The sequence below is a fragment of the Spermophilus citellus genome (genome assembly GCF_964194105.1).
Source record: "Spermophilus citellus genome assembly, chromosome: 2".
Lineage (NCBI taxonomy): Eukaryota > Metazoa > Chordata > Mammalia > Rodentia > Sciuridae > Spermophilus > Spermophilus citellus.
The window spans coordinates 212,205,242-212,349,420 of NC_138183.1; the positions used below are offsets into that span (position 1 = coordinate 212,205,242).

The 144,179-nt window shown below is 37.1% G+C and overlaps 2 protein-coding genes and 1 pseudogene across 3 annotated transcripts; all 3 read right to left on the reverse strand.

Annotated features, from left to right (window-relative positions):
- Positions 1–5,973: 5,973 nt before the first annotated feature.
- On the reverse strand, positions 5,974–25,188 carry LOC308641780 (mas-related G-protein coupled receptor member X1-like; annotated as a pseudogene). The gene is made up of 2 exons: positions 25,184–25,188; positions 5,974–6,983 (listed from the first exon to the last, which is right to left on the reverse strand). The product of its transcript is annotated as a mas-related G-protein coupled receptor member X1-like (transcript).
- Positions 25,189–49,346: 24,158 nt separating this feature from the next.
- On the reverse strand, positions 49,347–104,509 carry LOC308641781 (mas-related G-protein coupled receptor member X3-like; the record flags this gene model as incomplete). Its single annotated transcript, XM_081280381.1, has 2 exons — positions 49,347–49,694; positions 104,189–104,509. 2 exons carry the CDS (start codon positions 104,507–104,509, stop codon positions 49,347–49,349), a joined length of 669 nt encoding a protein of 222 aa, XP_081136507.1.
- Positions 104,510–137,279: 32,770 nt separating this feature from the next.
- On the reverse strand, positions 137,280–138,314 carry LOC308641782 (mas-related G-protein coupled receptor member X2-like; the record flags this gene model as incomplete). The annotated part of the gene is made up of 1 exon (XM_081280382.1): positions 137,280–138,314. The coding sequence occupies one exon, from the start codon at positions 138,312–138,314 to the stop codon at positions 137,280–137,282; it is 1,035 nt and encodes a 344-aa protein (XP_081136508.1).
- Positions 138,315–144,179: the final 5,865 nt, after the last annotated feature.

The following is a 144,179-nucleotide window of genomic DNA, read 5'->3' on the forward strand; positions in this document are numbered from 1 at the left end:
ATTAAAACTAAAAAGTTTCTTCTCAGTGGAAGAAACAATCAATTAGATGAAGAGAGAGCCTATATTTTGGGAGCAAATTTTTGCCACACCATGTCAGATAGAGCACTGGTCTCCAGGATATATAAAGAACTAGAAAAACCTGAACACTAAAAAATAAAAAAAACCCCCAAAAACCAAAAACCCAATCAATAAATGGGCTAAGTAGCTGAACAGGCACTTCTCAGAAGATATACAATCAATCAACAAGTATATGAAAAAATGTTCAACATCTCTAGCAATTAGAGAAATGCAAATCAAAACTACTCAAAGATTTCATCTCACTCCAGTCAGAATGGCAGCTATCAAGAATACAAACAACAATTAGTGTTGGCGAGGATGTGGAGGAAAAGGCACACACATACATTTCTGGTGGGACTGCAAATTGGTGCAACTATCTGGAGATTCCTTAGAAAACTTGGAAGCCATTTGACCCAGCTATCCCACTCTTCCAATCTATACCCAAAGGGCTTGCAATCAGCATACTACAGTGACATAGCCACATCAAGGTTCATAGCAGCTCCGTTTACAATAGCTAAACTATGGAAGCAACCTAGATGCCCTTCAATAGATGAATGGATAAAGAATCTCTGGTAGATATACACAATCGAATATTACTCAGCATTAAAAGAGAATACAATTATAGCATTTGCAGGTAAATAGATAGAGTTGGTTAATATCACGCTAAGCAAAGTAAATCAATCCTAATAAACCAAAACCCGATTGATTTCTCTGATTAATGGATGCTGATCCATAATGGGGTGGGACATGGGAAAAATGGGGGAACTTTGGGCAAATGGAGGAGGAATGGGGGCAGGAAAAATGTGGAATGCGAAGGATGACTGCACATACGATGTTACGTTACATCATGCACAACAGAAATGAAAAGTTGCCATGAATTTGAGTACAATGAATCAAAATGCATTCTGATGTCATATATACCTAGTTAGAATAAAGAAATAAAGAAAAAAGGAAAGAAAACAGTGACGCTGCTCTCTTTCATTTTTATAACCCTTTTTCTCAGCTTGCCTTACTCCTCTTACAAGACTTCTATTATTATGTTGAATAGAAGTGGCAGGAGTGGGTGTTCTTGTCTTGCCCCATATCATAGAGAAAGGGTTTCAAGTTTTAACTATTGAATATATTGTTAGTTGTAAGCCATTTGACCCAGCGATCACACTCTGCAATCTATACCCAAAGGTATCTGAAAGATGGTCTGTATGTACCTATTGTGTTGAAGTACATTCCTTCTATACCTAATTTGTTAGTTTTTATTATGAAATGGTGTTGAATTTGTCAAATGATTTCCATGTATCTAATAAGATGACTAAGTTTTGTCCCTCATTTTTGTTAATATGTAGATTTACATTTATTGAATGGTGAATGTTTAAGCATAATTGTATCTCTTGGATAAATTATGATGCATAATATTTTAATGTACAGAATTGGGTTTGCTTGTAGATTGTTGAGGAATTCAACAATGTCTATGTTCTATATTCATCATGATTATTATATGATGGTTTTCTTGTTTGGGCTGTCTGTGTATGGCTTTAGTGTTAAGGTAATGCTGGTCTTCTACATAGAATTTACTGTAATCTTTTCTGTTCTACATTTTGGAAAAGTTTGTGAGTAATTGGTGAGTTCTTTAAATATTTGATCCAATTGAGTAGTGAAAATATCAAGTACTGGATTTTCTTAGATCAGTTTTTCTTTTCTGTTTTTTAATCACTGCTTCAATCTCTTTGTATATTATGTATATGTTCATATTTTATACTTGTTCATGATTAAGTATTAACATATATGTCTAGGATTTTATTCATTTTATTACTGTACCAATTTTTTGGTAGGTATTTCCTCATAATTGCCTATTAGAATCCTTTTTATTTTTGTCACATTGGTTATAGTTTCTTAATTTTGTTTTCTGATTTTAATTATTCAAGACTCTTTTCTTTTCCTCTTTTTAGCATGTTTAACTTTTGTTAATACAACTTTTTTGTATTTAATTTTTGTGTATTTAACTTTTTTGAGAGAGACAGAGAGAGAGAGAGAGAGAGAGAGAGAGAGAGAGAGAGAGAGAAAGAGAGAGAGAATTTTTTAAATATTTATTTTTTAGTTCTCGGTGGACACAACATCTTTGTTGGTATGTGGTGCTGAGGATCCAATCAGGGCCGCACGCATGCCAGGCGCTACTGCTTGAGCCATATCCCCAGCCTGTATTTAAATTTTATTAATACAATTTCTTTGATTTTGTGTATCTCTAAAAGTCAATCATTGTTTTCATTCATATTTTATATTGGTTTACTCAACTATATTTCGTTTATTTATTCTCTGATATTTACATTTTTTCTCTTGGGTTCATATTTGGCTTAGTTTGTTCCTCTTCTATTTTCTTGAGCCATTGCTATAAGTTGTTTATGTGAAATCTTTATTTGCTTTTAATGCATGAGTTTGGTGCTATGATTTTTCCTCTTAGTAATTCCTTTGCTGCAATCCACATGTTTTGGTATGTTGTGCTAATTTTTGTCTTAATATTTGCAACAATTTTTTTTTAAAAAAACCCTTTCATTGGTACATCTGTGGTTCAAAAGTATGTTTACTTTTCATGCATTTGTGAATTTTACAAAATTTCACTAGTTGATTATTTAAAATCCTATAGGTCACACTGTGTCTTTGAACTTTATAATTTTATTCATTTACATTAAAGGTTATTATTGATATTTAAGTATATTTAAGGTATATCTCATTTTATTTCATTTTATGGCAATCCATATATATATGTATATATCTTTTTCTTTTTAGTTACTTCTTCCCTTTCTTTCATTTCTTCTTTCTCTTCCTTTTCCTCTCTGCCTCCTTCTTCTTTTCTTTGTCTTCATCTTCTTTTTTCTATTATTATTTTATACAATTGTTGTCAGAAAAATTATATGATATCAATATGCATAGATTTTCCAATATTTGTTTTGTGTACTACTTATGATGCATTCTGGAAGATGTTCTGTTTGTACCTAGAGGAATGTGTATTCTCTTCAGTTGGATAAAATGTTCTCCCTATGTCTGTTAGGTTCTTTTGGTCTAAAATGTTTTTCAAGCTCAATTTCTATACCAATTTTCTTCCTGAATTAGGTGTCCATCATTGAAAGAGGCATATTGAAATATCCTTCTATTATTATATTGCAATCTAACTTATCCTTTATATCCTTTAATATTTTCTTTGAATATTTATGGGCTTCACTATTGGGTTCATATATACTTACAATCATTATATTCTCTTGAATTATTGATCATTTTTTATTACATGACATGTTCTTTATCTCTTTTAATATGTTTGACCTAAAGCCTATTTCATCTGGTATATATGTGTATATATGTACATATATATGTACACACACACACACACACACACACACACACACACATAATCCCTGATTTAATTTGGTTTGCTGTTGTACAGAATACAGTTTTTCTTCTTTCCCACATTTTTGGAGTCCTGGGGATTGATATGCATGCTGAACCAGTGGTCTAAAACAGCTATATCATCAGATTTCATGTTTTTATGTTAAATTTTGTGTGCAATTTGGAGTGAAGAAAATCTCTTATAGGAAGTATATAGAAGGGTCTTGTTTCATTTTAAAATCTGATAAGCCACTCTTTCTTGGTACAGGGAAAATAATTCATTTACATTCAAGGTAATTATTGATAGATAAGTTCAAGTTACCTTCATTTTATTCCACTTCTCTTTATGGTGATCTCCATATGTTTATTTCCTTTGTTGTCACTATGAATTGCCCCCTTTCCCATTTCTGTCCATTCAAGTCCTATTTATCTGTCATTGCAAAACTCAAGTATTGATGTGAGTGAAAAGTTTTCCGAGGCACACAATAGGAAATGGTAGAATTATCAGTTCAAATTCCAAGTATTTCAAGAAAACTTTTCTATATACTGGGTACCACACACATGCTAGTGATATCATCTTGCACACATATCCCTGAGTATGTTGGCATGCAGAAGAATTAACCAGTTACATCAGATCTCTCTGCTTTTAAATTCTATGCTAATCTCCAAAAGAAGAGTAAAAAAATTACTCTAAAGTGAACTCTGGTGTATGAATGATATTGATTTCTAATATATACCACACCATCTCCTGAGTCCAGACACGCTTAGGTTAAAGAATATATGCTCATTGTGATTATAGCCATGGAGTAGAGATATGACTATTTTTATTGTTTATTTTTAATTATAAAGGTCAATAGAACTTACGTTGACATAATTATATAAGCATGGATTATAATTTGTTCTAATTTCTAATTAAGTCCACAGTACTTTCCCTTCCCCTCCCTTCTTCTCACCTTTTCTTCTTTTCCCTCTACTCTTCTGATATTTCTTCTATTTTGTTATAGTTTTTTTAAATTAGTGTCTTGTAGATGTATGCAATGGTGAGATTCATTGTGGTGTATTCACATATGTACATAGGAATGTAGGTCAGATTCATTTCACAGTCTTCTCCTATCCCATTCTTCCACTTTCCTTTAATTCCCCTTTGTTTACTCCACTGATCTTTCTTTTATCCTCCCCATAGACCTGTTATTTAGATTAGAATTGGTATATCAGCATGGAGATTCCTCAAAAAAATAGTAATGGAACCACCATATAACCCAGCTATTCCACTTCTCAATATATATGGAAAGCATTTAAAATCAGAATACTACAGTGATACAGCAACATCACTGTTTATAGCAGCACAATTCACAATAGCCAAGTTTTGGAGCCAACCCAAGTGCTTCTCAACAGATGAATGGATAAAGAAAATATGGTACATATACACAATGGAATACTACTTAGCCATAAAGAAGAATGACTTTATGCCATTTACCAGTATGTGGATGGATCTGGACACTATCATGCTAAGTGAAACAAGCCAGTCCCAAAAGTCAAAGGTCACATGTTCACAACTTCTGAGGCTGACTGTCTTGCAATGCTGTTTATTTTAGTCCATATCCATAGTGAGTCAAATGCCCCTGTCTTATTCTTAAAACTGATTTCAGTCCACAAATGGCATAAAGGTCAGATTTGGAAATTTAATAACCTTAGTGCTTGTTTGGATTGCTTGGGGTGTGCATGTCACCAAATTTAATCATGGGATCATCTTGAAAATCCAAGTGTTCTGACCTCATGTCTTGTGCAATCTATAATCTAGTACTCTCAGGACCTCTATCCTTACACATGCCATGATTTCAGGCATGTGTAAGAATAGATGAATATAGAACATATTTCTAGGTTCAGTACTGGTACAGAAAATAGCTAAATAAACACACACACCAGTTTTCAGGGGCAAAGGTCAGGATTTAACTGCTAAAACTCAACATCAACTTTTCACCATGCCATGTACAAATGTTACCAGAAGACTTTTTATAAATTAATTTCTTGGGTTCTTCTTATGCAGGTAGGGACTCAGCCTTCAAACCCCAGGGAATTCAACAAGTTTTATTGTACCAAAACTCACTCATTAAGAATCAAGATTTCTATCTGCTTCAGTGTCCCAACAAATAGCACAGGGCTAATTGTTCACAGCATAGACAGAGAGAGATAAAAGATCATTATTTTCTATAACTTCAGGTAGAAAACAGTCAAAAATAAGAAGTTTATAATTTAGTACAAGGATCATTTTTCTATCGGAATGAATAGGTAAAAGATTAATGAAAATGTTTAGGTGAAGGTATGATGAGACATTTATTAAAAATATCAAAAATTAATTGAGACATTTTTACTTCATATTGGTTTCAATAACAGAAAGTTGAAAATCCAGGTTAACATAAAGCCATGGAAAGACATGCAAGAATATCTTGGGCACAAGCCTGAGAGAAGAGTGGGCAACAGTCAAGTGTGGTTGGGCATTGTTGACCGTTGAAGACACATCTGATGGACCAGAGCAGAGGGTCTTCATCCCTGCTCCACTCTGCTGCCTGACATCTCCAGGGTTCCCCGAGGAAGGCTGCCTCCACATTCACCCTCCTCAGGAGTGTCCTGCAGAGCCCGCTCAAGCACCAGCTCGAGGTTCCGCCCCTGTACCTGCTGCCTATAGGAGCCAACAAAGAAGTAAATGATGGGATTGGCAGAGCTGTTAACACAGGACAAAACACTGGAAACCAGATGAAGGCAAGTAAGCATGTTGGAGTCATTCTGAATCCAGACTAACAGGAACAAACGGACACCGAATGGCAGACCACAGAAGAGGAAGACCAGCACCGTGAGCAGAATGGTAACATAGAGCCTAGTGAGAGGCTTCCTCTGCGATCTACATAGCATCCTACCCAGCAAGGCCAGGCTGGACCCTGAGAGAATAACAAATAAAATTACCAGCCATGCAGTTATAGTAAATTCAACTTTTTTTACAAGGAGCTTCAGTTGTATTGAAATAAGAAAAACACACTCTCTCCAGGGTACTAAGAAATATGGACAGGCCCCAGAGCAGGGCACACATGACAGTGGATGTGTGTCTTGGGCAATGGCAGCGGTACCAAATGGGCCACAGGACTGACAGGCAGCGCTCAGTGCTAATAGCACCCAGCATGCTCAGGCCTGCAATGTAGAAAATGATTGCCCCGGTTCGTATGATGCCATATGTAGGGATGTGGATGGGAAGGATGATTTCAATGACTTCCATCAGGACCTCAGTGATATGGAAGCATAGATAGAGGAAGTCAGCCGCAGCCAGGTTTAGGATGTAGGTATAATATGCATTTCTGTGCATGCGGAAACCCAAAAACCAGATGACAGATGCATTTCCAGTCAGCCCAACTAAGGAAATGATGATGGTCAACACTTTTTCAATCAGATTATTATTGTCACAAATTGAAGGAAGGTCCTTATAACTTCCACTGACTGATGTGGATTCTGTTTTCATTTCTTTGATGATGGAATCCTCTTCCAAAAACGCTATGGCGGAGCCCCTAAAAACACAAAGGAGACTTGAGCATTTGCATCAATAGCTCAGATATCAGGATCACCCTGCTCTGTGGAGAAGGAGAACAGAGGATTGCATAGGTGAAATCACCAATCCACAGCAGAGGATTTATGAAATATGAAATTAAATCCAGTAGTTATTGTCTGAACAGCTGGAGTTCTCTGGCCTGAACCTAAATGACAAGGAAATATGCTGTAATCTGGACACTTCCACTCAGAGTGGGACTAGTACTATAATGACCTGGGATAGTTTTCTCTCATGTGCTGGAATTGATACAGAAACAGAGGTGATTATAACATCTCCATCGCAAAGAGGTTTTTATTCAAGGAGGCAAAAGAAGACCTGGCTTTATGGCTACTAAGATAATGTGAGCTTTCGGTAAAACAGGGCTGAGAATGACTGGTAATAAACAGCTCGGTGTTCAGGCATTGAAGACAGGTTCACTTTTTAATCCCCAGAACTGAGCTCTATGGGTGGCCCACAGGCCCTCAATATCTATTTAATGACTGAATACATGACAGCGTAGGATGATTGGGTTAAATGGAAAATAAAAATAAAAATACAATAAAAAGCCTTAACACACGCACATAAATGGGATGAAGAAGATGCCTTCATCATAATCTTTATTGTGAGCAGTATTGGGTGTAGTTAGAATTACTTCTATGTGACCAAATGACTGATGTTGACTATTGATGTGCCTTTGGAATGTGGATTAAAGGTGGCTTTGTTTAGCACCTAGAGGCCTTTGGTGCACAGTGTGGGGATCAGATTTTTATCTCAGCTGAATTGCTTGACAGTATAGAAGAGGGCAGTGTGAATATGGGTGAGGTTTGAGTGCTACACAAATGAGGTATTTGAAATGGGAGAATGTCTGTGGAGGAATAATAAGGGGTATATATAATATAAACTTACTCCACCCCCTCCTAGGAAATCCTAAGTAGTATTTTTCTTCTTGATGAAAGCTTTTGTGTGAAATGAGTATACAAAGTGAAATTGAAAGAAGGCATGGCTTGAAGCATAAAGAGAATTGTTGAAGCAGATTCCAAACAGATAAAGGGACCCGCTCATATCTTAATTATTAACCGGAGTTAAATGAGAGTTTACCACATAATTTCTCTTTGAATTCTCCCAAGAATCTCTGAAATAAGAATTTTTATTTATCCCCTTTTATAGAGGATGGAATTGGGCACAAGCAAGATGAGTGATTACCCCTGGTATCACACGGGGTGGTTTTCAATCCCCCAGGTTTTACAGCTCTTAGGACCTACCACTCATCTGTGTTGATTATATGTAAATGACAGAAGAGTAGAACAGTAAATCCAAAGTCATATCTCAGGTGGCAAATTGCAAATAAAATAAAATCTACGTTAGCAAAGATCAGAAACAGAGAGGAAGAGAAGCCAATCAAATAGGGTACAAAAGGGAAATGTGTAGAAATCAGGAGCAGATATGAGAATCCTCAAGCCCTTTGCTGTCTCACAAGGGCAGCTATGACTTCAGAATCCAGAGGACACCCAGATGGCAAGAGGCCTCCAAGGGGCTAGAGGGCACATTCTCCTCAGGGCCTGCAGAGAGGCATCCTGATGTAACATCCATAATGAGTTTTCTTAACTAGACAAGTTCCCTCAGCATTGGTTGATTTATACAGGGAACAGGAGGAAAAATGGAATTACTGGTGTCCTGAATTAATGCAGTTTCTACATTTGTTTTAGGGCATGGTGTATTTTTCTTTGTCATCAATCATGAAGCTCTATAATGAACTTCTACTTTCAAGGTATGTCTTGTTTGCATTATTTACTGCTCTACCTCACTATTTAGCATATGTTATTTATAGATTATCTATTGTAATATCCTTTCGTTTTTTGTGAAAAGAAACCGAGGCTCAAAAAGGATTTTATCCAAAGCATATCTTGAGGAAGAAGTCCAATTCCATTTCCTGGTTGCCTAGAGCCCTATCTGATGCTTTGCCACTGTTTTCTGCCCCATCTTGCCTTATTTTAGTCTCAGAGCTTCCAAAGAATCTTCATATGACCACAGAATCTGAGACACCATCAGCACCTGTCACAACTTCTAAAGTCCCCACATACCATTTTTTTGTCTTCTGTAACAGCGATCATCTGGGTTTTAGGTCTCAAGGATCCTATTTCCTTTTCTATCTTAATGCTGATATCATCATGTGACTAGGCCCTGACCAAAGGCAGTGAGGAGAGTGATGTAACCAACTTCTGGGTTATAGGATTAATGGACAGAGCATAATCAGCATTTCCTTCTTTATCTTTTCCCTGGCATCCATTCTGATACCGGTGGGAGTCATTTAGGACCACAAGACGTTGGGCCCTCCCAGGGTTGGAGACCAGAACTATCAATAATTCCTTGAGTCTGGTGCTCTGGAGCTTACAGCACAGGTCTAACACATATCCAGTTAAGGTAATTAGTGGTTCTTTTATAGCCACATTTTCACTCTAAAGAAGAAGGAAGTTTTTGCCTTTTGAAATGAGATTCCACTTTCAAGTTTTGTTTGATAAATATAGGTGATTATTTCATAAAATTGATGCAAGAGAAACAATATGTAAATAGGAATAATTATTTCATTGCAGAAAAGATGGAAAGGATTCAATAATGATAGACTGAGAAAACCCAAGAGAGTACGAAGGTCCAAGTAGTAGTGAGGGATGGTTTTGTGTGTTGGGCTAGTTTTTATTCCATCCTCCATCTCTGCCTTTGTAGACTTCCCAAACTGGTGGCTTCTTCAAACCCCATCAAAAGCATCATTTTCCTTCTTGTTTCTGGGTGAACTGAGCTATCTGGTGATACAACCAGGACAGTAGAGGTTGTGTGGAGAGGGATTTCAGTTTTTGATCTCCTTATTCTCTCCTGCTAGCAAGGTGTTGGCAGTGGCACAGGGTGTTGGCAGTGGCACTTGTCCACCTGCTTGGTCATCTTCTAGTAATACAACTACAACTAAGGCTATGTCTATTCCTAGTAGGTGCTCTTCCTTCGTCCTTATAGTCTAGTATGGAAACAGTGCTCCACTCTTGCTTTGTTTAGGGCAGTTCACCATGCATTGCTATTGTTCCCTTAATCCTGAACATCTTTGTAAATAGTCCCTTCTGGTGTATTTCTCAATTATTCAAATTTGAATCATCTTGTTTGAACCTTGAGAAATACAAAAGGAAATTATTTCTGAAAAGCAAGTGAAAGCAATGAAACCCATTGCATAGCCTCTTAGTTCTAGGAAGCAATTCCTCCATGTGGCTTTACTTTTTAAGTGAATTTCTAATAAAGGCAGCAATCTATTCATGACAACATATTTAAATGGTTGGAATGGGGGAGAATGAGAGCTCAATCAGAAGGAAAAAGGTTCTCACTAAGCCTATATTAAATTCTCAAAGTAGGATCTTCAAGCACCCAGTCTTCAGAAGTATAAAACCGTCTCCTGCCTTTCCCGGCAGGAAGTACCATGTCCCTCTCCATGTAGCATCTTATGGTAGAAACACAGTGATGTGAACTCAGAGAAAAGTCCATACATAGCAGGAATTCTGAAAATTCTTACCATTTGTCCATTCTCCTGTCCAGAGGTGGAAGAGCTGAGCTGTGCTGACAGGAGAGAATCTTTCTCAGATGGACTGACCCCACGGTATAATTCTTTGTTCTCCAAGTGGAGAGATGCCCATGGAAGCTGTATATAAAGCTGGTGACCAATTGAGGCTTTTAAGAGTCTGAATGCCCCTGTGATTTCCTGTCTTGGGACTGGGAGCAAATTAGAGAATATAGTCATTTGAGGCTTCATTTTAATGAAGATGTTTCTCGGCATCTGCGCTGTTTCCAATCACATATTGGCCTCTCCCTTCCATCCCTTTCAATCTACCTACTTGTAAGTAGTTGCTTTTTTATGTGCTTTGCCAACTATATTCCCAGGTAACAATGTAGGTAATGTATGCTTTCATACTGAGTTTTATTACTAAATAACAAAATATATCATTGGGTCATTAAAGGTTCATCATGCCACAGTCCCATGTTTTTTATTTCTTTATGTCATCAGTAATGCATTCATTTTTATATATTTGTTCCAAACAACCAAGCAAAAAGATGAGAATCCCATTCTCACTGAATGCTATTCTCTACTTATTACTTCTACCCATTCTTATTTTTCTCATTATTATCTCTGATTAGCAAACATATTAGTATTTTAAGATTTGTCAGTGAAAAGAAGTAAATCAACTGATATTTCATACAAAATGTGAAGTGTTCTGTACATAAAATATTCTTTTTTCCTCCCTGCACTTCATGAGTTTTATTTTAAAATTTTCATGCAGTGTAGATTTCCAAATTTTATGTCTTAGCTCATATGATTTCCCATCTGGTTCTTCATGTTACACTCATAATAAATTACATATCATTTGTTAAAACTGTAATTTGAATAGGAAACTAAGATGGATGTAAATGTTGGGACCCATTGGTAGAATGCTATGGTTTGGATATGGTTTAATTTTGTTTCCTCAGGAATTACGTGATCAGTGCTTGGTCTCAAAAATGGCAGTCAGGGTAGGTTTTGTGAGATATTTGAGAGGTAAGACCTAGCAATAGTCCTTGGGTCATAGAAAGCTTTTTATTAAATTTATCATCATGCAACCCCTAGACTTGTTGTGAGTCTTTATATAGGAGCAAGCCTGGTCCCACCCAACTCTCTGCTTTCTGCCCAGAGGTATAGCCCTTAATCTACCTGCACCTCCACCACCCACCATGGGGCTTGACCCAGATCCTGGGCTATAAAGTTTTGACTTTCAGTCAAATCTATAAGCTAATTTAACTTCTTTATTTCATGAGTAGTGTGTGCCATAAGTTTTGACATAGTAAATAAATCTACATAATAAGGAAATTAATTTAAAATTCAGAAATGTTTTTCTGTGGGTTGAATCAACAAATATTTCATAAGAACCTTAATTATCAGTTGAATTGTCTTAGAAAAATTATTTTGGGACTCCTAATCTCTAATTTCAGATATAACTATTTGGAGATGGCATCATTCAAGAGAATTAAGAGGATTCCACTAAGGTGAGTATTATCCAAAGTAAATGGTGTACTTATAAGAAGAGGATATTAAGAAACAGATATATAGAAGGAAGACCAAGAAGGAGACACCAGAAGAAAAGAATCTCATTTACAGGCATGGAAATGTCTCATAACACATCCATATGAAACCACTATATTTCCCTTATAATATATATACTATTTTTAAAAATTTAAATGTAGGAAGAATTTGGATAAACTGCATTTTTATATATTGCTAGTGGGAAAATAATTCTGCTACTCAGGTAAAATTTTTAGCATTTTTTGAAAAAATTAAATGTCAAAGATTTTCACACATAAATAGTGCATGCATAAAACAATGAAACCCAAATTAGATTTATAGTGTAGGTGATTTGGTTGTACTACCATCAACTGCCTGATTTTGGTAATATACTACATTAATGTAAAATATCACCAATAATGTAGACCAGGTATTAGGGGTACAGAAACTATACTGTTTTGCAATTTTTCTTGCCTTTAATTAATTTGGAAGGAATGGCTTTAAAATAATTGAAAGTGTTCATTTGTTGGATGAGAAAACTACGCAAATATTGAAATCACCATCAGTGAGGCCATAGGGGATGTTAGAATTTTATAAACCAGTTACCAAGGTGAGTAGAAAATATCATAAGAATCCATCCACTAAAATATCATAAGAATTCTCCACTATAATTAATCAAATGTTAAAATTTCATAATTTTTCTGTCAATAGCAATTTGAAAAGAAATAAATAAAAATTTAAAGGCAGAATTTCAGACTCAAGGATGCTCTTTCCCACTGTGCTCTCTTCAGAACTTGTCCAGTAGATAGGCATTATTCTGCCACATGGGCCACAGGACATTAAAACAAATATTTAATCTGAACATCAAGGATAGTATTGGTTGGGGTCAAGTTCAGTGGTACAAAACTAGCTATGCATGTGAGAGGACTTGCACTGAAACAAAGAAACGAACCAAAGAGATAGTATTGGTACTATATGCCCAAAAAGGTGTTGATGACATGAAAAATTTAAACACATTTCTGAAAATTCTTTATCAACTCTTAAGCCAGCAATCATATCAAGGCTAAAAAATAGTTTAGTGTTTAATTCTTATGTGAGGAATAATATTTTTAATTTATTTTGAAGATGAGTTACTTTTCCTGCTCTGAACAAGGGCTTTTTGTAGGTTAAAAAGCATCAGAAATGTGGATTTATTCCATTGCTTCTTTCTTTACCCTGTAATTCCCAAGCTTTTCCTTGTTATATTTCTCTTTGGTTTTCATTTGTGACATCTGACCCAATGGGTTGGACATATTCCTGGAAACAGGGTAGAAAACACAGGTTTTGGCCTTATCCTGGGCTCACCTCGCTGATTGTTTTGGAACAGATACTATTTTGGAGTTGACTCCAATGAAGTTTTTAACATTATGCCAATTTGAGTCACTTCAAGCCCATCAGAGACATTTGCTTGAGATCTCTAGCTTCTGAAGAGGAATCTTTCAACCATGACCAAATATATGGAGAGGCACAGGGAATTAAACATGCATCCTGATCATCAGTCGCTAAAGAAACATAAACATTTATTTAAAATGCCCTATGTTTTACCTCTGTCTCATTTTGTTTTGTGTAGATTCTATTTGTCCTTGCATGCCTACCACCAAAAGTTGGTGTGGTTGGCAAAACGTAGAGTCATCAGTTTCAATTTTAAGAATCTCAAGAAGACTTCCCAGATTTACTCATTTCTGCACACACCCTTGCTAATGAGATCTTCTCCTTCTCTCTTCCCCATCTCATTTTGAATCCTGGAAGTATGCAGAGATAGTTGTGCCAATATCTTAGATGTATGTAAGGAATTGTATTTGTGGCTACCTGTAATCTGCTTAGCTACTGCCTGAGTATATATACATGGTAACTACACAATAAAATCAGACCTGCTTCCTGCTTGGTCTCCAGAGGTCTTGAGTAGTGACTCCACAGCCACACTCTCCTCTACCCCTGGACATCCTTACCGGATGAGAGAGAACCCACACAGCAGGGGACTTAGCATTCACATTTTTCTTTAGTGTGTGATATTCAGCTCCATAAGGAACTGGTTTGTTCACATTTGGACCCTATGTTCCTCCATGGCCTTGTCTTATAATATCTTCACTTAATACAGGAAGAAACTGAGGCTTACAGACAAAGGATTTCCAACACCACTCCCTGGTCCCTTCATGTTTTTTCCAGGGCTCTCACTATTCTCTCTTACACCATGCATGACTTGTAGAATGTTTTGAAATTATTTTTATATCTTCACAGAATCTGAGAGACATAATGGGGCTGCAGAATCTACCAATTTTCTTTCTTTTCAAAATATCTATTTTTTTAGTTGTACATGGACACAATACCTTTATTTTACTTATTTATTTTTATGTGGTGCTGAGGATTGAACCCAGGATCTCACACATGATAGGCTCCCAATTTTCTTTAATATCCATTATTCCCTTTATGATATAACATTTCTAAGAGGATTATATCAGAAAAAAAACCCCATATTTCTGTTTTCCTTGATGTTTGAGAAAACTATGTGGCTCTGTACTGACACAGAGGAGGTGAGAAGAGTTGATGTAACCAAATCTTGGCTCATGGAATTAATAGAAGAGGGTAGTCTCTCTTGCTGTTCCCAGACTTCTTGGTAGACACATCTTGGAACCTTGTAGGAAAACCAGCATGAAGGTAATTTGCTGGATTGAAGAGTAGCAATTTGGAAGGAGTTCTGATGTCTGAGTCCTTGGAGCTTACAGCTCAGGTAGAAAACACCTTTGTATTTTGTCGAAGACTCATGACAATTGGTGTCTGTGACAGCAGTCTGACTGTAATGAATAAAGAGTGCATGTTCCCACAGGCCCAGTGTTGCAATGGCAGGGCCTCTTCTGTCTGATCATCATCTCCTACTGCTGCAGCTACAGTTATGGCTGCTGGCACTGGCACCTGCTCTTTGCCTTGTCATTTTAAATCTAAAAGGATGAAAATGACATTTCACCATTGCTTAAGGTACTTATGCATCATTCTGCCCAAATTTGTACATAGTCCTTTCATAGAATCTTCCTTAAGTATTCAGATTGATTCATCTGTTTCCTCCTTTGGAATTTTCATATCCACAATGTTGAATAATATTGAAATCAGGTTCACAGCACCTCACGAATGGAAGGCAATGGCTTTTTGTCATTTTTTAAATGCATGTAAGAACTGGCATTCTTTCCATTAAATCATATTTATTTCTAAAATAGAAATTTTAGAAATTTTTAGCCGGGGAAAAAGATAAGTTTGTACCTGAGCAAATGAGAAATGGTATGTGCTTGAGAGTTGACCTTCTATTGTCTTTAAATCCTGTGAAAAGCCTATCCTTCCACCCCAATCCTTCTTTTCCTTCCTTTGTCTTCATTTTTTCCCTATTCTTCTTACTTTATACATTTTATGATATCAATATTCTTATATTTTCCAATATTTGTTTTGTATCCTACTTATGATCAATCTTTGGCAGATGTTCCATGTACACCTGAGGGGAAGAGGTATTGTCTTTCAGTTGGATAAAGTGTTCTCTATATGTCTGTGAGGTTCATTTGGCTTAAAGTGATTTTCAAATTCAATGTTTCTTTATCAGTTTTCTGTCTGGATTAGGTGTCCATTATTGAAAGCGGCATATTGAAATCTCCCACTATTATTATATTGCAATCTATCAGATCCTTTAGATCCTTGAATATATATATATTCCAATGCCGGGTAACATATATATTTACAATCATTATATCCTCTTGATTAATTGACCTCCTTTTTATAACACAATGTGTTCTTTGTCTCTTTTTATATGCTTGACCTAAAGACTAGCTCATGTGCTCTATCGTCTGTCTATCTATCTATGTACCTACCTACCTACCTACCTAACTTCATTTGGTTTACAGTGGTATAGAATATAATTTTTTTCTTTCCCACATTTTTGGGGTTCTGGATATTGAGTCTAGGGCCTTATGCATGCTGATCAAATGCCCTAAAAAGCTAGTATACCCTATGTATAAGTAGTAAAAATTAGCTGATTAAAAGTGGGATAGAGGGAGTAAGAAGGAAAAAAATAACAAGGAAAGAAAGAGAAAAAGAGAAAAGAAAAAAGAAAATAAGAAAAAAAGGGGGGGAGGTGGGGCATATGCAATTCCTCAATATTATATTATTCTGGTGATTCAGTTGTTAAAGTCCTATTTCATGCACAGTTCTTGGTTTCACATATGTTGAGGTTGTGAGGACCAGAGGGGGAAGGGTAGAAGAGACTGGATGAATGGATGAAAAGAGAGAGAAAAGAAAAGAAAGCAAAAAAAAAAAAAAAAAGTCTCTCAGAACTCTATTTTCTTTTCTTCCAGTAGGTGGCGTTGTCTATTCCTAGCTTGAGTCTCTGTGTTCAGGGTGGTGGAGGTAGCCAGTGTGAGAGGACTTGAGCTTCCACCTGTAGCCTCCCTACTCTTAGTCTCTGAGATGGAAACCAGGTGCCTGTACAGTTGTTTTGTGTTGATAGCTACACCCCCCAAAAGTTTGTGGGAAAAATTTTGAGTTATCGCAGCTAAGGGTGGGGGAGTTGGAAACCGGGTACCTGATCAGCTGCAGAACCCTGCTGGTAGCCACGCCCTGGTTGATGGGATTTAAGGGTTGATGGAATTTTTCCAATATGGGTTCTGTCTGTTTCCTTCGTAAGGTGTTTGGTGAGGTGGGGGGTGCTGGGGAGACCTTATGGTTGTCCAGAGCTCCGTCTGGTGACCTGCAAGCAAAGCCTCTGCGTTCTGGGCCTCCTCAGGTCTGCACCCCCAGCGGCCCACGCCGGCTCCTCCTCCAGTCTGTCCCAAGGCCAACGCTGGCTGGCTGGGCTCATACTCTGGGTCTATGGTATTCTTTTCTTAATTGTGCTGCTGTAATTATTGATGTGCATATGTCACTATGGTATGCTGACTTGAGTACTTTTGGATAAATACCAATGAGTGAAAGAACTGTGATTGTATGATGGTTTAATCCTAGTCTTTGAAAAATCTGTACTGTTTTCCTAAGCGGTTGTATTGATGTCCAGTCCCTTGCAATGTGTGAGTATACCTTTACCCCCACATTCTCCCAAGCAGTTTTTATTATTTGTTTTCTTAATGATTGCCATTCTAATTGGAATGTGATGAAACCCCAATGTAGTTTTGGTTTGCATTTCTCTGATTGCTAGGGTATTGAACATTTTTCATATATTTGTAGGTCATGTGTTCTTCTTTTGAGAAATTTGTGTTTAGTACTTTAGCCAATTTTTTATTGGGTAATTTGATGTTTTGGTGTGTTTTGAGTTCTTGGCATATTCTGTGATACTGGATCTATCAGAGGAGTAAGTGTCAATGATTCCTCCCATTCTGTAGGCACTCTCTTCATACTCTTGGTTGTTCTGTGCAGAAAATTTTGTTTTAATGTCACCTCATCTACTGATTTTTGGCTTTATTTGTTGAGCTTCCTCAAAGGAAGGTGGTGCTTGCACGAATATGTTGGAGTGTTAATCCTAAATTTTCTTCTAGTGTTTGTAGTTTTTTTGGGGGGGTCTAAGTTCTAAGTTTTTGATCCACTTTTTGTTGTCTTTTGTGCAGGGTAAAAGAAAGGAATCTAGTTTCATTCTTCTAGATAATGGATATCTAGTGTCTCATCACCATTTGTTAAAAAGGTTATTTTTTCTCCAATATGTTTCCAGCAATTTTGTGGAGTAACAGGTTGTTAAGGTATGTAAACAAGTCTGGATGGCGCCTGGCATTTTGCCAGGGAGAGTGGTTTCTGAGGTGGCGCCAGCGAGCCATTAAGTGTGGAGATTTCTTATTGGTTGACTGCTGTATCTAGTTTATGTTAATTAAGATAAGCTGTGTGGAATGTATAAATACCTCTCCTGTCCTACAATAAACGGCTCCCTCTCCTGCTGTATCAACGTACACAAGTTGCTCATCACTCCCCCCCCCCCCCCACCCGCTATTTTGCCGCAGCCGGACTGCGGCAACAGGTGACTGTGTGTGCTGTATCTATGTGCAACTATCCTTTTTCTTATCTATTTAGTGGCATCCTTTTCTTGTCTGTATCTGATTGAAGATACTGGGTGACACCAGCAGCACAATGGAGTGCAGAGGGAGAGGGATTTGAGTTTGTGATCTCCTAGATCTCTCCATTGAGGCCCTATGTTGGCAGTGGCACTACTTCACCTTCCTGGCCATTTCCTAGTAACACAGCTACAGATATGGCTGTGCTCTCTCCCTGGGAGCTGCTCCTTCCCTTCCTCATACACTAGGGGTGGAAATATTCTTGCTTTCCTCAGAGCACTTCACCATGCATTGCCATTTCCTCCTTAATCTTGCACATTTCTGGAAATGGATCCTCCTGGAGGACAGTTTAATTATTCCAATGGAACCATGTGTTTCTTATAGAAACCTCCAGAAACACATGAGAAGAATATTTTGAAAATCGTATAAAAGAAAATATAACTATTTTACACCATGTTAGCTCTACTATCCAACATCTCCAAGTGGCTTTGATTTTTAAATGAATTAAATAGTCAGCAATTTATTCAAGATAGAAGATGTGAATGGTTGGAAGAAAGAGGAGAAGATGTAGAATTTGATTAAAGTGAAGGAATTTCCCATTAATTCCTTTTTAAACTCCCATGCAAGAGCTGCTGGTACCCAGTTTTCACAAGGTTGATTCTGTCTCCTGCATTTCCTTTAAAGAAGCACCATGAACTCCTCCACGTAGCATCCTATGGTAGAAACATATGATGTGACTCAGAGCAAACACCATCACAGGAAATCTGAGAGTTCTTCAAATATACCCTTACCTCTGTTCCATTCTCCTGTCCAGAGCTGGAAAACTGACAATGATAAGTCTTTCTCAGACTAAGCAGAACCACAGTACATTCCTTGGATCTTTATGTGTGGAGATGCCTACAGAAGCTGAAGTAAAATCTGCTGACCAATTAAGTGTATAGTAAAGAATAATAATAATAAGGAGGAAGAGAGACAAGGTGAAGAGGCAGGGAAGGTGGCAGAGTGGCTCTTTATTCAAGTGGCCATGTTTATTTATACCAATTGCTTACATTAGGTCACTAATACCATAACCACTTCATTATTTAGAGTATCAGTAAGGTTGCTTATTCTATAGTTCCATTTCACAGTTACAATATGCAATGTTAGGAGCCTTGTGCAGTTCTCAAGAAAGCTCATTGTCTGAAGTTACTGTTAAGCAGGCAGATCCAGGAGCACCTGAGCATATTGAAACCTTGTAGTTATCACGCAAGCAATTTCCTTTATTCCCAGGAGATATGTGCCTAAGATTAAGGTCAAGGCTTGGCGAGGCTCTAACACAGAGGCTTCTCAGGGCATTGCCATACCAGCTAGATATTGCACACTTATTAGCTATATTATTAGATCCTAAGAGAGATTACAGGGCATTCTAAGAGTGGGAAATAAGGAAATGCTTCCTTGTACATTTCCATGGTCAGAATTCCTACAGTATAACAAGATTGTGAATGGCTCCTCTGATTTCCTGAGCAAATTGGAGACCAGATCCATTTGAGACTTTATCCTTCATGGAGATCTTTCTGTAAATCTTCCCTATGTCCACTCACGTATCAGTGTTTTCCATCTTATTACTTTTGGTGTGTCTTCCTAGAGTTATTGCTCCTCTTTCTTTTAGTTGTCACCTATAATTGTAAGTAGTATCATAATGAATGTGAGCTGTTATAATGGAGCTTTATTACTAAATAAGAAAGTATATCATTGGGTCATTCAAGGTTTATCACACCCTGACCATGTGTTTTTAGTAGTTTACTTCTGAAGTAATGTATTTACTTGTATGCTTTTGTTACAAATTACAGAGAATTGTGAATAAAATCAAAATTTTATTGAATTCTACTCTCCTGATCTCACTACTTCCTCATCCTACCAATTTTTATTTCCTCATTAAAAATAGAACAAAACTTATATTTCTGTTTTTAAATTGTCAGTAAGAAGAAGTTAATTAACTAACTTCCATATGAAATATGAAATGTTGAGCACATTTATTTTTTCTCATCTCTGCACTTCATGAAATTTTTATAGATTTTAACGCAGTGTAGGCACTTAACATTTGAAGTCTTATCACACATGGCTTCACTTTGGCTCTTCATACTCTCATCATGTTAGACTTGTCATTTTTCAAATAATGTAACTTGAATTAGGAGCTAAGATGGACATAAACCTTGGGGGTCATTGGTGGAACTCTATGGTTTGGATATTGCTTAATTTTTCCCCCCACCCCAAGCATTCATGTGATTGGTCCCCTGGTTGACAGTGTTGAGACTTCTGTGGAGCCTTTAAGGAATGGGGCCTTGTGGGAGCTCCTTAGGTCATTGGCATTTGCTCTCATATTTGGTTTTCTTGCTACCCATAGAGTTCTTGTGAGAGAGTTGAAAGAGCAAGGATGGCCTCAAACAACCCTCTTCTTCCTGGCTGGATATGATTCTACTTCCAAATGTACTCCTACCATTAACCATAGATCTTGGTCCAGTGCTCACTTAATTTAACCTTTTGATTTCATGAGTAGTCTGTGTCAGGAATTCTGTTGTAGCAAAAAATGCTGACTCATAAATAAGCTAATTAAAACATTTAGAAAATTTCTTCAGTGGGTTAATTCAGAAAATATTTAAGTAAGGATAATGTTATGGGTTGAATTATGTCCTTTCAATATTTACTTCTGGAAGATCTACAGTATTTATATCTGGAAGCTCTCATTCCTCATTATCTCAGAATGACTATATTTGGAGATGGTGTCCTTCTGGAGCTAATTGTTAAGAAGAATCAATTAGGATGGAGCTTCTATAAGATGACAGGTGTTCTTAAAGGAAGATAGGATTAGAATGCATACCCATAAAGGAAGGATGTAGATGGAGTAATGTTCCTGCATATGCAGAAGCTCAGGAGTTGACACAGAACATCTGTGTTTCCTGCCAGATCAAGAAGAACATAGATGAGGATCACCATTTCTGAGTTCAGAATCTTCTTGTAGAAAGTTCCACTTGTTGGTGTGTTTTTTTTGGTTCATGCTCAGAATACTTCACTGGTACTCCTGGGAATACAAACCAGGCATGAGCACCTTCTGTATGATTACTATTCTCAGGGTCACAATTCTATGTGGGATTTACTATAAGGCCTTTAACAGGGAGGAAACAGAAACTTAGTATTTTCCCATTTTACAGAGGATGGATTTGCAGCTCAAAAGGATGAGCTATTAGCCCCTGGCATCATTCACTGAGAATTTGAATGATTAATTCCTGGTTTGTTCACATTTGGACCTTAAGTTCTTCCATGGCCTTCTCTTATAAGATCCTCACTTAATACAGGAAGAAACTGAAGCTCACAGACCAAGGTATTTTCCTGAAATCATACCATGAAGAGTCATTCCAACACCACTCCCTAGTCCCTTCATGTTTTTTTCCAGGGCTTTCTCACTAGTCTCTCTTACACCATTCATTACTTAGGAAGCTTTGAAATTATTTTTATATCCTCACAGAATCTGAGAGCAGAATCTCCCAATTTTCTTCAATTCCGTTCTTTCCTTCATCACGCAATATTTCTAAGAGGATTATATCAGGAAAAAACCCATATGTCTGTTTTCCTTGATGTTGAGAAAACCATGTGGCTCTGTACTGACCCAGAGGAGGTGAGAAGAGTTGATGAAAACAAATCCTGGGCTTATGGGATTAATAGAAGAGGGTAGTCTCTCCCTCTCTTCCCAGACTTCCTGGAAGACACATCCTGGAACCTTGCAGGAAAACCAGGATGAAGGTACCTTTGCTGGATTGAAGAGTAGCAATTTGGAAGGAGTTCTGATGTCTGAGGCCTTGGAGCTTACAGCTCAGGTAGAAAACACCTTTGTATTTTGTCGAAGACTCATGACAATTGGTGTCTGTGACAGCAGTCTGACTGTAATGAATAAAGAGTGCATGTTCCCACAGGCCCAGTGTTGCAATGGCAGAGCCTCTTCTGTCTGATCATCATCTCCTACTGCTGCAGCTACAGTTATGGCCACTGGCTTTGGTACATGCTCTTTGCCTTGTCATTTTAAATCTAAAAGGATGAAAATGATGTTTCACTATTGCTTAGGGTACTTATGCATCATTCTGCCCAATTTTGTACATAGTCCTTTCATAGAATCTTCCTTAAGTATTCAGATTGATTTATCTGTTTCCTCCTTTGGAATTTTCATATCCACAATTTTGAATAATTTTGAAAACCAAGTAAATCAGTGAAATCAGGTTCACAGCACCTCACGACTGGAAGGCAATGCCTATTTGTCACCTTGTTTTTTCAATGCATGTAAGCATTGGGCTTAGTTCCATTAAAGCAGATTTATTTCTAAAATGGGGATTTTAGAAATTTTTATCTGGGGAAAAAAGACAAGTTTGTACCTGAGTGAATGAGAAATGGCATGTGCTTGAGAGTTGACTTTGTATTGTCTTTAAATCCTGTGAACAACCTATCCTCCCACCCCAATTCTCCTCCTCCTTCTTTTCTTCATCTTCATCTTCTTTTTTCTATTCTTCTTACTTTATACCTTAGTTGTCAACATTTTATGATATCGATATTCTTAGATTTTCCAATATTTGTTTTGTATCCTACTTATGATCAATCTTGGCAGATGTTCCATGTGCACCTGAGGGGAAGAGGTATTGTCTTTCAGTTGGAAAATTGTTCTCTATATGTCTGTGAGGTTTGAATTTAGCCTAAATTGTTTTTCAAGTTCAATGTTTCTTTATCAGTTTTCTTTATGAATTAAGTGTCCATTATTGAACGTGGCATATTTGAAATCTCCCACTATTATTATACTGCAATCTATCTGATCCTTTAGGTCCTTGAATATTTGCTTTGTATATATGTATATGGGCTCCCATGTTGGGTGCATATATATTTACAATCATTATATCCTCCTGATTAATTGACCTCCTTTTTATAAGACAATGTGTTCTTTGTCTCTTCTTATATGCTTGACCTAAAGCCGAGTTCATTTGATCTATCATCTATCTATCTATCTATCTATCAATCCATCTATCTATCTATCTATCTATCTATCTATCTATCTATATATCTATCTATCTATCTTCATTTGGTTTACAGTGGTATAAAATATCTTTTTTTTCTTTCCCACAATTTTGGAATTCTGGGTATTGAGCCTAGGGACTTATGCATGCTGATCAAATGTCTAAAACAGCTACATCTCCAGACTTCATGTTTTCACTTTAAATTTTTGTGTGCCATTTGGAATGAAGTGAATCTCTTATAGGCAGCATATAGTAGGGTCTTGTTTCATTTTGAAATCCTATAAATCACTCTCCATGTTCATATTTGAGAATTCATTTACATTCAAGTTATTATTGACAGATAAGTCCAGGAAGACCTCATTTTATTCCACTTTCTTTATGGTGGCCTACTTAAGTGTCCTTCCTTTATTGTCACTATGAATCACCTCTTTTCCCATTTTCATCCATCCAAGACCTATTCATTTTTCATTGCCAAACTCAAGTAGTGATGTGACTGAAAAATTGGCAAAGGCACATGCTAGGTAACGGTTGAATTATCAGTTCAAATTCCGAGTATTTCAAGAATACTTCCCTCTCTACTGGCCAACCACACACACACTTTATTGTGAAATCTTCTTGCACACTTATCCCTAAGTCTGTGTTTGTATGCTGGGATGATTAGGCCAAGTACATTTTTGTATCGCCAAGTTTACTGAATTATTTATCTGTTCTATTATACTTATAATGTAATCATTAGAGTTTTCTCTGTATATGATCATGTCATCAGAAAACAGTGACACTGTTTTCCTTCATTTTTATATTCCATATTTCTGGCTGCCTTACTGTCCTGATAAGACTTCTATTTTTATGTTGAATACAATTGTCATAAGTGGGCATTCTTGTCTTGCTCCATATTTTAGAGAAGGGGTTTCAACTTTTAACTATGGAATATAGTGTTAGTTGTAATCTTATTATATAGATGTAGATTCACATTTATTGAATTGTTAATGTTTAAATCTACTTGCATCCTTGGGAAAATTTCCACTTGATATTGTGCATGATATTTGAATGTATGAAATTGGGTTTGCTAGTAGATTGTTGGCAAATTCTGTATCTAAGTTCATTAAGAATATTATCCTAGTTTTCTTGTCATTTGATGTCTTTGTCTGGCCTGAGTATTAAGGTAATCCTGGCATTGTAAATAGACATAGAATATATTTTCTCCCCTTCTATGTTTTGGGAAAGTTTGTGGAAAATTGCTGAATTCTTTAAATATTCAATCCAATTGAGCCCCAAAACCATCAAGTCCTTGATTTTCTTCAACCACAGATTTTTACATATGCTTCATTCTCCTCACTGATTATTGATTTGGTCAGATACCGTACTTATTCATGACTAGGCATTAGAAAGCTGTATAAGTCTAGGAATTCATTCATTTTTTAGGTTACCTTCTTTGTGGTGTGTACTGGTTCATAATCACCTCTTCTTATCCTTCACATTTATGTGGTACCTGAGACAGTGTCTTTCACTTCTGATTAAATTTATTTGGGACTTTCTTTTCTCTTGCTAGTATACTTAAATTTTTGTTGCTTTTGCTCATTTTTAAAAGTCAAATCTTTGTCCTTTTTCATCTCTTGTATTGTTTTTCTCAACTCCATTTTATTTATACTCTAACATTTATTATTTCTTTCATTCATCTAACATTGGGCTCATTTTGTTCCTTTTCTATTCCCTTGAAGCATTACATTGGGTTGTCTGTTGGAATATTTCTTTATTTTGGATGCATGCATGTTTTTGTATGTTTTCTTCTTAGATATACCTTTGCTACACTCCGCATGTTATGGTAAGTTTTGGTCACAATTTTTACTTTCTCAATATATTAGTAAATTTCTCATAGCACATTTATGGTTTAGGAACAGGTTTAGTTTCTATGAATTTGGGAATTCTCCAAAGTCTACTTTGTAGTTATTTAAAATCCTACAAGTCATAATGTGCCTTTGTATTTGTATGTTATTCATTCACATTCAAGGTCATTATTAATAGATAAGTTCAGACTCACCTCATGTTGTTGCATCTTTCTTTATGGTGATCCATATTTGTTTCCACCTTTCTTCTTTCTTTCTTCCATCCTGTTCTCTTCCTCATTCTTTCTTTACTTTTTTCTTTTTTTTTCAAATTGAATGTTTGAGGCAAACCTATTTTGAGGAAGTCTTTTAACATCACTTTTCCAATAGCCCATGTTGACTTCATGTCTCTGTGTCACATTTTGGAAATTTTCACTATATTTCAAGCTTTCACATTCTCATTATATCTGTTATGGTGAATTGTGAGCTGTGTTCTTAGATGTTGCTATTGGTATTTTTGGGTGTTGATGAATTATGCTTTGTTAGACAGTGAACATAGTGATAAAAGCTGTGTATTCTGACTGCTGCATGGAATGTCTACTCTACATTCCTCCCCTCTCCTGAGGCCTGATTCTTTTCTGAAACATCACAATATTTAAATCAGTTCAACTAATAACCCTAAAAGCATTCTAAATGTTCAAGTGAAAGGATGAATTTTACATCTCTCCTTCTAAATGGAATATGAGAAATGACGAAGCTTAGTGAGAAAGATGTTGAAAGCCACCCTGGGCTGAAAGCTGAGCCTCTTGTTCCATGTATTCATGTGGTAGCTCCAAAGAAAAAGTTCTTGAGGAAAATAAAAAATGCTGCTCCAGGGAACACTGGGATGTAAAACAGCCTGATCGCTGATATGGTGGAAGCTTTTGTCATCTAGATGGAAAATCACACCTTCCACAACATTCTCTTAAGCCAAAGCATAATCCTGGTCAAGACTCTAACTCTCTTCAATTATCTGAGGGTTAAGAAAAGTAAGAAGGAAGCTGTGGAAGGAGAGTCTGATGCCAGCTATGTTTTCTTCCATGATGTTTAAGAAATCATCTCCACAACACGTAAGTGCTAAAGGAGGCACCAGGTGTTGACAACAGGCTGCAACAAGTTATCCAGAAGATCCATTCAAGATAATTGATGAAGGAGGCTCTGCTAAACATCAGATTTTCAATGTAGAGAAAATAGCTTCCAATCTGTAGGCTCTATTCTCATATTATTATTTCCTTTACTGAGAAAAAGCTTTTTAATTTGAATCCATCCCATTTCTTAATTCTTGATATTACTTCTTGTGCTTTAGGAGTCTTGTTAAGGAAGTCAGATTCTAAGCTGACGTGGTGAAGATTTGGGCCTATTTTTTCTTCTGTTAGGTGCAGGGTCTCTGTTCTAGTGTCAAAGTCTTTGATCCACTTTGAGTTGATTTCTGTGCAGGGTGAGACATAGAGGCTTAATTTCATTTTGCTATATATGGATTTCCAATTTTGCCAGTTCCATTTGTTGAATAGGCTATCTTTTCTACAGTGGATGTTTTTGGCACATTTGTCTAATATGACATAACCATATTTATGTGGGTTTGTCTCTATGTCCTCTATTCTGTACCATTGATCTACAAGTCTATTTTGGTGTCAACACTATGCCCTTTTTATTACTAAAGCACTGTAGTGTAGTTCAAAGTCTGGTATTGTGGTGACACCTGCTTCACTTTTCTTGCTAAGGATTGCTTTTGGTATTGTGAATCTCTTATTTTTCCAAATAAATTTCATGATTGTTTTTTTCTAATTCTATGAAGAATGTCATTGGGATTTAATAAGAATTGCATTAAATCTGTATAAAACTTTTGGTAGTATGGCCATTTTGACAATATTAATTCTGCCTATGCACGATCATGGGAGATCTTTCCATCTTCGGTGGTTTTCTTCAATTTCATTATTAAGTGTTCTGTTCTTTTCATTGTAGAGGCCTTTCACCTCCTTTGTTAGCTCAGATACAGCATTAATCTCTAGGGCATATAAAGAATCAGAAAACTTAACCAAAAACCAAATAACCCAATCAATAAATGGGCTAAGGAACTGAACAGACATTTCTCAGAAGAAGAAATACAATTGATCAACAAATAAATGAACAAGTGTTCAACATCTGTAGCAATTAAGGAAATGCAAATCAAAATTTCTCTAAGATTTCATCTCACTCCTGTCAGAATGGCAATCATCAAGAATAAAGGCAACAATAAATATTAGTGAGGATGTGGTGAAAAAGGTACATTCATACATTGCTGGTGGAACTGCACATTGGTGCAACCACTATATAAAGCAGTATGGAAATTCCTGAGAAAATGGGGAATGGAAACACTATTTGACCCAATTATTATACTACTTGGTTTACACCCAAAGGACCTAAATCAACATACTATAGTGATGCAGCCACATCAATGTTTATAGCAGCTCAATTCACGATAGCTAGACTATGGAACCAAGCTAGGTGTCCTTCCATAGATGAATGGATAAAGAAAATATGGTATATATACTTGATGGAATATTACTCAGCCTTAAAGAAGAGTAAAATTATTGCATTTTTCAGTAAATGGTTGGAGTTGGAGAATATCATGTTAAGCAAATTAAGCCAATCCCACAAAACCAAAGGCTAAATGATTTCTCTAATATGTGGATGCTAATTAACAATAAGGTGGGGGAACTTGGGAAGAATAGTGTTACCTTAGATTAGGTAGAGGGAAGTGATGGGAGAAAAGGGAAGGGGATGAGGGGATAGGAACCATATTAGAATGAAGCAGACATTATTACTATATATATGCGACTATATGACCAATATGATTTGGCAACATGTACATTCAGAAAAATGAGAAATCATATCCCACCTATGTAAGATACATTAAAGTACATAAATGCATTCTACTGTCATGTGCAACTAATTAACACAAATTAAAAATTGAAAAAAAAACAAAGGAAATAGCCTTGTATTGGAATAATATGGCATCTAGGACTTTGATAGCTACAGAGGAAATGTCAATGTGTGACTTAAATCTTCCAAGGACATACCGTCTCTCTCATTAGGTGCTAATGCAGCTGGTGGTTCTAAGCTGAAGCCAATGCCATAGAGTTCAGCATTCTGAAAGTATGAGATCCTTTTTTTGATATTTATTTTTTAGTTTTCGACAGACACAACATCTTTGTGTTTTGAATGTGGTGCTGAGGATCGAAACCGGGCCGCATGCATGCCAGGCGAGTGCGCTACTGCTTGAACCAAATCCCCAGCCCTGAGAGCCCTTTTTAATGTCACTAAATCTACTCTTCCTGTGCTCTAGGACTGGAACAACAAAGCCTGGATTGTAGCATGTCTCTTTGCAACATGATTTTATGAATAAGTTAAGCTCACTCTTGAAACTTACTGCTAAGTAAATGATTCTTTTCAGAATATTAGTCTTTACTGACAATGTATCTGGTCACCAAGAGCTCTGATGGAGATGCCCAAGGAGATAATGTTGTTTTCATAACCCCTAACACAATATCAATTCTTCAGTGCATGTACAACAGAATAATGATTGTTTTCAAGTCTTCTTATTAAAGAAAAATGTGTGTAAAGCTATAACAAACATGCATAGTAATTTTTCTAATGGATATGAGCATGTTAAATGGAAACTTTCCAGAAAGGACTCACTGTTCTAGATCCATTAAGAATAAATATGATTCATGGGAATAGGTCAAAACATGAATAGTAACAAGACTTTGGGAGAAGTTAATTCCAACACTCATGAATGAGGTTATACTCCTAATTTGAGACTTTAGTAAAGTAATTAACTGCAGAAATGGAATAAATAGTCATTATATATATATATATATATATATATATATATATATATATATATATATAGAGAGAGAGAGAGAGAGAGAGAGAGAGAGAGAGAGAGAGAGAATGAACATGTGGGTGAATCATTGCAATTTTGGTTTGGATCTGGAGCATCTCACAAAGACCCAAGTGTTGAAGACTTGGTTACAGGTTGGAGGTGCTATTGGAAGATGGTGGAATCTTGAAGATTTGGGAGCTAGCTGGAAGAGATGGGTGACTAAGAGAGTGCCTTTGCAGGATCTGTTTTACCTTTCCTCTGATTCTTTCCCTTTCCTCTGACCTTGCTTCCTTGCTATTATGAGGTGAACTGTTGTGATTCCCCACACTCTTTGAGCCTTGATGTTTTCCAAAGAAGTTGTATCATCAATGCCTTGAAGGAAATATATAATAACCTTTAGTAGTGGTGCCATGTATAGTTTTTCTTTTTTTCTAGCTTCTTATATCTTCCCCATTGTATTTAACAACTGTGTTGACATGGATGGTCACCCAGTATAGAGTTAGCATCTCATTGTGAACATACAGCAGGGTTAGACTGCCTTGGCTCTTCCTGTTATGATCAGATTATAGGACTAATTCTGGCCCAGGTGTTGTGTGACCTATGTGATCCATGGCAATGGTCAGTGATGCCTCAGGACCTGAGCACTTAATTTCCAGTGGGAGTCTCCTAGCAATGATATTGAGATGTGAGGACCTCAGGATGGAAGCTGAGACACTGCTACATGGAAGACTTGGGGGGAGTCCTGGAGAATTATCTAGACATGCTGTTATCTTTTTTATGAACAGGAAATAAACTTTCACTCCCTTAAGTCACTGATATTTTGGTGTTATTGATTTCTTCAGCCTAATCCAGTCTGTATCATCTGCTACAGTAGCATGCACAAACTAGGTACTATTAATAATACACTTATTATTTCTAAAATGTAATCAACTAACATACCTAGAATTTTTTGCCAAAATTCAGAAGTCACCCTACTAATACCACATTTTATTTATACCAATCCTACAATTGGTTTGAAGTCAAGATCATTTTTGAAGTTAAGTGTTGTTCATTTGTATTATTTACCTGCATCACAGCTTGTAAAATAGGGTGTGAACTCAAAATTTCATTTTATCCATCCCAGTTTATACAGAGGCTTGTCTATTTCATTTAGTATGAGTGAGTTCTCTAATCCAGTGGTTTCCAAACCCTTGATAAGCAGAGAGAAAGAAAACTTTAGAAAATGAGAATTCTAAATCACAATCCTGGAGTTTTGGTAAGAATGTCAAGGATAGGACCTAGGAAATGGCATTTTAAGAACTCTATCATTAGATTTCAGGCACAGTGAGGTCTGAGCATCACTGGTCTAGAGTTTTTAGTTTCAAATTGCTTTTCTTCAACTTAAGCTTCACTAAAACTTTGTGTGTATTTTAAAATTGAGATCATTTCTATAATATTAAGGCAGTTCTCCAAAAGGGGAATATGGCATGGGGGTTGGTGTGCATGTGATTTATTAATTAATGCTCTCAGCAGAAGTGTGTAAGTAACTGAGGAAAAGATTACAGGGAAAGAGAAGAATATGAACAAGAATAAGCTTTCATTGAAGATTAGCCTCAGCATAGTCTTGCAGAGGTCTCTGGAGTGTAGATCACCTGAGAGTTTGTCTCTTCTTGACTCTAGGGAGATGGGCTCCTGAGCACCACACACATTGGTCAGTCATTGGCTCCAGGCAGCCTGAACTGAGGTATGCGCACTGTGAAACAGGTCCAAGATCCCAAGGACAGTTCATTGTCAGGGTTTCCCTTGTGAGCTATGAAGAGTACTTCAATTTTCACTTGATGATAAATGTACCTAACTGGCACCAAGAGTGCCTGCTATTGTCCACAGTTGAACCAAAGAGCCCCACTTACTTATCCTATTTAATTCACCCCATCTTGTCACAGCTTCTCTGGGATTCATCCTGTTCACAGTTTGCTAGAGAGGACTAGGGGAAAAGTCAGTGCCCCTCATTCTGTAACTTGTCCCAATGCCACATTTTACTGATTTTCTCCATCCTTGCTAGTGTTTCTGCTGGTCTAGGTGGCTTATCTAGTTAGTGATTAGATCCTGAAAGTCTAAACTTCTTTTGTTCCGGTCCTTATTGTTAATGCATGCTAATTTTTGCACACTGAGGTTTAAAGTTGGTATGTAAATAAGAAAAGACACTTGTGTCCAGCACATTCCCCTTGCCCCCCTCTATGTGGCAACAGCTCCTCCTCATGGTGTTAAGGCTCAGTTGCTCCTGGAAGGATGCTGATGCCTTTCTTTTGTGGCTTGTTGGCATGGAGAGCACAATGAGAGCAGGGGCAGTGATTCTGTCAAGATCAGGGAGATCCTTCTTTTGGACACTGGTATGAGTATGTTCTTTTGGGACACAGAACCTCTAGATATCCATAGACTATAGTTGTTGGCAGGGAGGCCCAAATTCCCCCAGCTATTTCTGAGAGTGATGTTTAGTGGGACCACTCTTTCCTTACATGGGATCAAATGTTCTTCTCATGATCATTCCTCACCTAGAGTGATATTTGTTTTAAGGATCCCTAACACCTCTATTGTATCTATAGGAGGGCTCTTCATCACTATCGTCTCAGATGATGGGTTACAAGGTATGATTGGTGGATGCCATGCATCCATTTCTTGCATGCTTTCCTCTTTTGGCATTGATTGTATTGATTGTGAAGCTGCATGTGGTTTCATGTTTGTGAAGCAGATTCTCTGTGTAGGGTGGAGTTAGGATGAGGAGAGTAAGCTGCCTTGGAATTCAACTTTAAGATGACCTTTCCTATTTTCTACTAGGTATCTCACTTGTCTCACCTTGGTCCTGTCCCTGATTCTGTGAGTCCTTGGATAATGGTACTGGTGGAGGCATTGTGGGAAGGAAGGGCAAATAGTAACACCTAGAGTATATGTCAACCCTGGTCAGGATGAATTGCTGTCATTTTCTGAATGTAAGGTTCCAACTACTACCAGATGTCAGTCTGTGTCTGTTTGGTCTCCTTAGATGATGGTCCCATGCTGACAGGTTACATATTCAGCTGCAGTACATGAGCCAGACAAACTGTGGTGAGTGTGTTAGTCAGCTTTTCATCAAAAGCAACCAAATAAGTGACACTAACAACTGAGAGGAGCCAACTTTTATTTGGGTCATCATTTCATGTGTTCAGACCATCCTTGACTCATTTCATTGCTCTTGCCTAAGATAAGGCAGAGCACATAGTGGAAGGGCATGTCAGAGGACAGTTCCTCAGCTCATGAGAGCCAGGAAGATGATGTAAGGGAAGAAGTATGGAGAAGAAAAAGGAGAGAGAGGTAGACAGGGGGGTGGCAGGGGATAGATAGAAAGATCAGGAACAAGATAAAACAAAACAAAACAAAACAAAGACACACAACCAGTAAAGACCAATTTCCTCTAGCCATGCCTCAAGTGATTATTTCAGATGAGGCCCTTTAAGCTGGTTTCTGTGTTTTTGTTTGTTTTTTTTTAAATGGCCCTGAATTACGAATACTTTTTAAGGGTCACATGGTTCTTGTAATATTTTTGTCTTCAAACTATCCATTGTTTTCAAGAAGCTTTAGGAATGATATCTAGAGACTCAAATCTATTGAAGTATTTTTGCTTGTAGGTCTCCTCAGTTTTTAGAGCTATTTTACACACACAGAGACACATACACAGACACACACACATACATAATTTGCTTTGTAAATATCTTTAACGTTATTACTTTATTATTATGCATAATATTGGGTTTCATTTTGACATAATCAACCAAATGTGGAATATGATTTGCTTTACTTCTGATCCTGGTACTTTTCCTTTCCCGCCTCCTCTGTTCTCCTGTTCCCCTTCTTCTAGTCTACTGGTCTTCCTTCTATTTACTTAGAGTTCTTTTTTTATGAAGTAGTGACGTAATACACACACACACACACACATACACACACAGATATTAAGGTGAAGGTCACTGTAGTATATTACTATATCTATGTATGTACATAGCATAGTTTTGTCAGTATCATTCCCTATACCCCTTCTCTGTTTTTTTTTTTGTTGTTGTTCTAGAGATTTAACCCAGAGTGCTTAATTATGGGCCACATTCCATCCCTTTTATTATTTATTTTGAGATAGGATCTCACAAAGTTGCTTGAGGCCTTACTAAATTGCTGAGGCTGGCTTTGAACTTAAGGTCCTCCTGCCTCCTGAACCACTAGGTTTACAGGTGTGCACCACAGTGCTCATCTCAATCCTGTCTTTTCTGGTCCATTCTTCCTCTCCCTTAAACCTTTCTGTTGTTCCATTGATCTCTTTTCTATTTTCATGATATTTACCCACAAATTTCCCCTTATTTTTCTCTGGTTTCTGCACATGAGAAAAGCCTTTATCCCTTGACTTTCTGAGTTGAATTATTTCATTTAACCTTTTCTCCACTTCCATCCATTTAACAGAAAATGCAATTATTTCAGTCTTCTCTGTGGCTGAGCAAAAATGTCTTGCATTTTTATCACATTCTTTTTACACATTCATATCTGGAGATGCTCCATACCTTGGCTTCTATGAATTGTAGCTCTATAATCATTGATGTGCCTATGTCACTATGGTATACTTTTATGGAATTGTGCTGCTATAACTATTGTTGTACTTATGTCCCTATGGTATGCTGATTTGAGTACTTTGGGATAAATAACAATGTATGAGGTAGGTGTGATCATATAATGGTATAATCCTTGTCTTTTGAAGACTCTATACTGTTTTACAAAGTGGTTGTACTGATGTCTAGTCTCCAGTAATGTATGAGTATACCTTTATCCCCCACATTTTCACCAGCAGTTATTATTATTGCTTTCTTAATGATTTCAATTCATTTTTTAATTTTTTTAGTTGTTGATGGACGTTATTTTATTTATTTTCATGTGGTGCTGAGAATAGAACTCATGGCTTCATACATGCTAGGCAAATGCTTTACCACTGCCATTCTAACTGGAGTGAAATCACACTCCACTGTAGTTTTGATTTGCAATCTAAGCAATCTCTCCATTTCTTTCCAGAGTGGTTGCACAAATTTGCATTCCCACTTGTAATATAAGAGTGAATCTTTCCCCCTAGTTCCAAACCAACATTTACTATTTACCTGTATTCTTCATAATTGCCATTCTGTCAGGAGTGAGATAAAATCTTAGAATAGTTTTGATGTGCATTTCTCTAACTGACCTGTTGAACATTATTTTGTTGACCATTCATATTTCTTCTTCTGTGAAATGCCTGTTCAGTATCTTTGCCCACTTATTAATTGTGTTATTTGGAGTTTTTGCTGTTAAGTTTTTTAAAAAAAATATTTATAGTATAGTTTTAATATTTCAGCCATATCATTGAGAAGGTCTCATGGAAAACAAATATAATCCACTGTTGGCAGCAAAATCGACACATTTTGCAGGTAATCTTTCATATATTTTTGGAACAATAAAATATAAAATAAGAGAATCTTTGTATGATACAATGAATTATTGAATTAATTTGAATACAGTACAGGATACCTCATATTTCTAAAAAATCTTTTTATTATAATTTTGAATCAAAATAATTTATCTGGGAGGTGGCTATTTCTCTCTCTCCCATCAGTGGTTTGGTAAAAATCTCCAACTGAACCAGAACTGACTAGAACAGAAGTTGAGTGTTGCTTGTCCATGAAATTTGTCCTAATAATTTTTTTGAAGTCCTACCTTTTCTGGTCACCTTTCTACCATACTACCAGACCCTGGAATCTCACCATTTGAATACCTTGTTTGCATTAAGCCATTATCTCCAGACTTATAAAAATCACAGAATTGTTGTCTCAAAAATACTGTCAAGAATTGGGAAGAGTCTCAGATTTTTTCTCATGCCAACAGGTTAGCCTGTCCCCATTTCTTGGATGCTGACAGGAGGCATAGATAAAGGAAAGTTGATAATTCACAGAAATAACAATATAAAAAAATCTCTGGATTCCCTCTGGTTCCCTGAACCTCAATACCAGTAAGGCAAAACAGAGGAACCAAGGAGAACATATATATTTGAAAGCAACTGTGATAGGCAAACTTATACTTTCCTTTTCTCACCCTTGAAATGTTTTTAAATTTTATTATCTGTAGTCTCTTCAGCCACTCAGGTACAATCTACCAAATGCATTCTGATTTCTCTTGTTTTTTAAAAACTTTTTGATTTGTTATATAGGACAATGCAATGCATTATAATTCATATTACACATAAAGAACACAAATTTTCATATCGATGGTTGTACACAAAGTAGAGTCACATCCCTTCATGTCTTCATACATGTGTTTAGGGTAATGATGACCATCACATTCCACTGTCTTTCTTACCCCTATGCTTTCTTCTTTCCCCTCCCTCCCCTTTTCCCTTTTACTCTATCTAGAGTTCAGTTAATTCTCCCACCAGTGTATTATGGATCAGCATCCTTAAATCAGAGATATCATTTGGCATTTGGTATTTTGTTGATTGGCTAATTTCACTTAGCATTATATTCTCCACTTCATCCATTTACCTGCAAATGCCATGATTCTATTCTCTTTTAATGCTGAATAATATTCCATTGTGTATGTATACCACATTTTCTTTATCCATTTGTCTATTGAAGGGCATCTAGGTTGGCTCACAGTTTAGCTATTGTGAAATGTGCTGCTATAAACATTGATGTGGCTATGTCCCTGTAGTATGGTGTTTTTAAGTCCGTTGGGTATAGACTGGGGAGAGGGGTAGCTGGGTCAAATGGTGGTTCCATTTCCAGTTTTCCAATGATTCTCCATATGCTTTCCATATTGGCTGCATCAATTTGCATTCCCACCAGCAATGTATGAGTATGCCTTTTCCCCCACATCCTCGCCGACAGTTACTGATATATATTAATAACTGCCATTCTGATTGGAGTGAGATGAAATCTTAGAGTAGTTTTGATTTAGATTTCTCTAATTGCTAGAAATATTGAGCATTTTTTCATATATTTGTTGATTGTATATCATCTTTTGAGAAATGTCTGTTCAGTTCCTTGGCCCATTTATAGATTGGGTTAATTTGTTTTTTGAGTGCTTTGTATATCCCAGAGATGAGTGCTTATCTGACGTGCTTGTGGTAAAGATTTGCTCCCATTCTGTAGGCTGTCTCATCACCTCACTGTTTCTTTTTCTGAGAGGAAGCTTTTCAGTTTGAATCCATCCCATTTATCGTTTCCTGATTTTATTTCTTGTATTATAGGAATCTTGTTAAGGAAGTTGGGGCCTAATCTGACATGATGAAGATATGAGCCTGCTTTTTCTTCTATTAGACACATGATCTCTGTTCTAATTCCTAAGTCCCTGATCCACTTTGAGTTGAGTTTTGTTAATGGTGAGAGATAAGGGCTTAATTTCATTTTGCTGCATATGCATTTCCCGTTTTCCCAGAACTGTTTATTGAAGAGGCTATCTTTTCTCCAATATATGTTTGGCACCTTTGTCTAGTATGAAATAACTGTATTTATGTGGGTTTGTCTCTGTGTCCTCTATTGTGTGACATTGGTTTACAAGTCTATTTTGGTGACAATACCATGCCATTTTTATTACTATAGCTCTGTAGTATAGTTTACGGTCTGGTATAGTGATGCCATGCCACCTGCTTCACTCTTGCTAAGGATTGCTTTGGCTATTCTGGGTCTCCTATTTTCCAGATGAATTTCATAATTGCTTTTTCTATTTCCATGAGGAATGTCATTGGAATTTTGATTGGAATTGCATTAAAACTGTATAGTGTTTTTGGTAGTATGGTCATTTTGACAATATTAATTCTGCCTGTCCATGAAAAAGGTAGATCTTTCCATTATCTAAGTTCTTCTTTAATTTCTTTCTTTAGTTTTCTGTAGTTTTCATCATAGAGGTTTTTCACCTCTTTCATTGATTCTCCAGTATTTTAGCTCATCTGATAGAGTGCTTGCTTCTCATGCACAAGGCCCTGAGTTCAATCCCCAGCACCACAATAATGGAAAAAAGTTACATTCAAATTATTAATACAACAAATAGATTAATCCAGTGATTTGATTACAGCTGTAGAATCTAATTGTTTCACTTGAATATTTCTACACAAAGGGAAGCTTTTAGAGGATGTCTCATATCCAAATTTGCCAGAGGAAGTGAGATTTTGCTTCAGGATCAATACCTAACTTTCATCTCTGGTACCATGGCTGTTCCATTGATGATCTAAGTATACCAGCATTAGGGTGATCAAATACAGAGCTGGCTGATATCAACTTGATCCTGTTCATTTGATTGTTTCATGATTCTTTTGCAGTATATGCCTTCTAGTCAGCATTAAAGTTTGACCCAAATGCAGAGTACACTGCTTTTTAGTATACAACACAAATTTGTGTTAACAGCATCTCAATATAATTTTAGAACATTTTCATCACCTCCAGAAACCCTATATCTTTTAGTTCTTTTCCAGTATTCTTCTTTTTCTTCCTTCCAAATCCCATTCTCCCTTAGCCCCAGAGACTTTTTGCCTCTACTGGATTGTGTTGTGCATTTTACAGAAATGGCATTATACAATGTGGTTTGTCTGGCTTCTTTCACAGAGCAAGATTATTTTTACATAACATTTGAATGTAGTTTTTATTTGTCTTTATATAAAATAAACCTTCCCTCAAAGATTTGGGTCATTTCCTACTATTCTATTATTTTGACACCACTCTTTCTGAATTATGCACTTTTTGTTCCTTTGGGTCTTCCAAGAAAGGTCTGGGGATATGTATCTTGGGTGTTCTACATTTCCTTTGCACAAATCCACACAGCCCATAGCAGTTTGCCAGCTTTCCTCAACCCTTGATAAGAGTCTAGAGTCAACTTCTGAGACATTCTGGCCCTGAGTGATCAAAGAAAATGGTAGTAAATTTAGATCTGTTCAGTATCTTCCTGTTTACAGTATTCTACTACTCAAACCTAAGAGGCTTACTAATTTTATCCCCCTGGACCAAATTATGTTATGTTCATGTACAAATATGTAGCAATGAATCCCACTGTTGTGTATAATTATAATGCACCAATTATAAAAGCCTGATAGTATCAAATGTTGGGTTTTCTCCAACTTATTTCTTGATAGATGGATGTAGAAGTGAAATATCTTATCTTTTGCTTTGAAGGGGATGTTTCAGCATGCCTAAACTGACCAAACTTTTTAAAAACTTCACAGGTGGCCAGGACATTGAATGTTTGTGATTTTCATTTCCTTGATATCCAGAGCACTTGCCAATTATTCAGCATCAGTTCAAATTACTATGATGTCATCAATATAGTGGAGCAATACAATATTTCTAACTGCAGGACTTGTTCTGAAAAAGGGTGTGTAAGTGTTGTATACTATCCCATCCTACCTAAAGCACAGTACTTTTGTTTTTTCTTCCTAATGGTTACTTAGAATGCATTTGTTGGGTCAAAAGCAATGCTATATGCCAAGTCCAAGTTTCTGTGTTCTAGATATGATGCCAAATCTGGCTCAGCAGCTGCAATTAGTGCTACTATTTGATAGATGTCTTAACTACCACCTGAATGTCTCATTAGTTTTTTACTGGGGTCAGATCTGATTAAAAAATGGTCTGGTCATCAGAAAATCCACCCATACATCTGTTAAATGTTTGAGGTGACCATTCCCTGGAATACCCTGTTATTTATATCTACTATTTTTGAATAGAAAAGAATAGAATTTCGGGGGCATCCACCAGATCTTTCATATTAGTGTGGTTTACCCCAATAGCAATAAGAGGTTTTGGTAAACTGCAAAGTCAGCCCGCCATTCCAATGATATATATTAGAACCGGAGAGATGACCAGGGCTGGTTTATAGTGCCCCTGTGTTCAGATATAGATGGCCCAGAAGTTCCCATTAACCATACTAGGCTATGATGGAGATTTGGGTCCCTGGGCTTCTGTGTCATCTGTAACTATAATTTATAGCCCTCAGAAAAATTTCTGTGGTATTTGGGAGGCTCCTTTTCAAGAACATTTGGTGTTTGTTCTTCAAAAATGAAAATGTAGGCTTTTGGTTTCCTTTTAATGTTGATGTTTTTCAAATTTACACGAAATTTTAAACAGTACAAGAAATCTTATATACCTTCTTTCAGACTTCCCATTCAAGTTTTATCAAGAATGCTCTTTACAACAAAAGGATCTGGGTGGAGATTCACATATCGCATTCCCCTGTTCAATCTGCATGGTGTTCTTCAGTTTTCTCAGCATCTCAAAATTTTCTTTTATGACTTCAGCCTATTTTCAGAAGCTACAGGCTAGTAGTTTGTAGAATGCCCTCAACTTGCTTTTGCCCAATATTTCTTTACAATTAGACCTATATTACACATTTTGACTGGAATGCTCTGATGTGATACTCTGTTCTTATTGCATTCTACTTGATGTGGATTTGTCCCAGGTTGGTAGTATTGGTTTAATCACCAGATCAAGATGGTGCATGCCATGTTTATCCTGTATCATTACTTCCCCTGCTTTGAAACTAGTAAGAGTTTTGTAGGGAAATATTTTATATTAAGATCCATTCCCGAGCCCACTTTAAATTTTTAGCCTATGTTATTTTTTCTTGTGTGAATTATTACTCCTGGGTTTGCCAAGAATTGTTTTCCTGGTTGTGCCAATTTTCACTTGGAATTCTGTTGGAAGGAAACACTTTATCTTCTCCCCATTTATTGTATTCATTTATATAGGCATATCATTTTTGATTCATTGATTTTCGTAAGCATATAATCTAGTGTTTGGCAGTATTGAAGTTTTGTTACTCAAATATTCCATGATTCCTAGCTGAGGCTCTTTAAGCTGGTTTCTGTATTTGTTTTAAATGACCCCACAGTTCTCTGTGTCTTTTCTGGTTTAGGAATATTTTCAGGGTCACATGGTTCTTGTTCTGTTTTTGTTTTAGTACCAGCCATTGTTTTTCCAAGTACCCTTAGTTTCTTTAAACAGAGAATGGTTTTTAGAAAATAACATCTACTGAAGTATTGCTGCAACTAGGTCCCATTAGTTTTTTGTATATATATATACACAAATATATTTGTCTATATATATATATATTTGTACATATATATATATATATATTTGTAAATATCTTCATTCTTATTACATTATTATTTTGCATAATATTGGATTCATTTAAATATAAACATTCAATAGTGGAATATAATTTGCTTTACTTCTGACCCTGGTACTTCTCCTCTGTTCCCCTGTTTCCTTTCTTCTATTCTGCTGGTCTTCCTTCTATTTACTTACATTTTTTTTTTAAAAAAAGTAGTGGCATTTATTTTGGTGAAATTCAGATTAGTATATTCATATATGTACATAGCATAGTTTTATCAGGATCTTTTCACATTCCCCCCTTCCTTTTTAGGGTTCTGTGGTTTGAACCCAGATGCTTACAATAGAGCCACATCCTAGCCTTTTCTAATTTTTTGACAGGGGCTCACTAAGTTACTTGGGGCTTCACTAAGTTACTGAGGCTGGCTTTGAACTTGAGATCTTCCTGTTTCCTGAATCATCAGGATTACAGGTGTGCACCACCATGCCAGCTCATTCCTCTCTTTTCTTGTCCCTTCTACCCCTCCCTTAATCCCTTCTGCTGTTCCAGTGATCTCTTTACTATTTTCATGATATTTCCCCACCCATTTACCCCTACTTTGCTCTGCTTCTGCACATGAGAGAAAGCATTCTGTCCTTGACTTTCTGAGTTGACTTATTGCACATAGCATGATGTTCTCCTTTTCCATCAATTTACCAGAAAATGCCATCATTTCATTCTTGTCTATGAGTGAGTAAAATCCACTGCATTTATATTACATTTTTTTTACACATTCATCTGTGGACAGCTCCATATCATTCATAGCTTGGCTTTTTTGAATTGTGTTGCTATAATCATTGATGTGCCTATATCACTATGGTATCCTTTTCTTAATTGTGATGCTGTAATTATTGATGTGCATATGCCACTATGGTATGCTGATTTGAGTACTTTTGGATAAATACCAATGAGTGGGAGACCTGTGACCATATGATGGTATAATCCTAGTCTTTGAAGAATCTGTACTGTTTTCCAAAGTGGTTGTATTGATGTCCAGTCCCCTGCAATGTGTGAGTATACGTTTATCCCCACATTCCCACCAGCAGTTTATATTATTTGTTTTCTTAATGTTTGCCATTCTAACTGGAGTGTGATGAAACCCAATGTAGTTTTGATTTGCATTTCTCTGATTGCTAGGGATATTGAATGTTTTTCATATATTTGTAGGTCTTGTGTTCTTCTTTTGATAAATTTGTGTTTAGTCCTTTAGCCCATTTTTTATTGGGTAATTTAATTTTTTGGTGTTTTTTGAGTTCTTGGCATATTCTGGATACTGATCTATCAGAGCAGTAAGTGTCAAAGATTTCTGCCATTCTGTAGGCACTCTCTTCATACTGATGATGGTTGTTCTGTGCTGAAGATTTTATTCTAATGTCACCTCATTTATTGATTTTTGACTTTATTTGTTGAGCTTCGTGGGAACTATTAAAGGCAGTTGGTGCTTGCACCAATATGTTGGAGTGTTAATCCTGTGTTTTCTTCTAGTATTGGTAGTTTTTCTTGTCTAAATCCTAAGTTTCTGATCCACTTTTTGTTGACTTTTGTGCAGTGTAAAAGAAAGGAATCTAGTTTCCTTCTCTAGATTACGGATATCCAGTTTCTCATAAACATTTTTTAAAAAGGTTATTTTTCTCCAACATGTTTTGAGCAACTTTGTGGAGTATCAGGTAACTGTGTGTGCTGTATCTATGTGCAACTATCTTTTTTTCTTATCTATTTAGTGGCATCCTTTTCTTGTCTGTATCTGATTGAAGATACTGGGTGACACCAGCAGGACAGTGGAGTGCAGAGGGAGAGGGATTTGAGTTTGTGATCTCCTAGATCTCTCCAGTGAGGCCCTGTGTTGGCAGTGGCACTTCCTCACCTTCCTGGCCATTTCCTAGTAACACAGCTACAGATATGGCTGTGCTCTCTCCCTGGGAGCTGCTCCTTCCCTTCCTCATACACTAGGGGTGGAAATATTCTTGCTTTCCTCAGAGCACTTTGCCATGCATTGCCATTTTCCCCTTAATCTTGCACATCTCTGGAAATGGTTCCCCATGGAAGACAGTTTAATTATTCCAATGGAACCATGTGTTTCTTATAGAAACCTTCAGAGACACATGAGAAGAATATTTTGAAAATCCTATAAAAGAAAAAATACCTATTATACAGCATCTTAGTTCTACTATCCAATACCTCCAAGTGGCTTTGCTTTTTAAATGAATAAGAGGCAGCAATTTATTCAAGATGGCAGGTGTGAATGCTTGGAATATAGAGGAGAAGACACAGAATTTTATTACAGTGAAGGATTTTCCCATTTATTCCTTTTAAACTCCCATGCTATTGGTACCCAGTCTTCACAAGGTTAATCCTGTCTCCTACATTTCCTTGATAGAAGCACCATGACATCCTGCACATAGCATCCTATGGTAGAAAGACAGGGATGTGACTCAGAGAAAACACCATCACAGGAGATCTGACAGTTCTTCAAATATACCCTTACCTCTCTTCCATTCTCCTGTCCAGAGTTGGAAAACTGACAATGATAAGTCTTTCTCAGACTGAGCAAAACCAGAGTACATTCCTTGGATCTTTAAGTGTGGAGATGCCTACAGAACTGGAGTAAAATCTGCTGTATTGTAAAGAATAATAAAAGTAAGGAGAAGAGAGACAAGGTGCAGGGACAGGGAAGGTGGCAGAGTGGCTCTTTGTCCTCGTGGCTGTGTTTATTTATACAAATAGGTTACATTTGGTCACTGGTACCATAACCACCTCATTATTTAGAGTATCAGTAAGGTTGCTTATTCTGTAGTTACATTTCACAGTTACAATATGCAATGTTACGACCTTGTGCAGTTCTCAAGAAGGTTTATTGTCTGAAGTTACTGTTAGGCAGGCAGATCCAGGAGTGCCTGAGCATATTGAAACCTTGTAGTTATCACGCAAGCAATTTCCTTTATTCCCAGGAGATATGTACCTAAGATTAAGATCGAGGCTTCGTGAAGGTCTAACATAGAGGCTTCTCAGGGCATTGCCATACCAGCTAGACATTGCACACATATTATCTATATTATTAGATCCTAAGAGAGAATACAGGGCATTCGAGGGTGGGAAACAGCATACTTATTATCCCTGGGAGTTTGCTCACCAAAGGAATACTTCTCTGTACATTTCCATGGTCAGAATTTCTACAGTCTGTCAAGATTTTGGATGGCTCCTCTGATTTCCTGTGCTGGGACTGGGAGAAAATTGGAGACCACATCCATTTGAGACTTCATCCTTCATGGAGATCTTTGTGGGAATCTTCCCTCTTTCCAGTCACATATTAGTCTCTTCCATCTCATTCCTTTTGGTCTGTCTTCCTAGAATTATTGCACTTCTTTATTTTAATTGTCACCTATGATTGTTGGTAGTAACATAATCAATGTGAGCTGTCATAGTGGAGTTTTATTACTAAGTAATATAGTATATCATTGGGTCATTCAAGGTTTATTCACACTCTGACCATATATGGTTTTTAGTAGTTTACTTCTGAAGTAATGTATTTACCTGTATACCTTTGTTCCAATTTACAGAGAAATGTAAACAAAATCAAAATCTCATTGAATTCTACCCTCCTGATCTCACCACTTCTTCATCTGACCAACTTTTATTTCCTCATTATTACCTCTGAAAGAAAACTTATATTTCTGTTTTTAAATTGTCAGTATGAAGAAGTTAACTAACTGACTTTCTTTATGAAACATGAAATGTTGATTACATATATTTTTTTATCTTCTCTGCACTTCATGAAAATTTTATAGATTTTTAATGCAGTGTAGGCACTTAACATTTGAAGTCTTATTACACATGGCTTCACTTTTTGCTCTTCATGCTATAATCATGTTAGACTTGTCATTTTTCAAATAATGTAACTTGAATTAAGCGCTAAGATGGACATAAACCTTGCAGGTCATTGGTGGAAATCTATGGTTTGGATATTGTTTAATTTTGTCCCCCCACCCCAAGCATTCATGTGATAGGTCCCTGGTTGGCAGTATTGGGACATTCTTTGAAGTCTTTGAGGGATGTGACCTTGTGGGAGGCTTTTAGGTCATCGGCATTTGCTCTCATATTTGTTTCTCATGCTACCTATACAGTTCTTGTGAGAGAGTTCCTATAAAAGAGCAAGGCTGTCCTCAAGCATCCCTCTTCTTCCTGGCTGGAAATATGATTCTACTTGCATATATAATCCTACCATTAACCATGGATCTTTGTCCAGTGCTCACTTAATTTAACCTTTTGATTTCATGAGTAGCCTGTGTCAGGAATTCTGTTGTAGCAAAAAATGTTGACTCATTAATAAGCTAATTAAAATATTCAGAAAATTTCTTCAGTGGCTTAATTCAGAAAATATTTAAGGAAGGATAATTCTTTGGGTTGAATAATGTCCTTTCAATATAAACTTCTGGAAGATCTACAGTGTTTATATTTGGAAGCTCTAATTCCTCATTATCTCAGAATGACTATTTGGAGATGGTGTCCTTCTGGAGGTAATTGTTAAGAAAAATCAATTAGGATGGCGCTTCCATAAGATGACAGGTGCTCTTATAAGAAGGGATTAGGATGCATATCTATAAAGTAAGGATGTAGATGGAGTTGTGTTCCTGCATACGCAAAAGCTCAGGATTTGTCACAGCACAACTGTCCTACTTGCTGGACCAAGAAGTATACAGATCAGGATCACCATGTGTGAGATCAGAATCTTCTTGTGGCAAGTTCCAGAAAGGTCCTTATTCTTTCCATTTGTTGGTGTGAGTTTCGTCTACCAGAATGAGATGTTTGGGTTCATGCTCATAATACTCTGGGAATACAAACCAGGTACTCTGGTACTGGTACTCTGGTAATACAAAGCAGACATGAGTGCCTGCTGCATGATTACTATTCTCAGGGTGACAATTCTATGTGGGATTTACTATAAGGCCTTTACAAGGGAGGAAACAGAAACTTAGTGTTTTCCCATTTTACAGAGGATGGATTTGCAGCTCAAAAGGATGAGCTATTAGCCCCTGGCATCATTCACTGAGAATTTGAATGATTAATTCCTGGTTGTTCACATTTGGACCTTATGTTCCTCCATGGCCTTCTCTTATAAGATCCTCACTTAATACAGGAAGAGCTGAGGCTTACAGACCAAGGTATTTTCCTGAAATCCCACCATGAAGGGCCATTTTAACATAATTGCCTTGTCCCTTCATGTTTTTTCCAGGTATTTCTCACTATTCCCTCTTAAACCATTCATTACTTGTAGGATACTTGAAATTATTTTTGTATCCTCACAGAATCTGAGAGACCTAATAGGGCTGCAGAATCTCCCAATGTTCTTCAATTCCATTCTTTCCTTCATCACATAATATTTCTAAAAGGATTATATCAGAAAAAATCAACCCATATTTCTGTTTTCCTTGATGTTGACAAAAACCATGTGGCTCTGTACTGACCCAGAGGAGATGAGAAGAGTTGATGAAAACAAATCCTGGGCTTATGGGATTAATAGAAGAGGGTAGTCTCTCCCTCTCTTCCCAGACTTCCTGGTAGACACATCCTGGAACCTTGCAGGAAAACCAGGATGAAGGTACCTTTGCTGGATTGAAGAGTAGCAATTTGGAAGGAGTTCTGATGTCTGAGGCCTTGGAGCTTACAGCTCAGGTAGAAAACACCTTTGTATTTTGTCGAAGACTCATGACAATTGGTGTCTGTGACAGCAGTCTGACTGTAATGAATAAAGAGTGCATGTTCCCACAGGCCCAGTGTTGCAATGGCAGAGCCTCTTCTGTCTGATCATCATCTCCTACTTCTGCAGCTATAGTTATGGCTGCTGGCTTTGGCACCTGCTCTTTGCCTTGTCATTTTAAATCTAAAAGGATGAAAATGATGTTTCACTATTGCTTAGGGTATTTGTGCATCATTCTGCCCAATTTTGTACATAGTCCTTTCTTAGAATCTTCCTTAAATATTCAGATTCCTTCAACTATTTCCTCCTTTGGAATTTTCATATCCACAATGTTGAATAATTTTGAAATCAGGTTTACAGAACCTCATGACTGGAAGGCAATGCCTATTTGACTTGTTTTTTCAATTCATGTAAGCGCTGGCATTCCTTCCATTAAAGCAGATTTATTTCTAAAATGGGAATTTTCAAAATTATTAGCTGGGGAAAGAAGACAAGTTTGTATCCGAGTGAATGAGAAATGGCATGTGCTTGAGACTTTACTTTCTATTGTCTTTAAATCCTATGAAAAGCCTATCCTCCCACCCTAATCCTGCTCCTCCTTCTTTTCTTTGTCTTGATCTTCTGTTTTCTATTCTTCTTACTTTATACCTTTGTTGTGAAAATTTTATGATATCGATATTCTTAGATTTTCCAATATTTGCTTTGTATCCTACTTATAATCAATCTCGGCAGATTGTCTTTCAGTTGGATAAAGTGTTCTCTAGATGTCTGTGAGTTTCATTTGGCCTAAATCATTTTTCAAGTGGAATGTTTCTTTTTCAGTTTTCTTTCTGGATTAGGTGTCCATTATTGAAAGTGGCATATTGAAGTCTCCCACTATTATTATATTGCAATCTATCTGATCATTTAGATCCTTGAATATTTGCTTTGTGTGTGTGTGTGTGTGTGTGTGTGTGTGTGTATATATATATATATGCTCCAATGTTGTGTGCATATATACTTACAATCATTATATCCTCTTGATTAATTGACCTCCTTTTTATAACACAATGTGTTCTTTGTCTCTTTTTATAAGTTTGACCTAAAGCCTAGTTCATCTTCTCTACCGTCTGTCTAAATTCATTTGGTTTAGAATATCATTTTTTTGCCATATTTTTGGATTTCTGTTTATTGAGCCTAGGGCCTTATGCATGCTGTTCAAATGCTCTAAAATAGTTACATCTCCAGACTTCATGTTTTCATTTTAAATTTTTGTGTGCCATTTGGAATGAAGTAAACCTCTTATAGGCAGTATATAATAGAGTCTTGTTTCATTTAAAAATCCTATAAGTCACTTTCCATGTTTGTATTTGGGATTGTAATTCATTTACATTCAATGTTATTATTGACAGATAAGTTCAGGAAGACATAATTTTATTCCACTTTCTTTATGGTGACCTACTTATGTGTCCTTCCTTCATTGTCACTATGAATCACTTCTTCTCCCATTTCCATTCATCCAAGACCTATTCACCTTTCATTGCCAAACTCAAGTACTGATGTGACTGAAAAATTGGCAAAGGCACATGCTAGGTAATGGTTGAATTATCAGTTCAAATTCCAAGTATTTAAAAAAGACTTCCCTCGCTACTGGCCACCACACACACACTTACTTATGAAACCTTCTTTCACGCTTATCCCTAAGTCTGTGTTTGCATGCTGTGATGATTAGGCCAAGTACATCATATCTCTAAGGAGATAATTTCTTTTAAACTGTACACTGGTTTTCTAAAGAAAAAAATTACACTATTTTTAAAGTAAGCTTTGGTGTATGAATAATATTGATTCCCAAAATATACCACACGATCTACTGAGTGCAAGTACCTGCCACATAGGTTGAAGAATGCATGCTCACTGTGATTATAGCCAGAAGTAGACACATGGACTGTTTTTTTATTGGTTCTTTTTAGTTATGCATGACAACAGGATTCATTTTGACACAATTGTGAATGCATGGAATGTGATTTGTTCTAATCAAGTCCCACTCTTCCCTTTCCCATCCCTTCTTCCCATCTCCTGTTCCTTTTCCTCTACTCTTCTGATCTTTCTACTACTTGGTTATATTATTTTTTAAAAAATAGTGTGTTGTGGATGTATGCAATGGTGAGATTCATTGTGGTATATTCATATATGTTCATAGGACTGTTAGGTCAGATTCATTTCACTGTGTTTTCCTATCCCATTATTCATTCTTTCCCTTAATTCCCCTTTGTCTACTCCATTGAGCTTTATTTTATTTCCCCCACCCCCATTACTTGGAATAGCTTTCTCATATCACTATGCAGATTCCTCACAAAAATGGTAATAGAACCACCAGATGACCAGATTTTCCAATTCTCAGTATATATCCAATGGACTTAAAATCAGAATACTACAGAGATGCAGCAACATCAATGTTTATAGCAGCACAATTCACAATAGTAAAGTTTTGGAGGTAACACAGGTTCTCTCAACCAATGAATGGATAAAGAAAATATGATACATATACACAATGGAATAATACTCAGCCATAAATAAAAATGACTTTATGACATTTGCCCATAAGTGGATGTTCTGGACTATCATGGAAGTTCATTTACTATCATGCTAAGTAAAACAAGCTGGTGCCCCAAAGTCAAAGGTCAAATATTTAAACTTCTCAGGCTGACTGTCTCACTATGCTGTTTCCTTTAATCCATGTTCATAGTGAGTCATATTCACCTATATTATTCTGAAACACAAATGGCATAAGATTTAGAGTTGGTTATTCAATAAACTTAGTACCTCTTTAGGATATCTGGGGTGAGTATGTCTCCCAATTTAATCATGGGATCATCTTGAGAATCCAGGTGTCTTGACTCCAAATATTGTGCAATCTATAATCTAGCAATTTCAGGATCTCTGTCCCTACACATGCCATGATTTCAGGTGATGAAACATGTTTCTAGGTTGAGTACTTGAACAGTAAACAGCTAAATAATGACTTACCAGTACTTAAGAGCAAAGGTCATGATTTTATCTGCTAAAACCCAAGGCCAAGTTATCACCATGCCATGGACAAATGTTACCAGAAGACTTTTCATGAACTAATGTCCTGAGTTGTTGTTATGCAGGTAGGAACTCTGCCTTCAAAATTAACAGAATTCAGCAAGCTATACTGTACCAGAACTCACTCATTCATAACCAAGCTTTCTATCTGCATCAATGTCCCAACACATAACACAAGACTAATTGCTAACAGCATAGGTAGAGAGAGATAGGAGATCATTGTTTTCTATAAGTTCATGTAGAAAATGGTCAAAAATAATAGGTTTGTAATTTTGTACAAGTATCCTTTTTCAATTGAAATGAATATGTCAGAGAAAAGTAGTAAGGAAAAAGACTTAGATGAAGATATGATGAGACATTTATTGAAAATATAAAAAATGGATTGTGACATTCTTACATAAGATTGGTTTCCATAAGACAAAGAAGAAAATAGAGGTTAACATAAATCCATTGGATGACATCAAGAAGTTCAGGGGCAAAAGGCTGAGAGGAGGGCAGATATCTGCTGAGTCTGGCTGGGCATTGTTGGCTCTTGAAGGCACATCTGATGGACCAGAGCTGAGGGTCTTCATCCCTGCTCCACTCTGCTGCCTGACATCTCCAGGGTTCCCTGGGAAAGGCTGCCTCCACTTTCATCCTTCCCAGGAGTGTCCTGCAGAGCCCGCTCAAGCACTACTTTCAGGTTCCACCCCTGCAACCCCAGCCTAAAGGAGCCAATGAAGAAGTAAATGATGGGGTTGGTAGAACTGTTAACACAGGACAAAACAATTGGAATCATATGAAGGCAAATAAATGCATTGTAGTGAATCTTCATCCACCAATACAGGCATACAGAGAAACCAAAGGGCAGACCACAGAAAAAGAAAACCAACACAGTGAGCATGATGGTAACATACAGTCTGGTCAGAGGCTTTTTCTGGGATCCACAAAGCATCCTACCCAGCAGGGCCAGGCTAGACACTAAGAGAACCACAAATAAAAGAACCAGCCATGCAGCTATAGTTAATTCAACTTTTTCACAAATATCGTCATGTGTACTGAAAATTGCTTTTAGGATGCTCAGAAACATGGACAGGGCCCAGAGCAGGGCACATATGACAGCTGATGTTCATCTTGGGCGATGACAGTGGTACCAAATGGGACACAGTACTGACAGGCAATGCTCAGTGCTAATAGCACTGATCATGTTCATGTCTACAAGGTAGGAAAATATTGCCACAGTTCCTAGGATGCCATATGTAGGGATGTAGTTTGGAAGGAAGATTTCAATGAAATTCAAGAGTGTAGCAGTGGTATTCAAGCAGAGAAAGAGAAAGTCAGCAACAGCCAGATTTAGGAGGTAGGTATAAAAGGGATTTCTGCGCAATTGAAAACCCAAGAACCAGATCACTGATGCATTTCCTACCAGCCCAAACAGGCAAACAATGAAGATCTACACTGTTTGAATCAGAATTTTCCCATCACAAATTGGAAGAAAATACACATAACTTCTATTGGTTGGTGGGTCTTCTGTGCTCCAGGCTGTGATGGTTGGATCCAGGCTCCTAATCACTTCAATGGTGCCCCTAGGAACACAAAGAAGACTTGAGCACTTGCAGCAACAGCTCAGATTATCAGGACCACCTTGCAATGAGGAGATTACTGTATCCATTTTAAAGAACAGGAAAACATAGGATTGCATAGGTGAAATAACCTATCAACAGCTGGGGATGCCTGAAATATGGATTAAAATTCTGTAGTCATTGTCTAACAGCCAGAACTCTCTGACCTGAACCCAAATGACAAGGAAATGTACTATAATATGAACACTTCCTCAGAGTGGGACTAGAACTATTGTGTCCTGGGACAGATTTCTCTCAGGTGCAGGAATTGAGGCAAACACAGAGGTGAGTATAATGTCCTCATCACAGAGATGGTTTCATACAAGGAGGAGAAAGAAGACCTGGCTTTATGGCCATGTGGGAAATGTGACCTTCTGCTAAAGCAGGACTGAGAATGGCTGGTCATAGAAAGAGCTCAGTGTGTCAGGCATTGAAGACAGGTTCACTTTTTAACCCTCAGTGCTAAACCCTATGTGTGGCCCACATGTCCTCAATATATATTTAAGGAAAGAATAGATGAACTAGAATCCTGACAGTGCAGGATGATGTGGGTTAAATGGAAAATAAAAGTGAAAATCCAGGGAAAGACCTTAACACCCACACATAATGAGATGAAGAAAACATCATTCATCATAATCCTCAATGTGAGCAGTACTGGGTGTAGTTAGGATTACTTCTGTGTGACCAAATAACTGATGTTGACTACTAATATGCCTTTGGAATGTGAATTCTTGGTGGCTTTGTTTAGCACATAGTGGCCTTTGTTGCAAGGGGTGGGGGGTGTCAGATTGGTACCTCAGCTGAATTTCTCAACAGTATAGAATTGAAAGATGTAAATTTGGGTTAGGTGTGAGTGCCAATGAAAAGAGGTATTTGAAATAGGAGGATAACTCCTATTCCCTCTCAGGAAATCCTCAGTAAGATTTTATTCTTGATGAGATTTTGTGTGAGAAGAGTATATGAAGTGAAATTGAAAGAGGGCATGGCTTGAGGTGTAAAGAGAGATTTTAACCTGAGGTGTTAAAAAAATATGTTTTTCAAGCACATTTCAAACAGGTAAAGGGATCCACTCATATCTTAATGATTAACAGGAGTTAATTTAGAGTGCACCACATAATTTCTCTTTGAATCCTCTCAAAATCCAATAATGTAAGAATTTCTATCTGTCCCAGTTTTATAGAGGATGGAATTGCAGCACAAGCAGGATGAATAATTAAACCTGGTATCACAGTGTGGACTACAGCACCTCAGGTTCTACAGCTTTGGAACTGACCACCACACTGTGTTGATTATATGTGGACGAGAGAATACCAGAAGAGTAAATCCCAAGTTAATCTCAGATGGCATTCAAATTGCGAATAAAATGAAATCTAGCCTAAGCACAGTTCAGAAGCAGAGAGGAAGAGAAGCTCATCACATAAAGCACAAAAGGGAAGTGCGTAGAAATCAGGGACAGATATGAGAATTCCCAAGTCCTTTGCTGTCTCACAAGGTCAGCTATGACTTCAGAATCTAGAGGACACCCAGGGGCAGGAGGCCACCAAGGAGATAGAGGGCACATTCTCCTCTGGGCCTGCAAAGAGTCATCCTCAAGTAAATGCATCCATCATGAGTTTTCTTGGATAGATAAGTTTCCTCAGCATTGGTTGATTTTTACAGGAAGCAGGAGAAAAAATGGAAGTGCTGGTGTCCTGACTGAATGCAGTTTCCACATTTCTCTTTAGGGAATGGTGTTTTTGTCTTTGTCATCAATCATGGAGCTCAATAATAACCTTCCACTCAAGGCATGTCTTATTTGCTTTATGTACTACTCTACCCCAATATTTAGCATGTGTTCTTTATAGATCATCTGTTATAATACCCTCACCTAACACAAAAAGAAAACAAGGCTCAAACAAAGCAATGATCCAGAATCACATCTTTAAGAAGAGGTCCAATTCCAGCCCCTGGTCTGCTGGAGCCCTATCTGGTGATTTGCCACTCTTCTTTGCCACATGTTGCCTTAATCTTCATATGACCACAGAATCTGAGACACCATCAGCACCTGTCACAAATTCTAAAGTCCTAAAATTCAATTTTACTCTTCTGTAGCAGTGATTCGTTGGGTTGTAGGTTTCAATATTTCATTTACCTTCCTGTCTTAATGCTGATATCACCACATGATTAGGCACTGACCAAAGGCAGTGAGGAGAGTGATGTAAAAACTCCTGATTTATAGGATTAACAAAAGGAGCACAGCCTGCATTTCCTTCTTTATTTTCTCATAGGCATCCATTCTGATATGGGTGTAAGTCCTTTAGGAACACAGGATGATGTCCCAGCGTTGCACAGCAGCACTATGAAAGAATTTCTTGAGTCTGATGCTCTGGAGCTTAAGCACAGGTCTAGCACAATCCTGTTAAGGTGAGTAGTGGTTCATTTTGAGCCACACTTTCACTCCAAACAAGAAAGAAGCTTTTCCCTTTTAAAATGGCATTCAAATTTCAAGGCATTTTTTTATTAATATCAGTGATTGTTCCAAAATTGATTCAAGAGAAATAACATGTAAATAGTACAAATTATAATAATGTATAAAATGGGAATGGATTCAATGAGACTATATTGAGTCTTCTTTAGATTGTAGGAAGATACGAGGAGTGGTGAGAGATAGTTTTATGTGTCCTGACAGTTTTTATTTCATCCTTCATCTCTGTCTGGATAGAGTTCCAAGCTAGTGGCTTCTTCAAACACCATTAATAGCATCCTTTTCCTTATTGTTTCTGGTTGAACTGACCTACCTGGTGATACAATCAAGACAATAGAGAATGGGAGGAGAGGGATTTGAGTTTGAGATCTTCTCTCTCCTGCTAGGCAGTGTGCTGGTAGTGGCACTGCTTCTCCACCTGCCTGGTCATCCTTTAGTAGTACAGCTACAGCTATGGCTATGCTCCATCCCCGGTAGCTGCTCCTTCCTTTGTCCCTTTTACTCTAGGTGTGGAAACAGTGCTTCATTTCTGCTTTCCTTAGGGCACATCCCCATGCATTGCTATTGTTCCCCTAATCCTGCACATCTTTGTAACTAGTTCTTCCTGGATATCCCTGAATTATTACAATTTGAACCACTTATTTCTTGTTAGAATATTAGAAGTATAAGGGAAAAGTATTTTTGAAAAATAAGTGAAAGCAACAAACCCATTATGTAGCATCTTCTCTCAAGTAAGCAATATCTCCCTGTGCTTAAATTTTTCAATAAGTTTTAGAAAAAGGCAGAAATCTATCCATGAGATCAGGTTTAAATGGTGGGAAAGGGGGATAATGGGAGATAAATAAGAATGGGAAAAGATCTCATTAACCGCATTTTAAACTCAAAGTAGGAGCTGGAGCACCCAGTCTTCAGAAGGATGATTGTGTCTCCTGTCTTTCCCTGAAAGAAGCACCCTGACCCTCTCCAGGTAGAACCCTACAGTAAAAAAACAGGGATGTTAACCCAGAGCAAACCCCATACATAACAGGAATTCTGACTCTTCTTACCTTTCTGCCATTCTCCTGTCCAGAGGTGGAGAGCTGAGCTGTGTTGATAGGAGAGAGTCTTTATTAGATGAAGTGACAACAAGGTATAATTCTTTGTTCTCCAAGTGGAGAGATGCTTATGGAAGCAGTATGTAAAGCTAGGAACCAATTGCAGCTGTTAAGATTCAGAATGACCCCAGGGATTTCCTGTTCTGGGATTGTGAGCAAATTAGAGAACATAGTCACCTGAGGCTTCATTTTAATGTGGATATATATGAGCATCTGACCATTTCCACTCACATATTGGCCTCTCCATTACATGCCTTTCACTCCACCTATTGTAAGTAGTTGCTCTTCTGGGTGCCTTGCCAACTAGGATCTTTGGTAAGAATATAAGCAATGTGAGCTTTCATACTGAGTTTTATTACTAAATAACAAAGTATATCATTGGGTCATTAAATACTCATCATACCTTGGTGCCTTATTTTTATTTCTTTATATCATCAGAATTGCATTTATTTCAAATGTTTGTTCCAAACATCAGAGCAAAAGGATGGGCATCCTATTCATACTTAATAACTCTACCCTTTCTTATTTTTCTCATTATTAGCTCTGATTAGGAAGCATATTTCTAGTTTTATTTTGTCATTATAAAGTAGTTAACTTACATCTCTTACAAAATGTTAGTGTTCAGTAGATAAAATATTCTCTCACCCCCTTCAATTCATGAAATTTGTTATTTTAAAATTTTCATGTAGTGTAGACATTCAAAATTTGATGTATGATATCACATGGCTTCCCTTCTTTTTTTCATGTAATTTATAATAGGTTACATATCATTTGTCAAAACTGTAATTTGAATTGGAAGCTGAGATGGACATAAATCTTGGGTCCCATTGGATATGTGTTTTAGATATGGTTTAATTTTGTTTCCTCAGGCATTCATTTGCTTGGTGCTTGGTCTCAAGAGTGGCATTATGGGGAGGTTTTGTGGAATATTTGAGAGGTTGTTCCTAGTAATAGTCCTTAGATCATGTAGTTCTCCTACAACCCCTAGATGCCATGTGATGGAGTTCTTATAAGGAGCAATCCTGGCCCCATCTAACTCTCTGCTTCCTGACTGGAGATATGACCCTTTTTCCATGTGTACTCCCATCACCCACCATGGGGCCTGACCCAAAGCCTTCACTATGACATTTTGACTTCCATGAAAACTGTAAGGTAATTTAATCTCTATTTTATGAGTAGCTTTTGTCAGAAATTTTGATATAGTAAGTAAAACTACATAATAAAGAAGTCTATTTAAAAATTCAGAAATTTTCTTCTGTGGGTTTTTAAAACAAATACTTCATAAGAAACTTATTTATTTGTTGATATGTCTTTGAAAAATTTATTTGGAAGTTCTAATATCCATTATCTCAGAATATAACTATTTGGAGATGGCATCCTTCAAGACAATTAAGAGGAATCTATTAAGGTGGGTATTATCAAAAGTGAATGGTGTACTTATAAGAATAAGAGATAAGAAACAAACATGTAGAAGGAGGACCAAGTAGGAGACCCAAGAAGAAAAGGATCTCAATTAAAGGCATGGAAAATGTCTCAAAACACAAGAGACTGCTATATTCTGGTTATATTATATATATAATATTTCTTAATTTAAATATGGGAAGCATTTGGATAGTGGAATTTTTAAAATTGCTAGTGGGGGAGTAATTCAGCTACTTCGATGAATGTTTTTGCATTTTTTAAAATTAAATATCATGGATTTTTACATGTAAGTGAAACATGAATAAAATGATGAAATCCAAGTGAGTTCTCTGGTGTAGGTGATTTGTTGATACTACCAAAACCTCCTGATTTGAGTAATATACTACATTAGTGTAAATATCACCAAAGTGTAGTGTGAGTAGTGTGTATACAGAAACTCTACTATGTTTTGAAATTTTTACAGTCTTTAATTAATTTGGAAGGATTTCTTTAAAAGAATTGAAAAGTTTATTTTTTGGATGGACAACCTATGCAAATATCGGAGTCACCATAAATGAGGAAATAGGGGATGCTAGAGATAGTTTTATAAACCAGGTACCAAGGCCAGTAGAAAATATCATGAGAATTCATATACTCGATTACATTGGAAACTCTATCCCTCCTCAATATGCCCCAAGCATCACTCAGTGTGAACAGAATTCAGAGATTTTGTCTCAAGTGCAGGAATTCAGAAATATGTAGAGGTGGTCATGACATCACCATGAAAAGAAGATATTCCATCCTAGGAAGAAAGAAAACCTTGATTTAAGGCTCATAAGGGAACATGGATTCCTCCTAGAACAGGTGTGAGAATGGTTTGGCCTGGTGAACTAGAAATGACTCAATCCATCAGTCTCAGTGAAGACAGAAGCAGTGTTTGTATTTCCAGCATCGAGTTCTATGTGCAGTATTTTGTATTCATTTTAATTCAATGAATACATGAATGAATGAGGATCCTAAGCATAGTGAAGATTTTGATTTAATGAAAATACAATTAAAATATCACAAAATACATAAAAATTAGATGAACAAACTTCATATTATCAGTCTTTCTGTGGAAAGATCTGGGTGGGTTTAGCATTTCTTGTGTGGGCTCATAGAAATTAAATTGACCACTGAATGCATTTCAAGTGAGGCTTCAAAATGGTTTTATTAAGCACTTAAAAGCATTTTCATCCACTATGGGAGTAGGATTTGTACTTGAACTGAACTGTGTAGCAGCCCCAAGGAGAAACGAATAAGCAATGGTGAGGTCTGAGTGTTACTGAAGAGAGACTTAGGTGTTGGAATATCTGTGGAGGATTTTTTTTATTTATTTTTATTGGTTGTTCACAACATTACAAAGCTCTTGACATATCATATTTCATACATTAGATTGAAGTGGGTTATGAACCCCCAATTTTACCCCAAATGCAGATTGCAGAATCACGTCGGTTACACATCCACAATCTTACATAATGCCCTATTAGTAATTGTTGTATTCTGCTACCTTTCCTATCCCCTACTATCCCCCCTCCCCTCCCCTCCCATCTTCTCTCTCTACCCCATCTACTGTAATTCATTTCTCTCCTTGTTTATTTTCGGGATACTGCCACATCAATGATTATAGCGGCACAATTCACAATAGCTAGACTGTGGAACCAACCCAGATGCCCTTCAATAGAAGAATGGATAAAAAAATGTGGAGGATTATTAAGTGGTGCTCTGGGCTGTGTCCAATAGAATCATACTTCATTTTTTTCTCCCAGATGATTCTTAGCATAGTCGCTTTAGAGATCAAAGGTTTTTGTGAGGCATCTATGAGGAGTTGTAGAAGAAGTTCAGGACTTGAATGGAAGGAGAGTTGCTCATGCAAATTTCAACTGGAACATATGACATGCTCCTACCTGAGAAAGACAAACAGCGTGGGCTTGAGAATTTACCTGGCATTTCATCCTTGAATCCTCTGAAAAACCTGTCATGCAAGAATTAGTATTTTCCCATTTTATAGAGAATGGATTTTTATTAGTAACAGGATAAGTTATTAGCCTTTGACGTCATATGCTGTGAATTTGAACCCAGCAGTGCTGTCTTCTGGTCTGCCCTCAGTCCAGCCCTTGTGACTCACACTCTGTGTGCTGTCCCACAAGGATGCAAGAAAAGCAGAGGAGTCATTCCCATGTTACATACAATATCACAGTCAAATTGTGGATGAAAATGTAATCTAGTCTAAGCCATTCCACAGAGAGAGGAAGAGAATCCACTCAAGAAAACAACAAAAGAAAAGTGGATGGAAGTCAGTTAGCAATAGATATTCCAGGTGCCCTTTGTTGTCTCACAAAGGGAGCTAGGACTTCAGAATTAAGAGCATCACAGGGGAAATGAGGCCTCTGAGTGGACAGAGAATGCATATCTTCTGAAGATGTAGATGCATCCAGGACTGAGTGGATGGCCTCCACCATGTGCTCTTTAAGAGAAAGGAGCTTCACACCCCTGAGTGGCCAGAAAAAGTTGTGGGGGAAAAACCAGAAACTTTGTTATTTGCTCTCAAGGGACTTACAGTTCACCCAGCTGTCTGTCATTAATGTATGATATGTTTGATTCCTTAAAATTAGAAGCCCAATAAGGCATAGGTCATGCGTGTTTTTTTTCACTAATGAAGCCAGTGTTATTTAATGCCCATCTATTGAAATATCCTTACTTATTCCTTGAAGAAACTGAGGCTTTAACAGACAAAAGAATTTTCTGAAATGACACCAATTGTAGTCATTCCAATGCCAGCCTCAGGTCTCTTCAGCCACCCACCACCTAATCCTAGCCTTTTGATACCATGGATTGAACTCAGGGACACTTAACAATTGAGATACATTTCTGGTCCTTTTTTGTGTTTTATGTAGATACAGGGACTCACAGAGTTGCTTAGAGCCTCACTCAATTGCTTAGGCTGGCATTCAACTCCTGATCCTCCTGTCTCAGCCTCTGGAGCATCTGGGATTACATGTGTGAGCCACAGCATCCAGCTCTTGAAGCACTATCTATGACTTTCTCACTGTTCTCTCTTATGTTTCTCACTATTTTTGAGAAATAATGAAAGTATTTTCATGTGAGTGCTGAATGTGAGGGACATAGGGGTGTAGAAATAGCTAATTTTCTTTAATACTGATTCTCACCTCTGTCATACAATATTTTAAGAGGATGAAATCAGAAAAAGACCATCCATATTTTTCACTTTTTTTTAAAGAGAGAGTGAGAGAGGAGAGAGAGAGAGAGAGAGAATTTTTAATATTTATTTTTTAGTTCTTGGCGGACACAACATCTTTGTTGGTATGTGGTGCTGAGGATCGAACCCGGGCTGCACGCATGCCGGGCGAGCGCGCTACCGCTTGAGCCACATCCCCAGCCCATATTTTTCACTTTTTCATGGTGTTTATAACCCCATGTTACTAGGTACTGAAGAAGAGGATGTGAGCAGAAGCAATGTAACCAAATCTTGGGTCATGGGATTAATAGGAGAGAATCTCTACCCTTTTTCCATTCTTCCAGGAGGCAGCATGATATGTCCAGAAACCTTACAGGAAAAGTCGGGTAAGGGTAACATTTCGGTGATTGTAGAAGAGCAATTTGGAAAGAATTCTTATGTCTGATTGTTGGAGCCTCTATCTCAGGTCATAGACTTTATGAAAATTGGTGTCTGTTAGAGCAGCCAACATATTGTCTAATGAATAAGGAGTGCATGTTACCACAGATCCTGGGTTGACCATGGCAGGGGTTCTTCTCCTGTCTGGTCATCATCTCCTGCTTCTGAAGCTGTAGTGATAGCTGCTTTCATTGGCACATGCTTCTTCCTTTGTCACTTTAAACCCAGTATAGAAAGGATGAGGAATTTTTGCTTAGTATGCTTTACTATGCATTGTAAATTTTTCTTAGTCTTTCCCAATTTTATGCATGATCTGTTCATGGAATTGTCCTCCATGAATTCAGATTGACTTTATTGTTTCCTCTTTTAGATCTTTAATACACTTAATGTAGAATTATTTTGAAAAGCAAGTAAATCAGTGAAATCAAGTCATAACAACACATGTCTGGATGAAATGCCTACCCGTCACTTTGTTCCTTAAATTCATGTAGAAATTGCCATTCTTTCTTGGAAAGCAGGTTTCAAAAGGTGAATACAGGAGAGCTTATTGGGAGATGGCTCAGAAGGGAGAAAGTTCTGGTAATTCCCATTCTGTAACCCAATAGTCAGCAATGCCAGCACCTTGTTTCACGCAAAAGATTTCTGTATCTTGCCTTTTCATAAAGGAGACTACATATAACCCACAAGGTAGAAAAAAGGGGTTTTTACTTTGAAAAAAATTATAATTCAAAAACGAATTCAAAAGAATTAAAATGCCTTTCATTTTGTGCATTTTTCTACCTAGAGTGGAGTACTCACCCAGGATGAAGGGGGATAGCCTTTATAGGACTGAGTGAGGCCAGAGGACTTTATTTCATCCTGTACTTGGGAAATGCCCAGAAGAATTGGCAAGAAAGATGGTGACCAAAAAGCAATGAATTTTTTGAACAGCCCTGCTATTTTCTTTACAGTACCGAGGGCAAGTCAGAATCTAGAGCCATTCCAGATGTGGGACATTACCAAGACAGTCTTGATTGCTCTTCCATTTCTACTCACTCTGGCTCTCCCATCCCAACCAGCTCGATTTCCTGCAAGTCATTGTTGCTATGGATCCTTAGATAGCCACTGTAATCCTAGGTAGCCATGTTAGCAATGTAATCTTGCAATGTGGGGCTATGTACCTAAGCTCTGAATGATAAAAATGAACATCTATTTTTAATTTATCAGTATGATCAATTGAATCAATTGACTTCCCAAAATAAAGAGTTTTGTGTACATCCAACATCATTCCTCTTGCCTCCACTTAATGACATTGTGGTTTACCTCATTTGGCATAGATATTAAAAATTTAAATCCTCTCCTACAACTTCCCTTCTTCTTCTCATGTACCAGTCAAAGCAAGCTAAACCTCACTTTATAGATGACATTTCAACTAAACCTGTTTGCAATATTCAGAAGAAATGTTCAGAGGATCTAGTTAGCAAATATTTAACAGGTATCTCATTATGGGCTCAATTATTTTCCTCCACCAATCACTGTTCTGAAGACCTTATTTTCATTACTGCAGAATAGGATGTTTTTTGAAGATGGGGATCTTTATAGAGAAGATGAAGTTAAAATGAGATAATTAGTGTGTTTCCTAATTCAACATGACTGGTGTTCTTAAAGGAAATGGAGATTAGGGCAGATACACACAGAAGGAAGAAAATATGAATGTATACATAGGAGAAGATGATGTCTACAAGGACAGGGGGAAATTATCAGAAAAAATCTGGACCATTCAGCACCAAAATCTTAGTATTCTAACTTCCAAAATTATGAGTAAAGAAATTTCTGCTTAATCTACCCAGTCTTCAGTTCTTTGTTATTACAACTGTAACAAACTAATACACACTCTCTGAGTCCTAGGTCTTATTTGAGGAATCAGTCTCAATGTTACCTTAAATTAGGCTGTAGACACTTTGGTGATTCCCCTCAAAGGGCTGAAGCATTCCTTGAGAAAGCACATAGTGATTGGAAATGGAAGAGTTCTGAAGGGGTTTTTATTAGAAAAATGGAGGAAGCATTGTATCCAGCAGTCAAGGCATAGAAGAACTAGTGAATTCACCAAAGTCTCTGAATTAAGCAGAAATGCATATGGGAATCTAGTAGAAATTTAATGTCAGATTAGTGGATAAAACATGAAGAAGAGCAGCTGTTTTAGAAATGGGAAAACCATTTTGTATATATACCAAAGTTTCCCTATGCATTCAGCTACTGAAGGGAATCTGGGTTGGTTCTACAATTTAGCTATTGTGAATTGTGCTGCTGTAAACATTGATGTGGCTGTTTCCCTGTAGTATACTGTTTTTCAAGTCCTTTGCGTATAGACCAAGGAGAGGGATAGCTGGATCAAATGGTGGTTCCTTTCCAATTTTTCCAAGGAATCCCCATACTGCTTTCCAGATTAGCTGCACCAAATTTCAGTCCCACCAGAAATGTATAAGTGTGCCTTTCCCCCCACATCCTTGCCAACACTTATTGTTGTTTGTATTCTTGGTAGCTGCCACACTGACTGGAGTAAGATGAAATCTTAGAGAGGTTTTAATTTGCATTTCTTCTATTGCTAGAGATGTTGACCATTTTTTCATAAGTTTGTTGATTGAGTGTATATCTTCTTCTGAGAAGTGTCTGTTCAATTCTTTGGCCCATTTATAGATTGGGTTTTTTTTTTTGGTGTTAAAGTTTTTGAATTCTGCATATATTCTAGAGATTAGTGCTCTATCTGATATGTTTTTGGTAAAGATTTGTTCTCATTCTGTAGGCTCTGTTCACCTCACTGACTCTTTCTTTTTCTGAGAAGAAGCTTTTTAGTCTGAATCCATCTCATTATTAATTCTTGGTTTTAGTTCTTGTGCTACAGGACTCTTAGTAAGGAATTGGGGGCCTAATCAGACATGCTGGAGATTGGGGCCTACTTTTTCTTCCATTAGCCGGAAGGTGTCTATTTTAATTCCTAGGTCCTTGATCCACTTTGAGTTGAGTTTTGTGCATGGTGAGAGATAGAAGTTTAATTTTACTTTGTAACATATGGATTCCCAGTTTTTCAAGCAACATTTGTTGAAGAGGATATGTTTTCTCCAAGATAAGTTTTTGACACCTTTGTCTTACATGAGACAGTTGTATTTATGTGGGCTTGTTTCTGTGTCCTCTATTCTCTACCATTGTTACACAATGGAATATTACTCAGCATTAAAAGAGACTAAAATTATGACATTTTCAGGTAAATGGATGGAGTTGGAGAATATAGTGCTAAGTGAAGTAAGCCAATCCCAAAGAATTGCATTAAATCTGTATAACACTTTTGGTAGTATGGCCATTTTGTCAATATTAATTCTGCCTATCCAGGATCATGGGAGATATTTCCATCTTCTGAGGTTTTCTTCAGTTAATTCTTAAGTGTTCTGTACTTTTATTGTAGAGTCTTTCACCTCCTTTTTTTTTTTTTAGCTCAGATACAGCATGAATCTCTATGGTATATAAATAACTTAATACTTAAAACCAAAAAACCAAATAACCCAATCAATAAATGGGCTAAGGAACAGAAGAGACACTTCTCAGAAAAAGAAATACAATTGATCAACAAATATATGAAAAGTATTCAACATCTGTAGCAATTAGAGCAATGCAAATCAAAACTACTCTAAGATTTCATCTCACTCCTGTCAGAATGGCAGTCATCAAGAATACAGGCAATAATAAATGTTGGCAAAGATGGGATAAAAAAAGTTACACTCATACATTGCTGGTAGGACTGCAAATTGGTGCAATCACTAAGGAAAGCAGTATTCCTCAGAAAATTGGGAATGGAACTGCCATTTGATCCGGCTGTCATACTCCTTGGTTTACAGCCATAGGACCTAAAATCAGTATGCTATAGTGATGCAGCCACATTAATGTTTATAACAGCTCAATTCACAATAGCTAGGCTATGGACCAACCTAGGTGTCCCTCAATAGATGAATAGATAAAGAAAACATAGTACATATACTCGATGGAATATTACTCAGCTTTAAAGAATAGTAAAGTTATTGCATTTGCCAGTAAATGGTTGGAGTTGGAGAATATCATGCTAACCAAAGTAAGCCAATTCCACAAAACCAAAGGCAGAATGTTTTCTCTAACATGCAGATGCTAATTAATAATAATTTGGGGGCACTAGGGAAGAAGAGTGTTACCTTAGATTAGGTAGAGGAAAGTGATGGGAGGGAAGGAGAGGGGATTCAGGAATAGGTAAGATATTAGAATGAAACAGACATTATTACTGTATGTATATATACAACTACATGATCAATATGATTCTGCAACATGTACACTCATAAAAATGGGAAATCATATTCCACCTATGAATGATATATTAAAGTACATAAATGTATTCTACTGTCATGTACAACTAATTAAAACAAATTCAAAATTTGAAAATAAAAAATAAAATAGCCTTGTATTGAGAGAATATAGTACCAAGGACTTTTATGTGTGCTTAAAGCTTACAAGGAGAGACTTTCTCTGTCATTAGGTGCTAATGCAGCTGGTGGTTCTAAATTGAAGCCAATGCTATAGTGTTCAGCATTCTGAAAGTATGAGAGCCCTTTTTAATGTCACTAAATCTACTCTGCCTGTTCCTGGATGACAGCATTTCCCTTTTCAATATGATTTTCTGAATACTTTAAGCTCACTCTTGAGACCTCCTGCCAAAAAAAGATTCTTTTCACAATATTAGTCTTCACTGATAATGTATCTGGTCACCAAGAGCTCTGATGGAGATGTCTAAGGAGATAATGTTGTTTTCATAACCCCTAACACAATATCAAATCTTCAGTGCAAGTACAACAGAGTAATGATTGCTTTCAAGTCTTCTTATTAAAGAGAAATATGTGTTAAAGATATAATCACCATGCACAGTGATTTGTCTAATGGATATGAGCATGTTAAATGGAAGACTTTCCAGAAATGACTCACTGTTATAGATGATTAAGAAGAAATATGATTCATGGGAGTAGGTCAAAATATGAACAGTAACAAGACTTTGGAAGAAGTTAATTCCAACCCTCATGAATGAGATTGTACTCCTAATTTGAAACTTTAGTAAAGGAATTAACTGCAGAAATGGCATAAATAGTCATATATATATGGAGAGAGAGAGAGAGAGAGAGAGAGAGAGAGAGAGAGAGAGAGAGAGAGAGAGAGAGAGAGAGAGAATGAACATATGACTGAATCACTGCAATTTTGGTTTGGATATGGAGCATCTCACAAAGACCCAAGTGTTGACAGCTTGGTTCCAGGCTGGAGGTGCTATTGGAAGACGATGGAATCTTGAAGATTTGGGAGCTAACTGTAAGTGTGGCTGAGGGAAGCAGCTCACATCATGGTGATCAAGAATCAGAGGGAGAGAGAGAGACCCCACTCTCCAGATACCGGATATATACCCAATAGCCAGCCCCCAATTCCCACCTCCTCCAAGTGACATTCTACCACTTTAATTAATCCCACCAGGGATTAACTCAGTGATTTTGTTAGGACTCTCTTTTTTTAAATATTTTTTAGTTGTAGTTGGACACAAATACCTTTATTTCACTTATTCATTTTTATGTGGTACTGAGGATTGGACTCAGGGTCTCACATGTGTGAGGGGAGTACTCTACCACTGAGCCACAACCCAAGCCCAGGGTTAAGACTCTTACAATCCAATCTTTTCTCCTCTGAAACTTTTTGTGCTGGGGACATTTCCTATCCAAACCAAGACACAATGAATCCAACTATTCTAAGCACCATTAAAAAAATCCTGATAGTATAAAATGTGTGGTTTCTCCAACTCCTTTCCTCATAGCTGAATGTGGAAGTACAATATCTTATTTTTTGCTTTTAGGAGGATGTTTAAGCATGCCTAAAACCATCAAACTCCTAAAAATTTTGCAGGTGGTCAGGACCTTGAAACTTTTCATTTCCTTGATATTCAGAGCACTTTCCAGTTGTTCATTATCAGTTCAAATTGCTATGATGTCACCAATATAGTGGAGCAATATGATGTTTCTACCTTCAATATGTGTTCTGACAGAGTGCATAAGTGTTATATACTCTTGCCCATCCTACCTGAAGCATAGTGCTTCTAATCCTCCTTCCTGATATGTTTTTTATTGGTTGTTCAAAACATTACAAAGCTCTTGACATATCATATTTCATACTTTAGATTCAAGTGGGTTATGAACTCCCATTTTTACCCCGTATACAGATTGCAGAATCACATTGGTTACACATCCACATTTTTACATAATGCCATATTAGTAACTGTTGTATTCTGCTACCTTCCCTATCCTCTACTATCCCCCCTCCCCTCCCCTCCCATCTTCTCTCTCTATCCCATCTGCTGTAATTTAATTCTCTCCCTTGTTTTTTCCCCTTTCCCCTCACAACCTCTTATATGTAATTTTGTATAACAATGAGGGTCTTCTTCCATTTCCATGCAATTTCCCTTTTCTCTCCCTTTCCCTCCCACCTCATGTCTCTGTTTAATGTTAATCTTTTCCTCTTGCTCTTCCTCCCTGCTCTGTTCATAGTTGCTCTCCTTATATCAAAGAAGACATTTGGCATTTGTTTTTTAGGGATTGGCTAGCTTCACTTAGCATAATCTGCTCTAGTGCCATCCATTTCCCTGCAAATTCCATGATTTTGTCATTTTTAGTGCTGCATAATACTCCATGGTATATAAATGCCACATTTTTTATCCATTCATCTATTGAAGGGCATCTGGGTTGGTTTCACAGTCTAGCTATTGTGAATTGTGCTGCTATGAACATTGATGTGGCAGTATCCCTGTAGTATGCTCTTTTAAGGTCTTCAGGGAATAGTCCGAGAAGGGCAATAGCTGGATCAAATGGTGGTTCCATTCCCAGCTTTCCCATGAATCTCCATTCTACTTTCCAAATTGGCCGCACCAATTGGCAGTCCCACCAGCAATGTACAAGAGTACCCCTTTCCCCACATCCTTGCCAGCACTTGTTGTTGTTTGACTTCATAATGGTTGCCAATCTTACTGGAGTGAGATGGTATCTTAGGGTGGTTTTGATTTGCATTTCTCTGACTGCTAGAGATGGTGAGCATTTTTTCATGTACTTGTTGATTGATTGTATGTCCTCCTCTGACAAGTGGTATCACACAGTGTGGATTCCAGCACCTCAGGTTCTACAGCTTTTGAACCCACTGCCACACTGTGCTAATTATATGTGGATGAAAGAAAACCAGAGGAGTAAATCCCAAGTTAATCTCAAATGGCAGTCAAATTGCGAATAAAATAAAATCTAGCCTAAGCACAATTCAGAAACAGAAAGGAAAGTGAAGCCCATCAAATAGGGCACAAAAGGGAAATGGGTAGAAATCAGGAGCAGACATGAGAATTCCCAACCCCTTTGCTGTCTCACAAGGGCAACAATGACTTCAGAATCTAGAAGACACCCAGGTTCAGGAGGCCTCCAAGGGGATAGAGGACACATACTACTCTGGGCCTGCAGAGAGTCATCGTGATGTGAATGCATCCATAATGAATTTTCTTGGATAGACAATTTTTTTCTGTATTAGTTGACTTTCACAAGAAACAGGAGGAAAAATGGAATTACTGGTGTCCTGACTGAATGCAGTTTCCACATTTCTCTTTAGGGTACAGTGTTTTGTCTTTGTCATCACCCCACTCAAGGCATGTCTTATTTGCTTTTTGTACTACTCTACCCCAATATTTAGCGTGTGTTCTTTGTAGATCATCTGTTATAATACCCTCACCTAACACAAAAAGAAAATGAGGCTCAAACAAAGCAACAATGCAGAATCACATCTTTAACAGGAGGTCCAATTTCAGCCCCTGGTCTCCTGGAACCCTACCTGATGATTTGTCACTCTTCCCTGCCTCATGAGAGATAAATCAGAATGGGAAAAGATTTCATTAACCCCATTTCAAACTCAAAGTAGGAGCTCGAGCACCCAGTCTTCAGCTCCTGCCTTTCCCTGAAGGAAGCACCCTGACCCTCTCCAGGTAGCACCCTACAGTAGAAACACAGAGATGTTAACTCAGAGCAAACCCCATACATAACAGGAATTCTGACTCTTCTTACCTTTCTGCCATTCTCCTGTGCAGAGGTGGAGAGCTGAGCTGTGTTGACAGGAGAGAGTCTTTCTCAGATGGAGTGACACCAAGGTATAATTCTTTGTTCTCCAAGTGGAGAGATGCTTATGGAAGCTGTATATAAAGCTAAGGACCAATTGTAGCTGTTAAGATTCGGAATGACCCCTGGGATTTCCTGTTCCGGGATTGCGAGCAAATTGGAGAACATAGTCATCTGGGGCAACATTTTAATGTGGATGTATCTGAGCCTCTGCACCATTTCCACTCACATATTGGCCTCCCCCTTCCATCCCTTTCACTCCAACTACCTTTAAGTAGTTGTTCCTCTGTGTTTTACAAGCAAATTTCAAACAAGTAAAGGGATCCAAGTAGGATCCTAGGTAAGAATGTAAGCAATGTGAGCTTTCATACTGAGTTTTATTACTAAATAACAAAGTATATCTTTGGGTCATTGAAGACTCATTATGTCTTGGTCCCATATTTTTATTTCTTTATATCATCAGCAATGCATTCATTTCTATTTGTTTGTTCCAGACAACAGAGCAAAGGGATGTGCATTCTATTCTCACCGCATCCTATTCGCTACTTACTACCTTTTCCCTTTCTTATTTTTCTCATTATTAGCTCTGATTAGGAAACATATTTCTATTTGTCAGTATAAAGAAGTTTACTAACATCTATTACAAAATGTGAGTGTTCAGTAGATAAAATATTCTTCCCTCCCTTAATTCATGAAATTAGTTATTTTAAAATTTTCATGTAGTGTAGACATTCAAAATTTGATGTATGATCTCACATGACTTCCCTTCTTTTTCTTCATGTAACTCATAACATTTAAATATCATTTGTTAAACCTGTAAGTTGAATTGGAAGTTGAGATGGACATAAATATTGGGTCCCACTGGATAGTGCTGTGGTTTAGATATGGTTTATTTTTTTTCCCTCAGGCATTTATTTGATTGGTGCTTGGTCTCAAGAGTGGCAGTATAAGGAGGTTTTATGGAATATTTGAGAGGTGAGACCTAGTAATAGTAATAACTGATGTTGACCACTGATGTGCCTAGATTTCATGTGATGGAGTTCTGATAAAGGAGCAAGCCTGGCCCCATCCAACTCTTGCTTCCTGGCTAGAGATATGGCCCTTATTCCATGTGCATTCCCATCACCCACCATGGGGCCTGACCCAGAGCCTGGACTATGACATTTTGACTTCCATGAAAACTTTAAGGTAATTTAATCTCTATTTTATGAGTGGCTTGTGTCAGAAATTTGGATATAGTAAGTAAAGCAACATAACAAAGAAGTCAATTTAAAAATTCTGAAATTTTCTTCTGTGGGTTTATTCAACAAATATTTCATAAGAACCTTATTTATTTGTTGAACTGTTTTTTAAAATTTATTTGGAAGTCCTAATCTCCATTATTTCAGAATATAACTATTTGGAGATGGCTTCCTTCAAGACAATGAAGAGGAATCTATTAAGGTGGGTATTATCCAAAGTAAATGGTGTACTTATATGAATAAGAGAAAAAAAATACATGAAGAAGGAGGACCAAGGAGGAGACACAAGAAGAAAAGTATCCCAATTAAAGGCATGGAAAATGTCTCAAAACACAACAGAACTCTATATTCTGGTTATACTGTATATAATATTTCTTAACATAAACATAGGAAGCATTTGGATAGTGAAATTTTTTAATATATTGCTAGTTGGAGAGCAATTCAGCTACTCAGGTAAATGTTTTTGCCTTTTTTTAAAAACAGTTAAATGTTATGGATTTTTACATATAAGTGATTCAGGCATAAAATGGTGAAATCCAAAAGAGATCTGCAGTGTAGGTGATTTGGTTACACAACCATAAATCCCTGATTTTGGTAATATACTAAATTAGTATCAATATTACCAAAGTGTAGTCTTAGTAGTAAGCATACAGAAACTCTACTATGTTTTGCAATTTAATTTGGCAGGGATTGGTTAAAAAGAATTAAAAGATCATTTTTTGGATGGACAACCTATGCAAATATTAGAGTCACCATAAATGAGTAAATTGGTGATGCTAGAGATAGTTCCATAAACCAGGTACCAAGGCCAGTCAACAATATCATGAGAACTCACACATTCTCCACTCTAATTAAGCAAATGTTAAAATTCATGATATTTTCTTTTAATAACAATTTTTAAAAAACCAACAAAAATTACAGGTAGAACTGCAGGCTCAAGTTTGCATCTGCTCTCCCACTGCAGTCTTCACAACTTGTCCAGTAGATAAGCATTTATCTGTCACATATATCACAAGTAGTTAGAACAAGGATTTAATCTGAAAGTCAAGGAGTATTTACTGAGGTGGAACTCAAGGTAGAGCACTAGCTATGCAGGTGAGAGGACCAGCATTGCCAAATCAAACAGATAGTGTTCATACTATATCCCCAAAGATATTCTGATGACACTTAAGACATTTTTGAAAATTCTTTATCAACTCTTAAGCCATCAGTCACATCAAGTCTATAAAAAGATTAGTGTTCATTATGTGAAGAATAACATTTTTAATTCATTTTGAAATGAATTTCCTGTCCTCTTCTCAATGAGGGCTTTTTTCAGGTCAAAGAGCATGAGAAAAAAAATATATATTTCACTGCATCTTTCTTTTCCCGTTATCTCCCAAGTTTTTCCTTGTTCTATTTGTGTTTGGTTTACATTTGTGGCTCCTGACCCAGTATGTTAGACATATTCCTTGGAAGAGGTAGGAAACACAGGGTTTGGCCTTGTCCTGGGCTCACCTGGTTGGATATTTTGGATTTGACAATATTTTGGAGTTAACTTCAATGAATTTTTAAACACTATGCTAATTCAGTCACTTGAAGCCCATAAGAGACATGGTTGTTTGCTTGAGCACTCTCCCTTCAAACAAGGAATCTTTCCACTATGACCAAATACAAGGATAGGCACAGAGAATTAAACAAATGCATCATGAAAGTCATTCACTAAAGTATCATAAACACTTACTAAAAACAAACCTTCAAATTAACTTTCTCCCATTTTATTTTAACAGATGCTATTCATCCTTACATGCATACCACCAAAAGTTGTGGTTGGTAAAACTGTAGAGTCATTAGTTTCAATTTTAAGCATCCCAAGAAGACTTCCCAAATCATCTCTGTATACACACTTGCTAATAGGATCTTCTCCCTCTTTCTACCCTATGTCATCTTGTATCTGGGAATGATTCAGAGTCAGTGTGCCTAAATTTTATGTGTATGTAAGGATACCTCTTCTTCCATACTTTTTAGTAAGTTTCCAGGCAATGGAACCAATTCTTTCCTATTTTTAAGGCAAGCGTTGTGTTCAGTATGTATTATAGTAACATACAGAAAGAGCATCACAATAGCTTCTGCAATTTCCAGGTATCTGACATACAGGAACAGAGACCCTATGTGCATTATGATTATAATTATGGTATAGAGATATGAACTTGTCTTTCCTCATCAGTATGGTAGTTACATGCAGTCCCTACCAAACACCGCACATTTTGAACACAGATTCCATACTTCATGTGGCATTAAGGTCGGAGCATTGCAATTCTATAACTGCATTACCTGCTTGAGTTGCCCTGAATGAGCATGTGACCCTGGTGGTCACTGATCAACTTGAGAATACCTGACTCTGAATGAAGGGCTCTTTCCCATCCAGCACTGAGGTTCTGCATCCCTATGTATTTGGATTTCTGGTTGCTGAGGTGAGCTGGCAGGAGGGAAGTGAGTCCTTTGCTGGATCCCAGGGTAGTGGGAGTAGGGAGGGCTACAATTCCTGTGGCCTAAGTACCTGGAGGTTCTCCTGAAAATATATATTTTAGGAGTTTCATTTTGCTTTGATGTCAGAGTGTAGCAGGAAGGATATTCTAAGATTGGACATAATGAGGCTTGAGACTAAATGAATGTAGAGAATTACTGAGAATTACATGCCCTATTACATTGGAAAGTCTATTCCCAACATCCCCACTTAATATACTTGAGTGAAGGCCCCAAGCACCATTCAGTGTGAGCAGCATTCAGCATTTTGTCTCAGGTGCAGGAATTCAGAAAGATGGAGAGGTGGTCATGACATTACCATGAAAAGAAGATATTCCCTCATAGGAAGAGAAGACTTTGATTTAGGGCCCATAAGGGAACGTGGGTTCTTCCTAGAACAGGTGTGAGGATGGCTTGGCCTGGTGAACTAGAAATGGCTCAATCCATCAATCTCAGTGAAGACAGAAGCAGTGTTTGTGTTTCCAGCATGGAGTTCTATGTGCAGTACTTTTTGTATTCACTTTAATTCAATGAATGCATGAATAAATGAGGATTCTAAGCATAGTGCAGATTTGGATTTAATGAAAATACAATAAAAGATATCAGAAAATACATAAAAATTAGATGAACAAACTTCATATTATCAGTTTTTCTATGGAAAGATCTAGGTGTGTTTAGCATTTCTTGTGTGGGCTCATAAAAATTAAATTGACCACTGAATGCACTTCAAGTGAGGCTTCAGAATGGTTTTATTAAGCACTTAAAAGCATTTTCATGCACTATGGGAGTAGGATTTGTACTTGAAATGAACTGTGTAGCAGCCCCAAGGAGAAACAAATAAGCAATGGTGGGGTCTGAGTGTCACTGAAGAGAGACTTAAGTGTTGGAATATCTGTGGAGGACTATTAAGTGGTGCTCTGGGGTGTGTCCAATAGAAACATACTTCATTTTTTTCTCCCAGATGATTCTTAGCATAGTCGCTATAGAGATCAAAGTTTTTTGTGAGGCGTCTTTGAGGAGTTGTAGATGCAAGTCAGGACTTGAATGGAAGGAGAGTTGCTCATGCAAATTTCAACTGGAGCATATGACATGCTGCTACCTGAGAAAGACAAACAGCATGGGCTTGATAATTTACCTGGCATTTCATCCTTGAATCCTCTGAAAAACCTGTCATGCAAGAATTAGTATTTTCCCATTTTATAGAGAATGGAATTTTAGTACAACCAGTATAAGTGATTAGCCCTAGTCCTCATACCTTGTGAATTTGAACCCACAAGTGCTGTCTCATGGTCCACCCTTAGTCCAGTCCTTGTGACTCACACTCTGTGTGCTGTCCCACAAGGATGCAGGAAAAGCAGAGGGGTCATTCCCACGTTACATACAACTTCGCAGTCAAATTGTGGATGAAAATGAAATCTAGCCTAAGCCATTCCACAGAGAGAGAGGAAGAGAATCCACTCAAGTAAACAACAAGAGAAAGGTGGATGGAAGTCAGTTAGGAATAGATACTCCAGGTGCCCTTTGTTTTCTCATAAAGGGAGCTAGGACTTCAGAATTAAGAGCATCACAGGGGAAATGAGGCCTTTGAGTGGACAGAGAATGCATATCTACTGAAGATGTAGCTGCATCCAGGACTGAATGGATGCCCTCCACCATGTGCTCTTTAAGAGAAAGGATCTTCACACCCCTGAGTGGCCAGAAAGGGTTGAGGGAGGAAAACCACACCTTTGTTATTTCCAATCAGGGGACTTACAGTTCACCCAGCTGTCATTAGTATGTGATATGTTTGATTCCTTAAAATTAGAAGCTCAATAAGGCATAGGTCATGCATGTTTTTTTCACTAATGAATCCAGTGTTCCTTAATGGCCATCTATTGTAATATCCTCACTTATTCCTTGAAGAAATTGAGGCTTTAACAGACAACAGAATTTTCTGAAAAGATACCAAGAGTAGTCACTCCAATGCCAGCCCCAGATCTCTTCAGCCCTTGCCTCTCCCTACCTCTACCTCTTAGTACAGTGGATTGAACTCAGGGACACTTAACAACTGAGACATATCTCTGATCCTTTTTCCTTTGTTGTGTTTTATTCAGAGACAGGGACTCACTGAGTTGCTTAGAGCCTCACTCAATTGTTCAGGCTGGCCTTGAACTCCTGATCCTCTTGTCTCAGCCTCTGGGATTACATGTGTGCGCCACAGCACCCAGCTCTTGAAGCACTTTCTATGACTTTCTCACTGTTCTCACTTACAGTACTCATTACTTTAGAGAAATAATGAAAATATTTTCATGTGAGTGCTGAATGTGACAGATATGGGGGTGTAGAAATGGCTAATTTTCTCCAATACTGATTCTCACCTCTGTCATATAAAATTTTAAGAGGATTTCAGTTTTTCACGGTGTTTATTACACTACCCCTATTACTAGGTATTGATGAAGAGGATGTGAGCAGAAGCAATGTAACCAAATTCTGAGTCATGGGATTAGTAGGAGATAATTTGTCCTCTATTCTCTTCTGCTGTGCCCCTCCCCTGACTCAGGCAATGGCAAGGCACTACTGAGGTGGATGGCGCAAGGCGTCCATCCTCTGGAGGAGCACAGTATGTTTCTGGGAATGGGCTGGTTTGTTTTTGTATTCCTTCAATAAGTATAGTTGTGACTTCTCATATGACCATTAAGTATGAAGGAAAAAAACATGACTTTCCCAATTAATGCAACTACTTCTAAAGAATAAATCTGTTTGCTCTAAATGCAATGATTCAGCTGGGGAATGTAAATTGTTAATGTCTAATGAAAAACTCCCTGAATTCCTGTCAAGGAAGTTTTTGAGAAATTAAATTAAAATCTAGAGAAGAAGAATTAATGTTAAGAAGACAGATTAGTGCTTAGTACTGGGCAACTTGTACTTGTTCCTGTGCTCTTACTCTTGTTTGATTAAAATTAATAACAAGTTAACCACTTGCTGTAACCATGGCACCAGTTCCAGTCAGTAAGTCAAGAAAGAATAGTCAAGGTATAGGCCAATATTTTGGGACATATCTAACTATTATTAAAAGTTAACTAAGCAGAAACAGTTCAAAGCAAAACGTGAACTGAAAGCAAAAATGCTTGCTTATGCATAAGCCAAGATACATTCTTCTATTCTAATTGTAGCTACGTAATACTTTGTTTCTTTGAATAATGATTCCTATTTTGTAACCACAAAATACTGTGAGCCTGCCAAAATGAAAAGTATATATGATGAACTTCACAAGTAAAGATTGGGATTCAGCACCTTCACTTTGGTGTCTGTGTTGTTTCTCCACCCCCCTTTTGCCGACTCCTCACCATCCATTCCTCTCCTGAGACCCCCTGTTGGAGCTGGTCTCCAACACCCTTCCTCTAAGAGGCACTGTGATATGTCCAGAAATCTTGCAGGACAAGCAGGATTTTCTGTGATTGTAGAGTAGCAATTTGGAAGAAATTCTTATGTCTGATTGTGTTGGCACCTCTATCTCAAGTTGTAGATTTTATGAAAATTGGTGTCTGTTAGAGCAGCCAAAATATTGTCTAATGAATAAGGAGTGCATGTTCCACAGGCCCTAGGTTGACAATGACAGGGCTTCTTCTCCTGTCTGGTCATCATCTCCTGCTTCTGAAGCTGTAGTTATAGCTGTTTTCATTGGCACATGCTTCTTCCCTTGTCACTTTAAACCCAGAATAGAAATGATGTGGCACTATTTTTTAGGATGCTTTACTGTGAATTGTGAAATTCTCTTTGTCCTTCCAAATTTTATGCATGTTTTTTTTTTATGGAATTGAGCTCAATGAGTTCAGATTAATTAATCTGTTTCCTCTTTTACATCTTTCAGATACTTAATGTGAATCATTTGGAAAAGCAAGTAAATCAGTGAAATCAAGTTCATAACAACACATGTCTAGATGAAATGCCTACCTGTCACCTTGTTCCTTAAATTCATGTAGAAATTGCCATTCTTTCTAGGAAAGCAGGTTTCAGAAGGTGAATACAGGATAGCTTATAGGGAGATGGATCAGAAGGGAGAAAGTTCTGGTAATTCCCATTCTGAAACCCAGTAGTCAGCAATGCCAATGCCTTGTTTCACGAAAAAGATTCCTGTATCTTGCCTTTTCATGATGGAGACTACATATAACACCACAAAGTAGAAAAAAAGTGGTTTGTACTGTGAAAAAAATTATAATTAAAAAGGGAATGAAAAAGTCTAGGGATATTGCCTTTCATTTTGTGCATTTTTCTACCCAGAGTGGAGTATTTACCCAGGATGAAGGGGGATAGACTTTATAGGACTGAGTGAGGCCAGTGGACCCTATTTCATTCTCTATCTGGAAAATGCCTAGAAAAAATATAATGAAAGATGGTGACCAAAAAGCAATGAACTTATTGAACAGCCTTCTATTTCCTTTATGGTACTTTGGGCAAGTCAGAATCCAGAGCCATTCCAGGTGTGGGCCATTACCAAGAGAGTCTTGATTGCTCTTCCATTTCCACTCACTCAGGATCTCCCATCCCAAACAGCTCAATTTCCTGCAAGTCATTATGGATCTTTACATAGCCACTGTAATCCTAGGTACCCATGTTAGCAATGTAATCTTGCAATGTGGGTCTTTGTACCTAAGGAATAAAATATATATGAATGGGTCTTCAAGTATCACCATGGCTCATCCCCACTTTTTAGTGTTTTTTTTTCATTACAGAAATAATGCATTCCTGTGTTTGATTTCTTTCCCAAACACAAAGTATCATTTAAGTGAGTATACCTGAATCCTATTCTCCATTGGTCTTCATATACTAAACTTTCCATGCTTCTTTCTATTATCTTGATCAGCTCTGAATAATAAAAATAAACATCTATTTTTAATTTCCATATGATCAATTGAATCAATTGACTTCCCAAAATGAAGAGTTTGCATACATCCAACATCATTCTTCTTGCCTCCACTTAATGAAATTGTGGTTTACCTCATTTGGCATAGATATTAAAATTTCATTCATCTCCTACAACTTCCCTTCTTCTTCTCATGTACCAGTCAGAGCAAGCTATTAGTCACTTTGTACATGATATGTTAGCTAGAACCTGTTCCCAAGATTCAGAAGAAATGTTCAGAGGGTTTAGTTAGCAAATATTTGACAGGCATCTCTTTATGGGTTCAATTATTTTCATCCCCCAATCACTGTTCTGAAGACCTTATTTTCACTACTGCAGAATACGACGCTTTTATGAACATGGGGATCTTTATAGGGAAGATGAAGTTAAAATGAGATAATTAGGGTGTTTCCTAATTCAACATGACTGGTATTCTTAAAGTAAATGGAGATTAGGGCAGATACACATGGAGGGAAGGCAATATGAAAGTACTCAATGGAGAAGATGATGGCTACAAGGACTTGAGAAAATTCTCAGAAAAATCTGGACCATTCTGCATCAAAATCTTAGGATTCTAACTTCCAAAATTGTGAGAAAAGAAGTTTCTGCTGAATCTATCCAGTCTACAGTACTTTGTTATTACAGCCCTAGAAAACTAATACACACTCACTGAGTCCTAAACATTATTTGAGGAATCAGTCTCAATGTGACCTAAATTAGGCTGTAGACACTTTGGAGATCCCTCTCAAAGGGCTTAAGCATTCCTTGAGAAAGCAAATAGTGATTGAAAAGAGAAAAGTTCTGAAGGGGTCATTATTTTAAAAAATGGAGGAAGCATTGTATCCAGCAGTCAATGGTTAGAAGAACTAGTGAGTTCAACAAAGTCTCAGAATTAAGCAGAAATGCATATGGGAAACTAGTAGAAATTTAATGTCAGATTAGTGGATAAAATATGAAAAGAAGCAGCTTCTTTAGAAATGGGAAAACCATTGTGTATATATACCAAAGTTTCCCTATCCATTCATCTACTGAAGGGCATCTGGGTTGGTTCCACAATTTAGCTATTGTGAATGGTGCTACTATAAACATTGATGTGATTGTGTCCCTGTAGTATGATGCTTTTAAGTCCTTTGGGTATAAACCAAGGACTGGGGTAGCTGGGTAAAATGGTGATTACATTCCAATTTTTCCAAGGAATCTCCATACTGCTTTCCAGATTGGCTGTACCAATTTTCATTGCCACCAGAAATGTATGAGTGTGCATCTTCCCCCACATCCTCGCCAACACTTATTGTTGTTTGTATTCTTGATAGCTGACATTCTGACTGGAGTGAGGTGAAATCTTAGAGTAGTTTTGATTTGCATTTCTCTAACTGCTAGAGATGTTGAACGTTTTTTCATATGATTTCAAACTGTACTACAGAGCAATAGTAACAAAAACAGCATGGTACTGGTACCAAAACAGGCAGGTAGACCAATGGTACAGAATAGAGGACACAAAGACCAATCCACAAAATTACAACTTTCTTATATTTGATAAAGGGGCTAAAAGCACGCAATGGAGGAAGGATAGGATCTTCAACAAATGGTGCTGGGAAAACTGGAAATCCATATGCAACAAAATGAAGCTGAACCCCTTTCTCTTGCCATGCACAAAAGTTAACTCAAAATGGATCAAAGAGCTTGATATCAAATCAGAGACTCTGCGCCCGATAGAAGAAAAAGTTGGCTCTAATCTACATATTGTGGGGTCAGGCTCCAAATTCCTTAATAGGACGCCCATAGCCCAAGAGTTAATAACAAGAATCAACAAATGGGACTTACTTAAACTAAAAAGTTTTTTCTCAGCAAGAGAAACAATAAGAGAGGTAAATAGAGAGCCTACATCCTGGGAACAAATTTTTACCCCTCACACTTCAGATAGAGCCCTAATATCCAGAGTATACAAAGAACTCAAAAAATTAGACAATAAGATAACAAATAACCCAATCAACAAATGGGCCAAGGACCTGAACAGACACTTCTCAGAGGAGGACATACAATCAATCAACAAGTAGATGAAAAAAATGCTCACCATCTCTAGCAGTCAGAGAAATGCAAATCAAAACCACCCTAATATACCATTTTACTCCAGTAAGATTGGCAACCATTGTGAAGTCAAACAACAATAAGTGCTGGCGAGGATGTGGGGAAAAGGGTACACTTGTACATTGCTGGTGGGACTGCAAATTGGTGAGGCCAATTTGGAAAGCAGTATGGAGATTCCTGGGAAAGCTGGGAATGGATCCACCATTTGACCCAGCTATCGCCCTTCTCAGAGTATTCCCTGAGGATCTTAAAAGAGCATACTATAGGGATACTGCCACATCAATGATCATAGCAGCACAATTCACAATAGCTAGACTGTGGAACCAACCTAGATGCCCTTCAATAGATGAATGGATAAAAAAAATGTGGCATTTATACACAATGGAGTATTATGCAGCACTAAAAAATGACAAAATAATGGAATTTGCAGGGAAATGGATGGCATTATAGCAGATTATGCTAATCGAAGCTAGCCAATTCTTAAAAAACAAAGGTCAAATGTCTTCTTTGATATAAAGAGAGCAACTAAGAACAGAACAGGGAGGAAGAGCATGAGGAAAAGATTAACATTAAACAGAGATGAGTGGGGGGAGAGAAAGGGAGAGAGAATGGAAAGCATATGGAAATGGTAGGAGACCCTCAATGTTACACAAAATTACATATAAGAGGTTGTGAGGGGAACGGGGGGGGGGACAAGGGAGAGAATTGAACAACAGCAGATGAGGTAGTGAAGATGGGAGGGGAGGGGAGGGGGGATAGTAGGGGATAGGAATGGTAGCAGAATACAACAGTCACTAATATGCCATTTTGTAAAAATGTGAATGTGTAACCGATGTGATTCTGCAATTTGTATTGGGGGTAAAAATGTGAGTTCATAACCCACTTGAGTCAAATGTATGAAAGATGATATGTCATGAGCTTTGTAATGTTTTGAACAACCAATAAAAAAAATAAAAAAATTAAAAAAACATTAAAAAGTAAAAAAAAATAACTTAGACTTAATTGACATATATAGAATATACCACCCAACATCAAGTGGATACACTTTTTTAACAGCAGCACATGGATCCTTCTCAAAAATATACCATATATTATGTCACAGGGCAACTCTTAGCAAATACATAGGAGTAGAGATACTAACATGGATTTTATCTGATCATAATGGAATGAAATTGGAAATCAATGATAAAATCAGGAAGAAAAATTTCTACATTACATGGAGAATAAACAATATGCTACTGAATTAACAATGTGTTACAGATGACATCAAAGAGGAAATTAAAAAATTCTTAGAGGTAAATTGAAAGTAGGATACAACATATCAAAATTTCTGGGACACTAAGAAAGCTGTACTAAGAGGAAAATTCATTTCTTGGAGTTCATTCCTTAAAAGAAGAAAAATCCAACAAATAGATGACCTCACACTACATCTCAAAGCCCTAGAAAAAGAAGATTATATCAGCAGCAAATGCAGTAGAAGGCAAGAAATAATTAAAATCAGAGGTGAAATCAATAAAATTGAGACAAAAGAAACAATTGAAAAAATTGAGAAAACTAAAAGTGGGTTCTTTGAAAAAATAAACAAGATTGACATGCTAACAAAAAGAAGAAGAGAGAGAACCCAAATTACTAGCACACAGGATAAAAAAGGCAACATCACAACAGACAATTCACAGCACTATATATGGAAGATAACTAGAAATTATTTTGAAACTTTATACTCTAATAAAATAGAAGATAGTAAAGGCATCGACAAATTTCTTTTCTTTTTTTTTTTTTTACATTTTTTTTATTGGTTGTTCACAACATTACAAAGCTCTTGACATATTATATTTCATACATTAGATTGACATGGGTTATGAACTCCCAATTTTACCCCAAATGCAGATTGCAGAATCACGTCAGTTACACATCCACAATTTTACATAATGCACTAATAGTAATTGTTGTATTCTGCTACCTTTTCTATCCCCTACTATCCCCCCTCCCCTCCCCTCCCATCTTCTCTCTCTACCCCATCTACTGTAATTCATTTCTCTCTTTGTTTATTTTCCCATTCCCCTCACAACCTCTTATATGTAATTTTGTTTAGCAATGAGTGTCTCCCTTCATTTCCATGCAATTTCCCTTTTCTCTCCCTTTCCCTCCCATCTCAAGTCTCTGTTTAATGTTACTCTTTTCTTCCTACTCTTCCTCCCTGCTCTGTTCATACTTGCTCTCATTATATCAAAGAAGACATTTGGTATCTGTTTTTTAGGGTTTGGCTAGCTTCACTAAGCATAATCTGCTCTAATGCCATCCATTTCCCTGAAAATTCTATGATTTTGTCATTTTTTATTGCTGCATAGTACTCCATTGTGTATAGATGCCACATTTTTTTTATCCATTCATCTATTGAAGGGCATCTGGGTTGGTTCCACAGTCTAGCTATTGTGAATTGTGCTGCTATGAACATCGATGTGGCAGTGTCCCTGTAGCATGCTCTTTTAAGGTCTTCAGGGAATAGTCCGAGAAGGGCAATAGCAGGGTCAAATGGTGGTTCCATTCCCAGCTTTCCCAGGAATCTCCAAACTGCTTTCCAAATTGGCCGCACCAATTTGCAGTCCCACCAGCAATGCACAAGTGTACCCTTTTCTCCACATCCTCGCCAGCACTTGTTGTTGTTTGAATTCATAGTGGCTGCCAATCTTACTGGAGTGAGATGGTATCTTAGGGTGGTTTTGATTTGCATTTCTCTGACTGCTAGAGATGGAGAGCATTTTTTCATGTACTTGTTGATTGATTGTATATCCTCCTCTGAGAAGTGTCTGTTCAGGTCCTTGGCCCATTTGTTGATTGGGTTATTTGTTATCTTATTGTCTAATTTTTTGAGTTCTTTGTATACTCTGGATATTAGGGCTCTATCTGAAGTGTGAGGCGTAAAAATTAGTTCCCAGGATGTAGGCTCCCTATTTACCTCTCTTATTGTTTCTTTTGCTGAAAAAAAACTTTTAAGTTTAATTAAGTCCCATTTGTTGATTCTAGTTGTTAACTCTTGTGCTATGGGTGTCCTATTAAGGAATTTGGAGCCCGACCCCACAATCTGTAGATCGGAGCCAACTTTATCTTCTATCAGACGCAGAGTTTCTGATTTGATATCAAGCTCCTTGATCCATTTTGAGTTAACTTTTGTGCATGGCGAGAGAAAGGGATTCAGTTTCATTTTGTTACATATGGATTTCCAGTTTTCCCAACACCATTTGTTGAAGATGCTATCCTTCCTCCATTGCATGCTTATAGCCCCTTTATCAAATATAAGATAGTTGTAACTTTGTGGGTTAGTCTCTGTGTCCTCTATTTTATACCATTGGTCCACCCGCCTGTTTTGGTACCAGTACCATGCTGTTTTTGTCACTATTGCTCTGTAATATAGTTTGAAATCTGGTATCGCTATACCGCCTGATTCACTCTTTCTGCTTAGAATTGCTTTTGCTATTCTGGGTCTTTTATTTTTCCATATGAATTTCATGATTGCTTTATCTATTTCTACAAGAAATGCCATTGGGATTTTGATTGGCATTGCATTAAATCTATAGAGAACTTTTGGTAATATCGCCATTTTGATGATGTTAGTTCTGCCTATCCATGAACAGGGTATATTTTTCCATCTTCTAAGATCTTCTTCTACTTCTCTCTTTAGGGTTCTGTAGTTTTCATTGTATAAATCTTTCACCTCTTTTGTTAGGTTGATTCCCAAGTATCTTATTTTTTTTGAGGATATTGTGAATGGAGTGTTTTTCCTCATTTCCATTTCAGAAGTTTTGTTGCTGATATACAGAAATGCCTTTGATTTATGCGTGTTGATTTTATATCCTGCCACTTTGCTGAATTCATTTATTAGTTCTAGTAGTTTCTTTGTAGACCCTTTTGGGTCTTCTAGGTATAGAATCATGTCATCTGCGAATAGTGATAATTTAAGTTCTTCTTTTCCAATTTTTATGCCTTTAATTTCTTTCGTCTGTCTAATTGCTCTGGCCAGTGTTTCGAGAACTATATTGAATAGAAGTGGAGATAGAGGGCATCCCTGTCTTGTTCCGGATTTTAGAGGGAATGCCTTCAACTTTTGTCCATTCAGAATGATGCTAGCCTGAGGCTTAGCATAGATAGCTTTTACAATGTCAAGGTAAGTTCCTGTTATCCCTAGTTTTTCTAATGTTTTGAACATAAAGGCATGCTGTACTTTGTCGAATGCTTTCTCTGCATCTATCGAGATGATCATATGGTTCTTATCTTTAAGTCTATTGATGTGGTGAATAACATTTATTGATTTCCGTATGTTGAACCATCCTTGCATCCCAGGGATCAATCCTACTTGATCATGGTGCACTATTTTTTTGATGTGTTTTTGTATTCGATTCGCCAGAATTTTATTGAGGATTTTTGCATCTAGGTTCATTAGAGGTATTGGTCTGTAGTTTTCTTTCTTTGAGGTGTCTTTGTCTGGTTTCGGGATCAGGGTGATGTTGGCCTCATAGAATGAATTTGGAAGAGCTCCCTCTTTTTCTATTTCCTGAAATAACTTGAAAAGTATTGGTATTAATTCTTCTTTAAAGGTTTTGTAAAACTCCGCTGTATACCCATCCGGTCCTGGGCTTTTCTTGGTTGGTAGTCTTTTGATGGCTTCTTCAATTTCATCTATTGATATTGGTCTGTTCAGATTGTCTATATCCTCCTGACTCAGTCTGGGCAAATCATATGACTTAAGAAATTTATCGATGTCTTCACTATCCTCTATTTTATTGGAATATAGATTTTCAAAATAATTTCTAATTGTCTTCTGTATTTCTGTAGCATCTGTTGTGATATTGCCTTTTTCATCCCGTATGTTAGTAATTTGAGTTCTCTCTCTTCTTCTCTTCGTTAGCATGGCTAAAGGTCTGTCGATCTTATTTATTTTTTCGAAGAACCAACTTTTAGTTTTGTTAATTTTTTCAATAGTTTCTTTTGTTTCAATTTCATTAATTTCCGCTCTGATTTTAATTTTTCTTGCCTTCTGCTACATTTGCTGTTGTTTTGCTCTTCCTTTTCTAGGGCTTTGAGTTGGAGTGTGAGCTCATTTATTTGTTGGTTTCTTCTTTTTTTGAGGAATGACCACCAGGCGATGAACTTTCCTCTTAAAACTGCTTTCATTGTGTCCCATAGATTCCGATATGTTGTGTCTGTATTTTCGTTTATCTCTAAGAATTTTTTGATTTCCTCCTTTATGTCTTCTGTAACCCATTGATCATTCAGTAACATATTGTTCATTTTCCATGTGATGTAGGATTTTTCCTTCCTTCTTTTATCATTGATTTCCAGTTTCATTCCATTATGATCAGATAAAATGCATGGTATTATCCCCACCCCTTTATATTTACTGAGGTTTGCCCTATGGCATAATATATGGTCTATTTTTGAGAAGGATCCACGTGCTGCTGAGAAGAAAGTATATCCATTTGATGATGGTTGTATATTCTATATAAGTCAGTTAAGTCTAGGTTATTGATTGTGGTATTGAGTTCTATAGTTTCTTTATTTAACTTTTGTTTGGAGGATCTGTCCAATGGTGAGAGAGGTGTGTTGAAGTCTCCCATAATTATTGTGTTGTGGTCTATTTGATTCTTGAATTTGAGGAGAATTTGTTTTGTGAATGTCGCAGCACCATTGTTTGGTGCGTAAATATTGATAATTGTTATGTCTTGTTGGTGAATGGTTCCTTTTAACAGTATATAATGACCTTCTTTATCCCTTTTGATTAACTTAGTCTTGAAGTCGATTTTATTCGATATGAGGATGGCCACCCCTGCTTGCTTACGAGGACCATGTGCGTGGTATATTTTTTCCCATCCTTTCACCTTCAGCCTGTGTATGTCTTTTCCCATCAGATGTGTCTCCTGGAGGTAGCATATTGTTGGATTTGTTTTTTTAATCCATGATACCAGCCTATGTCGCTTTATTGGAGAGTTTAAGCCATTAACATTCAGAGTTACTATTGATATGTGGTTTGAACTTCCATCCATGTTTGATTGTTTATCCTTTTTTTAAAAAAAAAAAATTAGTTTGTCTCTCCATGATTGTCTTTCCCCTTGCCCTCTGTCTTTACTGCGGCACTTCCCACTGATGGTTTTGGTTATTGTTTTTCATTTCTTCCTCGTGTAGTGTTTTGCTCATAATGCTTTGCAATGCTGGTTTTCTGGCTGCAAATTCTTTTAACTTTTGTTTATCATGAAAGATTTTTATTTCGTTGTCATACCTGAAGCTTAATTTTGCTGGATACAGAATTCTTGGTTGGCATCCATTGTCTTTCAGTGTTTGAAATACATTGTTCCATGACCTTCTTGCTTTCAGTGTCTGTGATGAAAAATCCGTGGTTAACCGTATTGATTTACCCCTAAATGTAATCTGTCTCCTTTCTCTTGTAGCTTTTAATATTTTCTCTTTGTTCTGTATATTGGATATCTTCATAACAATGTGTCTTGGCATTGGTCTACTGTGATTTTGTGTGCTCGGTGTCCTGTATGCATCTTCAATTTGTATATCTGTTTCCTTTTTTATTTCTGGAAAGTTTTCTGTAATTATTTCCTTCAGCAAGTTTCTCATTCCCTTGGTTTGAATCTCTGTACCTTCTTCTATCCCGATGACTCGTAAGTTCGGTTTCTTAATGTTATCCCATAATTCTTGGATGTTTTTCTCGTGATTTTTTACCAGCCTTTCTGAGTTGGCTAGACTCTTTTCAAGATGGTATATTTTGTCTTCATTATCTGATGTTCTGGTTTCTACTTGCTCCACTCTGTTAGTGATACTCTCAATTGAGTTTTTAATTTGGTTTATCGTTTCCTTCATTTCTAGAATTATTGTTTGATCATTTTTTATAGTCTCTATCTCCTGATAAAGATGCTTAACTTCTTCTTTTATCTGTTTGTGAAATGCATTCTCAATGTGTTCTTTCGCTGCTTGAATTTGCTGTCTTGTATCCTCTTTAAGGTTCCATTCCATCTGTCTTAGGTGTTCCTTGAGTTCTTTATATGACCATTTTTCTGATGACTCTAGGTCCTCCTGAATATTTAGGCTGTCCTGCGTTGTTTGTACTCCTTTTCTTCCTTGTTTTTTGAAGCTGCTCATGTTGCTTCTTGTTCTGTTTGATTGCTGAGTTACTGTTTACTCCTATAAATTAGTTTGATGCTTGGGAGGAAAGGTATTTGAAGGGAAGGGAAGAAGTCTCTAAAGAGAATGAGAGTAGGCAGGTAGAATTCAAGAAAAAAGGGGGGATAAGAAAAATGAGAAGACTAAAGAAGAAAAAGAATAGGAACTAAAAAAGAAAAAGATTAAAAAATAATAATAATAATAATTAAAAAAATTTAAGTTAAAATTAGTAGAAAAAAAAATTTAAAAAAATATTTTGTAAAAAAAAAATTAATAAAACAACAAGAAAGAAAAAAATGAAAATGAAAGAAAAACCTAAATCAAAAAAAAAAAAGGAGAAAAGAAAAAGAAAAAAAAAAACCTAATAAATGCAGTCTTAGAGTTTGATTAACTTCTCTTCCAGTAAATGGCGCTGTGCCCACCAGGTCAAGTTTCTCCTGTCAATACGCGGGAACCAATCACTGTGCAGCAGCTCTTCCCAGACTGGGCGAGTCTCCAATCCTGAGTGTCTAGGGCCTCCTCTTGTGTCTAGTCACTTCCCACTTTTTCTCTAGCCAGGCCCCTCTCACCACAATACTGGCTACACGCCAAGTCTGCTGCTCCCGGGAGCCCTGTTTTCATGAACGACTGGGCACACTCTTCCAGTTTGCCATTCCCTCAGACCCTAAGCTTGTAGAGTTTGGGGCTGAGAATCCTCAGCGGCTTTTACTTGCCCTCTGGTATCCACTTCCCGTAGGTGGTGCAAGAGACCTCAGCAGTCAGCCCTGGTGGGAGCGGTATTTCCGCTTGCGGGACCTGCACCACCTCTGATTCCCTCGGGCTGGCTGAAGCACTCACAGGAGAGCTGGGAGGTGCCCTTACGGGAGAGCTGGGAGGGGCTCTTAGAGTTTTCCCGATGTGTGGAGAGGCAAGGCTATGGGATGACAAATTTCTTAAGTCATATGATCTGCCCAGATTGAGTCAGAAGGATATACACAAAAACCAATATCAATTGTGGAAATAAAAGAAGCCATCAAAAGATTACCAACCAAGAAAAGCACAGAAATGGACAGATATACAGCAGAGTTTTACAAGACCTTTAAAGAAGAACTAATACCAATACTCTTCAATCAATTTCAGGAAATAGAAGAAGAGGCAGTACTTCCAAATTAATTCTGTGAGGCCAAAATCACCCTGATTCCAAAACCAAACAAAGAAACTTCAAAGAAAGAAAACTTCAGACCAATATCTCTAATGAATATAGATGCAAAAATCCTCAATAAAATTCTGGCAAATTGGATACAAAAACATATCAAAAAGATCATGCACCATGATCAAGTGGAATTCATCCCTGGGATGCAAGGCTGGTTCAATATGTGGAAATCAATAAATGTAATTCACCACATCAATAGACTTAACGATAAGAACCATATAATTATCTCAATAGATGCAGAAAAAGCATTCAACAAAATACCGCATTCCTTTATGTTTAAAACACTAGAAAAACTAGGAATAACAGGAACTTACTTCAACATTGTAAAAGCTATCTACACTAAGCCTCAGGCCAGCATCATTCTAAATGGAGAAAAACTGAAGGCATTCCCTCTAAAATCTGGAACAAGACAGAAATGCCCTCTCTCATCACTTCTGTTCAACATAGTTCTGGAAGCACTAGCCAGAGCAATTAGACAGATGAAAGAGATTAAAGGTATACCTATAGGAAAAGAAGAACTTAAACTAGCACTATTTGCTGATGATATGATCCTATACCTAGCAGACCCAAAAGCTTCTACCAAGAAACTTCTAGAACTAGTAAATAAATTCAGCAAAGTGGCAGGATATAATATCAACACCCATAAATTGAAGGCATTCCTGTATATCAGTGACAAATACTCTGAAATGAAAATGATTACAACTACCCCATTCACAATATCCTCAAAAAAATAAAATAAAATACTTGGGAATCAACTTAACAAAAGAGGTAAAATATCTATACAATGATAACTACAGAACCCGAAAGAGAGAAATAGAAGAAGACCTTAGAAGATGGAATGATACCTTGCTCATGGATAGGCAGAATTAATATAATTTAAATGGCCATATTTCTACATGCATCTTACAGATTCAATGTGATTCTGATCAAAATCCCAACAGCATTTCTTGTAGAAATAGAAAAAGCAATTATGAAATTCATCTGGAAAAATAAGAGACCCAGAATAGCTAAAGCAATTCCAAGCAGGAAGATTGAAACAGGTGGTATTGCTATACCAGATCTTAAACTATACTACAGAGCAATAGTAACAAAAACAGCATGGTACTGGCACCAAAACAGGCTGGTAGACCAATAGTACAGAATAGAGGACACAGAGACCAATCCACAAAATTACAACTACCTTATATTAGACAAAGATGCTAAAAGCATGCAATGGAGAAAGGATAGCATCTTCCACAAATGTTTCTGGGAGAACTGGAAATCCATATGCAACAAAATAAAATTGAATCCCTTTCTCTCGCCATGCACAAAAGTTAACTCAAAATGGATTAAGGATCTAGGAATAAAACCAGAGACTCTGCATCTAATAGAAGAAAAAGTTGGCCCTAATCTCCATCATGTGGACACCTATAGCACAAGAGTTAAAATCAAGAATCAACAAATGAGATGAATTCAAACTAAAAAGATTTTCTCAGCAAGAGAAATAATATACGAGGTGAATAGGGAGCCTACATCCTGGGAACAAATTTTTACCCCTCACACATCAAATAGAGCTCTAATCTCTAGGGTATACAAAGTGCTCAAAAAGTTAAATAACAACAACAAAAAAAAAACCAATCAACAAATGGGCCAATACCTGAACAGACACTTCTCAGAGAAGGATATACAATCAATCAACAAATACATGAAAAAATGCTCACAATCTCTATCAATCAGAGAAATGCAAATTAAAACTACTCTAAGATACCATCTCACTCCAGTAAGAATGGCAGCCATTATGAATTCAAACAACAAGTGCTGGTGAGGAGGCCGGGGGTGGGGAGGTACACTCATACATTTCTGCTGGGACTGTAAATTGGTACAGCCAATTTGGAAAGCAGTATGGAGATTCCTTGGCAAGCTGGGAATGGAACCACCATTTGACCCAGCTATTCCTCTTCTCGTACTATACCCCAAAGACCTAAAAACAGCATACTACAGGGACACAGCCACATCAATGTTTATAGCAGCACAATTCACAATAGCTAGACTGTGGAACCAACCTAGATGCCCTTCAATCGATGAATAGATTTTAAAAAAAGTGGCATATATACACAATGGAATATTACTCAGCACTAAAAAATAACAAGTTCATGGCATTTTCAGGAAAATGGATGGCATTAGAGCAGATTATGCTAAGTGAAGTTAACCAATCCCTAAAAACAAATGCTGAATGTCTTCTCTGATATAAGGCGGGGGGACTCAAAATGGGGTAGGGAGGAAGAGCATGAGAAGAAGATTACCTCTATATAGGGAAGAGAGGTGGGAGGTCAAGGGATGGAGAAGGGGAATTACATGGAAGATGGAAGGAGACCCTAATCATTATGCAGAATACATGTATGACAAAGTGAGGAAACAACAACAACAAAAAAGAAGTGTGTCACATTAGATTGGGTAGACAGAAGTGATGGAGAAGGAGGGGAGAGGAAGGGAGTAAAGGAAGTACAGCAGAATAAAATAGATTTTATTATTGCTGTATGTATATACATGACTGCATGACCAATGTGATTCTGCAACCTGTATTCTCAGAAAAATGAGAAGTTATACCCCTCTGATTCAAATGTATGATATGTCAAGATCATTGTACAGTCACGTGTAACTAATTAAATCAAATAAAAAAGAAAAAACTAATACATAAAAAATAAAATTCGACATATTAAAAAAATTTATGAAGCAATTGCCCATACAAATGTGTAGTCCTCCACCACCCTGCCCCCATTCTGTTGCAATAGTTTTAAAATATTAGGTTTTCCATGTTAGTCTTTAATTCATTTTGAGCTAATATTTCTGTATGTGATTTGAAGTATGGACCCAACTTATTTTTTTGCATATGGATATAGAATTTTCTCAGCAGCATTTATTAAGGAGACTATTCTTTTCCTGTGATATAATCATAATGTTTTTGTTGAGAACCATTAGACTGTATATTCAGGGCTAATTTCTGAGCACTCTTCTGTTCCAGGAGCCTATGTGTCTATTCTGATGGCAGTGCGTTCACATTTTATTTGCTCTGTCCTTGCAGTATAGCCTGAAATAAGAGTTGATGAGGGCTCCAGCTGTGTTCTTTGGCTCATAATTGATTCAGTGATATAAAACTTTTTTGGTGTGTTAACATGTTAATTATAGATTTTTATTTTTTCTGTGACAATAATGTGGAAATTTAAAGAGTATATTTAAATATAAAAATAGAAATCAAGGCAACTAAAGTGTAAAGTCCTATCAGGGCAGTAAGAAAATTAAATAGCATATTAATGATAGCATTAAATCTACAGATCCTTTTTTTGCCATGTGGATATTTTAACAGTATTTACTGTTCCATCACAAGAACATGGAATGTTGTTCCATTTATTTATTCTCCTGCAATTTATTTCAAAAAGGTTTTATTGTGCAGGTTTTCTCTCTCCTCAATTAAATTTACTAATAAGTATTTTATTACTGTTTTTCTGTGTCTTTCAGAGATGCAACTACTCTTCTTTTTTGGAAATTTTTATTATTAGGGTTGATAAACATTACATGTTTTGTGTAAGAATTTTGTATCTGCAACTTTACTGAATTATTTACCTGTTCTATTATAATTATAATGTATTCTTTAGAGTTTTCTCTGTATATGATTATGTTATCAAAAAACAGTGACACCATTTTCCTTCATTTTTATATTCCATTTTTCTGGCTGCCTTACTCTCTTGATAAGACTTCTATTTTTATGTTAAATACAATTGTCAGAAGTGGGTATTCTTGTCTTGCTCAATATTTTAGAGAAGAGGTTTTAACATTTAACTATGGAATATAGTGTTATTTGTAAACTTATATGGGCTTTATTGTGTTGAAGTAATGCCCTTTATAACTAATTTGTTCGAGTTTTATTGTGAAATTATGTTGAATTTGTCATATGATTTCTATGCATATAAGGAGATGACCATAGGATTTTTGCCTCTCATTTTGTTAGAATGTAGATTCACATTTATTGAATTGTGAATGTTTAAAATTACTTCCATCCTTGGGATAATTTCCACTTGATTATTTTGCATGATATTTGAACGTATGGAATTGGGTCTGCTAGTAGATTGTTGGTGAATTCTATATCTATGTTCATCAAGGATATTATCCTAGTTTTCTTGTCACGTGATGTCTTTGTCTGGCCTTAGTATTAAGGTAATCCTGGCATTGTAAATAGACATAGAATATATTTTCTTCCCTTCTATGTGTTGGTAAAGTTTGTGGAAAATTGCTGAATTCTTAAGTATTCAATACAATTGAGCCACAAAACCATCAAGTCCTTGATTTTCTTCAATCACAGATTTTTACCCATGCTTCGTTATCCTCACTGATTATTGATTTGGTCATGTCCTGTACTTCTTCATGACTAGGCATTAGCAAGCTGTACATGTCTAGGAATTTGTTTATTTTTTAGGTTACCTTCTTTGTGGTGTGTACTTGTTCATAATCATCTCTTCTTATCCTTCACATTCATGTGGTACCTGAGATAGTGTCTTATTTTTCACTTCTGATTAAATTTATATGAAACTTCTCCTTTTATCTTGCTAGAATAGTTAAATATTTGCTGCTTTTTTGTATTTTTAAAAGTCAAATCTTTGTCCTGTTTCATCTCTTGTGTTGTTTTTCTCAACTCCAATTTATTTATGCTCTAACATTTATTATTTCTTTCATTCTTCTAACATTGCACTCATTTTGTTCCTTTTCTATTCCCTTGAAGCATTACATTGGGTTGTCTGGTTGGAATATTTCTTTATTTTGGATGAATGCATGTTTTTGCATGTTTTCTTCTTAGATATGCCTTTGCTACACTCCACATGTTTTGGTAAGTTTTGGTCACATTTTTCACTTTCTCAATATGTTTGTAAATTTCTCATTGCACATCTATTGTTTAGGAACAGGTTTAATTAATATGTATTTGGGAATTCTCCAAAGTCTACTTTGTAGTTATTTAAAATCCTACAATTCATACTGTGCCTTATACTTGGGTGTTATTCATCACATTCAAGGTCATTATTAATAAATAAGTTCAGACTTACCTCATGTTATTGCATCTTTCTTTATGGTGATTTATACATCTTTCCACCTTTCTTTTTTTATTCCATCTTGTTCTCTTCCTCATTCTTCTTGCTTTTTTCCAAATTGAAGGTTTGAGGCAACCCTATTTTGAGGAGGTCTTTCAATATCATTTTTCCAATAGCCCATGTTGACTTCATGTCTCTTTGTCACATTTTGGGAATTTTCACTATATTTCTAGCTTTCACATTCTCATTGTATCTGTTATGGTGAATTGTGAGCTGTGTTCTTGGATGTTGCTATTGTTATTTTTGGGTGTCCATGAATTATGCTTTGTTAGACAGTGAACTTAGTGACAAAGGCCTTGTGTTCTGACTGCTGCATGGAGTGGTACTCTACATTCCTCCCCTCTCCTGAGGCCTGCTTCTTTTCTGAAACACCACATTATTGAAATCATTTCAATTAATAACCCTAAAAGCATTCTAATTCAAGTGAAAGGATGAATTTTACATATTTCCTTCTATATCAAACATTAGAAATGACGAAGCTTAGTGAGAAAAATGATGAAAGCCACCCTGGGCTGAAAGCTGAGCCTCTTGTTCCATGTATTCACGTGGTAGCTCCAAAGCAAAAGTTCTTGAGGAAAATAAAAAATGCTGCTCCAGGGAACACTGGGATGTAGAACAGCCTGATTGCTGTTATGGGGGAAGCTTTTGTCATCTAGATGGAAAATCACACCTTCCACAACATTCTCTTAAGCCAAAGCATAATCCTGGTCAAGACTCTGACTGTCTTCAATGATCTGAGGGTTAAGAAAAGTAAGAAGGAAGCTGTGGAAGGAGAGTCTGACCCTAGCAATGTTTTCTTCCATGATGCTTAAGAAATCGTCTCCACAACACGTAAGTGCAAAATGAGGCACCAAGTGTTGACAAGAAGCTGCAACAAGTTATCCAGAAGATCTAGTCAAGATAATTGGTAAAGGTGGCTCTGTTAAACTGCAGATTTTCAATGTAGAGAAAATAGCATTCCAATATGTAGGCTCTCCACATTAATTGTTTTTTTTTTTTTTTGCTGAGAAAAAGCTTTTTAATTTGAATCTATCCTATTTATTAATTCTTGATTTTACTTCTTGTGTTTTAGGAGTCTTGTTAAGGATGTCAGATCATTGGTCAATGTGGTGAAGATTTGGGCCTGTATTTTCTTCTATTAGGTGTAGGGTCTCTGCTCTAGTGCCCAAGTCTTTGATGCATTTTAGTTGATTTTTGTGCAGGGTGAGAGATAGAGGTTTAATTTCATTTTGCTATATATGGATTTCCGATTTTGCCAGTACCATTTGTTGAATAGGCTACCTTTTCTACAGTGGCACCTTTGTCTAGTATGACATAACCATATTTATGTGGGTTTGTCTCTATGTCCTCTATTCTGTACCATTGGTCTACAAGTCAATTTTGGTGCCAATACTATATCATTTTTATTACTAAAGCACTGTATTATGTTTAAAGTCTGGTATTGTGGTGCCACCTGCTTCACTTTTCTTACTAAGGATTGCTTTAGGCATTCTGGGTCTCTTATTTTTCCAAATAAATTTTATGATTTTTTTCTAATTCTATGAAGAATATCACTATGATGTTAATAAGAATTGCATTAAATCTGTATAACACTTTTGGTAGTATGGCCATTTTGACAATATTAATTCTACCTATCTAGGAGCATGCGAGATCTTTCCATCTTCTGAGGTTTTCTTCAATTTCTTTCTTTAGTGTTCTGTAATTTTCTTTGTAGAGGTCTTTGCCTCTTTTGTTAACTCAGATAAAGCATTAATCTCTAGGATATATAAAGAACTCAAAAAACTTAACACCAAAAAAACAAATAACCCAATCAATAAATGGGCTAAGGAACTGAACAGACACTTCTCAGAAGAAGAAATTGATCAACAAATAAATGAAAAAGTGTTCGACATCTGTAGCAATTAGAGAAAAGAAAAACAAGTCTACTCTAAGATTTCATCTCACTCCTGTCAAAATGTCAATCATCAAGAATATAGGCAACAATAAATGTTGGCCAGGATGTGGTGAAAAAGGTACACTCAAACATTGCATGTGGGAATGCAAATTGGTGCAACCACTATGGAAATCAGTATGAAGATGCCTCAGAAAATTGGGAATGGAATCACCATTTGACGTAGCTATCCTACTCCTTGGTTTACACCCAAAGGACCTAAAATCAGCATACTATAGAGATGCAGCTACGTCAATGTTTATGGCAGCTCAATTCACAATAGCTAGACTATGGAACAAAACTAGGTGTCCCTCAATAGATGAATGGATAAATAAAACATGGTATATGTCATTGAATATTACTCAGCTTTAAAGAAAAGTAAAATTATTGCATTTTCCAGTAAATTGTTGGAGATGGAGAATATCATGCCATGCAAAATAAGTCAATCCCACAAAACCAAAGCCTGAATGTTTTCTCTAATATGTGAATGCTAATTAACAATAAGGTGGGGGGCACTAGAGAATAGTGTTACCTTAGATTAGGTAGAGGGAAGTGATGGTTATGGAAGGGAAGATGGTGTGGGGATAAGAAAGATAGCAAAATGAAACAGACATTATTACAGTATGTATATATGCGACTACATGACCAATGTGATTCTTCAACATGTACTCTCAGAAAAATGAGAAATCATATCACACCTATGTATGATATATTAAAGTACATAAATGCATTCTACTGTGATGTACAACTAATTAAAACAAAGAAAAAAATTGATAGAAAAGAAAGAAAATAGCCTTGTATTGGAAGAATATGGCACCTAGGATTTTGATAACTAGAGAGGTGTCAATGTGTGACTTAAATCTTCCAAGGACAGACTATCTCTCTCATTAGATGCTAATGCAGCTGGTGGTTCTAAGTTGAAGCCAACGCCATAGTGTTCAGCATTCTGAAAGTATGAGAGCCCTTATTAATGTCACTAAATCTGCTCTTCCTGTTCTCTAGGACTGGCACAACAAATCCTGGATTGTAGCATGTCTCTTTGCAACATGATTTTCTGCATACTTTAATCTCACTCTTGTGACCTACTGCCAAGAAAAAAATTCTTTTCAAAATATTAATCTTCACTGACCATATATCTGGTCACCAAGAGCTCTGATGGAGATGTTCAAGGAGATAATGTTGTTTTCATAACTCCTAGCACAATAACAATTCTTCAGTGAATGAACAACAGAGTAATGATTACTTTCAAGTCTTAAAGAGAAATATGTGGTAATGCTATATCCACCATGCATAGTGATTTCTCTAATGGATATGAGCCTGTTAAATGGAGTCCCCATTCTAGATCCATTAGAGAGAATTATGATTCATGGGAGTTGGTCAAAATATCTACAGTAATAGATTTTGGAAGAAATTGATTCCAACCTTCATGAGTGAGTTTGAACCCTTGTTTGAGACTTCAGTGGAGGAAGTAACTACAGAGGTGGAACAAATAGGAAGAAAAATATAATTAAATGTGGAGCCTGAACATGTGGCTGAATCATTGCAATTTTATAATCAAAGTTTAATAGGATAATATGGTTTGGATCTGGAACATTTTCCAATGACTCACATGTTGAAAGCGTGTTTCTGAACTGATGATGCTATTGAAATATGGTGGAAACTTGAAGAGGTGGGAGCTAGCTGGAAGAGATAGGTCACTGGGAGGGTGACTTTGTAGGGTACATTTGGCTCCCAGACCCTTCCCCACACCTCTCTGTCTCTGCTTCCTTGATGTTATAAAGTAAGAAGTTATGATTCACCACACTTTTCCTGTCTTGATCTTTTGCCTCACTACAGGCCTAGAATCAATGGAACTGAGTGACCATGGATGGAAACTGCTGAAATTCTAAGCCACAATAAGTCTTTCCTCCTCTAGGTTGATTTTCTCACATATGTATCACAGTAATGAAAACTTTAGTAACACATAGAATGAGGAATTGCTTCTCAAGATGAGCAAAAAAAAGTGCTTTCTTGGGAGAGAATATACTCCTTTTGAAGATGTGGTGAAATTGTTGAATTGACAAAGCCTTCTAATATCATGAGTACTTAATTGATGACATAATGGATGAACTTTAGAGGATTAACTGCAATTTTGGAGTTCTACTGTGGACAAAATTCTCTCAAGAACAATTACATGCTAAAGAGTGTTCTTTTAGAGAGGAAAAGTCAATTGATGTGACAAAATTCAAAACTGTCTCCTTTTAAGGAATCATCATACACGTCCTAACCTTTAGAAAATATTACCTCCAGCCATCAGTCATGAATATGGAGGCAAGTCCCTTCACCAGAAAAATGATCATGACCTATTGAAGGCTCACATAATTCACATTTTTAAAAAATAAAGTATTTTAAAATTGAGGTACATACTTTTTTTAGACATAATGTTATTACATATATAGTAGCCCATAGTATTGTACAAACATGACTCTTGGGGTATCAAGTTCTATGTGACTTGCTTTATTATGGTCTAGAACCTAATCTTCACAGTCTTTGACATATGTGGCATGTAATTTTTTTGATTGTTTTCTGTTTTATGCAGATATATATATATTTTTTTCTTTATTCTTCCTTTGTTGTTTTTCATTTTGGTTTGATGGTTTTCTGCAGTGGTATATTTTGATTTTGAAGATTTTGTTTTGTGTGTACCTTGTAGTTTTCCACTTTTTAATTACCCAGAAGCTTTCAGGGCAACCTTATATTTATAAAAGTCTATTTCAAGCTGATTAAAACTTAACTGTTGTTTCATGCACAATTAGACACTTTTCTATCCCCAACATTGTGTGTTTTTGATGTTTGAATCTACATCATTTTATAATATGTATCTCTTGACAAGTTAATTTAGACATAGTTATTGCTAATAGATGTGACCTGTAACCCACTCACGAGGCATAAAATTACTTAACACACCAACATTTGGTTTTAGTGTATTATGAATATTGATTTTTAATAGTTCCACCTTTGGGTTTTGTGGGTTTGTGGGGTTTGTGTTATTAATAAGAGGCTTTCATTCTACTTTATGGAATACCCTTTAGCAATTCCTGTAAATCAGGCCAGCTGGTATGAGCTCTTCTAGCTTTGTCCAGGAAAGGTTTTATTTCTGCATCATTTATGAAAGACAGCTATCAGTGGTAAAAGTGTTTCATTCTTCCTTTCCTTAGGGGACTTCATCATGTGTTTCCACTTTCCTTAATAGTATCCATTGTAATAAGTGGTACTCTCACGAAATACTACTCAGTTATTGTAATTATGGCCATCCATTTTCTCCTGGGGCCTCTCCAGATATACACATGAAAATAACCTTGAACAGCACATAAAATGATGAAATGTGGATTTTTGGCATCTAGGTCCTGGGAAGCAATATGTGCATCTCAATTTGCTCCCAAAGTTAATAAAAAAGGCAGCATTCTCCCCTATGAAAATATATTTCAATAATTAGAATTAAGGAATACTACAACCAGTTGGATCCAAAAGAAATATATATTTGATTTCACTTGGGTCTCCTATGCTAAATGCATCCATCACCCAGTCTTTGGAAGGAAGATTGAGGTGAGCAGATTTGAATGGTTATTGGAGAATTAGAGCTGAATCAGAATGGAAAAAAGTCTCATTAACCCCATTTTAATTTCCCCACGGTGGAGCTCTCAGCACCTAGTCTTCAGAAGGCTGATTCTGTTGCCTGTTTTTCCCTGAAGGAAGCACCATGATCCCTGAATGTGAGGTGTCCCTCAAAAGCTCATATGTGAGACAATACAAGAATTTTCAGAGGAGAAATGATTGGGTTGTGAGAGTCTTAGCCCAATCTGTGATTTAATCCCCTGATAGGGATAAGTGGTAACTGAAGTGGTAGGGTGTGGCTGGAGGAGGTGGGAATTGGGGAATGGCTTTGGGTATATATATTGTACCTGGCAAGTGAACTATCTCTTTGCTTCTTGTTCAGGATGTGAGCTGTTTCCCTCCACCACACTCTCCCACCATGTTGTTTGGCCCTACTCAAACCCAGACCAATGATGCCAGCCTTCTATAAACTTAAATCTCTAAGACTGTGAACTTGGATATGGTTTAATTGTGACACACCAAGTTTCGTGTGATTGAGTCTCAGTCTCCAGAGGGGCACTATTGGAAGTTTTTGTGTAATCTTTAAGAGGTGGGGAATAGTGGGAGGTTTTTAGGTCATTGGGGGACTTTTTGGTTGAGAATCTAATTTTCAGGCAACCTCAACATTTCTTTTGAGAGATTTGTTATAAAGGAGCAAGACTGTTCTCAGAAAGCTTTCTCTGCTTCCTACCTGGAGATGTGACCCTTGCTCCACATGTACTCACACCATTAACCAAAGGGACCTGGCCCAGAGCCTGGGCTACGATGTTTGGATTTTTAGCCAAAACTGTAAGTCAATTTAATAACTTTATTTCATAAGTAGCCTGTGTCAGAAATTTTGTTATAGTAAAAAAAGATGACTCATACAGAAGGTAATTAAAATATTCAGATATTTTCTTCAGTCAGTTAATTAAAAAATATTTAATAAGAGTTTATTAGCATTAAAAATCCCATTATCTCACGATTTGACTTTATTTTGAGAAGATGCCCTTAGAGTGCTAAATGACTCAAGAGATTTCATTAGGGTGCATCTTCTCCAAAATGACCGGTATACTTGTAAAAAAAAAGGGGGGGTGGTTAGGAAACAGAAATGCAGAAGGAGGACCATGTGAAGACATAAGGAAAAGAGGATCCCAATGACAAGCCATGAAGAAGGGTCTCATAAGGCACCCACAGAAGAGACCACTATAATTCTTTTATTGTATCTTCAAATTTTTTTGTTTAAAATGTGGAAAGCATTTGAATAAACTGAATAATTCATATATTGTTAGTGGGAAAATAACATAACTCAGCTGCTATTTTAGTCAGCTTTTTTGTTGCTGTGATCAAAGACCTAACAAGAACAACTTAGAGGAAGAAAATTTTAATTTGGCTCACAATTTATCAGTTCACAGTTGGCCAACTCCAAAGCTCTGGGCCTGAGGTGAGGTACAACATCATGGCATAAGTGTGTGGCAGAGGAAATCAGCAGAGGACTTGACAACCAGGAGGCAGACACACACCCACACACACACACACACAGAGAGAGAGAGAGAGAGAGAGAGAGAGAGAGAGAGAGAAAGCGAGTGAGCGCTTGAGCACACCACTCACTCCAAATATAAACACCCAAGTCATGTCCCCAGTGACCTACTTCCTCAAGCTATACCTTATCTGCCTATAGGTACAGTTAATCCATATCAGTGATTAATTAATGGGTTAGGTTACATTTCTCATAATTAAATTATTTTTCCTCTGAAAATTCTTGCATTGTCTCACAATGAGCTTTTGGGAGACACCACTGGCTCTCAAAAGCTCACAGTGCAAAATTATTTGTCCATTTTGAATAATCAACATATTCTTAACAGTTAAAGCATTTTCCCCAAAGTCCAAGTCAAGAATCTCATCTGAAGCTCAAGCAAACTCATGGCTCTTTTCCCCTGTAAAAGATCAAAAGCAAATCACATGTATTCAATATATTAAAGCACCGAGTAAACATTTCTATTCCACAAGGGAGAAAGGGGGGCATATGATGAAGGGATCAGAATAAAGCAAGAACAAACTCTAGCTGGGTAAACAAGTCCTGTAGCTCCATGTAAAGCATCTGGGGCATAAGGCATCACAATGTTCTCTCTTAACGGTTTGTGTAGTTTCATCTCTTTGGCTTATTGATTGTAGCCCATATGGCTTATCTCTTGTCTTATCTCTGCTCAATTTCTGCAGCTTTACTCAGCAGATGTTTAATATTATTGCATCTCTTAATCTCAGGGGTCTCCACTGCAGCTGCAGCTTCCATCTCACTATTTCTTCATGCATTGCCCTCTCCACAGGGACTCCAACCCTGCTCCAATTTTCCATCCTTCGCAGACCTTCCTTTGAAATCTTGGTGTAGACTCCATGACCCTCTAACTCTGGCATTCTGAAATCCTGAATAACTCACACTATGTAGTGGATACAAAGTCTGCTGCCATGTCAAGCAGGAGCCAAGACTTCTGGGACCATGGCTGCAGAATCACCCGAATTCCTGGGTGGCTAATCATGGTAAAGCAATTTCTTAGCCCCACCCCATAGAAGGACACTCCATGGCTTCTTCTCAAAGGAGTTTTTACTTTTATATCCTTGAAGCTGAGATGGGTGTGGTCTGGCAAATTCTTGAGATGCCCTCAAGGCATCTTTCTCATTTTTTTGTGAGTAAAGTATTTAGCATCTCTTTAGTTGCTATAACCTCTTTAGCAATCTTACTTTCCAAAACCCAGTTTTACTCACACTTTTATGGCTGAACTACATTTTTTTTTCAAACCTTTCTTCTTGGGAACTGACACATAGGAATGAGCATGGACCCTTAGCCTTGAGTGACAGAGGTATGGAGACTGGTTTGCACTATGTGTGGAAACAGGTGGATCTCACCTCCATTTGGCAGAGGAATGAAGCTCTGGGAGTGGGTGTCACCCCATGAGATTGGGCTATACCCCTCTGAAACCCAATCCTTTGACTCACTTTTATTTTTGTGGTTCCACATGAATTACTGTATTTCTTTATATCCATGAGAAATAACATGAATTTTTAATTTTAGCAATTGTATAGAATCTGCAGATACCATTAGGTAGTGTATAACTTTTAACAATATTAATTCTTCCACCCCATGAACATGGACTATGTATTTATTTACATTTCCTTCAATTTCTTTCAAAAATGTTTTATAACTTTTGGTGAAAAGTTTTTCACCTCCTCAATTAAATTTATTCCTAAGTGCTTTATTTTATTTTTTTATGTCTGTCAGAAGTGGGTTTGCTCTTGATTTTTTTGCAGTTTTTCATTGTTTGTGTTGAGATACACTTCTGATTTTTCTGTAATAATTTTGAATCTATGACTTTACTGAATCATATATCATTTTTTTTCAAAAAATGATGGAATCATTAGTTTTCTGTATTTTATGTCATCAGCAAACAATTACTTCTTTCCTTTGAGTTCGTATTCCTTTTTTCCTCTTGTTTTAATGCTCTGACAAGGCTTCTATTATTATGTTGAATAGAAATAGCAAGAGTGGGGATTCTTGTCTTGTTCCAGATTGTTCAAGAAAAGGTTCCAATTTGTAACCATTAAGTATCATGTTAGTTGTATACTACTATATATGGCCTTTATTGTATTAAAACACATTTTTTTATATGTAATTTGTTAGAGTTTTATTATGAAAGGAAGAAGATCACCATTAAACAGGGACGAAAGTGGGGGAGGGAAAGAGAGAGAGAAGGGAAATTACATGGTAAAGGAAGGAGACCCTCATTGTTATACAAAATTACATATAAGAGGAAGTGAGGGGAAAGGGGAAAAATAAGAGAGAGAAATGAATTACAGTAGATGGGATAGAGAGAGAAGATGGGAGGGGAGGGGAGGGGAGGGAAGGATAGTAGAGGATAGGAAGGGCAGCAGAATACAACAGACCCTAGTATGGCAGTATGTAAAAAAGTGGATGTGTAACCGATGTGAATCTGCAATATGTATACGGGGTAAAAATGGGAGTTCATAATCTGCTTGAATCAAATTTATGAAAAGTGATGTGTCAAGAGCTTTGTAATGTTTTGAACAACTAATAAAAAAGAAAAGAATAAATTTAAAATTGGAAAAAAATAAATAAAATGGGAATGTTTATCGACCTCAGATTATTTTGAGAATTAAAAAAAAAAGGATGTTGAATTTGGTGGGGCAGTTACTAGGGATTGAATATTCAGGGCACTAGGCCACTGAGCCACATCTCAGCCCTATTTTGTATTTTTATTTAGAGATGGTTTCATTGAGTTTCTTAGCACCTTTCTTTTACTGAGTCTGGCTTTGGAAATTTGATCCTCCTCCCTCAGACTACCGAGCTGCTGAGATTACAGCTATGCACCACTGCACCCGACAAAAATGTTGAATTAGTGAATTATTTTTATGTATCCATGTTTTAAATTATCTATGATCTTTGTCCTTCATTTTATTTATGTGGTGATTAATGCATCCCTGGAATAAATCCCACTTGACCATGCCTTAATCAATGGCAATCAACATATGTATCTTATTAAAACAGAATTGGTAAATTTCAGAAACTTCAAGCAAGAACAACTCAGGTAATGTGGATAACAAAGGAACTGGGTGGAGGACAGCAGAGAACAATCTCCAGAGCCCAAGTTTCCCTTGGTGCCTCTGAAAAGGCCCTCGTCAGTCCAGGACTCAACAGTACATGAAGATCCTAGTAGGAGAAGGCAGGACCTCTGGGCATCAGGCCTGAATGCCTCCATCACACGCTTTCTCAGTTCCCGTAGCTCTGCTTGGCACGAGAAGGATATGCAGGAAACCACGACCTCTGTTCTCCTCCCTTGGGTCTCCTTTATCTTTTCATTCATGGCACTGGATACAGGTTAAAATTTGACCTTAAGTGTATATTTTTATTTTAAGCACATAAAAAAACTGGACTGGTGAGCTGAAAGTGAAACCCAAGCTTTTCAGTGTTCCCCTTTCTTCCTACCCACTGTCCCCTATGCCAGAAAGCAGAAACCAGAAATCTGAGGCTGAATCAGAATAGAGAAACTCATTCAAAAGCCTTATCAAAGGCAGGATGTGTGAACAGCCTTGATACTCCACTCTGACATCAATAGTTATCAGACAGTACAACTCATTCAAAGCAGTTGTTATCCTTAAAAAATGGGGGATTTCCACAGGATTGGAATAGTGGTCTGAACTGCTACACGACTCTTGATGATTCACCTCTGAGGTCTACTTCTTCACATCTCTCTGATGGACACCTGGCTGGGAACAGTGGCTCCTTTCTGGCTAATCATTTTCAACCCCTGTTCAGTCCTGATCCCCATCCAGGGCCACTGTCACTCTGCACAATTTCTCTCCTGACTTGAACACTCTGGATCCCTACTTCTCAGGGTTATTTTTTTCCCCCGGAAAATAATAACATTTTTCCTTTTCAACATTTGTTTTTTGTCACAACCCATGCGGCAACAACAAAGGATCTTGAAGAGGAGCAAGAGGAGATTAAGAAAAACACCCAGACAAAGAAAAACATGGGGACATTTTAAAAAGAAAGCTGGGGCCAGGTGGGACAATATCCTCTGATAGAGGAATAGTGACTCAGAACTAGATCAACATGTTTATTATATAGGGTCTCATTTTCAGGAAGTTAAATCACAGGAATTCTGTAAATTGTTTAAGGAGTTTGAGTTATCAAGAGGCCTCTCTGTGCATGAAAAAGTTACAGAGCTAGAAATATTGTGTGGCTATCCTACTGTTAGGAACATCCTGTGGCTATCCTGCAATACCCTGCCATACCTGGGAAAACCCATTGTACTGGAATGTCTGATAACTATTGATGTCAAGGCTGTTCACACATCCTGCCTTTGACAAGTAATGTTTCCCCAGGCTTGGCTTTTGCCTACACCACAGGATCAGCTGATGAACAGGGCTCATTCACTCTCCACAGTTTTTATTAGTGCATTATAGTTCTACGTAATAACAGGGCTCATTTTGACATAAGCACACATGCATGGAATACAACTCGCTCCACTTCCTTTCTATTTTTCTGTCCCCTCCTTCCTCTCCCTGTTACCCTTCCTCTATTCTACAGGAATAAATGATGCTAATGAAGGACATGTAAAAGTTGACCTTAGAACTTGCCAGTGCATGGTTGTTGATTTATCTATTATCCATTCATAAACTACAACTTCATGCACAAAATAGTTGAAAAATTCTGAAAGCAATACATTTAATGATGGTGTCTCAATTCTGCTAAATGGAGAACATAGTCCAGGTTTGATTTAAAAATTAAGAGGTCTGTTTATTCATTAAGACAGTTTATACGGGCTAGGGCTGTGGCTCAGTGGTAGAGCATTCACCTTGCCGTGCAAGGCCCTAGGTTCAATCCTCAGCACCACATAAAAATAAATAAATAAAACAAAGGTATTGTGTCCAACTACAAATAAAAAAATATTTTTTAAAAAGACATTTTATACAATAAACCCATGTTAAGCTAGGGAGATATACTAAAGTCTACCAAAATTGAAGAAGAATGTTCTTTTGGGCCAGATGTTAATTCATTGTTTGTTTTGAAACAGAAAATGTAGACAATAGAAAAAGTAACTCAGCAAATTTTAACATTCATAGTGTCTTTCTGTTATAGTGACCAAAGAAGTGTAGGCCTCTTCTGCACTGCTTGCAGCATCTTCTGAAGGAGAAATCTGTCATGGGAAATGGTCTTTGACCTGAGAGTTGGTGAAGCTCACAGGGGATGGGGTGACACCTTGAGTAAGGCAGTTCCAGAAACCCTGAAGTCAGCTTAAGAGGTTCTGTCTCACTTAATTTTTAGGAGGATTATTTTTTAAGTAATTTAAGATCTAGTGCCAAGAATGACCTCAAAGTAAATCTGTCTCATCAAATTGAGGCTCTTCTTTAGTTTCCCACTCTCCTTCCAGACATCTGTAAGGCTTGCTGAGAAGGAGGATCTACACATTGATCCTCCTCAGGTGTGTCCTGCAGAGCTCTCTGGAGAATCAGCTTGAGGTTCTGCCATCTTTGAAACTGCTGCCTAAAGGAGCCAACAAAGAAGTAAATAATGGGGTTGGTGCATCTGTTAATGGAGGATAAGGTATATGATACTACAAAGGCATACCCAGATGATATATCTAAATCAATGTGAAACAATGACATTAATAAATTTTGGAGGCCAAAGGGTAGGTCACCAAGGAGAAAGGCCAACATTGTGAGCCCAATGGTCATATACAGCCTGGTCACAAACTTCCTCCTGGAGCCACAGAGGACCCAGACCAGCAAGGCCAAGCTGGACCCAAAAAGAACCACAAATAAAACTATCATCCATATAGAAAGGATGAACTCAGTTGTCTGACACAAAGCAACATGCATCCCCATAAGCAGGAAACCACAAAGACTCCCTTCCAGGAAGCTCAGCAGCAGTGACAGGGCCCACAGTAGGGCACACATTATAGTTGATGTGTGTCTTGGGCGGCGGCAGTGGTGCCAGATGGGGAACAGGACAGACAGGCAGCGCTCAATGCTAATAGCACTGAGCATGCTCAGGCTTGCAATGTAGGCAAAGATCCCCATAATGATAAAACATTTTAACATCTGGGTGAGTATAAAATGGAAGATGTTGATTAAAGAGTGCAGAGTCACTATAACATAGCAACAAAGGAAAAGAAAGTCTGCTATAGCCAGGTTGAGGATGTAGACAGAGAAGGGGGTTCTGTGTATGTGGAAACCCAGGAGCCAGACCACAATTGCATTTACTGCCATCCCAAAGAAGGCAATGAGAATAGTCAGCCATGATAGGATCTGGGACACATTCTGAAGATTTGAAGAACTGGTCACAATTGTAATCTGTTTTATGCTTCTGGTCATCCAGGCTGAAACTGTTGTATTCATGGTCAGAAACGTTCCAGTGGTGCCCCTGGGAACAGCAACAACAACAAAAAGAGATGAGTTCCTGATGTAGAATTTCTGATTTTCAGGACCACCTTGCGTTTTGAGAACTAATATCCTGCATTATAGGAAGGAAAAAGAGGCTTGGAGAGTTTAAGTAACCTATCAAAAGCTGTAGACTGGAACCTGGAATCACACCAAAGTTTTGTTGACTCTAAATGCTGAGCTCTGTCCACTGCTGCACAGATCTTCTACTGACTGGGGAATACCCTGGGGTATGGCCATGCACTGAGGACATCAATTATTCCAGAGGTTTTGCTACATCCCCACAATTTCTCAAGGAAGGGAAAGTCTGGGATAGGATCTCAGATAGTAGGAAATCCCTGTGCAGCCAGGTATTACCCTGTCCTGAGCCAGATATACACACTCATGTACAGAATTTTTAAAAGATAAAGATGATCCTGGATCTCAACTATGACTAAAAGGGTTCTATCTGTGTAGGACAAAAAGAAGACTTTGCTTTTGAGACATGAGGGAAATGTGACCGCTTTCTGGGACAGGTACCAGGATGGCTGGGCTTGGTGGGCAGAAGTGGCTAATTATGTCAGCCACCAGAGAGAAGAACTATTTACTTCTCTGGTGTGCAAGTCTGTGTGATGGATACTGTTATCGCTACGGTATCATTGAATGGATGCATTAAAGAGGATCATCATGTGAGTGGAAGATTGGGTTAAATTGAAAAATTAAACTAAAAATGCAATTATAGGTATTAGAAAACTCAAGTAAAAGAACATGAAGAAAAGTTTATCATAATACTTTTTTGTGCATAGATCTGTGTGTTTGGAATCACTGTGTGTACAAATAACTGAAATTGACCACCACTCACTGTACCTTTCAAATGAGGACTCTAAGTGACCTTGCTGAGCACTTGAAAGCATTGTGGTGCACAGTGAAGGGGTAGGATTGGAGTTTGAGCTGAACAAGCAGCACTGCCATTGCAACTCACAAACCTCACAGGCAGAGAGCCAGGAGTGAAATATGCAAACCCTCCTCTGCCTGTGAGGTTGTGAGTTGCAATGGAGGTGCTGTCTGTCATCCTCTCCTGCTGCGACAACTAGCTGTGGCTCTGCTCTCTCTCTCCAGGAACTGCTTCCTCCCTTGTTCCTATCAGAGTTTCAATACCGCTTGCCTTAACATGCTTTACCATGCTTTGTTAATTTCCCTAAACCTTGTCTATAATTGTAAAAAAAGTTCACTGAAGAGATACTCCTCAATTATTTCAGTTTGGGCTAACCTTCTGGTATTCCTTCTGGTAATTTCTCAAATAAACAAAGGGAATGACTTCAAAAAGCAAGTTTGACAGCAGCCTTATTGGACAGCAGCTCAGCTCTGGGACACAATGTCTGTATGTCAGCTTGCTTCTTACATGGATGTAAGAGACAATATTTCCCCATGATAACAGATGTGCATGACTTGAATAAATAGGATAATGTGGGGAGATGAATCAGAGGAAGAATGGCCTGGTTGACTGCATTGAGAATAACCATGTACAATACCAGGCTCTATTACTCCTGCATGTAGCACCCCAAGGTGGATGTAAACTTATGCCAAATCCTTAAAGTTAGGAAATAAGAGTTAGTAGAATATAGCCTTACCTTTCTTCCATTTTTCTGTATCAAGGAGGAGGGCTGATTTGTCTGGAATGTAGAGATCCCTCCTGAGATTGAGTGATATCAGAACACTCTTCTCTGTCTGTTAAATCAGGAGATTACTACAGGAGCTGAAGTAAAAGCTGGTGACAAGAGAATCTTAGGAAGATGCAGGACAGCACCTTTGACTGTGGACAAATCAGAGACCAGAGCAGTTTGAAATATAATCCTGCACTGAGATGTTTCTGGGCATTTTCCCAATTTCCACTCACATTATCAGCCTCTCCCATCCCACCTTCTCTGATCTCTCTCTGTAAGTAATTGAAATTTTGGAGTCTTTAATTGCTAACTATTGGGTAGGAGGAAGCAATGTCAAGCAGCGTGAGTTTGCTTGTAAAGTTTTAGTACTAAAGGCTAAAATACATCTTAGAGGTATTCAAGGTGATCATGGCCTGACTTCCCTATTTTTTTCTTTCATGTTTCCTTTAAATAATGGTGATTCATTATTATGTATACTTTAATTCAAAGTGACAGAGAAATAAATGAAAGGTGAAATCCTCCTGAATTCCATTTCCAGAGGCTATCACTTGATATAACTTCTATTCTGATGTATTTTATTATTATTAGCTCTGAATAGTAATTTCTATTATAATATAATTACTATTATATCTGAATTATAAACATAGACTTCCATTTTTACCTTATTTATATGAATAGTTAGATCAACTAATGTCAATTACTAAATGTAAAATATTCAGCTCACACAACATATATTTCTTCCCGAACCTTGTGAAATATGCTCTTTATTTATTTTTGTTTGGTATAAATATTAAAATTTTCAAGTGCTCTCTCCTGTGACATGCCTTCTTGTACGTCAGGTACAGCCAAATTAAGGTACTTGCCATTTTAAAACATTATTTGAATCATAATCTATTTTAACCATGGATTCCTTTTGCAAGTATTTGTACAGATCTTGCTATAGGCTGAACTGTGTTTTTTTCTAACTTTATATGTAGGTGCTCCAATACCCAGTACCTCAGAATATGATGGTATTTTAAATGGGCATCTATAAAGGAATAATTAAGCTCAGATTATCATGGGTTCTAATCCAATATCACTGGTGTCCTTAGGGAAGAGAGGGTTAGCACACAGATACACAAAGAGAAGACATAGGGAGAAGACACCTCCTAGGAACCAAGGAGAGAGACCTCAGAAGGAACCAGCTTTGTCAACACCTATAACTCACCTTTACTACCATTGTCCTAAAGATTGAGAAAATTAATTTATGTTGTTTAAGCTACCCAGTTTATGACGTGTATTATATGGCATCATTAATAAACTAGAAGTATGCTAGTATTGGGCCTTATATCTGCTATTGGAGTTTCACTATTGACAAAATTAGACCATGGCCTTCTTAAGCTTATGCTCAAAGATCTGGGTAATAGAGGCTGAAAAGAGGAACCCAAAGGTCTTAATCTCTGAGAAATCTGGAAGAGGACTTGGATCCAGGAAAGCATAAAAAGAGAAATCAATTAATGGATTAAAGTGTCGGAGTTAGACATGAGCACATAAGAAAGTTAGTATGTGATAGCTTACCGATCAATGTAGTTGAGTTAAAAAATATGAGAAGAAACCATTGGGAAAAAGAGAAAACCTGGAGTGTTACAGGATCCCAAATGAAAGTGTTGTTGGTTTAAAATTGTATCAGAACAGATGAGCTTGGGAAATTGACCTTTGGCTTGGCAACACCAAGTCATTACTGAACATGTTACAGTGGTTGCAGAGGAAGATGATTCTGTTTATTTCACGCACGGTTATGGGCAAAGAAAATGATACAGCTACTCTGAACAACTCTTGTATTTTCTTAAATACTTAAACATACATTTACTACAAAATGCAACAATACTTCACCAATATTTATCCAGGAGAAACAGAAGTGAAATAAAACAGGCACAGAAAGACAAGTGCCACATTATCTCAATTAATGTGGTATCTTATAGAGTTGAACTAGAAATTACAATGTCAGTAATCAAAGTCTGTGGGCAGGGACATGGAGCAGGATAGATTATTGACTTGATAGGAAGAATAGCTTTTAGGTCTATTAAATTACAGAATCACAGTATGTGTAATATATTGCAAAATAACTTGGAGAGTAAGTCTTAAATGTTGCACCATCAAAAGTGATAGATAAGTGACATGATAGATATGATAATTACCTTTATAATTGTGCCACATTACATAATATGTATCAAAATTTACATTGAACTATCTAATGTGGTGTTTATAATTATGATTTATTAATGAAAAATGTTAATAATTTTTGAAAATATTTACAATTATTTATAGCAACTTTGTTAATAACAACCTAAATGGGAAAAAACCAAATGCCCTTCCAATTCTGAATAGTGAAACCAAACATTTCATCCTTGTAATAAACTAATACTGAGGGATTTTTAAAAAGTTACTGATGAACTATTGATACTTGAAACAAATTAGATAAAATTTGAGAACATTATGCTGAATTTAAAAAAACAAACTCAAAAGTTCATATATGGCATAATTCTATTGATATGACATTTTTTTGATATGATGAACTTATAGAAATAGAGAACAGGTAATGGTAACCAAAGGTTTGGGAAGTGGGTTGGGGGTGAGGGACTCCAAAGGGATGAAGAAACAATTTCCTATCTTTAATATGATTCTGGCTATATGAATCTATCCAAGTGATAAAATGTTATAGTTTATACACAAATGGATTTCTATCACCCCCTAATAATGAGTTCATAAAATAACCAAAAATATCTGAATATCACTCAGAGAACCAATAGTCAGGAATCTCCTCTCCCAACATGCTGCTGACCTCATTCTGGTGAGATAGATCCTTTACACTATTGTGAATATTTCAAAGAAAAAGCATTGAGGAAGAGATTCAGAGGAAGAAAATTTTGAAAATGTCAAGAAGGATGGAGGTACTTTATCTTCAGACTAAAGCTTTTCCTGAGATTATTGAAAAAAAAAGCATGTTAAAAACATATTTGTATGTGCAAGGCCTTGGATTTGATCTCCAGCATTGCTGGAGGGGGCGGGAGTGTGTGTAAAAAAAATGGCTGTGGGTATAATTCACTGATAGAGCACGTGCTTAGCATGCATGAGGCCCTATACTTATTTCCCAGTACTGAAAAAAAAATAGTTTAAAAATCGGTTTGGAGAACTTTTCAGTATCAGTGATGTAATCCACAGGCCCAAGTAGAGAGAAGAGCAGATAACTGGTGAACACGGCAGGGAAGCCTTGACTCTCAAAAACACATCTGACTGATCTGGAGAGAGGCTCCTCATTTCTGTTCCACTCTGCTTCCCAATATCTCTTGTGTTCCTGAAGGATAGAAGCCTATACATTCATAACCTCAGGAGGTTCCTGTAGTGTGTTAGGGTAGGATTTGTGTTTGCTGAATTACTCAAAATTGCAGAGAGAGAGGGAGTAATTGAGGGTGAGGTGCTTGTGCTTCGGAAAAAAGGTATTGGTAGAAAGGGAATATATATGGAGGGCTACTAATTTGATGTATAGAATATAAGCACTTTCTGTTCTTTTTCCCAAGAGATTCTTAATAGGGTTTGGTTTTCAGCTGGAAGTTTTGGTGTGAAAGTCTGTGTCAGGAAAGTATGAAAATTGCAGGGCTTAGAATATGAAGTGAGATAAACAGACACATTTCCATTTTGAAAAGTAGACTAGCTCACATCTGGGTAGAAAACAGCCAACTGACAATTTACCATGCATTTTCTCTTTCATTTTCTGAAGAACCTACAAGGTAAAAAGTAGAATTTTTCCCATTTTACAGAGGATGGAATTATGTTACAAAAAAGATGAGTAATGAATTTGTGATCTCAAACCATGTGGTTTTTTACCCAGAAGACTAGCACAGGCCCTACTGTTTTGACCACACCAACACTGTTAATTATAGATGGATGGGAAAGCAGAGAAGTCATCCCCCAGTTATGTCCAGATAGCATTCCAAATTATGAACAAATGTAAAATCTAGCAGAAGCAACCCCCAGAAACATCAAGGCCAATAACATAGTGGAAAAAGTGCTGTGTGAAAGCAAATTATGAGCTGATGTCTGAATCAGGGAGCCTTTTCCTGACTCATAAAAGCAGTCATTGATCCGTGAATCAGAAAAATGGTGGGTTCAGGAGGTCTCCTAGTAGAAAATGTACATATGTTCTCTGGGTGTTCAGGGAGTCATAAAGGACTAAACTCTCTCGGAAAGGCCTGCTCTTACAGATGGGTTGGCCAGAAGATAATGTGGGAGAAAAGGTAGAACCTCTGTTATCTCCTCTCAAAGAGTAATTTATAAATCCCTTTTTAAGGTCTGATATATTTGTCTTCCTCTTTCAACCTGGAGGTCCATCAGAATTAAGTCATATCTGTTTTTTTTTATTTTTTCACTACTATATTTCCAAAATTTTTCATGTGTCTTAAAGACTACATGTTTTAATACCTTCATTAGATTTTAAGACTTTCAGAGTCCATAGGATTTTCCTAAGGTCACACGAGAAACAGTAACCCAATACCAGCCCCTGCTCCTGGATCCCTATCTAAGGTTTTTCCACTTGTCTGTGATGTGTTATTATCTCTGAGGAGCTCTTAAAAATATCTTCATGCAAACATAGAATCTGAGAGGCAACCAGACTGTGCATACTAGTATTTTGCCCAGTCTCTACTTGCTTTATGTTATATAATAATCCTGAGAAGTTTATACCAGAAAAAGACCCATTTCTAAGTCTCTTTTGATTCTGAATTACTCCATGTGCTTAGGCACTGACTACTGATTGGAGGTTGAAGTGGTGTGACCAACTCAGTCTTGAGATTAATAGAGGCAGAGTAGCCTCCCCTTCTCAGGAGGGGAGATGATGTGAAATGATGATGTGGCTGGGGGCCGTGTATGGTTATGAGAATGAGATCACCTAAGTTTGGGGAGCACCAGTAAAGAAGGAGACCTGGAGACCATTAACTTTGTGGCTGCAGCTCAGTCTAAATTTCTTTCTTATTTAAATAATTGTCATAATGAGTCTCTATTAGAGCATGCAACCTTACACTCTATCCAAAAGTAATATTTTTCACTTTTTTATGTTACATTCCATTTCCAAGAAATTTTTGATGAATGTACTTGGTTACTTTTTAAAAAGTGACATTATAGAAAGAATTTGAAAACAGAAATAGAAAGAGAGGAGGAGGAAGGGGGGTTAGCAAGAGGGAGAGAGAATGAATGCTGATGTAAAAGAGATAAGAAATAATTCAGTGACCTCTTGATGGAAAAAAAAAAAACACAACAACCCAGGATGTAAGAGGATATAGGGAAAGATGAGGGATAGTCTCATTTGCCAAAAGGATTTTAATTTTATCCTCCTCTATTGTATCTTGTAACTCAGGAGTGTAGCTTCTTTATGTCCTTCATGAATTCTAGTTTCTGATTGGATTGAGTCATCAACTCACTGGGACATACCACCCAAGAGAGTAAGACACAAGGAAAGCAAACTGGATTGTCCGTCTCGCTCTGTCTCTGATGATCTGTGTTGACAGTGACAGTCCATCTGTGTCATGGCCCTCCTCTTGCAGTTTTACTTCCCTTCTCTCTTTAAGTCAAAGGGTAGAAATTGTGCTTCCCCACCGTTTGCATTAAAGACCTTCACCAGGTTTTGTCATTTTCCCTTAACCCTGTCCGTCTTTAGAAATAGTTTCATCATGAATTACTGCTCAAATATTATAGCTTGGGCCATTTCTTTCTTCACAGACCTTTCCAGAGACAAAAATAGAGTAACTTTGAAAAGTAAAGTTAAAAGCCCAGATTTTGAGCAATTTACTTCCGGGATGCAATGCCTGCGAGTTGCCTTGCTCCTTAAATGAACATAAGAGGCAGCATTGTACCCATGATGGTTTTATTTCAACGGGTGGAATAAAAGTCAGGACATAGAGAGATGGACTAGAATAGAGAATGGTCTGGTTGGAGTTCTACTAGGAACTCCTGTATTTGACAATGTCAGCACCCCCTTTTTATAGGGAAGCTGCTCTCTCCTGTCTCCTGCCTCTTCCCAAAAGAAGACCCCTAACTTCCTGCATGTAGCAATTCAGGGTAGAAACAAAAGGATGTGAATTTAGACTAAAGACCATAACTGGAAATAAGATAGTTCTCAGACTGTGTCCTGGACTTTCCTCCATTCTCTGGTTTGGAGGTGAAGAGCTGCCCAGTTTTGAAGAAGAGCCTCTATCCTCTAACTTGAAAATATACACAGGAAATGGAGTGAAAGCTGGTGTCTAAGACACACCCATCAAAATGCTAGAGAGCCCTGTGATTTCCTGTACAGGGACTTCAAAGAACAAAGCCATTTGGAGAACAAGCCAACACCGAGGTGTTTTTTGGCATCTCCCCCATTTTCACACACATAACATACTCTCCTGTCCCATACCATCCTATCTGATCTACCTCTTTGTGAATAATTGTTATGCCTTCTAGCATTGTTAGCAATTGCTGTAAGTAATCTATGTTGAGTAAATGCTGTTTTGGAGCATCAATAAATTAAGACAGACAGAATTATGCAGAGTCATTCAAGTTTATGCTGACCTCGCTATTCTCTTTTCTTTCATGTTTGCTTTGTATTACTTGTTTACCATACACTAGTAATTCTTTCATGTGTGCATTTTTACTCCAAATGGCAGAGAAATATATGCAAGGTCATTGTCCCAATCCATGTCATTTCCAGAGCCTACCACGTGCTATACATTACCCCCTATTTTTTATTATAGTATATCTGGATATTAAATACATTTCAGTTTTATATTATTATTATTAACAAATGCATCATGTTAATTCCACATTAAATGCAACTAGTTAAAAACTCATTGCAGTTCATTTTTTCATCCTCCAATTCTTGACTATTGTTATTCATTTCTATTTATTTGGTGTAGATGTTAAATTTTTTAACATCAGTCTATTGCAAAATTAGGCTGGCTGTCTTTATAAAAAATGTCATTTGATAGAAGAGTGATCAGTGGAGTAGAGGGAGGGAATTGAGAGAGAGGGAAGAACAGGAAAAGTGAGAAATGATGGAATTAAATTGACCAGAATATTCTACATACATAGATGAATATACCAAAGTCAATTTCACCTTTATGTTTATTAGTAAGGTACTAATTTTAAAAATGTAAATAAATAGAAGAAAGGCCAATAGAATAAAGAGGGGGAAGGAGAGGAAATTACTGGGGACTGAATTGGAGCAAATTATATTCCATCCTTACTCCTGAGAATTCTTGAGTTCTAATGTTACAAACCATGGAGAAGACTTGGGGGACAATCTCCTATCCCAGCTCCAAATTAGAGACAAACCAGATAAAATTGCTTCATCACCTTTGGCTCCCTTGGGTGAAGAACCACTTACTCAGGCAGGCATAAGAGATTTCACCCTTGGAGGAACAGCAAGAACTAAATGACTGATATTTGGAACTCAGGTTGTTCACCAAACATTTTGTCTTCTCAGTTGACCTTGGGGAACACAATCTGTGACTCAGATTCCATAACTGACCAAGCTGGAGGTTGAAATAAATGTTGTTTGAATTAGAATCACTTTTACTACTTATTTATTTGCTTTTGAAGAGAATGTATATATGCCTAAAGACCTGAAATACAAAGAACAATTTTCAGTGTAAGAATTTAAATAATTTTTTAAAAAAAATCTCTGGCTACATTATGATCACAAAAAAATGAAAACAAGAAAAATAAATTTACTGGTGTAGCTAAGAAAAGCAGATAGAAATATGAAGATATAATAGAGAACATAAAGTTTGATGTGAGGAAACTAATATGCTGAGGATGAAAATTATTTTTAAAGAGATCTATACTCAGGGAAAGAAAAGACATAAGGACATGAATGGAGGGGAATGTGGAGTTGGATAGTGTTATAGTCAGCAGAAAGAGTGGTTTTAGACACTGAGATAGTTCAATGAGAAGGAAACCTCAAGATGCAGCCATCAAAGCCAATCATATGAAGTGATGTTGCACAGGAAAAGGAAAGGTGAGGAGCATACAGGCTGATTGTTTAGATCATGCAGATCCCATTTCCCTGCATAAAAAGAAAGGCAGAGATAAGGGCTTAGAGAGAGATAGTAGGGTAGGTTTGGTGCAGAGATAAGGGGGAAATTCTCAATGAAGCATCACTGAGAAATAATTTGAGAAGTTAGAAAATTGTCTTTCCCTTTGAAAGTGAGGAGGAAATTATGCAAAGTTACATGATTCTCAGCAGAGCTAAGAGGACACTTAAGGTTCATAGTCACACATTTAAGATGAAAAGATATTCAACATCACTAGCCACCAGGGGAAAACAAATTGAAACCACAAGATATGACTACACACCTCCAATTTCAAGTCTTGGCAAGGATTCAGAGAGCTTCAATCTTTCACAAATTGCTGGTAAGAAGAAAAATTGTACAGTCACTCTGGAAAACTCTTTTGCATTTTCTTAAATGGCTAAAGACACATTTACTAACACAACACAGCAATCTGCCCCTGGCATGAATCCAGGAGAATAGAAACTATGTTCACTTGAAAATCTCTATTTATAATAGCAATAATCATAAAAACTCCTCTAACTTCAAGATAATAAAACAACATAGAGTGAATCAATTCAATCACAATGGCATACTTCTCAGCAATTTAAAATACTCATCCACAAACTATTGATACATGCAAGAGGTTTCATGGGTCTTAAGGACATTATACTGAGTGAAAAATGCATATATAAAAGATGAGATGTTGCAAGATTTCGTGCATGTAATTTTTTGAGATGATAAAATTTTAGAAATGGAAAATAGATCAGTGGCTGTCAAAAATTTGGGGAGTAGGCTGAGGGAGGAATTGACTCAGGAATAGACAAAAGGAGTCAGTGTGTGGCAATCAAATATATCCCATCTGAAATGGTTTCATGGTTATGTGAATCAGTATGTGTGAAAAAGGTCTAGAAATATACACAAGGGACATCCTTGTCACAAGCTCACATACAAGAACTCATGAAATCCAAATAAAATCAGTAGGAAATATAATTGTATAGTCCTGATGTCAATACCCTGGTTTTGATAATATACTGTACTACCGAAAGATGTTACTGTAAGTTGTGTGATGAAAGTATAAAAATTCTGTACTGTTTTTGCAACTTCTCATTAGTATTTAATTAATTCATGACATAAAAGTTAAAAAATGACTGATGGGTCAATTTCCTGAATTTACTGTCAACAATCAGGGTGGACAGGGTTTTTCTAGAGAGTTTGTAAATCAGGCACACAGACGAGAAGGTAATATGATGAGCACAAAAATTAAGCATTTGTTAAAATTTTATCATATTTGCTTCTAATATTTCTTTAAAAATCAGTGAGTAAAATTTTACAGACAGCATTAAAGACCCACAACTGAATCACTTGTCTCCCTGATATCCTCAGAATTTTCTAGTTGGTATGACTTATTCTCACACATGTATTAAGAGGAGGATGAAATCTATTAAGCTATTTAATATAATATCAATTTTTTAACATAAATAGCAAGTTACTACAACACCCCATATCAAAATAGTCCAGGGTGACATGAAGAATTTTAAAATGAAGTTTCCGGTAACTTATTACCAACTCAATCTGTCATCCATATCAAGGTTATAAAAACGTTTAGAGATTTGTTTTTTTATGAGGGAAACAAAATGGTGAATTTAATTCACAAATAAAATCTCTTGCCTCCAATTTGGGCCTTTGTCAGACAAGTAGTCCAAACTAGAGAAGGACATGCAGACTCCTATTTCTGCCTTCCCTCCTGCTCCCCAGCTATTCCTATTCTACCTTCCTATAGTCTTAATGTGGTGTCAGAAATGTAAGAGTTGAAAACATCTAATTGACCATCTCCAGGTGTGACAATATTACAGAATTTATTCCAACCTTTCTGAAAAATTAATGTCATGCTCTATTACCTGAAGGCCATGATAGTCATTGTTCAGAGCACTCTAGTCTTGTGACCCTTCTTAAGTGAGATCTAGCTACCAAGACCAAATAAATGTACAGAAAGCATTGTATTTATGTATATACTGATCATCATTGACTTAATAACTTTCAGGCTTTTATTAATTCATATCTCCATGAATTAACTCTTCTTCTCCCATTTTCATATATCCTGATCCTCTTTTACTTGCCTATCTCAAGAAGTGGTGTGGCTGGCAAGAGTGACACAAGTTACTCCCTTGGTAAATCATGGAGTTATTTGTTCAAATTCCAGATATTTCAAGAAGAGTCCCCTTTCTACTCAAAACTACATGTGTGCTTCTTAATGAGATGATCTCCACCTATGCTCCTATACTGTGTTGAACTTCTGGAAGAATTAAGAGCCAATCATTCCAATGTGATATATAAGATCTCTTATTCCACACTCCATGGTAAGCTCCTGGAGAACAAGAATTAAATCTTATCTATTTTTATGGCCAATATTGGTACATTGGCGCTCAATACACTCTGGAGACAAGAGTGCCTGATTTACTGTGGTAGTTATTTTTAACCCATGTCCCTGTCAAACTTCACTGCCATTCTCTGAAGAGATACCCTACCACAAAGGGCATAAGATTCAGAGTGAGGTAATCCCATCACATCATTACTTTTATGAGTTACCTAGGAAGAGTATATGTGTCAAGTAGGTCATAGTGTCAGCTTGAGAATCCAGTTTCTCTGATTTCAGGTCCAGGGATTCCCCCCAATCTAGAAATTAAAAACTGTATCCCAATGTATTTTGGGGTTCCCAGATGAAAATGGCTGGTGGCAAGATCTTCCCTGCTAAAATATGGGATGATGGGACTAGGTAGTTATAAAATGGGAATAGGTAGTTATAAAGTGCCTGTGGCTTAAGTACCATTAGAGATTCTCTTTGAAAAGTGTTTCTATGAATTGTGCATTGTGTGATGTGGGAGTGTAGACTGACAGCCATTATAACATCAGCATGATGACAATTAATATTTCTTTAGTTTCAAATCTTTTGCTGAGCATGTTTTCTATGATGAGGATCCACCTAGTAAATATTCTGTAATTTCATGGAGCCATATTGTCATGGGACACCTGGGTCAGTAGGTGTGATTTTCCTCTTCAGGAAGGAAGGAAAGCAAATTACAAATTCTAGGTGGCCCATCCTCTGAGTGCAACTGAACTCCAAACACATCTCTATGATAGCGTGTATCACATTTTATGGCAGTCATTCCTGGAGGAGGATAACTTCTTTCACAGACTACAAACTCTGTCAAAGGTGAGTTTACTGCCTTTGAACCTCTAGTGCCAGGCATGGGGGCTGGAACATAGAGGCTGCTAAGTAAGTATATATAGATAAACTTGATGACTAATTGACGTTACTATTAGAAGTATTGATGATTGTAGGTGGGTAGGTTAATTGCAAGTATATGTATATATACACCAGTTTTTGTGATACTGCAGATTGAATCCAGAAGTGCTCTACCTCTGAATGACATACCCAACCTATTTTGTTTTATTTTGAAGTATGGTCTCATTAATTTGCCCAGGCTGGACTTGAACTTGTGATCCTCTGCCATAGCATTAGGAGTAGGTGGAATTACAGTATTATACCATGTAACCTGGTTTGCAATCTATATTGAAGAGATACATTTAATATACATTTGTAATAAAATAATTTACAAATGTATCTTATTAATATACATGTCCCTTCAACCCATTTGAATATGTTTCATCTAATGGCTTAAAGCATTAATTGTAATCAATCTTTCTATCTTTGTTTTCCTAACTTAACTTTATACTTGTTCTTTTTAACACCAATTCGTCTATGAGGTAGTAGCATGTATTCTTTGCTACTATCTCAAATACACACGATCCATCTATTTCTCCTTTCTACCAAGGTATAAATTATCCTTTTCTATCATGCCTGTCCCCTTCTCTCTTTATGTCTGTCTTTCTTTTCCCCCTCTCCTTTTTTGCCCAATCTTTCTTCTTCCCCCTTTACCCTTCTTTTAAGGCTATCACCATTTTGCTAAAAGTAATCACTAAATTTTAACCTATTCCTGAACTTTACTACAAGTTTATACCTGGATTTTAGAAAATGTTCAAAACAATATCAACAATGGTTTCTTTCCCATAAAGGTTGACTAGTAAGAGGGTTGGCTCTGAAGTGAGTATAGTAAATAGGGTATAGTGGCATCCCTCAAAGTGAACTGATATTGTAAACATCAGAGATCACACACTGAGTTATATTATCAGTACCTGGATATTTGCCCAATCCAGGGCTTTTAAGACAAAGAACCTCACAAAGTAGTCCCTTGCTTAAAAGAAGTGACAACTATCTCAAAAGATGGATAGACATGCAAATAATATAAAAAAAAGCAAGGGAACAACCCACCCAATAGCCCATAATGCTTCAACAACTGATTCCATTGACATCACAGTGGAGGAAATGTCAGAGAAACAATTTAGAAAGTTCATAGTTAAAATGCTCTGAGCTAAAATAAGATGTAAGAATGAAATCAGACAGAAAATATAGGAGGTTAAAGATTAGTTCAATAAAGAGAGAGATTCTGAAAATGAAAATGGAAATCCTGGGAATAAAAGACTCGATAAACCAAATTAAAAATTCAAAGGAAAACATCAACAATAGATCAAACCACTGTGGAGATGGATTTTCAGGCCTCAAAGACAAATAAGTGCCATGTCTCAGTGCCACTGGATGGAGGTATTTGAAGTTGGGGATATCTATGTAAGACTATGAAGTGATATGCTGTGGTGTGCTGAACAGTCCTACACCATCCTCTCTTTTAGAAGATATTTAGCAGAGCTGGGGATGTGGCTCGAGCAGTAGTGCGTTCGACTGGCATGCGTGCGGCCCAGGTTCGATCCTCAGCACCACATACCAACAAAGATGTTGTGTCCGCCGAGAACTAAAAAATAAATATTAAAAAAAATTCTCGGGGCTGGGGATGTGGCTCAAGCGGTAGCACGCTCACCTGGCATGCATGCGACCCGGGTTCGATCCTCAGCACCACATACCAACAAAGATGTTGTGTCCGCCGAGAACTAAAAAATAAATATCAAAAATTCTCTCTCTCTCTCCTCTCTCACTCTCTCTTTAAAAAAAAAAATTCTCTCTCTCTCTCTCTCCTCTCTCACTCTCTCTTAAAAAAAAGATATTTAGCAGAGGTTTTTTTTTTTTTGAAGTAAACTTTTTGATGTGAATATGAGAGAAGTCTATGAGGGAAAAGTAGAAAAAGTATATGACTTGAAATGTAGAGAGTGATGCTCGTGCAGACTTCAACTGGAGAAAGAAAACTAGTCTATATTAGTAGCTGATTGACAGTTTACTTTTCTTTGAATTCCTTTAAGAACTCATGAGCATTTCCCCCCATTTTACAGAGGGTAAAATTGGACCACAAAATGGATGACTTCCTTGTTTCTGGTCTTAATCCACAGTGTGGATTTGACCCAGAAGCACTCTCTCAGTATCTACCTTTCAGATCAAACCTTTGTAGCCACCACTGCTGAGTCAGTTAGATGAAGATGAAAGGTAAGTGGGGAAGTAGTAATTCCCAAGGAATATCCAACATGGCAGTCAGAATTGTGGATTCAAAAAATTCTAACCAAAGAAAATTCCAGAAAGAGAGAAGAGAACCCAACCAAATATGAAATGTAGGAGGTAAGTGGAAACCAATTAGACAAAGATCACAGAATTGAGGAGCCCTCTTCTGCCTAAGTCAGCCATTATTCCAGAAGTCAAAAGCCTCATCTGAATGAACCACCAACTAGAAAGAGGTTGTGTATTCTTCTGGGTATTCAGAAAAGAAATGTTATATATTGGAAAGGGTTTGGGTAAAGTTCAATGTTTCATGTCCTAAAAATTTAATCTCATTTTGAGGTAGAAGAAGGGTAAAAAGAAAGTCCAACTACAACGTCTAGAGATGGAGACTTTTATTTTTGTAAATAATTTCTTTTATAAATAATTCTCAATTAGGCAGTTTTGATCATCTCTTTCCTTGTTTGTACATTTCTAGATACACAAAGAAGAAAATCCTTGAATAAAAGTGAAACAAAGAAATCTGGGTTTATAGCAGATCATCTCTGGGAACCATCGTCACAATATACCTTACTCCTTAAAGAACATAAGAGGCAGACTTCTCTCTATGTCAGTAGATTTAAATGGTAGGAATAAAGAGGAGAGTGTGGGGGTATGGGTCAGAAGGGGTCAATCTCTTATGAATCCCACTTAGAAATCTAACAGTTGAGGCTACCCACACTAATATTTCAGAAAGATGCTTTGTGTCTCTTGTCTTTCCCTGAGGGAAACTTCATGAGCTACTTCATGTAGCACACAAAAGTACAACCAGAGATATGAAAAATTGTGGTGTATATGTGTAATAAGAATTGTAATGCAGGTCTGGGGATGTGGCTCAGGTGGTAGCATGCTCACCTGGCATGCTCCAGACACTGGGTTCAATTCTCAGCACCACATAAAAATAAAATAAAGATATTGTGTCCACCTGACACTAAAAAATAAATATTAAAAAAAGAATTGTAATGCATTCTGCTGTCATTTATTTTTTAAAAAATCAATAATAAAAAAAGAACTTAGAGCAGAAATAACAGACTTGGGGAAATAAGACAGTTCCTGGTATATACTTTTAGAATTTCTCTATTCAAAGGTGGAGACCGGATTTGTGCTGAAGAAGACAGCCTTTATGAGATCAAGTGATGCCAGAGGACCCTTATCTATTCTCTCATTTGGGTGATGCCTGTGGGTATGGGAATAAAATCTAGTGATGAATCCAAGCACATAAAGATTGTAAAACACCTCCCTGATTTCCTGTATAGGGATGGTGGGCCAATCAGAGACCAGAGTTGTTTGATGTTATACCTTACCAATATGCTTCTTGAGAAGCCCTGCCAATTTTCACTGACATATCAGCCTCTTCCATTTCACCTCACGTAGTTTATCTTTCCCTAAGTAAGTGCTCTTCTGGAGCCTTTGATTGCCAAAGCACTAAGAGAATATAAAACAATGTTAACTTTAATTGTGTGGTTTTAAAAGTAAAAGCCCTGAGGTGTACCGAAAGTCTTCAAGGCACACTATGGCAGGTCCCACATTTTTGCATATTCTATTTATGATGACAGTAATATATTTTGCATATGTGACAGAGAAGCATAAGAAGGTTAAAGTTTCCCTAAAGTCTATTATTCAGAGGTCATTACTTGATACAATTTTCAATATTATTTCTTTTATTAAATTTAGATAATCAGCTCTCAGTTGCTTGAGATGTCTAAGTAGATATTATGTTAGTAACCATAAATTACTACTTATAATTTATCAGTATAATCAATGGATCAACTAATTTCATTTAAAAATATAAAGAGTTCAACACATGTAACATATCCTTCATTTTCCTCTCTCCAACTAATGAGATTTGTCATTCATTTGATTCAGATATTAAAATTCTAAGTTTGATCTCTATAACTTTCTCCCCTGTGTCAAGTTGAGTTAAATAACAAAAATAAACCAATATGGCTGGAAATATACCATGTCATTGATAAATACTTGCCTATCCCACATTTTCAGGGATTTGCTCCATACTGTGCTCTGTGTGAGTGGCAGCCCCTAGATTTTGGAAGTGCACAATGTGTTCCACTGAATGCAGTGAACTGACTGGTGAGAGAGGCTTTGGAAAGAGATAGTTTAGTTGTGGTGGGTACTTCAATAAAAGGGGAGAAAAGTGCAACCCCATCTTTACCATATAATGTCAAAGGAATAACTGGGGTTCTCCTATGAAGATTTAAAGTGACTAACACAGATGAGTTATGTATTATTGAGTCAAGTACATTATTAAACATATGCATGCATGAAAGAATTTTGTCTGTATATTCAATTTCTTATCGTTTTAAGAAGAGTCAAAATAGAATAAAGTTCACAATTAGGAGGAAAGTTGAGAATGGTCTGAGCAGTTAATAGTTCCTACCCCTGAGATTCCAGATCACCCACACACCTTTCATTCTTGTCTTAATCTCATAGCTCTTGGGTTACCCAGGTATGTGACATTCTTTCCAGGAGCTTGGGAGTTCTGGAGGATTAGGTCAAATCACTGACCCTTCACTACCCTTTTTATATGGAACCCTATGTATTATTTGCTCATTTTATTCAATGCAATTCTTACACTGTCTCCTCCTCAAAGACTTCTTTCCCATGGCTATTTTTTTGTTGTTAAATTAATTTCTTGGTCATGTTTTGGTTTTCCTTTCTTTGGAGTCCCCGTCCTTAACTCAATTTATTTTAATTTCACTCTCACTAAATGAGCCTTCTGAGCTTCTCAGACTCACAGAACTGGGAAGTACACAAGGTGATCTTTAGATTTATGCACCTCCGTATAGATAAAGAAACTGAGGTTCAGAGCATGTGGATGATTTCTGCCAGGTCACAAAGAGAGTTTGGGCCTGAGCTTCCACTCTGCCCTCACCTGTCTTTGTTTCTTTCTCTGGGTGATTATTATTTGGGTAGGGCCAGCATGGATGATCCCACTTCTTCCAGAAACATAGTGTAGAATGGGAAAAGATGCTGTGGCATTTCTGACACTGAAGCAGATCTGAAGGAGGTGATAAAACTGTTCAAAGTGACTCATTAGGATGAGTTAATTGGAATAAGGACAAACCAAAAAACTAGGTATCAGTCAGCTTCCTCTGCTTTCCCCTCCTACACCAGCCATGTGTCTTTCTCTCTCTCTGTACCTGCTTTAGTTTGGGCTTGTTTTCTCCCCCCCCCCAATAGCTACATCTCTCATGCAAGGGTGAGTACATGGAAACAGAATGTGCAATATAAGTAAAGATGGTTTGCTTCTCTCTCAGACTCTGTTCTGTGAACAGTTTTTGATATTCTTTTTTGAGGACTGTTTGCAAGTAAGATTAGAGAGGCACTCCTGAAAGATCAGAGCCTGGATCAGTCATGGTGCTGGTGTTTTAAAGAGCTCAGTAGATAGGCTCCGTTTCTCCACCTGTGGTCTGAACCAGTTATGAAGTGACAGGTTATCAGTTAGCTGGAGAGCAGGGTCACCTTACTTGCTCATTGAACTGGAGAACATGACCAAGAAGGGTCATGAGGGATTTCTAATGTGGAACCCTAATGTTGGGTCAACTTGCACTGCCATTCACAGTTAGATGGGTCTTCTCTCCTTCCACCTGAAGGGTCTGGATCAGCAAGAATAGATCTACTTATACAACTTAGACTCTTTAATGGTACTGTTTTTTTTTTTATCCCAAATTCACTGATCAGGAAAACTTCCATATATCCCAAGGGAGAAGAGAATGAGAGGAAGGATAAACCCTGTTGGATATATCTTTGAGTGGCAGGAAACATCAGCAGTGGGAAATATATGTTTCCTCTAATTGTGAGTTGGGTTCTAATTTCATGCTTGTTTCTAATTTATGATCTTAAATATACCACTTTACTACTCTAGCTGATATTTTTCTCTCCTTTACCATGATAACATTGTATTATATCCAAAGATCTTCTACTTCTAATATACTGAATGTGTGAGGTTCACTCATTATTTATTGAGTCATGTGTTCATTCATTCAGGAAACATTTAAAGAGAATCTGACATTTATCAGGCATTCTGATCCAAGCTGGGAATACCACAAAGAAGAACTGTCACCATCTTCGTGAAAACTACTATCCAGTGTGTGTGGGTGGGGAGGGGCTGGGCCAGTGGACCAGACAACATTATTCAGTTTTTGTGTATAAATACAATTAGGTAATACAAAGTGATGTAGCAAGTGCCCTTGGAATATAAAATGGGAATTCCTGTCCCTGTTTCCTCATCAGAACTAGGGCATTAGCTAAGACTTCCATTTGTGGAGGGTGTGGTCAAGGTTTGCCTCACTGGTACAGAGAGCTCTTCATTGTCTCTGCCAACTCCAGCTCTCAGACTCTTCTGTGTTTTTCTACCTTGAGGCTCTGACAGGCCCAGGACAGCCCTCTACTGATTGCACTTGGAAGCTGCATTTCTGTGGAGAAAAGAGTATGGGACAGTTTCCTTTTCTCACTGACTTCCATCTACCAATTTCTTTCTTTCTAAATTAATTTTTTATTTGCTTTAATTAGCTATATGGAATGCATTTATGTACTTTGATATATTGTATAGAGATGGAATTTAATTTTTCATTTTTCTGAGTGTACATGTTGCAGAATCATATGGGTCATGTAGTCACATATACATATACAGTAATAATGGCTGTTTCATTCTACTATCTTTTCTATTACCACATCCCCTCCCCTCTCCTCCCATCACTTCCCTCTACCTAATCTAAGGTAATGCTATTCTTCTCTAGTGCTCCTTGCCCTATTGTGAATTAGCAATCACATATTAGAGAAAACATTCAGCCTTTGTATTTTGGGGATTGGCTTATTTTTCTTAACATGATATTCTCCAACTCCATCGATTTACTGGCAAATGCAATAATTTTACTCTACTTTAATATTCCACTGAGTATGTATACTGCATTTTCGTTATCCATTCATCTACAGAGTAAAATACCTAGGTTGGTTCCATAGTTTAGCTATTGTGAATTGATTTGCTATAACATTGATGTGGCTGCATTACTATAGTATGCTGATTTTAAATCCTTTGGGTATAAACCGAGGAGTCATAGCTTCGTCAAATGGTGGTTCCAATCCCAATTTTTTGAGGAATCTCCATATCGCTTTCCATAGTGGTTATATCAATTTCTAGTCCCACCAGCAATGTACGAGTGTTCTTTTCTCCCTACATCCTTGCCAACATTTATCGTTTCCTATATTCTTATTGATTGCCATTCTGGCAGGAGTGACATTTCTATTTCAAGACTTTATTGACTTTTCTTCCTTTGTGTTTCTGGAAGTTGTCTTTTTTTTGCTACACAGTTTTTATTAGTGCATTTTAGTTGTATATAATATTGGGGTTCATTTTGGCATATTTATACAATCTAAGAAGGGTCATCATGAACAAATTTATGCTAATAGACTCTATAGTTTAGATGAAAGGTACACATTTCTTAAAAGATATATCATGTCAAATAGATACAAATAGAGTTAGAAAATTTGAGTAGCTGTATGTCTGTTAAAGAATATACATTGTAATTAAAACTTTCTACTGATAAATAAAATAAGGTCCTGATATATGTCAATTGTATTTCTATAGTCTACTAATGAACAAATGAAAAATGAAGGTAAAATATCATGTAAAATTAAATACTGATTTGACTAAATTAATATTTTGTACATGGAAAGAGTTGTACAGTAACAAACACTGTTATAGCTTTGATATGAAATGTTCCCAAAAAGCTCCTGTGTGAGATTATGTAAGAGTATTCAGAGGTGAAATTGATAGATTATGAGAGTCCTAACCTCATCAATGGATTAATCCTCTGGTATGGATTAATTAGGTGATAACTGTAGGCTGGAGGATCCAGGTCACTGGAGGTGTACCATTAGGATTCATACTTTGTCCCTGTGAGGAGCTCTGGCTCTTCTCTGCTTGCCATGTCCTGAGCTGCTTTCCTCCACCACGTCCTTCCACCATGATGTCCTGCTTTATCTCAGGCCCAGAACAATGGGGTCGGCCATCTCTGGACTGAAACCTCTGAAACTTTAGTCCCAAGTAAATGTTTCCTTCTTTCCATTGTTCTCCTCAGGTCTTTGGTCACAGAGATGCACAAGCTGACTAAAACAAACACAAAAGGTGATGGAAAAAAATTTTAAAAACTACAAAAACCAAATATACCATGTTTATAAATCCAAAGGCTATCATTAGATGTTGGTTACTCCTAAATTAATAGATTCAACACTTGCACAATAAAAATTCCATGAGAATTGTTTGTAGCTTTTTATAGTTTATTCTAAAATTACAGGAAAATGGAAAAGGCCTAAAAAACTAAGATAAACTTGAAAAAGAAAAACAGAGTTACCTAACATACTACCTAATTTAAAGATTTCCTCAAAACTAGAATCATCAGAACAGTGGAGGTTGGTATAAGAATTGACCAGGGATCAGCACATTTTTTTTTTGTAAAGGGAAAGATAGTAAATATTTTAGTGTTTGCAGTCATATGGTATCTGTCACAACTGTTCAACTCCGCTGTTCTCATGTGACAGCAGCTAGACAACACATAAATAGACATGGCTATGTTCCAATGTACCCTTATTTACACAAACAGATGGGTGCAGGATTTGGTACCAAGGACAGAGTAATAACACAGACTAGAAAATCTGGAAATAGTCTCACACTTATAAGGATAGTTTTTAACAGAGGGTGAATAATTCAGTGAACAAAAATATATTTATTCAACAAGTAGTGCTGGAACAACTGGATAGCTATAGAAATAGTGACCCTCTATCTCAAACCTTGCAGAAAAATTAAATTGAATTGGAACACACACCTAATTGTAACAGCAAAAATTAAAGTGCTGCTTGAAGAAATATTGAGAATAACATTGTTTTCTAGGAATAATTCTCAAGGTACATAAAGCATTAGCCTTAACAAAAAATTTGCTAAAATAGGCTTCATGAAAAATAAAAATGCCTGCTAATTAAAAATATTTTTAAACATACAAAAAAGTCCCAGACTGGGAAAAATAGTTGCATTATGTATATCTGAATAAAAGTTTTTTATTTACAATACACAAAGAACTTCAAAAGAAAGTTTTAAAGAAGCATATAAAAATGGAATGCAGTCTTAAGCACAAAATTCATACAAAGACATATGAATGGCCATTAAGCACCTGAAAAGATGTGCACATTTTTGGGAAAATGACATGCTTTGATTTCTAGGTTGGAGAGTCATATCATGATAGGAAGAGGCTTGTCTTTATTTGGAATTAGCTGTGGTTTAAAGAGTATTGGGGCAGCAAGTTGAGAAGGGATAGATTGCATTGCTTTGAAAGTGTCAGCTCATCTGGGCTGCACGTTTCCCAAATCTTCTCTTTAAGTTTCTGGTTAGGGTGGCATCAGGCTTTGGTTTGTTCTGGAAGGCTGGTGCAGGGGTACCAGGCTGCTCAGCATGTTGTTGCTTCCCTGTTGGCACCTCATTGGCATGAGCCAGCAACTGGCCTTGCAGCTGATCCTCCCACACTTGGTAACCTCTTAAGCTGCTCTGATGATTGTGTGTTTATCACCGTGATAATAGGAACCAACTTCTCTTGCAGAACACTCGTATCATAAAACTTACAGGTACAGAAAGAGATAAATAGGGTTCTGGTTTGTTCTCAGGAGTTTAGCTCAGGCTTTCTTGGTTCTACCCTGTCCTGTAGATTTCAAGCTCAGCATGAGACAGAAAATAAAAATAAAAATAAAATTCCATAAGATAATCTTTACAGAGATAATTTAAAATAGAATTAAAAATGTGTTTGTTAAAGTGAACTATCTATGCCTCTGTTTTTATTTATCTGTATCTGTACATACATTTGTGAGGACCATGTTAGTAAATATGTTAATCTTCACAGTCCTGTGATCTCTATTACTATTAATCTCAGCTGTTGTCATGTGTAAGCAGCTACAGGCCATAGGTAAGTGGGCACATCTATCCATCTAATCTATATCTATCTGTATCTACATAGTCATCTATGTAATCTTCTGGAGGTACAATTTCTCTGAATGTACCTGGTAGCTACAAATTCATTACATTAAGGGGATGCTGGACTTTCTGTAGTTTGCAGAGGAAACATTTCTCATATAAGCTATGTCCTGGAAGGCCTTCTCCAGAACCTACTTCAGGCACTGCCGCTGCTACTGAGGCTATTTCCACCTACAGAAGCCAACAAAGAAGTAGATGAGGTTGTCACCAGAGTTAACACCATATAGGAATAAAGCAATTCTCTCAGAATTATGGCTCATCTGAATCCAGGATGCCTGCAGGCAGGACTCAGAGGAGTAAGACCAGCATTGATAGCCTGATGGTCACATACAGCCTGGTCAGCTGTATCTTTTGGGAACCACAGAGGATCCTGACCAGCAGTGCCAGCCTTGACCTGCAGATAACCACAAAAAAAAAGGCCAGCCACACAGCAGGAAAGAAATTTAATCTCTGGCATGGATAATATCTAAACTGAAAGCCACATAATTGTGTTCCAGGATGCTCAGCAGCAGAGAAAGGACCCAGAGCAGGGTACACATGACAGCTGATGTGTATCTGGGTCAACAATAATACTAGATGGGCCACAGGACTGACAGACAGCACTCAGTGCTAATGGTGCTAGCATGCTGAGTCCATAAAGCAAAAAATACTTCATTGCTAAAACTGAAAAAGACAATAGAAAGAGCATCAAATTTTTCTTCATTAAGAATTCTAGCTGTTGTGTAAATCATGTTTATATGTATATATATGTATATTATATATTTTTTTCTTTTTATTTCTTTTTTTATTGGTTGTTCACAACATTACAAAGCTCTTGACATATCATATTTCATACATTAGATTGAAGTGGGTTATGAACTCCCAATTTTTACCCCAAATGCAGATTGCAGAATCACGTCGGTTACACATCCACAATTTTACATAATTCCCTATTAGTAACTGCTGTATTCTGCTACCTTTCCTATCCCCTACTATCCCCCTCCCCTTCCCTCACATCTTCTCTCTCTACCCCATTTACTGTAATTCATTTCTCTCCTTGTTTATTTTCCCATTCCCCTCACAACCTCTTATATGTAATTTTGTATAGCAATGAGGGTCTCCCTTCATTTCCATGCAATTTCCCTTTTCTCTCCCTTTCCCTCCCATCTCATGACGCTGTTTAATGTTAATCTTTTCTTCCTGCTCTTCCTCCCTGCTCTGTTCATAGTTGCTCTCATTACATCAAAGAAGACATTTGGTATTTGTGTTTTAGGGATTGGCTAGCTTCACTAAGCATAATATGCTCTAGTGCCATCCATTTCCCTGCAAATTCCATGATTTTGTCATTTTTTAATGCTGCGTAATATTCCATGGTGTATAAATGCCACATTTTTTTTATCCATTCATCTATTGAAGGGCATCTGGGTTGGTTCCACACTCTGGCTATTGTGAAATGTGCTGCTATGAACATCAATGTGGCAGTGTCCCTGTAGTATGCTCTTTTAAGGTCTTCAGGGAATTGTCTGAGAAGGGCAATAGCTGGGTCAAATGGTGGTTCCATTCCCAGCTTTCCCAGGAATCTCCAAACTGCTTTCCAAATTGGCCGCACCAATTTGCAGTCCCACCAGCACTGTACAAGTGTACCCTTTTCTCCACATCCTTGCCAGCACTTGTTGTTGTTTCACTTCATAGTGGCTGCCAATCTTGCTGGAGTGAGATGGTATCTTAGGGTGGTTTTGATTTGCATTTCTCTGACTGCTAGAGATGGTGAGCATTTTTTCATGTACTTGTTGATTGATTGTATATCCTCTTCTGAGAAGTGTCTGTTCAGGTCCTTGGCCCATTTGTTGATTGGGTGATTTGTTATCTTATTGTCTAATTTTTTGAGTTCTTTCTATACTCTGGATATTAGGGCTCTGAGGTGTGAGGAGTAAAAATTTGTTTGCAGGATGTAGGCTCCCTATTTACCTCTCTTATTGTTTCTCTTGATGAGAAAAAACTTTTTAGTTTAAGTAAGTACCATTTGTTGATTCTTGTTATTAACTCTAGAGCTATGGGTGTCTTATTAAGGAATTTGGAGCCCGACCCCACAATATGGAGATAAGAGCCAACTTTTTCTTCTATCAGGTGCAGAGTCTCTGATTTGATATCAAGCTCCTTGATCCATTTTGAGTTAACTTTTGTGCATGGCAAGAGAAAGGGATTCAGATTCATTTTGTTGCTTATGGATTTCCAGTTTTCCCAGCACCATTTGTTGAAGATGCTATCCTTCCTCCATTGCATGCTTTTAGCCCCTTTATCAAATATAAGAAAGTTGTAGTTTTGTGGATTGGTCTCTGTGTCCTCTATTCTGTGCCATTGGTCCACCCGCCTGTTTTGGTACCAGTACCATGCTGTTTTTGTTACTATTGCTCTGTAATATAGTTTGAAATCTGGTATTGCTATACCGCCTGATTCACACTTCCTGCTTAGAATTGCTTTTGCTATTCTGGGTCTTTTATTTTTCCATATGAATTTCATGATTGCTTTATCTATTTCTACAAGAAATGCTGTTGGGATTTTGATTGGCATTGCATTAAACCTATAGAGAACTTTTGGTAATATCGCCATTTTGATAATGTTAGTTCTGCCTATCCATGAGCAGGGTATATTTTTCCATCTTCTAAGAACTTCTTCTACTTCTCTCTTTAGGGTTCTGTAGTTTTCATTGTATAAATCTTTCACCTCTTTTGTTAGGTTGATTCCCAAGTATTTTATTTTTTTGAGGATATTGTGAATGGAATGTTTTTCCTCATTTCCGTTTCAGAAGTTTTGTCACTGATATACAGAAATGCCTTTGATTTATGCGTGTTGATTTTATATCCTGCCACTTTGCTGAATTCATTTATTAGTTCTAGTAGTTTTTTTTTTTTGTAGACCCTTTTGGGTCTTCTAGGTATAGAATCATGTCATCCGCAAATAGTGATAATTTAAGTTCTTCTTTTCCTATTTTTATGCCTTTAATTTCTTTCATCTATCTAATTGCTATGGCCAGTGTTTCGAGAACTATATTGAATAGAAGTGATGATAGAGGGCATCCCTGTCTTGTTCTAGACTTTAGAGGGAATGCCTTCAACTTTTCTTCATTCAGAATGATGCTAGCCTGAGGCTTAGCATAGATAGCTTTTACAATGTCAAGGTAAATTCCTGTTATCCCTAGTATTTCTAATGTTTTGAACATAAAGGGATGCTGTACTTTGTCGAATGCTTTTTCTGCGTCTATCGAGATGATCATATGGTTCTTATCTTTAAGTCTATTGATGTGGTGAATACCATTTATTGATTTCCGTATATTGAACCATCCTTGCATCCCAGGGATGAATCCTACTTGATCATGGTGCACAATCTTTTTGATGTGTTTTTGTATCCAATTTGCCAGAATTTTATTGAGGATTTTTGCATCTAGGTTCATTAGAGATATTGGTCTGTAGTTTTCTTTCTTTGAGGTGTCTTTGTCTGGTTTCAGAATCAGGGTGATGTTGGCCTCATAGAATGAATTTGGAAGAGCTCCCTCTTTTTCTATTTCCTGAAATAACTTGAAAAGTATTGGTATTAATTCTTCTTTAAAGGTTTTGTAAAACTCCGCTGTATACCCATCCGGTCCTGGGCTTTTCTTGGTTGGTAGTCTTTTGATTGCTTCTTCAATTTCATCCATTGATATTGATCTGTTCAAATTGTGTGTATCCTCCTGACTCAGTCTGGGCAAATCATATGACTTAAGAAATGTATCGATGTCTTCACTATCTTCTATTTTATTGGAATATAGGTTTTCAAAATAATTTATAATTGTCTTCTGTATTTCTGTAGCATCTGTTGTGATATTGCCTTTTTCATCCCATATGTTAGTAATTTGAGTTCTCTCTCTTCTTCTCTTCGTTAGCATAGCTAAAGGTCTGTCGATCTTATTTATTTTTTCGAAGAAACAACTTTTAGTTTTGTTAATTTTTTCAATAGTTTCATTTGTTTCAATTTCATTAATTTCTGCTCTGATTTTAATTATTTCTTGCCTTCTGCTACATTTGCTGTTGTTTTGCTCTTCCTTTTCTAGGGCTTTGAGATGAAGTGTGAGCTCATTTATTTGTTGGTTTTTACTTTTTTTGAGGAATGACCTCCAGGCGATGAATTTCCCTCTTAAAACTGCTTTCATTGTGTCCCATAGATTCCGATATGTTGTGTCTGTATTTTTATTTATCTCTAAGAATTTTTTTATTTTCTCCTTTATGTCTTCTGTAACCCATTGATCATTCAGTAGCATATTGTTCATTTTCTATGTGATGTAGGATTTTTCCTTCTTCTTTTATCATTGATTTCCAGTTTCATTCTATTATGATCAGATGAAATGCATGGTATTATCTCCACCCCTTTATATTTACTGAGGGTTGCCCTATGGCATAATATATGGTCTATTTTTGAGAAGGATCCATGTGCTGCTGAGAAAAAAGTATAGCCATTTGATGATGGTTGATATATTCTATATATGTCAGTTAAGTCTAGGTTATTGATTGTGGTATTGAGTTCTATAGTTTCTTTATTCAACTTTTGTTTGGAGGATCTGTCCAATGGTGAGAGAGGTGTGTTGAAGTCTCCCATAATTATTGTGTTGTGGTCTATTTGATTCTTGAACTTGAGGAGAATTTGTTTTATGAATGTCGCAGCACCATTATTTGGTGCATAAATATTGATAATTGTTATGTCTTGTTGGTGAATGGTTCCTTTTAACAGTATATAATGTCCTTCCTTATCCCTTTTGATTAACTTAGTCTTGAAGTCGATTTTATTCGATATGAGGATGGCCACCCCTGCTTGCTTACGAGGACTGTGTGCGTGGTGTATTTTTTCCCATCCTTTCACCTTCAGCCTGTGTATGTCTTTTCCAATCAGATGTGTCTCCTGGAGGCAGCATATTGTTGGATTTGTTTTTTTAATCCATGATACCAGCCTATATCGCTTTATTGGAGAGTTTAAGCCATTAACATTTAGAGTTATTATTGATATATGGTTTGTACTTCCAGCCATGTTTGATTATTTATCCTTTTTTTAAAATTTTTTTTGTTTCTCATTGATTATCTTTCCCCCCACCCTCTGTCTTTACCGAGGCACTTCCCACTGATGGTTTTGGTTATTGGTTTTCATTTCTTCCTCGTGTAGTGTTTTGCTCAAGATGCTGGTTTTCTGGCTGCAAATTCTTTTAACTTTTGTTTATCATGAAAGATTTTTATTTCGTTGTCATACCTGAAGCTTAATTTTGCTGGATACAGAATTCTTGGTTGTCTTCATTATCTGACGTTCTGGCTTCTATTTGCTCCACTCTGTTAGTGATACTCTCAATTGAGTTTTTAATTTGGTTTATCGTTTCCTTCATTTCTAGAATTATTGTTTGATTTTTTTGTATAATCTCTATCTCCTGATAAAGATGCTTAACTTCTTCTTTTATCTGTTTATGTAATTTGTTTTCAATATGTTCTTTCACTGTTTGAATTTGCTGTCTCATATCCTCTTTAAGGTTCCATTCCATCTGTCTAAGGTGTTCCTTGAGTTCTTTATATGACCATTTTTCTGATGACTCTAGGTCCTCCTGAATATTTAGGCTGTCCTGCATTGTTTGTACTCCTTTTCTTCCTTGCTTTTTCATGCTGCTCATGTTACTTCTTGTTCTGTTTGACTGCTGAGTTACTGTTTACTCCTATAAATTTATTTGTTGCTTGGGAGGAAAGGTATTAGAAGGGAACGGAAGAAGTCTCTAAAGAGAATGAGAGTAATCAGGTAGAATTCAAGGAAGGGGGAATAAGAAAATTGAAAAGAAATGAAAAGACAAAAGAAGAAAAACAAATAGGAAATAAAAAAAAGACAAAATTCTTTTTTCAAAATAATAATAATAAAAAATAAAAATTAAAATTAGAAGAAAAAATAAAAAAATTAAAAAAAAATTAAAAACAAAAAGAAAGAAAAATGAAAATGAAAAAAAAAACCCAAATCAAAAAAAAAAAAAAAGAAAAAAAGAAAAAAAAAACTTATAAATGCAGTCTTAGAGTTTGATTAACTTCTCTTCCAGTAGGTGGCGCTGTGCCCACCAGGCCAAGCTTCTCCTGTCAATATGCGGGAACCAATCACTGTGCAGCAGCTCCTCCTCCCAGACTGGGCGAGTCTCCAATCCTGAGTGCCTAGGGCCTCCTCTTGTGTCTAGTCACTTCCCCACTTTTCCTCTAGCCTGGCCCCGCTCACCGGTGATGCTCACCACGATACTGGCTACACGCCAGGTCTGGTGCTCCTGGGAGCCCTGTTTTCATGAATGACTGGGCACACTCTCCCAGTTTGCCATTCCCTCAGCCCCTAAGTTTGTAGAGCTTGGGGCTGAGAATCCTCGACGAATTTTACTTGCCCTCCGGTAGCCACGCCCCCGGTAGCTGGTCCAAGAGACCTCAGTTGTCAGCACTGGTGGGAGCGGTAGCCAGGAGTTCCAGGCCATCGCGGGTCCTGCACCACGTCTGATTCCCTTGGTCTGGCTATCTCTCACGGGAGAGCTGGGGGGGGGGCTCTTACGGGAGAGCTGGGAGGGGTCCTTAAGGTTTCCCCGATGTGTGGAGAGGGAAGGCTAGGGAATTACACACCTGTAGCCGCAGGTTTCAATGAAGTTATCTCCTCCACCGCAGTCTGGTGATGTCAGTTCTCTGCCATGGTGGTATCTCTTGCGAATGGCGACAGTTCGTTTCCCTTTGTGGGTGACCAATGCAATGGGTGGTCCTTACTGTCTCTTCCAGGCCCTGTTTCAAACCTGTGGCCACTACCTATGAAGGCTCGGTTGGCATTTACCTCCGTAGGATCAGAAGGGCTGACCAGTTGTTTCAGCGGGATGGATTAGTGCTGAGTCACAGCTGTTTGTCTGCGGGAAGCAGGCGAATGGGAGCTTGAATTCAGCTGATCCGGGCTCAGTGTGTGTTCTGAGAGGCCCAGACTGTTTTCCCCAGATCCATGTCAGCTCAGCATTGCCTAGTGATCCTGAGCAAACCGAATTTAGATTGTTTACGATCCCCTATGCCTGCACAGCTGAAGAGGTCAGAGGCTTGATCTCTCCGCGCCTGCCGCCATGTTCAACAGTCTATATTATATATTATATATATTTTTAAGTTTATTGATACATAAGTTATGAATAGAAAAATTCATCTTTATAGATGTTTTGACCAGCACATGCAGTATAGATGACTGCCACTACCATCAAGGTATAAAATATTTCCATCAGTTTGAAAGTTCCCTCATGTCCTCACAGAGTCAATCCCAGTTTTTTATCCTCTCTGCTGAAAACCACTGATGCTTTCCACCATCATAGATTTTTCACTTTGTGAATGTCGTATAGGAATAGAGTCTTATCTTCTGTCATTTAGCAACATGCTTTTGAGATGTTGTTTTGTGTACCAGTTTTTTTAATCAATCAGTAGTGTTCCATTACATGGATATACTATATTTTGATGATTACCCAGTTTATGTTCATGAGGGCTATTTCTAGTTGATGGTTATTATGAATGAATATATCATAAATTTTCACAAGTAAGTCTTTGTATAGATATATATTTTTTACTTATTTGAGAAAATACCAAAATGATATTGCCAAGTCATATGTTACCATGGGTTTACATTTATAAGAAACTGTCAAATACTTTTTTCCAAAAGGATCTACTATTTTCATACCCCTAGCAATGTCTCATAGTTTCAAATTTTCCACATCCTCATTTGTGAAAATATCTTTTACTTACTATAAATTTGCAATGTTTTTCTATTCAGTGTTCAATTTCTTTCCTTTTATTTATTAAATATACATTGCTCTCAACTGCACATGGAACATTCCCCAGAATTGATTATGCTAGGCCACATAAGAGTCATAACAATTTTTAAAAGTAAATATCATATCAGGCATACTTTCAGGCCACAATGGAATGAAACAAAATCAAGAAGAGAAGGAATTCTTGAAACTGTATAAACACATTGAAATTAAACAGCATGCTCCTGAATATCCAATGAGTCAATGATCAAAGTAAAGAAAAAAATTTAAAATATTTCTAAAGAAAAATGAAACTGGAAATGCAAGACATAAAGAGTTAGGTAATAGGTGGAGATATAGCTGGAGATATAGCTTAGTTGGTAAAGTGCTTGCCTTACATGCATAAGGCCCTGGGTTCAATCCCCAGCACAAAACACACACACACACACACACACACACACACACACACACACACGGAATAGGCAAAAAGGAACATTAAGTGGAAAGTTTACAGCAATAAAGACCTACATCAAAATGTAGAAATATCTAAAGTAAAGAACATAATTGGCCATCTGAAGGAACTATAAAACAAGAAGAAACTATCCAAAATTAGTTGTTAACCAATATCCATAGCAGCATAAGTCTTAATTGACAAAACTTGGAAACAACAAAATGTACTTCAACTGTGGAACACAGGTACAAAGAAGTTTTATACTTTGTTTTCCTCATTTTTATTGGTGCCTTACACTTGTACTTATTGATGGGATTTGTTGTTACATATTTGTACATGCACACAACATAACAGTATAATTTTGCCCAACATTCTCCTCCCACCTCCCATTCCTTAGGCCCTTTGATTTGTAGGAGATCCACCCCCACCTTTTTTTTTCCTCCTTTAATTTGAAAACCTAACACACCTGCCATGATTAAAGAACATTGTTCTTTTGTAGGCTAGATTGAAATTTAATTATTCTAGTTTTAATGAGACATAAATTGTAGGGAACAGAAAAAGAAACACCCAAAACATAACATTCTTTTATTCTCTATCAAGTTCAGTGACCAAAGAAATTTCAACAGTTCCTAGATTAGCTTCTGCCTTCTGCTGGAGGAGGAACTACTCAAAAGTGAGAACAGTCCTGGACCCTAGAACTACAAAACTCACATGGGGATGAGATGACGCCTCAGAGTGAGTTCCAATGACACTGCAACATTCTCTGTGTGACAGATCCTGTCTTGGTCCTCACAAGGATGATTATTATCTTAAGCATCTGGGAGATCAGGGGCGTGACAGAGAAAGAGACTGTGAAAAAGGGCCTCTCAAAGTCATGTCTATCTGATAAGGCAGAGGCTCTCGATTGCTACATGATGCTACTTCCTGACTCTCCAGGGATTGCTGAGGACAGCTGTAGGAGTGTCCTTCAGAGCCCTCTGGAGAACCACCTTGAGGGGCTGCCTCTGCCGCTGCCTAAAGGAGCCAACGAAAAAGTAAATGATGGGGTTGGCAGAGCTATTAACACAGGACATGACAAGGGCCACCAGGAGAAACCTACAAGGTAATGAATTAATATCATTATAAAACCAATATAATAGGAACCAGAAAATGCCTAGGGGCACAGCAAGGAGGAAGAAGACTAGTGCAGTGATCAGGATGGTCACATACAACCTAGTTAGCAGCATTGGCCTGGAGCTACAGAGGATTCTGACTAACAGGACCAGGCTGGAACCAAGCAGAACCACAACCAAAATAATCAACCATGCAACACAGATGAAATCTAATGCCTGACACCTATCAGTGTCAAAATCCCTCAACAAGAAACCACAATAGACCCCTTCCAGTATGCTCAGCAGCAGGGACAGAGCCCAGAGCACAGCACACATGATAGTTGACATGTGTCTTGGTCGATGGAAGCGATACCAGATGGGGCACAAGATGGAAAGACCGCGCTCAGTGCTAATGGAGCTGAGCATGCTCACGCCTGCAATGTAATAAAAGATCATCACGGTGTTTAAGAACTCTGGGATGGTGACTGAGTTTGAATGAAAGAAGTTGATGAATGTCACCAGAGATCCTATAAGGTGGCAGCAGAGGAAGAAGAAGTCAGCCCCAGCCAGGTTGAGAATGTAGATGGAGAAGACATTCCTGCGTATACAGAAGCCCAGGAGCCAGATAACAACCGCATTTCCTGCCAGCCCAACGGAGGCAATGATGAAAGTCAGCAAACGCAGGATAAGTTTCTCCTTGCCACATTGTGGAGGAACAGCTGGGTCACTTCCGTTCATTGTTGTGATTTCACTCCACAAGGCTGGAATGGTGGGATCCATACTCAAAATCCTTTCACTGGTGCCCCTGAGAACACAAACAAGATGTGAGCAGCAACTGCAGCAGGAGCTCTGATTCTCCATACCGACCTGCTAGGTGGGAACTACTCTTCCTGTTTCACAAAGAGTGAGACAGAAGCTTGCAGAGATTAAGTGATTCATCAAAGACTGGGAATTCCTACAGATTTGGCTTCAACTTCAGCTCTTGATGCAGCTTGCTGACCTAGCCTGAGACTGACTCCCTAGCACAAGACAGGTCCTCTCCTGACATGGGAAAATTCTATGATCCCAACGTCCCCACTTATTATCCTAGGCCACGTCATGACCACAAGAGGCAGGAGGAGAAAAGCCAGGTACATCCACAGGATGGCAACAGAGCTCTGCGATGAGAAATCCTTCTGTACTAAGACAGAACTTTACTCTCATGGATAAGAAAGTGGAAGCCTCAGGCATGACTCATGGCCACCTTCAGTGTCTGACATCAGGAGAGAGAGAAAGTTATGATTCAAGATCACGAAGGGAATGTGACATCTTGCTGTAACAGGTGTGTGAATGGCCAGTCAAGAGAGCAGAGACCTCAGCATCCAGGAATCCCTCTGTGACTCTGAAAAGGTTCCCATTCATCCAGATTCTCCAAGACTCACACAGAACAGAAACATCCTAATGGGAGATGGCAGGATCTTCAGAGCATCAAGGACTATATCCTTCCTTCCCACGTTCTCATAGTTCCTATAGATCTGGTTGATCTGAGGAGGTTATGATTGATCATGGCCTCTGGTGTTCTTCCTCATGACATATTGGACTTCTTATTTTTGGCACTGAACAGAGTACTAAATTCACAATTTTGTTTTCAAAGTATAAGTCTTATTTCCCTCCTTTGGTGTCTCACATTATACTCAATGTTCTCTAAAACCTACACCTGCTTGGTTCTCAAGGTTGTCTTTATTGGTCACTATTATGTTTCTGATTACTAGTACAGGTCCTATACACATTTTTTATAATATTTTCATTATCACAGGAAGAATCTGAGACTAAATGAATGCAAAATATATTTTGAGATCACAGAATGAAGAGAAAATCCAAAAGAAATTCAAGTCTCCTGGAACACTGTTCCAGATTTTACTTTTGTTCTCTGTCTCATGTTAATGGGCAGTGAGAAAGAATCAGAGATGTGGAATCCACAAATGGCTCCAAAGAGCCATACTCCTCCTTTCTCACATAACAATACTGAGAGTGATAGACCAGAACAAAGACTGTAGTCCAAGCCTCCCTCACTGTTGAAGGCAACATATCACTGAGCATTGGTAAATGGGACCTGGGCAGAAGTGATGTAGGAAACTCCTGGGTTCTGCCATTCCTTCCCTTTTCCCTCCAGGATGGAATGATGATGTATTTGAAGGCCATGAAGGACCATGAGGATGAGGGCACCTCTCTAGACAGAGGGAAGTAGATATTGCAGGGTAACGTGGTGCCTGCCATAATGGAGCTGCCAGTTCTGGGTCTGATCAACACCCTCTTGTTAAATTACTACTCTAACTGGTTCCTCTTTGCTGTATCAAATATCATAGCTTAAAATACTTAGAAACACGTTTCTTAGAAAATACTTAGAAACACGTTTCTTCACTATATACCATTCCCAATTCATTTATGATGGTAGTGAGATATTACTTAAAAGATAGCCACCATAGAGGGATATACAAATAAACATTCAGACAAACTGGGAGGAGATAAATGTGAAAATGTATCTATCACTTTGTGAAGGAAAAATTCCCCCCAAAGTGCAAAGTGTGAAAGCCTATACAAAGAGATGGGTTATTTCTCATTTGTTGTCAGAATGCCATGTTCAACCTTCAGTACCTCCTTGTGCATCCTAGGAGGAGACATTTCCATGTGCCATTAATGGAATCCTTTTGCTCTCACTTCTGGTTGCATTTGCTCAAAAAGACGCATTGAAAGGGGATTGAATGGAAGAAGAATAATTTGGTGATTTTTAATATCCTGGTTTTCTAGGCTAGGTGGTGAGTTGGCAGTGGCAGTGCTATTGTGTTCCTAAGGACACAGATTCTATGTAGTATATTTCCTGTGACCACATCAAAAAAAAAAAAACCAGCTATTTATTCAGCCATCTCTGGGTCCCAATGATTTCTCTTTCTGATTTTTCTTTTAAAACCTATTGACTTCAAGCTCCTTGATATTACTTTGTTGGTGGGAGTGTGTGAGTCTCACCATCCCTTGCAACTTTTCCAAATCTGCCCATATTGATACATTTTCCTTTATTAGACTTCTCAATTATCTCATTTTAGGCCACCAGTTTTCTACAGAGATACTGAGAGACACATAAAACAAAGATTTGTAAACGAAGAAAAACAAGTGACAAATTTATTCACAGGATTTAGTTTGGAAAAGCATATGTGTACCCCCATCTTACTTCTTTGGTTAAGGAAAGCAGAGGATTTCCCATTGTTACAGTGAATTTGGACAGTTGTAATGAATAGAGGAATTAGCAAATGTTGGAGAAACAAGGAAGGGTCCCTGTTTACAGCTTTCATTTCTCCCACAGTCAACTGCTAGCACCAAAGTTATAAAGAGGGAGCTTCATATCTCCCGACTTTCCCAGCTACAGTCCCAGTGGATCCCTTCATACACTTTGCCAAAGTGAAGTGGATTATTCCCCATTTGTATATGAACTAGAAGGGAAAAAAAAGAAAAATGATTTGAAAATAAGTTCTTGCTAAATTCTTACCTTTCTTCAATTCTCTTGCCAGCAATCGCAAGTCGTGCTGAAGGGAAGAGCCTCCTGTACCTTTGACTGTCACTCAAAGACACTTCTCTGCCCTGGAGAAGTGACTGCAGAATCTGAGTGAGGCCTGTTGCTCCAGTGATCATCAAGATGCCAGAAAGCCCTGTGGCTTCCTGTATAGCCCTGCTGACAAATGAAAGTGTGGAGTCTGTTGAGTCATGTTCCTCTCAAGATGTTTTTTGACATTTGGTCAAACTCTAATCCCACATCTCAATCTCTGCCCATCCTCACCCAATCAAGTCTCCTTCTGTGGAATTCATTTGGTTTGGGGACTTCTTGCTGATTACAGACCATTAAATTCCAAGTAATGTGAGCTTAACATGAAAGGCTACATAACTAAAACTAAATCTCATTTTAATTACTTGCCATCTGAGGCCCTCCATGTCCTGGCCCACTCTTCTTCATTGTCATAGCAGTCACACATGCTGGCTTACATGTTCTTTTTGAATACTGAAGTGCATCACACAGAGGGGACCGTCTTTCTCAATTCTATTCTTCAGAATCAACATCTATGCTTAGCCATTATTCTAAATTTTTGTTAGTCATGGTTACAAATTTAAAGTAAACTTACATTTTTTGTATGTTTTATGTCAAGTCATCTGCATTAATGATAGTATCAATTGGTTTCCATGAAAGATACAAAGTATTTTGGATATTGTAGAGAATTTGAAAGTAACTGGGGGTGTGAATTAGCTGTGATTAATATTTTAAAGACTCTCACAGAAAATGTGGATAGTTTGTAAAAGCAGGTGGATATGACACACAAAGAGAGAATGATAAAAGTAAAAATCACTGTAACAGAATTGAAGAATGCCATTGAAGAACTCTCACAGGTGTACGAAGCACAACCTAGAAAAAGAAAGAACAAACTAGAAAATATAGGAAAATTGGAGGAAGGTGATAAAAACTTCTCAAACAGGGCTAGGATTGTGGCTCAGTGGTAGAGTTCTTGCCTAGAATGTGTGAGGCACTGGGTTTGATTCTCAGCACCACATACAAATAAATAAATAAAAATTTAAAATTTCATCAACAACTAATAAAAATATTTAAAAAAATCTTCCCAAACAGAAAAAAAACAAAGATTAAAAACAAAGACTTGAAGAAAAAATAAAAATAGAATATTCACAAGTTTGTATCCATTAAAAAAGGGTTAACATATTCATATGGAAAATAACAGAAGGAAATGGTAGTGAAGGGAGGGGCAATATTTGAAATAATACTGGTTGAGATTTTTTAAATGATTTTCAGACACCAAACCACAAATGCAAAGCAAAGAAAACACCAAACAGGATAATACAACAACAAAAATAAATAAATAAATAGATAAATAAATAAATATATATATCTAAGCATATTGGATTCAAACTACAGAACATGAAAGACAAAGAAAGTCTTGAAAGACACCAGAGGAAGCCCCTTACATATAAAGACAAAGGAAAATAATTACATTAGTCTTCTCTTCAGAATCCATGCAGAAAGACGAGAATGGGGTGAGATATTTAAAGTGTTGTAAGAAAATGACCAACAACCCAGAACACTGAACCTAGTGAAGTCATCCTTCAATAACGAAAGAGAAAAACTGTGAAAGAAACAAAAATTAAATGAATTTGTTATTGGTATGCCTATATTGCTAGATATCTTCTTTTAAATTATTTTAATTGACAAATAGTAATTATATAAACTTATGGCCTATTTTTATAGTATTTCAATACATGTATTCAATGTATAGTCACATCAGTATAATTGATCTATCGCCTCAGATATACATCTTTCTTTGTGTGGGAAATACACAAAATCCTATTAGCTATTTTATTAGATGCAACTAATTGTTTTCAACCACAAGTATCATACTATGCTATGAATATAAAAAGTTATTCCTCCTACCCATTCCATTTATTGCCCTCTCACTTCTCCCTTCTGTATACATTTCTCAGGCTCAGGTAACAAGTACTATAATCTCTATAGCCTTTAGACCAACTTTCATTGGTCTTCTTTAATATTAAGAAATATGAAAGAAGTTTTCTTCAGAGAAAAGGAAATGATAAGTCAGAAACTGATACCAATGTAAAGAGCATTCAAAAAAGAAACAAAAGAAGGGGGCTGGGGATGTGGCTCAAGCGGTAGCGCGCTCGCCTGGTGTGCGTGCGGCCCGGGTTCGATCCTCAGCACCACATACCAACAAAGATGTTGTGTCCGCCCAGAACTAAAAAATAAATATTAAAAATTCTCTCTCTCTCTCTCTCTCTCTCTCTCTCTCTCTCTCTCTCTCTCTCTCTCTCTCTCACTCTCTCTTTTAAAAAAAAAGAAACAAAAGAAGTTAAAATACCATCATATATTTTCTCATTCTTGACTGATCTAATAGATAATATTTTGTTCAAAATAATAACTACAGCAATTTTGAATGATTACTGCTTTTGGGAAAATGAAAAATGTATGACAGTGATGTTATAAGGGATAGGTAAGACAAAGTGAGAATACTGTTATAATAAGTGAACTATTCATGAAGAAGTATACTATTAATTGAAAGTGCACTTAGATTAGTTGTAAATGAGTGTTGAGAATACTAGGGCAATCATTACAATAATTTTTAATAGAACTATTATGAATATATTGAGAGAAGAGAAAATAAATCATATAAAATGGTCAATAAAACTAAAAAAGTCACATGGTGTAATAAAAAAGATGGGGTAATTAAGAGACTACAGTTGCATATATGGTGGACTTACTAATGATAATAATCACTTTAAATGTGAATGGTTTGCAATAGGGATTTTAAGTCAGAGAACATGTGAGCATTAATAAAAATCTAAACATATGTTGGCTACTAGAAAAACAACTTAAAAATTAAGACTCCATAGATTCCAATAAAGATATGGAGAAAATGTATGATGTTATTATAATCAAAAGAAAGAATGGATAGCCATATCAATTCTAGATATAGCACACTTCAGAAAAGAGAAAATTATCAGGGATATCAAAGGTTACTGATCCCATAATAAAGAAGTCAATTCTCTAATTGACTAACTAACTTCTTATGTTCATTGTACAATTGTACAAACATAAAAATAGAATGACAAAATGTCTGAGACAAATTCTAATAGAAATGCAATGAAGAAATAAATGAATCTACTCTTAGATTTGGAATTTTT